This window comes from Delphinus delphis, chromosome 4, assembly GCF_949987515.2.
Source record: "Delphinus delphis chromosome 4, mDelDel1.2, whole genome shotgun sequence".
Taxonomy (NCBI): domain Eukaryota; kingdom Metazoa; phylum Chordata; class Mammalia; order Artiodactyla; family Delphinidae; genus Delphinus; species Delphinus delphis.
The window spans coordinates 124,861-256,355 of record NC_082686.1 but is presented as its reverse complement, the minus strand read 5'-3'; the positions used below and the strand labels follow the sequence as shown (position 1 = coordinate 256,355).

At 50.0% G+C, this 131,495-nt stretch overlaps 2 protein-coding genes across 3 annotated transcripts; one reads left to right on the top strand and one right to left on the bottom strand.

The window, feature by feature from the left end:
• Positions 1-11,722: 11,722 nt before the first annotated feature.
• On the top strand, positions 11,723-103,856 carry DIP2A (disco interacting protein 2 homolog A). 2 transcript variants are annotated; one of them, XM_060010182.1, is made up of 38 exons: positions 11,723-12,033; positions 27,776-27,847; positions 32,600-32,719; positions 36,777-36,896; positions 37,962-38,189; positions 42,414-42,548; positions 49,550-49,669; positions 50,792-50,989; positions 59,044-59,135; positions 62,546-62,656; positions 63,849-63,972; positions 64,318-64,427; positions 64,767-64,869; positions 66,223-66,287; positions 66,510-66,603; positions 67,580-67,699; positions 69,005-69,119; positions 70,474-70,613; positions 72,577-72,713; positions 73,179-73,259; positions 73,706-73,833; positions 76,254-76,368; positions 81,447-81,648; positions 82,504-82,613; positions 82,699-82,779; positions 85,128-85,251; positions 90,120-90,241; positions 90,348-90,459; positions 91,654-91,763; positions 92,267-92,397; positions 92,971-93,139; positions 93,433-93,603; positions 95,480-95,541; positions 96,112-96,169; positions 98,894-98,968; positions 100,242-100,416; positions 100,942-101,065; positions 101,621-103,856. In XM_060010182.1, exons 1-38 carry the CDS (start codon positions 11,943-11,945, stop codon positions 101,871-101,873), a joined length of 4,698 nt encoding a protein of 1,565 aa, XP_059866165.1. In that variant the 5' UTR covers positions 11,723-11,942; the 3' UTR covers positions 101,874-103,856. The 2 variants fall into 2 exon arrangements, 1 of the variants encoding a protein (XP_059866165.1); XR_009519203.1 differs by lacking the exons at positions 50,792-50,989; positions 81,447-81,648; positions 82,504-82,613; ... (12 more) ...; positions 100,942-101,065; positions 101,621-103,856 and having other exon boundaries at positions 73,706-74,052; positions 76,254-76,318.
• Positions 103,857-119,927: 16,071 nt separating this feature from the next.
• Positions 119,928-126,821, bottom strand: S100B (S100 calcium binding protein B). The gene is made up of 3 exons (XM_060009743.1): positions 126,711-126,821; positions 123,699-123,837; positions 119,928-121,180 (listed from the first exon to the last, which is right to left on the bottom strand). The coding sequence occupies exons 2-3, from the start codon at positions 123,834-123,836 to the stop codon at positions 121,040-121,042; spliced, it is 279 nt and encodes a 92-aa protein (XP_059865726.1). The 5' UTR covers position 123,837; positions 126,711-126,821; the 3' UTR covers positions 119,928-121,039.
• Positions 126,822-131,495: the final 4,674 nt, after the last annotated feature.

The following is a 131,495-nucleotide window of genomic DNA, read 5'->3' as shown; positions in this document are numbered from 1 at the left end:
CCTGGGAGTGTCCACTGTGACCCCGGCTCGTGGCAGGCCTGGCATGATGCCGTGTGAGATGCACAGTCTCCCCCAGTTTACAGATGGAGGGACAAGTGACACAGAACCACGAGGAAAGAGACACATGGGATGTTCTGTAAGTGACTGGCCTGGTTTCATCAAGTAGACAACATTACTCAGAAAACAAAAGTGAGGGCCCTGTTTTTTGTTAAAAGAAACTAAGGAGGGCTTCCCTGGTGGCGCAGTGGTTGAGAGTCTGTCTGCCGATGCAGGGGACACGGGTTCGTGCCCCGGACCGGGAAGATCCCACATGCCGCGGAGCGGCTGGGCCCGTGAGCCATGGCCGCTGAGCCTGCGCATCCAGAGCCTGTGCTCCGCAACGGGAGAGGCCACAACAGTGAGAGGCCCGCGTACCGCAAAAAAAAAAGAAACTAAGGAGACATAAATGCATGTGCAAAAGTTAATTAGTTCCTAAATTGGGGAAAGCAGCTATAAAGTCATTTTGGGGGTTAACGGGGTAAATTTGAGTATGTACTGGATAGCAGATTTTAAGGGAATTTGTGTTAATTTTCTTAGGTGTGGTCATGGTTATATGAGAAAAGGCTGCTTTTCTGAGGAGCTGTATGCTGAATTATTTAAGAAAAAGGAGCCGTAACAAATGCAATTTATTTTGAAATGGTTCTGTTAGAAAGAGAGTACACATATATGGATTAAGTAAACATGCAAAATCTTTTTAAAATATTGAATCTAGATTGAATCTAGTTAGTATATGGTTACTTATTTTTTGAAAATTTTCATAATGAAAGATGAAAAAAACGTCATGACCAAACTGAAGTCTGACCCAATACGTTTTAATCAACTACAGGACTGTGTCAGTCCAGGTGGGAGAACATAACCACGCTAGGCTTTCCAGCTAAGGGAATCCAGTACAAGGATTTGATCATTATGATGGTGGAGGAGCCCTTTCCCTGGGGCTGGCGGGTCAGCAGAACGGTTCCTGGGACACAGGGACAGAGCCCCCCTCCAGCAGGAGCTGACCCCTCAGCGGAGATGCATCAGCATCACTGTGGAAGGGAGAGAGACACCCATCTTTCTCCTCCTGCCCTCCTGTTTGCCAAACTAGACAAGGATCCTGGGACAGTTCCTTGCAGAAGTCGGCACCTTGTGCAGAGCAGACAAGAATTGATCTGAAAGCACACTGGCAGGTGACCCTTTGGCTACGAAGAATTTGTTCTCATCCACCCATACTTAGTTACCAAAATGCACCCACCTGATGTGGGGCAAACATTCTTCATACCGAAGAAGGCCCATGAGGTGTCGTATCTCAGTGATGCAGGCTCTGCAGGTAATGCCGGACTCCTCCCTCGGTGCTGGGTCTGCCCTTTGCTAATTGGTGTAGTTAACACACCCAGCATGTCATGTCAAGTGGGGGAGGTGAGGAGAAGTCCAGAGCAAGCATTAACCAGGCCTGCGCCCCCGTTTCAAAGAGTCTTCCTTCTACCATGTAGGCCTGGTTTTCTGGGCCTCACTGTCCTCTCTGAAAGATTTGAGACCTTAACAGTCTTGTTTTTAGAGGACTTCCTTTCCTTTTACAGTCGAACCTGGAAGTACTAAGTACGAGGAGGTGCCCAGTGAAGACGTCAGGTACAGATACAGGCTTTACTGTCCTCGAGTTGTGCTGGCCTCCAGGCTCCCCCTCAGTAATTGGGATCAATCCCACCAGCCGATGCAGGAACCCTATCCCTGCTGGTTCAGAGGGGGGACCACTGTCACTGGTGGCAGCAGCCTCCCCCCACCCCTGGGACAGCAGAGCCCAGAGTCAGAATGGAAAGCAAAAATTCCTCCAGGCTTATCTGGCGTAGCAGTAAGAGGGGCTCTTCCCATCTTCTGATGGCCCCAGGCTGATGTATTCTGGCTGTGGGAGAAATGGCCATAAGTGGGTCTGCAGTAGGGCAGCCTTCCCACTGTCAGTAGCTGAACTGCTTCTGGGTTGACGTCAGGGAATCCCATGGTCGTAAGGCTAGTGCCGCACTTTTGCTATGAGAGGAGTTTTCTGGTCAGAAGCAGCGATGGTGAGTAAGTAATTTGGGCAGTCCCCAGATGGGTTCTGGGCAGGGACAGCAAGTCCATATGCAGAACAGGAGTAGACAGAGCACAAGGACAACTCAGAGGGAGAAATTTTCTGGGAACCCTGGCCATCTGTTCACGGGGTTTACTTTTGCCTTCCTGACCCGCTTGAGTCTTATCATTCACCACCTCCTCTCCATCACCACCCGAGTGTCCTACAGTTCAATTCTGACACTACCTGGGGTCAGCACAGAAACTACGTTAAGGACTCAGTCCCAGGGGCTTCCCTGGTGGCACAGTGGTTAAGAATCCGCCTGCCAATGCAGGGGACATGGGTTCAAGCCCTGGTCCGGGAAGATCCCACATGCTGCGGAGCAACTAAGCCCATGAGCCACAACTACTGAGCCCACGAGCCACAACTACTGAAGCCCGCATGCCTAGAGCCCGTGCTCCCCAACAAGAGAAGCCACCGCAATGAGAAGCCCGCACACCGCAACGAAGGGTAGACCCCATTTGCCGCAACTAGAGAAAGCCTGCGCGCAGCAACAAAGACCCAACCCAGCCAAAAATAAATACATAAATAAATTAATTAATTAAAAAAAAAAAAAGAAGAACTCAGTCCCAGAATACAGCCACGTTAGACAGCGGCCATCAGTGGAGTCCCCAGGCTGTCCACACTTCTGCCTGGCCGGCTACAAACTTGTCCTGAGTATCAGAGCTGCGGGTCCTTATCCAGGTCTCGCGAAACCAACAGCCTACAGCTTCCTCAGTCAGAAGACGGGAGCAGCACACCCAGATGTGGTCATATCAAAGTCCACACACGCCAGGCCTGGGCCTTTCTTAGTTGTGAGCAGTGCGAGGCGTAGCTGCTTGTCATTCACTTTGGAAGGGAGACCATGATAGTCCACAGACCACTGATTTTTCATGGAATTTACCTCTCACCATCCAAGGCAACTAGGGTACTTCTTCCTGCTCATTAGGACCAATTACCATGATGTCTTTAATGCATCAAAGTGATATTAAACAAAGACCCTCAGGTAAGGTAGGGAAGTTGTCCCTGCCAGTTGAAATCGAATTGATCATCTAATTGGTATTGAGAAAAAAAATGATAAGGGAGCCTAAATATAAAACCTTTTATGATTGTACCCGGGACAGGTGCCATCACTTCTGGACCCATATCAAGAGTTTATCCCAAAGTAGCCAGAGAAGTACAACAAATAATGAAACTGGATGTAAACAGCAGCATTCCATTGAAAACCAGAAACAGTATTGTCTTAGCTTGGGCTGCTATAACGAAATGCCATAAACTGGGTGGCTTATAACCAACAGAAATGTGTGTCTCACAGTTCTGGAGGCTGGAAGTTCAAGATGCGGGGGCCAGCAGGGTGGGGTTCTCGTGAGGGCCTCTCCTGGGTTGCAGATGGCTGATTATTCCTTGTATCTTTACGTGGTGGAGAGCAGAGAGGGGGGAGCAAGCACTCGTGGCTCTTTTAAGGGCAATAATCCCATCCATAAGGGAGGGCTCCACCCTCACAGCTTCATCTGCTTCCCAGAGCTTCTACCTCCCAATGCCATCCCATTGTGGGCAGGATTTCAGCGTAGGAGTGTGTCCATCGCAGGTACACACAGAGCTGGGCGTGAGAAGATCAGAAGACGTACGTAAATGACATGGTCGGTAGTCAGACTCATGGTGCTGGATCTTCTGTTTCACTGTCTCAGCCACGTCTGTGGTCTTGTGAGACGTTACCTGTGACTAGTTGGCAGAACAGGAAGAAGCACAAGTTTGTTCTGCAGCTGGATCTGCACAGTGTGCTGGCCTCAGCCAGAAGTAGACAGTTGCCACACACACGCAGCATATGGGATTTGGAAGATTTCCAGCTGGCAAACTTCGGATGGTACATTGATGCTCCATTCCATGTGGAAGGAGAACTGACCTGGGTTCCTGATCCATAAGCATTCTCATGAGTAACTGACCGTCCAGCTGGTCAATACTTGATGGCAGAAAGATTGCAAAGTGGTGTCAAGGTCATCTGCAGGACGGGTATGTAAGAAGACCTTCCTCCCTCAGGGCACCCACTGCCGAAGTGCAGTCCAGCGGACAGGATGACTTGCTTATGGGTGTCACTCAGCCTCTTTCCTTAGGTGGCAGAAAAGAGACTTGCACTGGTTCAGCAACAAGACCTCCTCTCACCAAGGCTTCCTGGCTTCTCCCACTTCCCAGTGCCTGAACTGCCAACCGCAGAGGTCAGGGCTGAGACCTTGATGTGGCGAGCTGGTTCCTCCATCACAGAGGACGCAGTGGTCGGTCCCGCCAGGAATAGACACACTCCAGGTGCGACTTCTTTGCTTCCCTGTCTGCAGTGCATCTGCCAACAGCACTCTCTGTGCCCTTGGAGACGTCTTGTTCGTTGCTGTAGCTCTGCATGACACTGCCTCTTAGCAGCAGGCGTTACTTTAAAGCGATGAAAGTGCAGGATGAGTTCACACGTAGAATCCACTGGTCTTACCATGTTGGAGGAGGTCGTCGAGAGGACATGACCGCTGGTTGACCTGTTAGCTGGCCCTGGGCCATCAGAGGCTCCCCACCAGCTCCCCATCCTTGGGTTGTGCATTGCGCTTGCCCTCCCCACACTGGCAGCTGCCCCAAGGATGCAGCCTTGAGAGAGCAAGGTGGTGTGGAGACCATCTGGAAGGTGTGCATGACTGAACCCAGTCAAGGCCTCTGTATAAGCTCTTAAGATTCTGGCGGGTGGGTGTGGAGATCTGTTCGTCTTCTGGCCGCCAGGACAAACCTCGTAAGTTCCCTGCTTATTAAAGCTGCTGATCTGTGTCTGTGTGTCTGTGTCTGTGTCTGTGTCTCTTTGGTCTCTCCTTGCCCTCGTGTACAGGGGCAAGTTTACGAACCAATATCATGTGTCCCATCAGCTGGAAGCGGCTGTCTGGGCTGAAGAGTGGAATGGCTGGTTGAAGGCTCTCTATCAGCGCCAGCTTGGAAATCAGTCTTTCAAGTTGGACGCAGTGTTGCAAACTGGTGTATGCCTAAAACTAGGAGCACGTGTATCATGTACTTCCCTTACAGCCAGACTGCAGGGGTCTGAAAATCAAGAGGCAGACTCTTGCACTGCGTGTGCAAGTTGGATTCTCTAGTTTCTCAATCGCAGATAAGCAAAGGAGTACGGAGCCACACCCCTGTGGGTCACTCAGGTTCTACACATTCTTCCTCGTTGTGCAGTGAGTGTAGGAGCAGCCCTACCCTCTCTGTCACCAAGACAGTGACTCCTCCTTTCACCTGCTGGTTCCTAGACGCAGGAACCCAAGGTTCCCAGACATCATCCATAGTTTATAATCCAATGGAACACTTGGTGTGTTCCCCAGGGAGTGTCCCTTTTGGGGACCAGGACCTCTAACCCTGCAGAATCTAAACTTGGGAGGACAGGAAGCACAAAGCCCCCAGTGGATCACTGCAGGTGATGGTTAAGTGGGACCACTCCTGTTTCCACCCCTTGGGTTTCAGATTCAGGTATCTTTCTTGTTGGGAACACAGTGCCATATATAGGTCTTGAATGCCACCCCATCTTTGCAGAACATTACCTCCGATTTGGTACTTGAGCTGTGCCTTTAGCTGACTGTTCCAGTGCTCTGTCAGGCAGCAGATCCCGTGGTCTTTGCACTCCTTGCTGTGCACTTCCTTTGCCATAAAGTGAATCCTATGTTTGATATGATGCCACATGGGATCCTGTGCCAGAGGAACTACCACTCCATAAGCCCCTGTTGCCTGAAACTTGTGGGCAGGAAGTCAAGCCTATATATGGAATATGAATCTATTTCTGTGAAAACAAACTCCTGGCCCTTCCAGGATGGAAGAGTTCCGATACAGCAAGCTTGGCTGGTTGACCTTCTTAGTGGAAGGAGCCACATTCAGAGCTCAGCATTGGTCTCCCACTGGCAGGTTAGACCTTCAGTGTCAGCTAGTGGTTAGATCAGCTTTGGGCCCACGGGTAGCCTCCAACCTCATTACTTTTGTTCCTCTGTTCTTGTACCCATCATGCCAGTGCAGGGGTTGCCAAGTAAGAGATGCTGTCCAGGGTCAACTGGCTGAATCGTCGTTCTGTCTGCTTGGTGGTTTATTACTTTCATGGGTGCTCTCTGGTGGGCATTAATATTTTACACCAAGACCATCCTGCTTGGCGCCTATCCCAGTATGTCTTCCCACATGCTTTCCTTGTCCCAGTTTTCCAATTGTTTTCCTTCCAAACCCTTAGCCAGTCACACAGGCCATCCAACACTGCCCGTGTGTCCATATATATTCTCACCTTGGGCCACTCCTTACGCAGAAAAGGGAATAACTAGGAGCTCTGCCCACGGGGAGGGTATATCCTTAACCACTGTCTGTAGGGCCAGCCCTGAGTGAGGCTGTAATGTAGCTGCTGTACACTTTCATTCTGAACTCACATGCCAAGCCAACCCATCTGTGAACCAGGCTCAAGATTTTTCCACCTGTCAACTTGCTCTGAAGGCTTCCCCATACGGTCATAGATGCGAAGGAACAGAGAGGCTCTGATACAACAGCAGTGGATGCCATGTGGGTCTGGGCCACCTATTTTGCACTCCCTTGTGACCTCTGAACAGTCTCATGCTCAGTCTTGAATGTGCTCCTTCCTTCCACCTGGTGGTGGACTGTTTCTGGGCCAAACCGACCTGATGACTTGGTGAGTTTGGCAGAACCCACCTCACAAAGCAGTCCTGTCTGCGGGGTCACTTGGTGTCCCAAGGTCAGATGTTCCATCTCTGTCAGAGCACAGAAGCACACCAAGATGGTTTTTTTCCCTCAAAAGGCATATATAATTCTCTGCTTCAAGCGGCATCACAGAACCTAGGGCTCCTGCTTTGTCAATCTCCTGCTGAGATGTGCCAGAAACTCCACACTGCATTGTTCCCCACCACCAATACCACCTGCTAGACCGTATGGCCCAGGCAGCAGAACTGCTTGTACCACAGCCTTGACCTGAGACAGAAACTTTTCCTTTTCTGGGCTCTTCTCAAACCTGGAAGTCTTCCAAGTCAACCAGTATTTGGGCCAGAGCAGTATTTATGTGTGGAATATGCTGCTTCCAGAACTTGAAGAGGCCCAACAGTGTCTTCCTTTATTAAAAAATGGTTGAAGGTGCATGAGGCAACAATTCTTTTTCTTTTGGAAGGGATGCCTTAGGGCACCACTGACCACTGGATCCCTAAAAATATTTTAAGTGTAGCAGGTCCCTGAATCTTCATAGGGTTTATCTACTGCTCTCTGGAGCACCTGTATCTTACCAATGTCTCCAGCATCTTTATAATGTTATTGATGTAATGGAAACAATGTGATGTTCTTCAGGATGGTGAAGTCTTTGGACTATGAGAGGGCAAGAGAGGTAACATAGGCTTCAGGCAAAACTGCATCTTTGTTCCACGTGAATGTGAAATGTTTCTGATCTTCTTTTCTGATAGGGACAGAAAAGAACACACTGGATTAGCAGCCACCTACCACATCTGACACAGAGACTACTCTCGGGGCTGCTACTGAGTTGAGTTTGCAGTATACCCTCATCCTTCAGGATCCTTCTGATTTCTGCAGGGATCATGCTGGTGAACTAAAGGTTTTGGGGGCCACCATGCTGTATCCTTTAGATCCTTAAAAGAGGCACCCATCTCTGCCATCCCTCCCACCCCCAGATGTGATGTTGTTTTATGATCCTGATAGGAATAGATCAGTTTTAGAGGTTTCCACTTGGCTTTTCCTATTGTGATAGCTCTAACCCTACAGGTGAGGGACCCAAAATGAGTGTAATGTTAATTGCCAAGCACGTCAATGCCAATTATTCACTTTGGGACACGGAAATGACCACCAAGCAGGTTCACAGACCCAGTGGACCTACTGTAAGCTGGACCTTGGGCAGGACTCCATTAATGATCTGGGCACCACATGAGCCACTCTGACAGGGGAGCCGTGATGATCCAGGGGTTTAGGTGCAAAGTCAGTTCAGACCTTGTGTCCATCAATCTTCAAAATGTTTGGCTACCTAGTTTTCCCCAGGTGTAGTTACCAAAGGAAAGGCCTTTGGGATTCATTTCTACGTATACTTGTGGTATATTGCAGGGTCCTTCTTGGTATTTGGCCACCTCTTCAGTTCCATGTCTGAAATCTGGCTCAGGTCCAGAAACTGGCTGTGGGATCCTGGTTTTTTATATTGGGCAACCAGCTTGATTTTCCTAGTCATCCATCCTTGACTTTTCTCTGCTGGTAGTACCTTCAACTGCCCATCTATTTTGCCTCTAGGGATGCTGTGTTTTATGAAGCATTTCTGCAGCTCAGGCTCCCTTGGCTGCCATGCACACCTTGCTGGCCATTGTACTTTGCAATATTCAGACTTCTGTCAGTTCCGTGCTGCTTCCTGGCCTCTTCTGTTTTAGGATCCTATCGTCCCCAATGCTGTTCTGGAACAGGCTTTCCTACTGTCAGCTCTCACTTAAAAGGTGAGCCACCATTGACTAGTGACATCAGTACCCCTTTCATCAGTCTGTTTCTTTGGACTTTTGTAAAAATTTGTTATTTGTGCCTTTATGTGGAATATAATCATCTGGTGGGTCTTCAGGAAGCACAGAGTATTTAAATTTCAGCACATCCACATCCCTGACCCTTGTACTCCTTTCCATCAGTCCGCTGTGGCAGTTGTCATTTCAACTTTGCTTACTGTGGACCATAGCTTTTTCTACGTGTAGTGTTTTAAAAATATATCTGCGAATTCTGAAATTTCTCCCTTTGAAAGGAGTCTGATGCCTCTCCCCTGAATATAGGTGAGACTTACTAACAGCTAGGGAGTGGCAGAAGTGATGGTATATGACTCCTGAGGCTAGTTCACAAAAAGGCCATGGCTTTCCTTTGTCTTTGGACAACTGCCCTTGGAATCCAGCCATTACATTGTGGGGAAGTCTAGGCCACAGGGAGTGGCCATGTGTGGGTATGCTGGCTGACATCCCCAATCCAGGCTCCTGCATCAACTGTCAGACATGTGAGTAAATGAATCTTCAGATCATTCCAACCCCTGGCCTTCAGGCTGCTCCAGCTGAGGCCCCAGATGCTGTAGAACAGAGACAAGCCATCTCCACTATCTCCTGACCCACAATAACCTAAAGAGATAATAAATGGTTCTTGTTTCAAGCCACCAAGTGTGTATATAGCAATAAATACAGCATCATTCTAGGAGCATCCTTTCAGGGAGTTTGCTACCAGTCTTTGCCTGGGCGTTAAATCCCATATCTTAGAAGATTGATCATAATAGTCTTCTACCCCATTTTACGCTCCAGTTCTCTCCTGATTTCTGCAGGGGTCATGCTGATGAATTAAACAAGGATGCTGGGGACCACCACTCACCAAGCACACTTATAATCCAGCCCCACACAGACTTCCCTAGCTCCTGGCAGTTGGCTGGTTCTCACATGTAACGGGTTGAACTGTGTCCCTGCAATAGATGTTGAAGTCCTAATCCCCTGGTACCCGTGAATGTAGCCTTATTTGGAAATAGGGTCTTTACAGATAATCAAATTAAGATGAATTAATTAGGGTAGGTCCTAATCCAATGACTGGTGTCCTTAAAAACAGGGGATTTGGACACAGAAACAGACACACATATAGGGAGAAAGGCATGTGAACATGAAAGCAGAGATGGGCATGATGCACCTACAAGCCAAGCAGCACCAAAGATTGCCAGCAAACCACCAGAAGCTAGCAGGCAGGGATGGAAGATCCTTCCTTCGCAGCCCTGTAACCTCGTTCTGACTTCCAGCCCCCAGAACTGTGAGATAAATTGCTGTTAAGCCACCCAGTCTGTGGTACTTTGTTACTGCAGCCCTAGCAAACTAACATGTTCTTTTGAGGGGGAGGGGGCTATAGTCCACCTGAATTATGCTAAGAAATAACCATAATTATATGCCTAGTGTCCAACAGGTTGGGGAAAGGAGTGCCCGGTTGGTAGGGAAAGGTGAGCCACATGGGCAGGCTCCAGAGGTTCAAGGCAGTCTTGGGGGTGGGAGTGGTCAGAAGCTTTGAGGGCACCTACCCAGATATGAGATCTCTTTGACATGTGTCATGGGCCCAGATTTTCCCAACCAGGGCCCCAAACTTAGCATCACAGAACTGCCTTGGCTGGGTGTTTACCATCTTTGAGATATTAATTCTTGAGCCTAGCCCTTGTCTTTATTGTCTCAATGCAGGAGATGAGGCTTTTTTTGCAGGCAGCTGAAGAGACTCCATGGCTTTCAATGGTCTGTTGGTAGCCATCCACTGTCCATTATTTCTCTTAAGGGCATCAGTAGTGTTAAGGAATAGCTACCCAATCGCAGTACCCTTCCTTATAGCTAATATTTCCATCGTACGTAAAAGGCTTCTAGGGTATTCATTTCACTTCTCTGGTTCACTCTTCTACACGGGTGGAAGGTTAACAATTACATCACTTCGTGCCAGGGGCTGTGAGTGTTCCATCCACAAGTGGTGAGTGATTCACCCCATCTTATCACCTGCCATCTAAACCCCAGGTACCAACTGTTGCAGGATGGTTTCTCCAGAAGCAGATGGTGAGAGTGAGTTTGGGGTACAAGTTTATATGGCATCACACCTGAGAAAGGAAGGGGAAGGAGACAGGGTTGAGCCTAGGAAGGAGAGGGCCATGCAGGCCCAGCTAAGCTGGAGGCAGCCTGTCGTGCTCGCAGAGGCCTTCAGCGCTGGGCCCAATGGCCAGGCCGGCTCAGTCACCTCAAGAAGGATACGACCTAGGAAGGTGGCCCTCTGCGGACAGGGGCGGGTATTCGCGGCCACCACAGTCCACCGTCGCACCTGGCAGATACGCTTCCCGCCGACACCGGGGATCAGCTCCCTCAGGATTCCCGGTGTGCGTGTGGAGGGGGCGGGGGGTCTCAGTTCAGCTCCGCCAGCCCCCAAGGCTCCGGACGTCTGTAGTTCCCTCACGTCTGTCCTCGCACTTCCCAAGGTCACCCCAGGGTCTGAAATGGCTGCTGGAGCTCCTTCCAAGGCTGTTTTAAAAAGCACATGGGCTAACACACACGTCACAGCGCGTCTACGAAGGACGTCCAAAGGTGCCCAGGGGGTCCTGCTCACTCCCGAGAGTCGTGAAAAGGCCCACGCGTGCTGGGGAGGAAGCGTGTGGACGCCCCCCACCCGCCCCAGCGCAAGCCCAGCGCACCCCGAACCCTCAGCGTCCGCGCGGACACCAGACCAGGGCCTGCAGGGTCGCCGTGGACGGACGCCCACCTGAGGCCCGCGACCCCAACACCTGAGACGAGGGGCGTCTCGCGCCCTCAACCCCAACACTGAGGTGACCGCGCTGAGACGCCAGCCCGCGTTCCTGCCTGTCGGCGATCCAAACCCTCGGCGCAGAGCCTCTCGGGAGTGACGCTCTCCCTGCTCTCCCAATGGGAGCCCGGAGCGGCCTCGCCGCGTCCTCGCGGCCAATGGGAGCGAGCCTCTGGTGTTGCTGGGCGGGCCCGGCCTCCCAACTGGCAGGCGACTCGCCGCGTTACCCGTCTTGCCCTTACCGCCGCGCACGCGCGCTCCGTACAGGGTCGGCCGGGCGGTCGGGGGCGCGCGGGGCGGTGGCGGCGCCAGAGGAGCCGTCCGCGCTCGTGCCCGCGCCTCTGTGGAGCTGCCGGGGCCGCGCCCCTGCCCGCCGCCTGCGATCCCCGCGGGCGGATGCGGGTCGCCGGGCAGAGGGGAGCGACGTAGCCGCCGCCAGTGCCGCCGCCTCGGCTCGGCGCGGCCCGACCCCGACCCAGACCCCGACCCCGCCCGGGTCGAGCCGGCCGACCGGCCGTCCTTCGGCGGGGCCATGGCCGAGCGCGGGTGCCCGCTGGAGGCGGTGCCGTTACCCGCCGAGGTGCGGGAGAGCCTGGCCGAGCTGGAGCTGGAGCTGTCGGAAGGTGAGCGGCCCGGCGCCTGGGACCCCCGCCCGGCCCTCCTCCCAGACCCCCGACCGACCCTCCGCGGGCCCGGGACCCCCGCCCGGCCCTCACGCCCGAACCCCGACCCCCGTCAGGCTTCCGGCGCCCGGCGGGTGGCCGCGCTTTGGGTGGTTGGGCCTGAGGCGCGGGAACCTGGACGGGGATGACCGTTCTGTCCGAGCGGGCTGTCCGAGCGGGCTGTCCCAGCCGAGGGCTGCGGGTCAGCGCCCTGGCAGCCGCGCCGGCTGCAGCCCCGCGTGCCTCGGTTTCCTCCTCTGAGACGGGGTGGTCGCAGCACCTGCCTCTCGGCGCCCGTATGAGCCTAATGCCTTAGCAGGTGTAAAGCACTGAACACTTCGAAGGAGGTTGTTAGCCCCTTTTAGGGAACTTTTAAAAATTTAAAAAGCATATTCAATAAGTGGTTGGTTGTTTAAAATAGACTGAGTGATTAGGCCTCAGAGGCGTGGGTGGTGTTACCCCTTCGTCTGTTACCCCAAGGCTCGTGTCCTGAACTCCGCGTGGCTGTCGGCGCACAGAGTTAGTTCTTGTCCGGGATCAGGGAGGCCTCGTAGCCGTTGAAGAGAAGCAACTAAAGGCTTAACTGTTCTTGACACTTAAATGCGTTTTCAACTGTCAGCAGTCATTTACTCCATAGTCTGAACCCAGTTCAAGCTTTGCTCCGGTTGGGGTAGTGACTTGTTACCACTGTCTAATAAATATGCCCCGGACTGTAGTGACTGCTGACCAGCCTTCGGGAGGTAGGTGCCGTCGTTATCTTTGTTTTACAGATAATACAGCATTTACATGCAACCGCTTTGAATTCAACATCCAAATTTTTAAACGTTCTGTGACATGTGGCATTTTTTTTTTTTTAATGGAAGTGCAATTGGAAAAGGGTGGATTTGAGAATTCTTGGTGATTAGGTGCTCCTGGAAAATCTGAAAAACTCAGATTAGGAACGGTTCTGACAGTAACTACTGTCCTGAGTTTGTCATAGTTCTTCATCGAGGGAAAAATCATATAGATGCCGTTTAGATTTTACACAATTTCAAATATGTTTTTGCAGATTGTTCTTAATTTCTTCCCCAGTGTATTAGTTATTTCCTCAATTCCTTGTTGTTCTGTGGTTGGATGTTGAAGGTCTTTCTAGGAGTTGACAGATAAGATTGAGAGCTTCATGACTTGTGTGACAGAACACACATAAAGACAAGTACTTCAACGAAAGAAATGCTTCTCTATTGAATCCTTTTATGCTGCTGTCATTTTAGACACATGTAGAGGATGTACAGTTGGGTGAAGGGTACAAGATTACGCATAGGTGGATAGGAGCCTGGAAGCGTAGCTTAAGCTGAGGAAGGAGAAGACAGTGTTGAGGGGAAGGGACAGCAGAGTGCGGTGCAGCCACGGAGGCAGGAGCCCCGGCCTCTGTCCCACGCCCACACCGGTGAGGTTTATTTACGTAATTAAAGGAAGGTGTTATTAATGAAGCACACTCCTAAAGCAACCGAAGTTCATGTCATTGTCATTATCATTTTTATATTTTCATCAAGTAGAAGTAGAAAGTGGGTCTCCCTTTGCCCTGCGTGCTGTCTCTCCCCCCGCCCCCCGCCCCCCACCGTTTGAGAGCAACTTCTAAGTTAGAATAAAGTCAAGTCGGAATAGGGTGCCTTCATGGCACTCACATTTGTCTGAATGAGGAGTTGCTTAAAACTTCGAGATGACATCGTACGAGGCAGGTTGGAGGGAGGAGGGAGCTTAACCCAGACAAAACGCTGCCCACATGGAGACGGGGGTCATACCTGGAGAAGCCTTCACGATGTCCCCTCAGCCCGTACCCGGCCTTGACTAGGAGAAAATACACCCCTGCCTTTATTCATAACTCGCACGTGGCCTTGTTCTCCAGCATCCTCACTGGATTCTCACTGACTGTTGAAATTGGGGTTCACCCTCAGGGATGGTTCTTGTCTTTGGAGGCACTCATTTCTCCCCATAGAGCAGGTCTGTGGACTTTCTCATTCCAGAGGGAAACAGGCACAGCCGTGCTCTTGCGCCCTAGCTTTCCTGGCTGCTTTGCCCGTCCTGACTCAGGGGTCTTCTTCAGATGAAGTTGAGGGTGACGGGTGGAGGTACACAGAGCCTCACTCTTCTTAGAAGCCCCCCCACCCCGTGAACATACTCAGAAGAATTCACGTATGTGGCTCCTCAAAGCGGATCAGAATGTCTGTGCATGAAAATGAGGTTATTAGAGGTATAATCTTGATTTTTTTTTAAAGAATTAATTCCCAAACACTTACACTTTGCCTATTACTGTCTGAAATTACCTTCGATTTGCCTCACAACTAATTTTGGTGCCGAACAGTGTCTTGGGGCTGTTGCTGCTGAACTGCTTTAAACGAGGATGACGGGGTGAACAGGCGGAGCACAGGGGATCTCTAGGGCAGCGCGACTGTTCTGTACAATACAGTAATGGTAGATACAAGTCATTCCACGTTTGTCAAAGCCCAGAGATTGTACAACACGAAGAGTGCGCCCTAATGTTAGCTGCGGACTTCAGTTATAATAACGTATCAATTTTATTCATCAGTTAGAACGTATGTACCACAGTAATACAAGATGTAAACAGTAGGGGATGTGTGGGAAATCTCTGTTGTTTCAAATAAATTTTTTGTAAACCTGAAAAAAAAAAAACCCACAAAAAACCAAGGGTGATGGTGTGAAGTTTGTTCTTTGTTTTAGTTGCCTGCAGAGGTTTAGAGAGGAAATTCCTGCACAATAGGTTACATTTATCCCACTCCTGTTTTTTCATTCTGGTTAATAGGTCTATTCTGTAGCTTTAACTTTAGTCTGTTTCTTGTTTTCATGCAGTTTGATAGTGCAGGGGCTCCAGCCTGGATGGAGTCGACCAGAAAGGGGGAAAGTTCCATTTGTGGATGTAGAGGAAGGGACTTCTTTTCACAAAAAGCGTTTTTCCTCATTAAATGTCTTTAATTTCTAAAATTTGTGATATATTGATAATTCTCTAGTTTTCAAAATGACAGCCCGACATTGCCTTCACATCGATAAACATTTGTTGTGCTTCCTGAATATTCTGTGGTATACTAAAGTTCTCATGTCCAAATTCCATTCATCTGTCAAAGCCCAGCCCAAGTGTCTTATGTGACCCTTTCCTGATCCTCTCTGATGAGGCTCCTTTCTCAGAATTCTCATCACCCCGCCCCCTCTTTTGGAGTTCTTGCCACCTTTTGTTTTTTGCATTTGTTATTTATATATATTCATTCATTCAGTAATTATTGTGTACCTGCTGGGTGCTAGGTAATGTTTTGGCTGTAGTGGTCAGGTTTAGCGTTGTTTCTCCATTGATCATAAGGCTTTGTACAATGTTGTATTAAAATAGGAACGTAGATACACATTGCAGAGAAATGAAACAATTTAAAGGAAATGTAGGCTGGAGTGAGCATCCCTCCTACCTCTGGCATCTTCCCAGATGTGGCCCGTGGTATCCATTTCTTGTGTTTTCTTCTAGAAATAATCTGCCCGTGGTTCCCATACAGTGGTTCACACACCTCCCGGGCTCCCTAAGACCGTTGCTGGGGGCCTATGAGGGAAAACTGTCTTTTTATAATAATACTAAGACGTCATTTCTGTTTTCCATGTTTGTACTGATGGTGCAGGAGCAGTGATGGATAAAACTACCGGTGCCTTGGCAGAAACTGTGAGGCAAGGGCCCCAAATCACACTGATCAGTGCATTCTTCACCACCTCCCCACTTGCAGTAGAAACAGTGCCACTTTGACTTAGACATATCCTTTCTTGCTGAAGCAGTAACAGTTAACTTTCTTAAATCTCAACCCTGAGTACTTGTTCTAGTCTCCTCGTGAGGAATGGGAGGTGCACGTAAAGCACGTCTGCCACACTGAGAGGTCCAGAGTCTGTGAACGGCTCTGTTGTGCAGTTTGAGCTGCAGAACAAATGGGCCACGTTTGTTGTGGAGCGTGATTTTTACTTGAAAAAGTGAGTGACAGACAAGCTACAGTTAAAAATATAAAAATTTAAAGCTTCTGTCTGCTACCATGAGCTTGACAGCCTCTCAGTACTTAAAGACTTATTTTGACGGGATCAGTGGCAATATTAATGAATGTGAGTTATTGATATTATTTAGTGAAATGTGTCAACGTTAGGAAGAGCTGCGTAATTCTGTGAACCAGCATTTTCCAAATGAACAGTGTATCATGTTACAGATTTGTGCATGGGTAAGAGATCCATTCAAAGATATACCAGTAGATTGCAACGAAAAGTTGCAGTACGAAAAGTTCATTGACAAGGTTTTAGATTCTACATTGCAGCTGTCATTTAAGAAACTACCACTTGCCTAGTTTTGGTGTGGTATAAAGCAGAATGTCCACAGTGATCTGAAAAGGCTACTGAAATACTCCTCCCTTTTCTAACCCATGTGTGTGTGAGGCTTTGCTTCATAGACTTCACAGACAGGATTTGCTTCATAGACTTCAACCCACATATCCTGCAGCCAGCTGAATGCTGAAGCAGATATGAGAATCCACTTGTCTTCTAAGAAGCCAGATATTAAGGACGCATGTAAAAGTAAAACAATACCTGTACTCACTAAATGCTTTGGAAATCTATTATTTTTTTAATTTAAAATATTACTTATGTTAACATGGTAGGTTTGTTATAAAATTTTTTAAATTAAATGTTAAAAATTGCATAGTTTTAATTGCTAATATGGTAAACATTGATAACTCACAAAGAAACAACAGCTCTTTGGGGTCCTCAATCATTTTTAAGAGTGTGAAGGGTTCTTGAGGGCAACACCTTTGAGAACCACCAGACCACGTAACACTAACAGGGCTTTTAAGGAGATACCTAGATGTCAACATCTAAAACGCATCTCATTTTTCGTCCCCTGGTACTCGGGTTCGCCATTCCAGATGCTTTACTATCTCCCCACTTGGAGAGTCAGTGCCTTTAACCTCCTGTTTGGCACAGTTTGCAATTTCTGCGGAGGATGAACTGGAATAGGGAGAACCAATGAGAGGTATTTTTCTTTTACTTTGTGTAACATTTTTTTAGCTGTTGCCTGGTATAATGTGATTTCTGTTTATATTTTTAAGGGAAATCAGATGTTTCAATTTATAAAACATACGTTTGAAAATCTTTAAAAATTGTACTTACTGACTAGCTGCTTGTACATCCATCCCACTTTACGCAAAATCCATCATCATGATTCAGGTGTATTCCCTTTAGAATGTTTTTCTTTCTATAGCAAATCATCCTAGTGCAGTTGTCTTTTTAAAGAATATTGATTTATAAATTTTTAAAAGAATATAAATACTAGGATTTCCATTAATATCGTAAAACTTTGCACATGCTGTTCATTGCCAGCTCTCTGTACGTGTTGAATTCCTTCCTTCGTTTTCAGACTTAAGTTTAAACTTCACTTTCTCTTTGAAGCTCTGCCTTCCTCTGAGAACAGCCCGCTCAAAGTTAGGTGCCTGCTCTTTTTGTCCCTGTAGCACTTACTGTGTCATTCTTACAGGATTTATCCAGTTCTGTGTTTATTGTTTGTTTGGCTTTTCTTTGCCACTTCATAGGGAGCAATTCCAGAGGAAGTTTGATCTGCCCATCGTCATGTCCTCAGCGCCTAGCACATTTTAGGCGTTTTACTGAGCGCTTGCTGAATTAATAGAAGAGTGACCCACGCATGGTGCTTATTCTCAGTTTTAAATCAAGAATCCTCCGTAATTGGCTTGAATACTTAGCTTTTTGATAATAGTTTCTCAGATTCAGTGAAGCCCTGGGAGGACTGACCTGAGCCTCGGGGAGCCATTGAACCAGGATGTGGTCTTTGTTGCTCTGAACTCCTAGGAGGAAAAGCGGCTGAGATGAGTGCGCTGGGAGTCTGGCCCCGCCGCGTGGAGCTCCAAGACTCCAGTCTAATCCGGCGCTGCAGTGGCCGTGATCCCCCTGGGCCCTCCCTGCTGGGGTCCGGGTCCACACTGACCACAACTGAGGTCACGACTCCTGCCGCAGGAGTACAGCAGCTGCTGCATGCCTGAGAAGCTGTGACTCCCAATAGGGACCTTGGCTCAAGGACCCCACGTGGCCTGAAACTTTCCTAGGGCTGCCTGGAGTCTAGGACTTTTCCTGCCCCACCCGCCTGCCTTTCTTCTTCCTTCTGCAGTCACACCCGACAGCTCGCCAGCCTCCTCCGGGGCCCTCCCCATTTTCCCACCTAAATCTCTTCACGTCTGATCCTGTCATGATGTGTGCTTCTTGGAGGACCTGAAGTGCCTACCCACGGGTCATGGGTTTAGACCCGTGTTGGGAGGGCTGGTTTATTTGGTGTTCTGGTTTACGTGTGCGTCTCCCTGGTCGATGGTCTGCCCTTCGCGGTGGTACCCGGCACGTAGCTGGTGGTCATCGTGCACTGAACTGACGTATTTGCTCTTCTCAGGACTCTCTTGGCCGCGGCCAGCTCTGGCTTAGTTGGCCATCGTGACGCTTCACCAGAGCAGGGGCCGAGCCCACCTTGCTCTCCTCGGTGTCCCAGGCACCAGAGCCGCCGACGTATCGGCCATGGCCATTGACCTGTTACACTTCCAGGCTCTGTCGTAAAGAAAGGTGCCATTTGCCCTGTCCATTTGCCTTCTGTTAACACCTGGCAGACAAAGGGAGGTTGGGCCCTTGCGGAGGCAGCCTTAGACTGGGTCAGGAGGAGCCGTCCCTGTGGCCGCGGAGGGAGCAGTCGCGGCTGGCGGGCTGGCTGGGCCGGGGCCGCAGAGGAGGGAGCCTGCCGAGTCACGGCGCGAGGCGCAGGCCCTGGGAGACGGGCCAGGAAGGCAGCCCGGGCCGGCCGGGCGGGTGTGCTGGGCCCTGGGCTTCTGCGCCAAGTGCGCTGAGGAGCCGCTGGAGCTCTTGCTGCTCTGACCGCTGGTGCCCTTAAAGACTCCCTGGCTGCTGGGAGGAGGGAGAGTGAGCCCGAGGCCAGCTGCAGGGCAGGCGCTGCGGCAGCACGTGCTCGGATGCAGGGCAGCGGCTACAGGGCTGAAACGCGGCTGGATCGGAGGCGGGTCCGGAGCAGGACTGAGGGCATCGCTGTCGCTGTTGCTGGAGGGTGGCCAGGAGTCAGGACTGAGCGCCATGATTTGCTGCGTGTGCCCCGTGAGATGGGAGGGGCCGGGGAGGGCCGGGCTGAGGGAAAGCGTGGCTGCTCCTCCATTCGCAGAAGAGCTCGCGCGAACACACGGGCCGTGACTCGTGTGCGAGGTGGCCGCGTGGGGGTGTTACAGGACGGAAATTTCTACCCTCACAGACGTGCGTCCTCAGTGGGGGGCGCAGACGGCCAGAAGAATAAAAACATACGCAACATTAGATTTCGATAAGTGCGTTGAGAGAAACCGGGAGGGAAGAGGGACGGGGAGGAAACGCTTGTAGACTTGGGGCGGGGGGGGGGGGCTGCAGTTCTCCCCAGGGTGGGCAAGGGAGGCCTCCCCGAGGAGGGCCTTTGAATCCAGGGAGAAACTGCATTGCTGGGAGGTTTGTTTGCGGGGAGGGCTCTGCAGGTGGGGAGGCCCCAGGGCAGGTGAGGACTGTCCCGTGTGTGTGTGTGTGTGTGTGTGTGTGTGTGTGTGTGTGTGTGTGTGTGTGTGTAGCAGAGGGGGACGAGCAGCGGCTGGAGGAGATTCCCCAGGGCCCCTTGTGCCTCCGCAGTATCAGTGTTTATCCGGGGGGTGGGGCTCCGTGGAGGAGGGCCGTGGTCTGGCAGGTGCCTCATGCCGGGTCTCTGTCCCGGCAGTGAACTGGTTGCCTAGGATGAAGCTGAAGGCAGAGAGTGGCGTGGTGAGCGAGGTGGGGACCCCAGCCAGTCTGCTCCATCGTTCCGCTGTGTTGGGATGACATGGAGGGGCGCGCCTGCTACCCTGTGCAGTAAATGCTTCCCGCGTGACACACGGGCCAGGACGCGGGATGGAGACGTGAGGGTCCTGTCTCCCCCTCGGCAGTCGCAGCACCTGGGGGAGAGCGACCGCCGTCCTGCTCGGCACTGGCCAGTCTGGCCAGGCCCTTTCCTCGGCTGGCGGGCAGGAAGGAGCGGGTGTGTCGGGGCACAGTGCTCTTCTGGGGACAGCCGCCTGGCGCAGGCCTCAGCCCAGGCGTGTGGGTCTGAGTCGTGCACTCGTGGCAGCCTCTGTGGTCATTCAGTTCCCTGCCCTCCTTTGACCTTCAGCCTCGCAAAGTGAGATCAATATACATTCAGGACTTAGAGTCTGAAAAGAGACCAGGGCGGGGGCACTGCTCTGCTGGGGTGAAGAGTCCTCGCGGAGCGGGGCCTGGGGGTGGAGTCCCTGCCTGCCGATGCGGCCCGCACCCCCATGGGGCGTCCCCGCAGGTGTCATCGTCGGGCTCCAGGGTGAGTGCTCCGTCGTCTTAGTTGGAAAGACCCAGAGACTTGTAATTTTGAAGACACATCTCTCTTTCATCTTTTAACTGACATGATATACACCATTTAATATAAAATGAACGCCTACAAAGCATTTGGTCACTCTGCTATGACACGGCCGAGGAAAGGGGGGGAAGGAAGCAGGGTGGTGGGAGTGGGAAACGTACTGCTGGCACGTCCTTAAGACAGACTCTTCCTGGAGCATTTTGTTTGCAGTGAGCTGCTTCTGAGTGAGACCAGCATAACCCTTGTGGATCGGTCTGTATACCCGTAAGTTATCCAGCATTTCTGGTGTTGTGCTTCTGTATTAAAATGACTAGGAAGTTAGGTACTATTTGGCAAAGAAAAACCTCTGTGGTCAGGGAAGGAAACCCTAAACATTGTTACCTCTGTCATTTGTTGATGAAGAATCTTTTGGAGTGATGCCCCCCAAGGGCTCCCTTCCCACTTTTCACACAGGAGATGAATGGCCTGTGTTTTGAGAGTTCCTGCATTCTTGGGGCAGCACTTCAAGTAATCGCCGGGGTACAGTGATCACGCAGGGGTTTCCATTCAGACTTGGCTTTGTGTCATTCAGCCGTAAGGAAAGAATAGAAATCCTGTTCCTTCAGTCTACACTGACTATTCGTGATTTAAGACTACCATTTTGGAAACAGAGAAGGAACTTTTATTCCCTTTCAGACTTCACAAATTTTCTACAGGGTCTTTGGTAAAGAACCTTTAAACTGAGTATCTGAAACGTCAAAAGCTATGCTTATGCTTGTTGAGAAGAGGCAACTCAAAAGAGCATGTCCTAGTAAGTTCCTCCATAACTCATGGGTTTGTGTCCTTAGGTTACCTCTAAAGATGAAGGAGGCTAAGCTGTTTTCAGGAAACAGCTAGGAAACACTAAAACTAGGATCGTTTTGAAATGAAGGTCATAGAAATGTCATAGAAATAGAGATTCTCATCTCATCGTCAGATAGTCTTGGTGCTATGGACTGAACTGTGCCCCCCAAATTCATATGTCGAAGCCCTAACCCCCAGTGTGACTATATTCCTTTAAGGAGGTGATTAAGGTTAAATGAGGTGCTAAGGGTGGGTCCCCAATCCCCTAGGAGCCGTGTCCTCATAAGAGAGAGAGAGAGAGACACGCACACACAGAGGAAAGACTACGTGATGACCCGGGTGGGCGGTTGTCTGCACACGAAGAGAGAGGCCGCGGGAGGGACCAGCCCTGCTGCGACACGTGGATCTCAGACGTCCAGCCTCCAGAACCGTTGTTTAGACCACCCAGCCTGTGGCATTTTGGTATAGCGGCCCGAGCAGACTAAGACCCTCGGCGTGTCATCCTGTCCTTCAGCAACCTTCAGCAGACTGAGTAGAAAGGCTCATGACCTAGCGGGGCTGACAGACGCGTGAACTGGCAGTGCGGTGAAGTGTGCGGGCCCAGTCGGTGCTAAAAGGGGAGTGACCGTCAGGGCTGGGCAAGCAGGAAATAGAGTTTCCTCCAGCTTTGTTTTGAAGGCACGTGTGAGGAGGGTGGAGCAGAAGAGCACGGAAGGACGTGCTGGACAGAGGAGGGTGAGCCAGAGCTGAGTGAGCTGGGGGTCCAGACAGTGTCCCCCGGCCAGTGGTGGGAGAGCAGGCTGGAAGGACGGGGCTCCTCACGGGAGGATTTATGCATGCCAGAGAGGAATTCGGACCGGACTCTGGAGTCTAGACCAGTGTTGGAACAAACTCACATGCGGCCTGCAGCCAGGTGGGTGTTGTGGATGTGAGGTGACAGGCACAGTAGAACCTTCTGTGGTGGTGGAAATGTTTTGTGCTGTCCGGTGTGGTAGCCACTGGCTACTTGTGGCATTAAACACTTGAAATGTGGCTGGTGGGCCTGGGGGACTAAATAGTCATTTAATTTACTTTTAATTAATGAAAATTTAAATAGCCACATATGGCTAGTGGCTGTTGTATTGGACAACACAGCAAAGTGTGTGGTCTGCTAAAGGCATTGTATTAAAAAAGAAGAATGCCATCAACGTATACCTTATGCAGTCTTCTACCCCAGCTCTCAACAGTGGGAGAAGATTAAAATGAGTGTGTGCGTTCAAGAACCCACAAAATCTTGAAAAGAGAGATGGCCAATTTTCTGTTTTTGAAAAAGGGCTAAGGGAGTGGTTACCCTTGGGTGCTTTATTTTAAGCAGGTCTTCCTTAATAAATGATGGAGCTGGTGGGGTTTTAAGGTATTAAGCAGCAATTGAAATATTCCTGTGTGATCTCTGTCTGTCTCTCTTTACTCCTCTCTCTCTCTCTCAGATTTAGAATGATTTTTCTGGTGGCATGTAGAGAGTGGTTTGGATGAGTGTGACATTGGGATAAGAAACGTTAAAGAGCATGTTGCCGTGCTCCAGGGCAGGAGACCGTGCTGACCTGGCTGGAGGCTGAGCCAGTGGGCTGGGGAGAGTGCTCTGAAATAGAAGCAGCAGCCTTGGTGTGAAGAGGGGCACGTCGGAGGATGACCCCTCATTGGGGGGCTCTAGGATGACTCCCGAGTTTCTGAAATGAATGCCGGGGAGATGATGGGTCTCTTCACTGAAGATGTGGGACACGGGAAGAACACGTCTGCTTCATACCTGTTGAGCGTGAGGCACCTCTGGGAGATCTGAGGGATGGTGTCCAGGGAGCATTTGGGTGTGTAGGACAGGCACTTTTAGAAAGGGCTAGTCTGGAAGTAGAAATTTGGAAGTCATTGGTACAACAATTGCCCCGTCTGGAGAACTGAAAAATTCAAAGAAGGCCTAGGATAAACCCTCGAGGGACTCAAGCCCCAGAGGGAAAGGCAGAGCGAGGAGTCCACAGAGGAGACTGAAGAAGGAAGACACCACAGCAGGAGCAGAGCAGGGGTTGGGCCTCTGTGCACGGAGGCCGGAGAGGGTCTCTAGCCAGGGAGCATTTACTTGGGGTGGAGGATTTTCTAGGTCAATACGCATGACCAGTCATCAGGTGAAGATGACTCTCCTTCCCCAGATGTCACGGAAATGGTAGCAGTTTTAAAAATTGAAAGGAAATTGACAGCAGTCTAGATTCTGGAAAGTCAGAAAGGTCGGTCGGCACAGTGAGCAAGGTCGGGGCGGGAGCGGGGAGGCAGGGCTGAGGCGGGGAAGCCTCTGTGCTGGGGAGGAGAGGGTGCCTTTCTCAGGGGTTTCCGGAGTCCGCCACGCCACTGCATTGGGAGGAAGGGGTGCCCAGAGGGCAGGCCCGCCGCTGCCTCAGCAGCACAGTTTCTCACTCACATTCCTCAAAAGAGTTCGCTCGAGTGGAAGCTGTGCAGCTGAAAAGTTGGGAAACCCTGGAGGGGATGATATTTAAGTTCTCCTTTCAGCTGCAAGAGTGTTCTGCGTTCTGGTCATGAGCATCCAGTGTGAATCATACCATAGTGTCGTCTTATCTCACCAAGGGATGTTTAAAAGCAACCTGCACGTGGCTTTTTATAGGGGCTTTATTCATAATTGCCCAAACTTGGAAGCAACCTGCACGTGGCTTTTTATAGGGGCTTTATTCATAATTGCCCAAACTTGGAAGCAACCAAGATGGATGTCCTTCAGTAGTTGAATGGATAAATAAACTCTTACATTGAGACAATGGAATATTATTTAGCACTAAAAAGAAATGAGTTATCAAGCCAAGAAAAGGCACAGAACAATCTCAAATGCACGTTACTCAGTGAAAGAAATCAATCTGAAAAGGCTACTGATTCCAACTATTCTGGAAAACTATGGAGACAGTAAAAAAGGTCAGTGGTTGCCAGGGGTTCAGGGGTTCAGGGGGTGGGGAGAGGGATGAATAGGCAGAGCACAGAGGATTTTTAGGGCAGTGAAATACTCTGTATGGTAGCGTAATGATAGATACATGTCATTATACGGTGGTCCAAGCCCACGGAATGTATGACAGCAAGAGTGAACCATATGGGCTTTGGGTGATGATGACATGTCAGCGTAGCTCGTCGTCTGTGACAAATGCACCACTCTGGTGGCAGATGTTGATATTGGGGGAGGCTGTGCATGTGGTGGGCAGGGGATGGATGGGAACTCTCTGTGCCTTGCCCTCAATTTTGCTTGTGACCCTTAAACTGCTCTAAAAAAAATAAAATAAAGCAAAAGAGAGAAGGAAAAAAAAAAACCTGGAAAATAAATCTACAAGCCCAGATGGTTTCACTGACAAAATTTATCAAACATTTAAAAAAGAAATAACACCAATTTCACATAGTCTCTCTCACGTATATTTTAACTTTTAATTTCGGAATAATTTTAATCTCATAAGAAATTGCAAAAATAGTACATAGAATTCATTCAGTTTCCCACAATAACATCTTATATAGCCATAGTACATTATCAAACCATATTCCATATATTCTTAATTATAAAAGATTATATGATTATTGTGTTAAAAGATTTAACGAGTTCAAAAGTGCATGAAGTAAAAAGCGAAATCTAACACCCACCCCAAGCCAAATAAATAAATCACTTCCTAGGGGTAACCACTGCTAATAATTTGTTGGGTACCCCTCCAGACATTTTGTGCACATACAGAAATATATACCTACATGCATGTGAATATAGTTTTATTTTTTAATTTTTATCAGAATTACATCATTTCATATGTACATTGTTTTTCAGCTTGCTGTTTTTACTCAGTAGGCTATCATGGATCCCGTGTAATCCCGTGATACCCACCCCTTCCCCGCCCCCTCAAGTACCAGAGTATTTTTTAGGACTCACAGTATCCTGTAGTAGTGAGGTATGGCATCACATTCACTTCTTCCTGCTTGTTTTCATGGACAGTTTTCTCACATACTTTGCTGTTACATGTAATGTGCACCGCCTGTCCTCGTTCCCGTGACCTTAAGGAGCTACTGAGTGCCTTCGAGAATAGGTCTTTAGAAATTGTGTTGCTGAGGTAGAGACATGATGATAGCATTCGGGGTTTTGCCTTTATAATCCAAAGTGGATTTGGTTTGTGGCCGTGGAGGTCAACCCGAGCCACACATCGTGCCCCTGCCTGGAGCATTTGTGAGAGCAGCTGCCCACAGGCCACCAGAGAGGCACCTTCTGCAGATGGCCTGGTGTGTTTCCAAAATCGCCCTGGGGCCGGGGTGCCCACGCAGGGGAGACCTCCACTGTGTCTGGGATTCCCTCTGGCTGGTGGTCAGGGTCATCCCGGTTCTGTGCAGCAGACTGAGGAGCTTGCTCTGCTGTTGGTCTCTCTCTAGCGTTTACCGAAACTGGGGTCAGAAATCTTGGATGTGAGTCCCTTTATGTGAGTTCATTAGTTTTGCCCTGGAGTCTGTTTTGGATTCCATTTTGCTGTCTGTGGCTGGAAGCTTTGCATTCAGAGGTGTGTCAGGTTGGTGTCTACATTGGATATTTGAAAATATGCTAACTGGTTACACGCGAAAATGTGTCGCGGGTTATATTCAGTTGGTTTGGACACCTTTCAGGATATCATGAGCACCAAACTGGGAGTTAGCACGTTTCCTTTCTGAATGCTCTTGGTACCTTCACCATGTAAGCGTTCATTTGAAACGGGAACATGAGAAGAGACAGTTTCTAGAAAATGAGTACTTAATTTTAAAATATTCTGAGATTGGAATTGACATATACGCACTACCATATATGAAGTAGATAACTAATAAGAAACTACCGTATACCACAGGGAACCTTATTCAATACTCTGTAATGACCTATATGGAAATAGAATCTAAAAAAGAGTGGATATACGTATATGTGTAACTGATTCTCTTTGCTGTACAGCAGAAACTAACACAGCATTGTAAATAACTGTCCTCCAATAAAAATTAATTTTAAAAAAATTGAAAAAAAATCCTGCAAAATCCAATGCTCTGCTTTAAATGAGGATTTATCTGTTTTAGTTTAGTGTTGCAATATTGTTTTCATTTAAATTTGTCTTAATTACATATTTTCATATGTTCTGGAGGAAACAAATTTTTTAGTAGATATTGTTTAAAAAAAACACATGTGCTTTAAATTTGTTCACAAGTTGAAACTCAGTAAGCAAAATCATACAATCATATCCTGGATCCAGTCAGGGTCTGTGAGTGTCCAGTGAGTGTAAGACAAGGACAGTGCAGCCCACGGGCCACTGCAGTCAGCAGTGGATTAGGTGTGCTCATTACATCACAGATTGGGTGATGATAAAGACGAAGTGCTTAGTGAAGAATTGACAACAGAGTGAGATTTATTATATGATGTCATTCAGGTAGAGTAAAGATACACGGACACAAGGCAGGATATGTTCTGCAGAACGTATTCAAATTAAAAGGCCCACAAGGCAGTAGAATAGTTTTGTGTGGGGTTGGTGGGGGGTCAGGTGCAGACCAAGGCCGAGTCAAAGGGTGTCGGTGGCAACCGGGAGCGGCTCTGTGGGCGCCCGACTGGGTGCACAGTCCTCAAAGCGGAGGCTCTGTGCAGTGGTCTCACCACTTTGCCTGTTTGTTTGGGGTGGGTGGGCGGGGGGCAGGGGCAGCAGGGGCGCGGAGTGGGTGCCAGGAGGGCTTGCAGAGCACTGGAAGATTTCTGTTGAAGACCACTCACCCAAAGTGCAAGGTACTCGTGGACACTGTGATACATGCTTCTGGTCGAAATAAAGTCTCCCAGACATGCTGGATCTGCCCTGAGCGCTCCAAGTTATCCAGGAAACCAGCTGCTGTGCTTAGACTGAGAAGTGTTTCCCTGCAGACACATTTCCTGCCCTGTTTCTGGGTAGGTTAATTCATTTTTAGGCCGTTCTTCTTTAGGTCCTATTCCCCGAGTGCTGGCCCAGGGACACCCCGTGGCCTGCGAGGGTTGGTTTCCTGTGGGTCCCTTACACCAGTACTTCCGCAGCTTGAACCTGCACAAGTCACCTGGGGATCTTGGTAAAATGCAGATGCAGATTCTGTCGGTCTGGGGCGTGGCCTCGGAGTCTCTGCAGTTTTGACTCTTGTCCAGAATGTCCTGTGACGGGAATGATTCGGCATGTAGCCTTCTGAGTCTGGCTTCTGTCACTCAGCAATATGCGTGTAAGATCCACCCAGATTGTTGTCTGTCGATAGCTTGTTCCTTTTTACTGCTGATTAGCATTCCACTGTGGATGCATCGTGCTTTCTTTATCCAATCACCAGTTGAAGGACCTAAGTGTTTCCAGTTTTTCCATTATGAATGAATTTTTAATTAAAAAATTTTGGGAACTTCAGAAGAAATGTGATTCTATTTTTCCATTGTTGTTTTAGGGGACATCACTCAAAAAGGATATGAAAAGAAAAGGGGAAAGCTGCTTGCACGATATGTACCACTCGCTCAAGGTAAGGTCAGCACGCGTCTCGTAAAACCGATTTAAAATTTGATTTTAGAGCTTGACATTGGTAGTTTCATATTTTATTGAGAAGGTCTGGGCAAATGGCGTGTCTACTATAAGATTATAAGATCCAAAGGCATAGAGTATAATTTATATCTCTGGTTTGGTGTAGATTTCATCCCCAAATAGGATTTCTTTTATTTTTATGATCATAGACCATGATTATTTTTATGGTTTTAGTAAGGAACGTTTCCTTACTTAGGTTTGGAACAAATATTATAAAGATGTCAGTTCTTCCCACCTTAGATTGATCTGTAGCGTGCACATTCAGTGTTTCAACAGAGTTGTTGGGGGTGGAATTTAACAAGCTAATTTTAAAATTTATATACAAGTTTGGGACTTCCCTGGCAGGCCGGTGGTTAAGACTCTGCCCTTCCACTCCAGGGGGCGCGGGTTCGATCCCTGGTCAGGGAACTAAGACCCCATGTGCCGTATGCGGCACAGCCAAAAAAAAAGAAAGGTTTATAAAAAAAAATGTATATACAAGTTTAAAGGGCCAAGGGATTCAAAATATGATAAGAAAGAAGAATGAGGTGGGAGGATTTGCTGATGAGGGTACGAAGAGTTAATATCAAGCCGTCGTCATTAAGACAGCCTGGTTTGGCACAAGGGAAGACGGCTAGAATGCAGAGCAGATCATGGGCCCAGACAGACATGCACCGCTGTGGAGACCAGGCTTACGGTGGAGGTGGTGTTGCCGCTCCCGGTGCTGGCACAGTTCCTTAGGACACGGAAACCAGATATTAAGGGCCTAAATGAGAAAGGCAAAAATTATAGCACCTTTGGAAGATCACACAGGAAAACTGTCACCATCTCTAAATAGGAGGGATTTCTCAAGTCCCTAAAGGTACCAATAAGCAGCAACTGTAAAGGAAAAAATTGGTAAATCGGGGTGTGTTAAAGTTGAGAATTTTATTCTATCACAAGTCCCCATGAAGAGACTAAAGACAAGCCACAGCGTGGGAGGAGATAATCCCAGCACAAATAACAGGAAAAGGACTAGTTTTCCGAGCCTGCAAGGCAGCAGCGTCAGCAGAGCCCTTTGCGATAGTGGGAATGGTCTGTAGCTCCACTGTCTGGTACACTGACCAGTTGCCACGTGTGGCCCCTGAGCAGCTGAAGTGTGGTGGTGTGACTGAGAGACTGAATTTTTAATTTAATTTTAATTAATTTCAACTTTAAAGAGCCAGAAGGTCCCCCAACATGATTTTTTAAAAAACCCAGTAGGAAAATGGAGGAAACCCTAATAGCCAGCAAGCAAACGAAAAGAAACTTACCTAAGCTTGGTAGCAGTCAGAGAGATGCACATTAAACCTTGGGCTGCTGGAGAGGATTCAGACGGGTGTGCACAGCTCGTGGGACCTGGCAGAGCTGAAGAGGTGCAGAGGCAGCCGGCAGCTCTCCTTCAGGGACACGCATGCCCTGGAGAAACTCTGGATGCCTGCACCCTGTTCTTGTTCTGTGCACAAGAATGTTCATTGTTTTCCCTCAACTGCCAGGTGCTCAAACATCCATCAGCAGGATGCATACGTGTGTCAGCAAGGATGAATCTCATAAACGTAACGGGGAGTGATAAAACGATTACACGGGAATATAGCCTGTAAAACTAAAAAAACCACCGAACTGCCATTTCTCAAACCTTTTTGTAGCTGGTAAAGGAAGAGGAGGAGGGAAGTGGTCTTCCCTGAAGTGAGTGTGGCATTTCCGTGTGTGTGGAGTGAGACTGGAGGGGCCCACAAGGAGCTCTAAGGCACATGAGTGTTTATTTCTTAACTGCTGCAGTTGTTACATTGAGTTTTTTTCTGTATAATAATTTTTGAACTGAATACATGCTTTATTCTGCCTGTATCGGTGTGATATATTTTACAATAAATCAGTAACAAGAAGAATACTGAGGAGGTGCTTTATGTACTGACATTCATCCATCAAAATAAAGGAAAAGCAAGTAAAATTGAGTACAATTGGAGGAAACTATTAAAGAAAACATCTTGAAGCCCATTTGCCAGGCATCAACAGCAGCTGTCCAACGAGGCGTTCATGTGCCATCGTACTTCCTTTCCTCAGCGGCAGCCATGCCCGCCATGCCACTTCCAGGCCCTCCGTCGGGGTGGCCAGCGCCTGTGCAGCGCCACAGACAGACAAGGCAGGCGAGTGTTAGAGAGCGCAGCATGCCATCCTTGCCCGGGTGCTGTTATTTTATACCTTGAAAACCTAGGTGACTCCTTACTTAGCTATTAGAATTAGAAAGAGCTTTGGTTTGATAGGAGACAGATATGCAAGAATCAATAACTTTTCTCTGGCAATATTGCTCTTTATAAAACAACTCACGTTCGTAATGGCAATAAACTATCAAATGTTTTTAATACATTTAGCAAGAAAGCCACAGGACCTATGTTAGGATCATGCAGTCCGTTTGAAAGAAATAACCAAGACCCTAAAATATGAAGAAATATACCAATATCCTAAATGGAAAAATTTAATATTATAAAAGTAGTAGTTTCCAAATTAATGTGTGAACAAAATGTAGTCCATTCTGAATACCAGTGGCTGATTTTTTTTTCCTGAAACCTGGCATTGGAAGTAATAACCCACTTGAAGGAGAAAAGTTCTTCAAGTAGCCAGTACATTTTTGGGAAGGAGCCAGTGAGAAAGGCCTGGGCTTCATGGTGTTCAGCCCACTCGCCTGCACTTTCTAGTCCCAACCGGAGGGCGTTGGTGGACGGTGTGGAAGGCCCAACAGTGTAAGAGAGGGGCGTCTAGAAACGATTCAGGACAATTCAAAGGAGGGAAGATTTATTTAGTAACCGGCGCCATCCCTTTGGAGGCAACAGTGGGACCCTCTTCCTCTCCACCATTAGCGAACGTAAGCTTTAGAAGGATTAAAGCTCTAAATACTACAAAACTCCAGAGAACATTTGAACAACCTTCGAGTGGGGGTTACAAGATAGGAGACCTGGAAGAAAAACAGGTTATGATTGTCTCCCTAGAAATGAAAACTGCAGAGTGATTGCGACCAGCCGGCCATGGCCTGGGGGGCGAGCACAGCCCAGGGTGGTACCTCCAGCTAAGCCGAGGCTTCCTGCAGGTCACTTGGGGGGGCTTCTTAGCTGGATAGAATTAACAGAAATTCAGAGAAGAGGACATACGGATGGGCAGTAAACAGTAAAGTATGTTCAACCTCCCTAGCAGACACGGGAATGCAAATTAGTGAACCATTTTTCTCCTGTCAGATTGGCAAAATTCTAAACCTTATAACATCCATCGCTGACAAAGACGTGGGGAAATAGCACATTGCGGGAGTGCGAATTGCTGTGACCTTTCTGAGAAGTTCTCTCTTGATACCTGTTAAAAATATACCTACTCTTATCCAGTGATTTCCCACTGGGCTTTGTATCTTCGTTGAATAAATGAATCGATCTCAATAAAAGCACTGTATTTTGGAGTAAAACTGTAAGGATGTCCATATGCATATATGTCACTTAGCAGCATGCCTGGTTGTAGTCTGTAACACGTAAGATTCTGTGTTCTCTGTTACGGACTCTAAAGAAATTTTATCCAGTCACAAGAAGCAAAAAGCCAGAAGCAGTGCTGACCAGTATTGCTGTGTGTCGCGTATGTGTATGTGTGTCTATGTTCACACTTCGAAGAGCTGAACGTGGACTTCCAGGGGGTGTCGCTGTCCTCTCGTGCTGCATAACTAACACCCCAAACCTGGTAGGTAAAACGACAGCAAGAGCAGCGCTTTGCCCCCAAACCTGCAGGTTGGCCTGGCTCGGAGGGCAGCTCCTCCCTGCCTGCGGAGCCAGAGCTGGTGTTCTGGGGGCTCCTCAGTCACAGGAGCCGAGTCACGGGCAGCCGAGCGCCCGTGGCCCCCGTCCCCTCTGTCCTCTCTGTGTGTCGTCACAGAGAGCTGGGGGCCAGGTGGCCTTTCACGAGCAGCGTTGGAGGTCAGGACCCACCCGGGCCCAGGTGGGGATAGGCTGCTGCTTTTGGGGCAGTGGTAAGGGCTGGGGGCCCTGGAGGTGATTTTTCGGAGATGTCTTGAAACAAAGGCTAAAACATTGAACAGATTATTTTGTTGAAGCCCAGCTGAAGGCTTCACTTTGTGCTCTTCTCAGATGCCAGCAAACTAGGGCTCAGCCCACACTGGCTGCATGCTCGTGCGCCGTGGCACGTGGCGTCCGAGGGCCTGGGTGTCGGGGCTGTGGGCGTGAGAGCTCGGGGGGCTGCGACAGGGAGTGGAGAGCTGGCCGGCCGCCCGTCGGAGTTGGTTGGCACCCGTCTTCATCCCTGTGTCTGAGGGCGGCTGGTGACACCCCCAGTGATGGCTTTGTGGGCTGTTTCCCACTGGGCTTGCTGACACCAGGGACACTGAAGGGGAGGGAGAGCCGGCCCTAGAGAGCCGGCCCTGCGTGCGCACGTGCCCAGCTCGGGGCCCAGGACGGCTGGGTGCCGGTGGGCAGTGAGGCCGCGGGGCTGCGCTGGGCTGTGGGTGGTGGGACTGGAAGCGGACATTGACGTCTACGCCCTGACCTCCAAATTCAGGGTCTTCTGGCGTTGGGGCCACCACAGCGTGCGTGGTCGTGCAGCGGGTGCTGTGCAGCAGTGGACGGGAAGCGTGGGCTGTTTTACATGGGTTTTTCCATGATTGGAAAAGCAAATTGTTCACAGCAGGTGCTCCTGTAAAACTGTGTTTCAGGAGTAGATCCATCCCTACAAGCAGAGACTAGGATCCCCGGGCCCTCACAAGCCACGGCCCCCGTGCCCGAACAGCAGAAGACGAGGCCCAGCCACGCCCGGGACGAGCGCTTCAGGTCAGGTAGGGACCAGAGGCCTGCAGGCCTCTGCTCGGACACCACGTCTCCGCTGAGGAAATTGTTTTCTTTCTTTCTTCTTTTTTAACTTTTTATTTTATATTGGGGTATAGCCGATCGACAATGTTGTGATAGTTTCAGGTGCGCAGCAAAGCGACGCGGCTGTACATATACATACACGTGTCCATTCTCCCCAAACTCCCCTCCCATTCGGAAATTATTTTCACTTGCACCGTAACTTACCACATCATATTTTTCAAGAAAAAAATATAACTTCCACATAATATAGTATGTTTTAATGTAGCCTGGAGTGTAAGTGTTTTCTTCTTAGGGGATGCTTATAGGAATCTCAGGAGAAAGCTAAATCTTCCTTCCCCCATTAGAATAATTTCTGTAAATGTTTGTGTCCATTTTTCTACCTAGATCTTTGGGGTTGGTATTGGTGGATTTGTGCATCAAGGACCGCTTTGCTACTGTAGGTGTTTTAGTATTTTTTTCTTTCTCTAATTTTGGAGATTTCCTTCTAATTAGATTTCTGCCACTCTGTCAGTGCTTTTATAAATATTTAAATTTGTCTCTGATATTTTATTTGAATCATCAGGACATCCATTGAAAAAATTTGTGCTTTCAATTGTAGATTACATATGGAGAACTTTTGAACACTCTTTTGCCTGTTTAACATTTTCACCATTGTGTGATTGTATATTCCCTTTGTATTTAAACTCTCTCAGTAAACCTTTGTATAAAGAAAAACTTTCAAGAGAGATAAAGGAATGGCCGTTTTGTTTTAAGAATACCTAAAAAGAACGTTAAGATTTTAAATGTTATGTCAACATGGGAGTGTGATGAAGTGATTTGAGAAATTTTGATCAGATAATTTCTTACCAATTTAATATACATTTCTAAAAACTTCCTCACGCTGATAATAGTTTCTTTTCTGATTACATAAGTGATACATGTAACATAGGATATTAGAAACGGCCCCATCAACATTCCACTGATACCATCTTCTTTAGCCCTGGGTACAACAGCACACGCATGTACACGCACCGTAAGTAGGGTCACCAGAGGTCTCCTTCCTGTCCCTGCCTGTCCTCATCTCCCCGCTCCCTGTCCCCCCTCCATTTCCATGTAACTGACGTTGATGACCTGCTTTCTGCCCTTGTGAACTGTATCTGGTTCTCATTCTTTACTTTCTGAAAACAAGACTTTTATCATTAATGTGCTTTGCTCATATTTTCCGTAAGGCTTTGTCTTCTCTTTGAACTCTCTTACAGTGGCTTTTGTAGCAGAAGTTTTTAATTTTAATGAAGTCCAGCTTATCAGTTCCTTTTCATGAATAGTGCTTTTGTTCTCACATCTAAGAAATCTTTGCCAAACCCAAGGTCACAAAGAGTCTTACCTGGGTTTTCTTCTAGCAGTTTTATAGTTTTAGGTTTTAGCCTTAGGTCTGTGATTTAGATTTTAGTTAATTTTAGTATGGTTCAAGGTATGGCGCACAGCTTACGTTTTTGAACGTGTTAATCCCGTCGTCCCCGATGCCCTTGCTCCTTTGTCTAAAAGCGGTCGCACGCATGCGTGACTCTCTTTCTGGACTCTGTTCTATTCTGTTGATGTATTCGTCTGTTGTATGGCAGAGCCGGCTCTCTTAATGGTTGTAGCTTAACAATCATGCGTTCACATCAGTAGTGTTATTCCTCCAAGTTTATTCCTTACTGTTGTTCCCTTGTATGTACTGTGCCTTTTTTCCCTCTGGTACTTTTAAGATTTTTCTCTTTGTCACTGGTTTTGAGTGACTTGATGATGATGGGCCTTGGTGTAGTTTTCTTTGTTTCTTGTGCTTGGGGTTTGTTGAGCTTCTTGGATCTGTTGCTTTATACCCTGTAATGTTGATATTGTCTAGATTTTGAGTTGTTGGTTGTCTTATCTGTACTTAGGTTTTTGTTTGTTTCTAAGGCAGCAGTAACGTTTAAGGTGTGTGCTCAGCCCGTCACAGCCAGATCTCTTGCAGGGGCTCCTAGGTTGGTCTCTCTCCTGAGCACTGTCTTTCATGAGTGTTTTCGGTTGTATGTCTGGGAGTATTTTTATTAGACCCTCAAGTTTAAATGATACTTTGGCTGGATATAAAATTCTAGGTTCAACACTCGTTTCTTCAGCTGTGTTGCTTTCTTGCACCCGGTGTTTACTCCTGAGTAAAGTCCGTCTGTTTCCTGAGCCTTCAAGATGATTTGCTCTTTCTCTGGGAGCTTTTAGGATTGGCTGGCTGTCTTTGATATTTGTAAATTGTACTTTAATATGCCTAGGTGTGAATTTTTCATCTTTCCTGATAGTACCCTATGAGCCATTTTACTATAAGGTTTCTAAATGCTTTAAAAACATTTTGTTGGGGAAAATTTGAACACGTACAGAAGTGGACTTGGTGGTGTGATGAGGCCCAGACTCGTCCAGCCCCCACAGTTCCTGCCGTGCTCAGGCTCAGTCTTGGCTTCTTCATCAATCCCCTGCTTCCTCCCTTCCCATGTGATTTTGAAGCACATCTCAGAGATCATGTTATTTCATTTAGAGGGCATAATATTCTTGGCTTCTGTATCTGAAAAGAATGCATGTTATCTCTAAAAGATAATGCCATTGTCACAAAATAATTAACAATAATTCCTTAGTATCAAATACCCAAATGTTCCTGTGGTTTGGAAAAAAAAAACAGTTTGTTTGGACCCAGGATCCAAATGTGGTTGCACATACCTCAGGTGGCTGATGTGTGTTTCCACCTTTGATAACTCGGTCTTGGGGCCTGGGCTGTGGTCCAGCGGCTCCATGGCTCCAGCAGGTCACTTAGGGTTCTGTGTTCTCTCATCAAGAGGCACTGCAGGCCTGAGTCTCTCTCCTCCTTGGGATGCTGGCAGACCCATTTGTTCATTAGGGTGGCAAAATGGCTGGACTGCTTCTATGGAGAGAAACTTGTGCTCGCTCACCACAGGGCACAGGAGAGCCTGGAGAAACGCTCAATTCTTTCCATCTGTTTACTCCTTTTTAAAATAATGGGTTAGGTCACCGGCATCCTCCAAAGGCAGCCAATTACTTTTGCTTCCTCTCTTCCTTCCTTTCTTTTCTTTTATCTTGTTTTTTTAGCACTGTAGTTGATATTCAGACCTTCCAGCATTTATCCTTGGTGATGTTCCAACTGCCCCATCTTTATGAGCCTTTGGGAGCGTCTCCACATCGGCTCTGGCATTTGGGTCACTGGGCCGTGTACTTATGGCTGTTAGGATGCAATGCTCCAGGCTCCCCTGTGTGCTCCCTGCCCCCACCCTAGAATCCACCATGTCTCAGGGTGCTTGCAGTGAGGATGGTACTTTAAGACCACAGTCTGGGTGGTAGGGATGCTCATTGCTATCGGGCTTGTCATCATTCCTAGACATTGTTAGGGACAGAGGTTAAGACATACTATCTAAAGATAAAATGCCACATGTGTTCACGCTGATAATTTTCACTCAGATTCAGGACTGCAGGGTTTTCCCTCACTTTTGGTCTCTGTTTGTGTCTCTTGTTTCCCTCACGAGTGTCTTGGTCTCCAGGGAGGGGCGATGGAGCGAGACCGTCAGGCCCCTCTTTGTTTGCTCTCTCACACTCGACCACAAGCGTGGCAGTGTGGCGGGGCCCCCGTGACCACCGGCAGCAAGACTGCAGGAGAGCCTGCGTTCCCTGCGCGTTCTGCCGTCCTGGGGCTTGTCTGGGGTAGCGGCTTGACGGTCTGACCATAGGGCTTTAGCGCCACTTGGAGTGGTTTGTGCCACAGTCAGAGCACATTAGGTTCATGTTTCATATTATTTTCAGTTTGGAGGATTTCTTCTTTTTGATTTAAATCTGAAAATATTTCCAAAGTCAAATCTACAAGCCGAGGAATATTTATGGAACTCTAGGACCAATGTGTGGGACCCACGTGTAGGCTGAGCTTGTGTTCCTTTTACACTCAGTGAAAACAAATAAAGACGTGAACCATGGTTTTGTTACCTCATAAGGAATCTTGTAACACGTGTTTTTGTTGCTGTTCTTTCCGTGCAGATGTTCATACCGAGGCCGTGCAGGCAGCTTTGGCCAAATACAAAGAGAGGAAGATGCCCATGCCTTCCAAGAGGCGCTCCGTCCTCACGCACACGGCCGTGGAGGCCTACACACCCCCAGGTACTGGGCAGGGTCATGGTGGCCTGGGAGGGGTTTCCCGTTGGGGCGGCACAGCCTCCGACTGTAGTGAAGAGTGTGTGTGTGGGGGGGGGCGGTGCAGGCTTGCTTTCTACAGGACATCTGTGTATATTTTAATTTTTTCACTAAGATGCAGTTTGTGTCTTTTAGTAAAGAGAGGAACCTGGAGTACGTACTTCATGGAATGACAGAGTTCCCTGAATTCAGAATTCTAAAATTATTCTCATCTCACTAGCTATTACTTGTTATGTTGTTACCAGGCCTTAAATGGGAAAGAATAAGGCTATTTGGAGGGTTATTTATTTTGTTATTGTGCTTTTGTTGTCGTGACCATTAGAAATGAAAACTTTTATGTGGAGTCTCTCTTCAGGATAGTTAGTATGTCTGAAGTTTCTTTGAAAACCCTGTCCAGGTGCTTGAGAGCACGAGGCTGCTGCCTGTCTGGTTATTTGAGTCACGAAACTGGTGACGTGCATGTTTGGTTTGAAGACATGGTAAAAAACCAAACACGCCAGGTCTGCAAGATAAGCAGAGCGTTTTGGTGATGCTTCCTCACTTACAAAAAAAGTCTTAGAAATGGCTGTCAAATTCTTGTTTCTACTGAGTATAACCATAGATACTACCCAGTTTTTAAAGAACTTACTGGTAACTGTGAAACCCGTGATAAAATGCAGTCCTGCTGACTGGATGAAACCAGAGCTCACCTCACTTTTCTTGCCCGAGGCGGTGGTCTCAGGCAGGGGCTCTTTTCAGAGCTCAGTCACGTCTGCTGAAGGGAGGCAGGTGCCCTGGGGGTGGACTCCCGGGACCCCACAGCACGCACTGAGGCCGTCAGGCTTGCGGCTGGCTGTGCCTCCGGGCGTGGCGCCCCGAGACCGAGCCTCCAGGGGAGCCCGGCCGCGGGGCTCACGGCCGATCAGACGCAGGCCCTCGTGGACCCGCGGGCGCGGCTGTGCAGGGGCCCAGGGCACGGGCCGGCTGGGGCCAGTGGGGACTCCGCCCCGGAGGACGCCCCCCTCATGCCTGTCCTCGTTATTCTGACCACAGACACGTCGTCCGCCTCAGAAGACGAGGACTCTTTACTGCGGCCCGGGCGACTGGCCTCCGCGCCGCTCCAGAGCCACGCCGGTGTCGCGCCCTGGCTCGACCAGGCCGTTCAGGGCTCGCCCGCCTCCTCCGCCGCATCCTGCACCTCATCTCACCCAGGAGGGCGGCCTGCCACCGTGCCCAGTGCCGCCGCCGTGCCCGCAGGCCCCGCGGCCCTCGCCCGCGTAGGTCGGTACAGCCGCAGGGGCCCCTCCAGGCAGGGGAGCCCCCGCGCCCAGCCAGACCCACCTTCTCCTTTTCCTACGGAAAATGTCCTTTCAGTAACAAAAGTGGTTCCTGATGCTTCTGTGGTTTGGCAGCCCCAGCCAGACCCTGTGGCGTGTGGGCCTCCCCCGGGGTCCCTGATGAGTGCCTGGTGTTTCCGCTCTGGAGGCGGCGGCCTGCACAGGTGGACAGTCCCTGATGATCGGGGGCCTGCCACCTGCACGTGGTCCCCGCCCTTGCTCCTTCCTTGTGTGTGCAGCTGGAGCCCTCGGTTGTCCCTGCACTGGGCATCCCAAGGCGGGGCTGGGGCTGCAGCCGCCGTCCGGCCTTTCTTTCTCCACGTACCAGGGTTAGACAGCCCTCAACCTGAAAAGAGATGTCAGTCAGAGCTCAGTCATACGGGTGCCCAGACCTTTTCCAAGTCACCCGGCCCTTTAAACTACATTAACCTTAGGGGCTTCCCTGGTGACGCAGTGGTTAAGAATCCTCCTGCCAGTGCAGGGGACATGGGTTTGAGCCCTGGTCCGGGAAGATCTCACGTGCCACGGAGCAGCTAAGCCGGTGTGCCACAACTACTGAGCCTGCGCTCTAGAGCCCGCAAGCCACAACTACTGAGCCTGCGCTCTAGAACCCACGAGCCACAACTGAGCCCTCGTGCCACAGCTACTGAAGCCCACGTGCCACAACTACTGAGTACACGTGCCACAACTACTGAAGCCTGCGCGCCTAGAGCCCGTGCTCCGCAACAGGAGAAGCCACCGCAATGAGAAGCCCGCACGCTGCAGTGAAAGTAGCCCCTGCTCAACGCAATTAGAGAAAGCCCGCGCGCAGCAATGAAGACCCAACACAGCCAAAAATAAATAAATAACATTAATCTTAGGAAGGAAAACATTGCAAGCCTTTCACCATTTAAAGTCATTTTTTTAAAAGCAAAACTAGTAACGTAGCTGGCATGCAAAGCCCATATACATTCTTGCACGAGTACCTTAAAAAAGTGTACTTCTCAGATGGTGCATCAGTATTGCTGGGGTCATCTGAACACCCTCTTCCTTCCAGGTGTGGAGGGAAGAGCTAAGTTGCGTGATGGCAGCCTGCCTGAGACCACACAGCTGGCTGTGCTGGAGCCAGGGCTGGCCCACAGTTTTCTGATTCCTGTTCATTTTCTTTGCTGTTAGCTGCTGTTCTGCTAAAACCAAAATGGTGCATCAGAGGTGTGCCCATGACTGGCCAGTGTTTTGGGTGGGGTCCCAGTGGGTTAACACCCCCCAGGCAGGCCCAGGTCTCAGGTGCTGAACTGCTTTTATGTAAGATCTTGGTCATTTGGCTGGACTGGGCATTGTAAGTGACTGACGTCTTCCATCTCTGGCCTCTGTGGGCCCATCAGGGATGCTCTTTGTTTGTCATTGGCTGTGTCACTGCAGACGTCTGCACATTTCTGTGGAGCTCGTGCTGTGAGTCTTGGGTGAGAACTCATGACGCCTCGACCTGCTTCTGGCAGGTGGAGGAGGCTCCAAGACCGCTGGGGTCGGGCTGTCAGGACTGTCCTGGGGAGTTTGCGTTACGAGAAAAGGCTCCTTTGGAAACAGCCTGCCAGGATTGTTTTGGTAGCTTTCCTGGGGGTCCTAAAATGGCTGGTGTTTATAGCCCACCTGCCCTCACGGGGGTTTACAGTGGAGAGCTTGAAAGCAGCTTGAGATGGATATATTTTCCTGTTTGTCACGGCGATTTCACATTTTGGAAATACACAGGTACCTCCAGTGTGAGGAAAGCAGTAGTGTTTGAATGTTCTCTTCGCTTAGTTCAGCTTCCCGAAGCTCTCTTCTGCGTTCGACGGTGAGGGGAATAGGTTAGAGTTTGCTTGTATCAGCCATTGCCGAGCTGTCGTAAACACAGCTTCCTGGTGGGTTAGAAATAGAAGCATATTTAGCGTGAGAAACTGACCACAGTTCAGAATGTTTAAGCAGACAGCCCTCGACTCCTCAGGGTTGCGGGATGTTTTGAACATAAGGTGTGTTTGAGTGGGCGTCTCCATCCCCGGAAGGTCCTGGCTGTAAAGACGTACAGGCGGGTTTGTCACCTCTGTGGGTGGAGGACTCCTGGTGTGCAGCTGTGGCTGAGGCCACTCTTCTCGCGTCCTGCTCGCCTGGCCTTACGTACACATTGTGTGATTCGTTCTGGTAGATTCTAAACATCTTAACTCGGGCTCTACTTGATACCTTACTGTTGTCTGTAACCTTCATATGCTACCTGTTTGACCTGAATTTCTAAATCTGAAAAATACTCCATTTCCCTCTCCTTGTTATAAAAACCACCCTTTGTTTTAGTTTCTGACACTAGAGAATTCTTCAATTTGGGCTAAGGAAAGAAGTGTAGAAAGAAGATGACTGTAAAAAATTGGAGGCAGAAAATGTTAGGTAAAGGTAATTAAAAATATATATCATTTTCAATTTTGGGTTAGGAAAATCATATACATAAAACATTTGGACACAAAGTAAATACCTATATTTAAAAGCGGTACGTTTAATTACAGTAGTTCAGTTTTGTTTTGTTGTAAATTTATTTATTTATTTATTTATTTTTGGCTGCATTGGGTCTTCGTTGCTGTGCACAGGCTTTCTCTACTTGCGGCGATTGGGGGCTACTCTTCGTTGCGGTGCGCGGGCTTCTCATTGCGGTGGCTTCTCCTGTTGCAGAGCACGGGCTCTAGGCGCGCGGGCTTCAGTCGTTGTGGCTCGCAGGCTCAGTAGTTGTGGCTCGTGGGCTCTAGAGCACAGGCTCAGTAGTTGTGGCGCGCGGGCTTAGTTGTTCCGCGGCACGTGGGATCTTCCCGGACCAGGGCTCCAACCTGTGTCCCCTGCATTGGCAGGTGGCTTCTTAACAACTGCACCACCAGTAAGTCCTAGTAGTTCATTTTTATTTTGAGTGTAGTTTGCTTATTTTTATGCAGCTGTTTAAGAAACTACTTTGTAGTTGAGATTACCATTTGTACCTTTTTTCATTAATAACTGTTAAAATCACTTTTTTTTTTTTTTTTTGCTAGATTTGGAAGGGCAGGGAAATTCCTTTTTAAACTGAAAGAACTTTGTGATAGGCGTACTTTAAAATGCTAATTTCATTAATATCAAGCTTTTTCAAGGGTTGTGAAAACTCTTGTCAAAAAGTTACGTTTTTCCAGGTGGTGTTTTCTGCTATGTTAATAGTGAGTTTGTGTTTTTCTGCCACATAATTTCATCTTTCTACATATTTTTAAAAATTCTTAGATTGCATACTGCCTAGGTTATGAAATGATAGATAAATGATTGGCATTAAAAAATTTTAAGTATCAAGGTGCCATCTATGATGATGGGAGCATTCATTTGAAGACTAAAGAGACTACAGATCAGTATCGATTCTCAAGAGTGGACGAGCGTCACGCTAGGTCCAGACTCGGTACTTTCCTGGTGGAAGGCTTGGTTGTAGCAGAGATGCTACAGCAGCTCTCAGCCAACCAGTATCCGAACAGATAAAAATGCCATACAGTGAAAACGAAACCCAGAGTCGACATTCAGACAGTGGGAGGAGTGCCTTTAAACATGTTTTGTCCCTGACATAGTTGGTCTTTAAATGTGGCATTAATACACTCTGCCTTAAGAACCTGACTGCAGCCTCTTAGTGAGGCTTTTGAACTGGCAGGAGGGATAGTTTTTAATCTGTGTAGGCTTATTCTGTGAAGACTGCAAAGGTTCGTGTCTGCATGACAGCCAACTTGCCTTTTGGGGGCGTGGGGATAGTTTATAGAAGCCTGGCAATTTTTCTCATAATACAATGAAAAATGTTCCAACAACAATTGATTTAAAATGTGTTTCTGCTTCATTGAGGGAGATTTCTAAGTAAAACCTCATTAGGCCGTCGGGATAGGCGAGTTCCTTGCACCGTCTCTGTGCCGTAGTTGGTGGTTCTGGTCTAGTTCCCTCTGAGAACTGGATGGCCACCTGCACGCAGTGCTGTCGGGCCATGTCTGGAGCTCAGAGTTCACAGGATCCGATGTGCCTCGGTCAACCGGAAAAGCAAAATGAGTCAGAATGCCCCATGCCTTGCTTAGAGCTCAGCTAGTGAAGCTTCAGCCGAATGGGGTTTAAACAGCAACTTAAGGTTAGTGCTCTTCTGAATTAACAGCACCTTTATTCTGGGTTTGTTTTTCAAAAGCAGATCTGCACTCTGCCCCTCCCGATGTCACTACGGGCCTCGCACAGCATCAGCCCACCTACTGTGAGCGTCCACAGCTGGCTTCTATGAGAGGAGCCCCTCGGGGGGGCAGCAGGAGCGTCCTAGAGACGGCAGGTGGTGAGCATCCTCTCTTCCTTCTTTTGAGACAGCAGAGCACAGGTATTGGACCTCACCTTGGTGTCTTCAGTTTAGCAAACCTGAGCCAGCCATCAGGTATCATCCTGGTGCACTTAAACTGCCCGTGTGTATATCTTGCGGAGAAATAATCAGGAATAGCTTCGGAATTGGTCAGATGGGGAAAGAGGGGAGTAGGGAGGAGAAAGCCTTCACATTTAAATCAGACGCCCAGAGTTTGGATCTGCGGTACTGTGGGAAAATGAGAAGCTGGGGAAGTTTCCTTTCATGGACCCAGTAGGATGAGGGCAGCCCTGCTTGGGACAGCAGCCCCGCCTGGGACAGCAGCCCCTGCAGTCTCCCTCCTCAGCAGCCTGTGATCAGTGCAGCCATGGCTGGGCTGTCCCACATGCAGGCCCCGAGATGTCAGCATGAGTCTCGTCTCCTCATTTGTACTATTTCCTTTTGAAACAGTTTCCAGTATCTTTTATCAGAATCACATGGAATTTTCCTTCCAATGTGCCAAATTTGAGTTAAAGAAAAATCCAGGGTATCTCAGGAGTGTTTTATACTCCTGAGCAGTTGGTCAGATTTTGTTGAGGTCTTTCAACTCCTTGTTCAGGTGCAAGAGGAGAAACTAAGTCAACATGAAGCAGGCTTTACATTTGTTAGATAGATTTTAAAATTTCAATTTGTTACTCTCTAAATTTTCTTTTTTTAAATATTTATTTATTTTTTGGCTGCGTTGGGACTTAGTTGTGGCACGTGGGATCTTTTGTTGCAGCGCGCGGTGCGCGGGCTTCTCTGTAGTTGCATCTTACAGGCTTAGTTGCCCCGTGGCCTGTGGGATCTTAGTTCCCCGACCAGGGATCAAACCAGCATCCCCTGCATTGCAAGACGGATTCTTAACCACCGCACCACCAGGGAAGTCCCTATTTAAAATATTTTAAGAACTTGGTTGAGGTATAAATGACATATTTTCTACTGCACATATTAACGTGTGTAATTTTATCAGCTTTAAGAGACATGTACACCGTGAAACCCCCACTGCAGCCAGCACACCCAGCGCTCCTGGAGGCTTCCTTCCTTGTATGCCTTTGTAACAGCTCCTTGCTGCCCTTTTTGGCATCCCTCAGACAACCGCTGATTTACTTCCTGACACTATAGATTAGTTTGCACTTTCTAGGATTTTATATAAATAGAATCGCCCAGCATTTACTCTTTATTGTCTGACCTCTGCCACTCTGCAAAATGATTTCGAAATTCATCCATGTTCTTGCATGTATCAACAGTTCATTCCCTTTCTTGATCTATTTCATCCTACAGATGCACCCTAGTTTATCTTTTCACCTACTGATGGATATTTGGGGTGTTTCCAGTTTTTGTCTATTAGAGGTAAAGCTGCTGTGACTATTCCTTTACAAGTCTTTGTGTGGGTATATCCATTCATTTATTTGGGGTCAATACCTAGAAGAAAACCTGGATCATATAGTAGGTTTATGTTTTAGCTTTTTAAGAAATTGCCAGACTGATTTCCCAAGTGGTTGTACCATTTTACATCCCCACTGTTAGTGATAAGAGTCCCAGTTCTGGGCTTCCCTGGTGGCGCAGTGGTTGAGAGTCCGCCTGCCGATGCAGGGGACACGGGTTCGTGCCCCGGTCCGGGAAGATCCCACATGCCGCAGAGCGGCTGGGCCCGTGAGCCATGGCCGCTGAGTCTGCGCGTCCGGAGCCTGTGCTCCGCAACGGGGGAGGCCACAAAAGTGAGAAGCCCGCGTACTGCAAGAAAAAAAAAAAAAAAGAGTCCCAGTTCCTCCACATCATTGCCGAGAATTGGTATTGTCGGTTTTTAAATTTTAACCATCCTAATAGGTGTGTAGAGGTATCTCATTATAGTTTTAATTTGCATCTCCCTAATGACTGATGATGTTTAGCATCTTTTCATGTGCTTATTTGCCATCTCTATATCTTTTTAGAAGAGTCTGTTCCAATCTTTTGCTTACTTTTTAAAATGTGTTGTTTGTTTTCTTACTAAGTTTTGAGAGTTCTTTATATAATCTAGATACAAGTTCTTTATCAGGTTTACAAATTGTACTTTCTCCCAGTCTATGGCTTGTGTTTTCATTCTCTTAATAGTGCCTTTCAGAGAGCAGAAGTTTTTAGTTTTGATGAAGTCCAGTTTACCATTTTTTTCTTTCATGGATCCTATTTTTGTGTTATATCTGAGATATATTTTCCTAACCCGAGGTCATAAAGGTTTTCTCCTATAGTTTTATGTTTTATGTTTAGGTGTATGATTCATTTTGAGTTAAGTTTAATATCAGTGCAAGGTATGAGCCTAAGTTCACTTTGCTGTATATGGGTGCCCGGTTGTTCTAGGATCATGTAATACAAAGGCCCTTCTTTCCCTATCCAGTTTCTTTGGCATCTTTAGTGAAGATCGGTGGACTGCATGTGAGAGAAGCCTGTTTCTGGGCTCTGTACGCTGTTCCACTGCTTTGTCTGTCCTTGTACCGGTACCACACTGTCATGATCATATATGTATATGTGTGTGTGTGTGGGGGGGGGTTATATAATAGATCTTGAAATTGTGTACTGTAGTTTGTCTTCAACTCTTCTTTTCATTTAAAAAATTGCCTTAGCTATTCCAGTTCCTTTGTATCTTAATATATAGTTTAAAATCAGTTTGTTAACTTCTACCAGAATTCCTGCTGGGTTTTGACTGGTACTTCACTGACTCTCTAGATCAATTTGGAGAGAATTGGCATCTTAACAATACCATATGTTTCAATTGATAAATATGGTATATCTCTCCATTTACTTAGCTCTTTAAAAAAAAATTTCAGCACTGTTTTGTAGCTTTCAGTGTACAGGTATTGCACATGTTTTGTTAAAATTATCTCAGAATAGGGACTTCCCTGGTGGCGCAGCGGTTAAGACTCTGCGCTCCCAACGCGGGGAGCCTGGGTTCGATCCATGCCACAACTAAAGGAGCCTGCGAACCGCAGCAAAGGAGCCTTCCTGCCGCAGCTAAGGAGCCCACCTGCCACAACCAAGACCGGGTGCAACCAAATAAATAAATAAATATTTTAAAATGTGTACATTAAAAAAAATTATCTCAAAATACGTTATATTTTTTGATGCTATTATTGTACAAATGGTATTTAAATTTTTTTCCAGTTGTTTATTGCTCATCTAGAGAAACATAGTCGGTTCTTGTATATTGACCTTACATTAATTCTAGTAGTCTTTTTGGTAGATTCTGTAAGATTTCCATGTGTATGATCATATTGTCTATGAATACCATTTTACTTTTCTTTCCAAATTGTTTGCCTATAGGAACATTCAGTTTCCTGGCTTTATTGCAGTTTCTAGGACTTGTAGTAACGTCAGTTAGAAATGTCAAGAGTGGACACAACTTGCCTCGTTTCCCATTTTAGGGGAAAGATCCGCTTTTCACTTTTTAATTGTGGTGTTAGCCATGGGTTTTTCATAGATGCTCTTCATCAGGTTGGGGACGTTCCTTTTTTTCCCCTAGTTTTCTGAAAATTTTTATCATGATTTTTGTTAAATGATTTTTAAAATGTGTTACACTCATCACATGGTTTTTCTTTCATAGTTTGTTAATATAGTACATTTCATTGACTGATTTTTGAAGATTAAGCCAAAGGTATGTTCTCAAGATAAACCCCACTTGGTTATGGTGTATTACCCCTCTTACATATTGTGGATTTGATTTACTAGTATTTTGTTAAGGATTTGTGTCTATGTTTGAGATAAATACTGGTCTGGGATTTTTGTCTGGTTTTGGTATCAAGATAATACTCATCTCAAATGAATTGAGCAGTGTTCCTTCCTCTTTTGTTCTCACGTCAGTTTTGTGTCTTTGGAGGAGTTTGTCCATCTTGCCTCCGCTCCGCAGGTTCCCTCATTATGGGTTGGTGTGGGACCTGCGATGCTGTCCTGCCCGGTCCTGACACCAGCAGTTAGGGTCTCCTGACTCTTCATCTTAATCGTTCTAGCTAGAGCGTTCACTGGATTTTGTTTATCTTTCAAAGAACCAGTTTTAGTGTAATTGTTTTTCTCTATTGTTTATCTTTTTTTTCTATTGCATTTATTTCTACTCATATATATTACTTCTTTCCTTCTCCTTACTTTGGCTTTCCTTTGCTCTTCTTCTTCCAGTTTCTTTATTTTAAATCCAGAATGTGTTTATCGGGAGGTTTTTCTGTTTGTCTTGATTCAGTTGCTGCCATGCCTGCCCCTCCCACATCGTCTGCTGCTTTCATGATGGCAGAGATGGTGCCACGGCCCCAAATATTTACTCTCTAGCCCTTTAAGAAAAAGTTTGCCAGCTCCTAGTACAGGAAAATAAGCAGAAAATACAGACAATTCACAAAAAGAAATGTAAAAATAGTTCTTACACATGATGTTCATTCAGCCTTTTTTGCAGTTAGAGAAATACACATTGTTGGTGGGAATGCAAAGCAGCTCAGCCTCTCTGGAAGAGCAGTTGGTAAGATCTGTGTCTGTGCTTCCATTTGGACCCAGCAGTGCCAGTGTAGGAGTTTACCCTGAATGCACACCTCTGAAAATAAGGAAACACGTGCACATGAGGTCGTTCATCGCAGCACTGTCTATACCTCCAAAATATTGGGAAGTACCTGTTATCCAAGCCTCTCAAACTGGTTGAATAAACCTGGTACATTCACACTGTGGCGGACCGCGCAGCTGCCAGGAGTAGCGAGAAGACCTTTATGACCTGGAATGAGGTGCTTTTCCAGGACACATTAAGTGAAAAGGCGAAGAGTAAAGAAACGTTTATAGTACACCGCCTTTTGTGTGAGAAATAGGAAAATAAAGCAAGCATAAATCTACTATCTCTATAGAAGGAAATGCAGGAAGGATAAGCCAGAAAGCAGGGGGCTGGTTCAACCCGCAGGTGCATGGGGTGGGGTGGGCAGAAGGACTTTAGGAGGGAGTGACATTTCTTTGAGTTTATCTTTTTATATAGTTGTGATTTTTAGAAGTACGTTCTACACATTCAAAACATAAACTTAATGGATGGAAGGAAGGGAAAAACCCTAAAACTGAAAGGAATTGTAAGTAAACAAACCTGATTGTATTTCCAAGAACTACGTAGCCACCCTTAAGAGGGTGAGGGGAGAGAGCTGACAGAGGTCAGTGATGGACACAGCACCCTCGGTCCGGGACGAGGCTGTGTAGGAAGCACAGAAAACCAATTCTGAACTCTTGTTCCTAGCTTTGTTTCTGTAGTGGTTTGGGTACAACAGTTGGAACTGATTCCGTATCTGTGATAGCACTGAGCAAAGGTGTTGGTGTTGGGAGCCAGGGTTCTCGCTGCAGAAGGAAGGCGCCCAGACATGGAGCACAGCACTGGGGGCCCTGGCGTGGACTCGGGGCTCTAGGATAGAGACCTGTATCTGTTACGCGGCCCGTGTGCACATGTGTATTGTATGTGTAGGGGGTGTGCATATCCATGGGTACATACGTGTGCATGTGCACAGCATTCGTTCTCAGCTCCGTGTGCTAGAAGAAGAAAGACACGGAGCGGCAGCAGTGAGCACACCGAGGCGCCAGGTCTTGGCCTTCAGCGCCTGTCCCTCTCAGGAGAACCAGGAAGGGAGGAAGGAAGTCAGGCGTCAGCCATAAATGTCAGTGGACTGCTCAAGCTGGAAAGTAATTCAGCAACCGTTGCAGTAAACCTTGCCTCTGGCAGAACGACCAGCGGCTGTTAAATGGAGGGGGAGCTGGGTGAAGATCGGGATACTCGTGAGGTCCTGAAGTGTCTCCTCTCACACTCTTATTGGTGGCACAAGCCAAAAATAGTACCGATAGTGGAGCCCTGCACGGCACATGGCCCGGGTGACAGAAACCTGCGTCTCCCGGAGGGTAGGTGGGTGTCCCGTGGGTCTGGACGTGATGCTCAGGTACTGCTTCAACCAGGAATGCAGCATCTGACTTGAATCCTGAAAAAACCTCAGGCAAATGCAGGATGAGGTATGTGCTACTTAATGATGGAAAGAACTGGACTCTTTCAAAGTGCTGGTGTTGTAAAGGACAAGGGAGACTGCTGACCAGGCCAGTGAGTGCAGCTCTCGATCGCTGGCCCAGCCCTGGAGGAGGGAGGTGCCAGCTGCCTCGCGGTGCACGGGGGTGGCTGGGGCTCCAGGCCTTGCCCTCGCCTCCTCTGCCAGAGCGCCTGCTTGTGTTCCCACGTGCCTTTTCCTCGGAGCGCTTGTCACCGAGGCTGGTGCCCTGTTCCACCAGCACATGTACATATCTGCTGGGTTTTGTGCAGCAGACGGTGACCTGTTTGAGGGCAGACTCTTATCTGTCTTGGCTGACTTTACACCTCCCGGAACGGCGTTCCTTAATAATTATGGAGGACACCAGAGAGCTTTTAGCTTATGCGGGTTATATCTCTGTATATTTACCATATTAGAAATTAAAACTAAAGATTTTTAAAAATATTTACTAACTCATTTAAAAATAACAATAATAAGCTCATTATCTCTTAACATAAGTAGCACATATTTATGAAAACAGTTCTAATACAACGAGATGCCGTGAGAAGGGTAGGCTTGTCTGCTGCGGTTGCTGGTCTCTCATAGCTGGCGAGAGAGCAGCGTCTGGGTGGGTTCCATCTGCTGGGCGTCCCGCACTGTGTGGCCTCTGGAAACCTCCACTGTGCGCGTGTGAGAGGGGAGAGGGAAAGAGCAAATGGCGTCTATAATGTGACCCCTGAAAGGGTCTCGGGCACCCCCAGGGGTCCCTGGGCCACTCTGAAAACCGCTAGCTTAGAACAAGTTCTGGCTCCTGGAAGGCATTCAGTAAACATTTGTCAAATGAACTAATAAATTCCAAAATGGCCATTTGAGGGGGCCAGCGCTTGGTTGGATTTACAAGTTCTGACGCACTCACGCGGGTGGTCTCTGGACCTGGGTTCCGCATCCAGCCTCAGTGCTCTCTTCCCGTGGCAGGTGTCCCCGTGAGCAGCAGAGTGTCCTCCAAGATCCAGCAGCTTCTTAACACCCTGAAGAAACCAAAGCGCCCTCCACTGAAGGAGTTCTTCGTGGATGATTTGGAGGAGGTGTTGGAAGGTGAGTGTCCCAACTCCGGCATACTAGTTTGTGCAGACAGGGCGGCCGTTACATTTGAGGACACAGGCAAACGTTCTTCATATGTGGGTCAGACCCAGACTCTGTGGTCATCGTGTGTGGTGGGGACCTCAGCATCACACATGACCTCGGGCTCTGTGTCAACAGCTTGTAGTTAAGAGACAGCATCTCTCTGTGCCTCTGGTCCAGTGGTTAGTACTTTGTTAGAATACGTCTAAGATTTCATTTTACTTCCATGATTTAAATTTTTATTTAAACTTTAAATCTGAAATACTTGTCTTCCCGTGGTTTTATTTATTTATTTATTTTCCCCTTGGTTTTAAATTATTATATCTTTAGCAAAGTTTGGACTCTTTTTCAGGATTTTAGCCTCTCATTTATGAATGATATATATATTTAGAGAAAAAGAATAGACTTATTTTTTTAATTACCAAGAAACAGAAAGGAGTATAAATCTGTAGAAAAGTAAGAGAAGTGAAGCCCCGTACAAGATAGCAGCGTGTGGCGCGTGGCTGGGGCCTCGGGACACCAGGCCCCCCCCTGCCCCCGGCCTCGCACCTCTGCTGTGCGGTAGTCCCACAGACAAGCTCTGGTGTCTCCTCCTACTTGGGGATTAGACATGGCTGTTAGGGCACGTCTGTGTAATCAGATCACGCCTTTCAAATTCAGAGTTCAATGCTATGAATGCTTTTTAGGAAGTCTTCCGTACATTTGGGCAAATCTTGATGACATATCCACTTTAAACGTAAGAGATTTTACTTTATTCTTTTCATTCAACGTGGTTTGAGCACCTAAACTGAAGTGGTTATTCTACTCTCATCCTTTATAAGTGGGGACACCTGCTTCTCAGGTGCCTTCTGGGTGAAAGCCTGGGGGTCATTGTAATCCTGGGGTTACAGTAGCCAGGATTCATCTTGATCCATGACTAGCTCTCTTTCCATCCTTGCTCAGTTGGTCTGTGACTGTTACAATGATGGGGAAATCTAATAGCCTTCTTATAATTGGTATTTTTAAGGAAGCAAAGTATAAAATGTGAATGCCTAACGGTAGAGTACGTGCCTGCTTCTGTGAAATGCTGCTTTTCACACTCGGTTTTGCTTGTAGTGCAGCAACCAGATCCAGGTCAGCCGAAGCCTGAGGGCGGCCAGACGGCGGTGCTGAAGGGGGAGCTGCTGGCCGTGGGCAGCACCTGGCCGCCGTCGCTGCTGGCCACCTTGCAGCAGTGGGGCACCACGCAGCCCAAAGCCCCGTGCCTGACCGCCCTGGATACCACGGGGAAGGCCGTCTACACCCTCACCTATGGCAAGTGTCAACAGAAAGCAGCTGGGCGCTGGCTAGCTGTGAAATATTACATGTCGTACAACACAGACGTGCAGCTTGAGGACCATGAGAGAACAGATTCCTGACAAGCTGACACAGCTGGCAGGGAAACAGAACCTCGCCACCCCCCGGGGGCCCCTCCCGGGCCACTGCCCTTCCCTCACGGGGGGACCACTTCCTGCCTGGTGGTTTCGAGAGTTCACATCTGTGTGTGCATTTCTGAACAGTGGAGTTTAGTTTTGTCCCGTTTTGAACTTTGGACAAGTGGCGTCAAGCAGTATGTGTTTTTCGTGTTTGGCGTCTTTTGGTTCCATTCTACGTGTTTATGTAACACGAATCGCGTGCATTTGGCCGGACATGTTTTCACGGAGCACTCAGCCCCGAGGCACTTCTGGCCCCCAGGCCGGCGTCCCCCACAGCCGAGGCCAGCGCCCTGCTGACCGCTGGGTGTGAGCAGGTCCGAGGTGCTCTGGGCTGCGTCTTGCTCAGCGTTGTCTGAGGTTCATCCCTGTGCTGTGTGCTGCATGGTCAATTCATTCTCGTTGATGGATGGTATCTCATTGTGAGAATGCAACGTCTGAGCTCAGCGGCAGGTGGGCGTCTGGGTTGTGTCCGCTCCGGGGCTGCTGCGTGTCAGGCTGTTGTGAACGTTCTCTGTGGGTCTGAGGTGGACGTGTAGGCGTTCGTGCTGCTGTAGGCGTAGGACTCGCACGTCAGCTTCAGGACGAGCTGGCGAGCTGTTTCCACCCCCCCAGCCCTGGGGGAGGAGTCCCAGCACTGGATACTGTCTGTCCCCGTTCGCCTTCCTTGAGGGAGCATTGTGGTGTCCAGTGCCTGGTGCTGAGGGTGCTTCTAATGTGCTTGCTGGCAGCTTGAACACCTCCTTCTATGAAGTACCCAGATCTTTGGCTCATTTTTCTGTTCGCTTGCTAATGCTTTTTATGTTTCAGATACACACCTTTCGTCCAGTACATGTTTTGCAAATATCTTCTTCCATCCTTTGCACTGCCTTTTAACACTTTTAATTGTGGCTTTAGATGAATAAGAAGCCTTAACCTAGGCTTAGGTTAATGTAGTCTGATTTATCTGTTTTCTCCGTTGTTTGTGCTTTCTCTTCTGTGTAGGAAGTCTTTGCCAGACCTAGGGTCACAAAGGCATTCTCCTCCTCCGAGTCTTCTTCTGAAGACTCGTTCTACTTTTCACACTTGTTGTTATGATCCATCTACAGTTTAGTTTTGTGTATGGTGTGAACTTGGACTCATTTTCTCTCCTATGAATGGAATTGACCCACTATCATTTGTTGAGAAGCAGCCCTTCCCCCAGATATGGCTTTGTCATCCGTCAGGTGAAAACTGTACTTGTGGGTCTGTCCTCTTCACCATCCGCGCTTGCTGAGTTGCTGGAGCTTTACGAGTCTGTGTTGGATGTCAGTCCTCCAGCTCTGCGATTGCGCCTCAAGATTTCCTTGACTATTCTTTTTTTTTTTTTTTTTTTGCGGTACGCGGACCTCTCACTGTCGTGGCCTCTCCCATTGCGGAGCACAGGCTCCGGATGCGCAGGTTCAGCAGCCATGGCTCACGGGCCCAGCCACTTCGCGGCATGTGGGATCTTCCCGGACCGGGGCACAAACCCGTGTCCCCTGCATTGGTAGGCGGACTCTCAACCACTGCGTCACCAGGGAAGCCCTCCTTGACTATTCTTGGCCCTTTACATTTCCAAGTAAACTTATTTATTTATTTTTGGCTGCGTTGGGTCTTCGTTGCTGCAGGCGGGCTTTCTCTAGTTGCGGTGAGCGGGGGCTAGTCAGCTACTCTTTGTTGCAATGTGCAGGCTTCTCACTGCGGTGGCTTCTCTTGTTGCGGAGCACGGGCTCTAGGTGCGTGGGCTTCAGTAGTTGTGGCACACGGGCTCAGTAGTTGTGGCTCGCGGGCTCTAGAGCGCAGACTCAGTAATTTTGGCGCACAGGCTTTGTTGCTCTGTGGCATGTGGGGTCTTCCCGGACCAGGGCTCGAACCCGTGTTCCCTGCATTGGCAGGAGGATTCTGAACCACTGCACCAACCAGGGAAGCCCTCCAAGTAAACTTTACAATCAGCTTGTCCATTTCCAGAAAAAAATCCTTCTGGGGTATTGACTGGCAGTGCACTGAACCCATTGTCCAGCTTGAGGCGAATCGGTGTCGTTGCATTTATGGGATCTTCCAGCTCATGACCCTGGAATATCCCGCCTTTGAAAGCCTACTTTAGTTTCTCTCAGTGACGTTTTACGCTTTTGAGTCCAGGAGTCTTGAGCTTCTTTCGTTAGATTTATTCCTATTGTAATGGAATGATTAAATTTTTTTCTACTGAATTGTTGCTTGTAAATAGAAATGCAATTGGTCTTTTAAATGGTGACTTTGTATCTAGTGATCTTGTTAAAGTGACATATTAATTCTTTTTGGTCTATTAATGAGTAGTTTTGGACATCCTGTGCACAAGTTGAGCCCCTGTGAGCAATGACGGTGTTGTCTTGGCCTTTCTAGTTCTCACACCTTCGGTTTCCGTTCTTGTCTCACTGCACAGGCTGGAACTGCCAGTGTAGTGTGAATCCTTCTCTGTCTTAGGTGGAAAGCAATTGGTCTTGAAGTACGCTGTTTACTGTAGCTTTGTTGCTTGTTTTATGGTAGAAATTCTTTGTCATAATGAAGTTCTGTTTCTAGTTTGCTGAAAGTTTCGCACCATGGGTTGGCTTTTTCTGCTTCATCGAGCTGACCATACAGTTTCTCTGCCCTCCTCCACTAATTTGATGAATTACATTGATTAATTTTCAAATGTAAAGCAGCCCGTGCATTCCTGGATTAAATCCCACTTGGCCAAGATATCTTTTCAATAAACGCCTGGATTCTAGTTGCCAGTATGCTGTTTGGGGTCTTCGCACCTGTGCTCGTTAGAGAGATGGCTCTGTAATTCTTTTGTTTTATTTTGTTTTTGTTTTTGTTTTTGTTCTGCAGTACGCAGGCCTCTCACTGTTGTGGCCTTTCCCGTTGCGGAGCACAGGCTCCGGACATGCAGGCTCAGCGGCCACGGCTCACGGGCCCAGCAGCTCCACAGCATGTGGGATCCTCCCAGACCGGGGCACGAACCCGTGTCCCCTGCATCGGCAGGTGGACTCTCAACCACTGTGCCACCAGGGAAACCCTGTAATTCTTTAAGAAAGGAGCTCGCTGCACACTCATGAGTGTGCTTTGCTGACAGCCTCCACCTGAAATTCAGCTTCCGGGTGTGGTTTACACGAGGCATTGGGACCAGGCCTGTGTTCCATTCAGCAAAGACTTCCCTTGTGAGGGAGCCTGCAGGGACTGCGGCCGGACGGCGTCACCCGCATTCACTGTCCCGCACTTCCCGGGAGCCCTTCTTGTGCCTCGCTCTGCCTCAGTGCTTCCTGAAGACCCCAGCCTGTGGTCCTTCTCTCCTTGTCTTGCGTTTTAAGTCTGTATCCACTACACCCGTAAGACACCACTCACTATTCTTGCTTTTTAAGTCAGGAGTCGTGCTGTTTTTTCTTTCCTTTGCGGAATGTTCCTTCCTGCCACTCCGCGTTTCCCACTGTAACCTCTCCTGCTGGCTGTGGGACTGCCCGCATCTTCCTTTGTGAAGGCAGACAGGCATCTGTCAGCACTCTGAAGACTTTTGTGGTATCTTTTGAGGAGTGAGATGCCAGATTATTGCTCCTCTCTGGATGAGGATGTGTCTTTTTCCCTGTGATGGCTTTTTGGCTTTGGCTTGCATCTGTCTTACTGTGATGTACATATTTAGCTGTTATGTTCTTTGAAAGTTTCCTGCTTGGGGTCCACAGGGCTTCGTAGATCAATGGAATGGTATCTTTCATCAGTTTTTGGAAAATTATAGCCATAATTTCTTGATATAGTGCTTCTTCCCCATTTCTCTCTCCTATCCTCCTGGGAGTCTGATTACATTTATATTAATACCTTTTCTGAGTCCCACGTGCCTTTTTTATATTTTGCATTCTTTTTTAAAAAATTGATAATTGATTAATTTTGGCTGTGTCGGGTCTTAGCTGCAGGATGCGGGATCTTTCATTGTGGTGCGTGGGCTCTTCGTTGCAGCCCACAGGCTTCTTTCTAGTTGTGGCACGTGGGCTCTCTAGTTGTGGCATTCAGGCTCAGTAGTTGTGGCGCACGGGCTTAGTTGCCCTGCGGCATGTGGGATCTTACTTCCCCAACCAGGGATTGAACCCGCGTCCCCTGCATTGCAAGACTGATTCTTAACCACTGGACCACCAGGGAAGTCCCATGGCATCCTTTTTATATATATACTTCAGTTTGGAGATTTTCTGTTTTCCTTTATTCACATTTTATAAAACTGGTGTGATCTGTGTGACCCTTTCCTCTTGTGGGGGGGTCCCCAACCACGGGTTTTGTCTTATGTGGCAACTTGGGGGCTCTGCCTGGCCTTTCAGAGGTTTCCACCTGCTGTGCATGGCCCCGAGATTCAGCAGACTCCTCTTGAAGCCCCAGTCTCCGCACCCCAGCAGCAGCACTCCGAGGGGCGCAAGGCCGTGAGATGTTCGTCTCCTGTGGGTGCCAGCCGCTAAGCCCCGCCCCCCCGCTTTTGTAAGAACAGCTGCCGAAGGTCAGCTCACCTCCCAAGGGTTTCCCCAGGGGTCTTAACTCCTCTAGTTGTCTTTGCTGCTTCCGACAGATGGTTTTGCATTTTATCCAGTCTTAAGTCATTTTGGGTGCGAGTGCTGGTCTGCCACCACTGCTCTTTCCTGTGTGGAAGCAGAGTCTCCGACCTTTATGCTTTTAAGATTCATCCGTATCATTGTGTATAGTTGTAGCTCATTCATTTCTGTTGAGGAATGAATATTGAATATTTCGGAATATATGTCTCCATTATACTGTTGATGGACTTTTGGGTCATTTCCAGTTTTAATTGTTACAGACAGTGCTACCGGGAACATTCCGGTATGTGCTACCTGGTGTGTAAGCGTGCATTTTTGTAGGGTATGTACTTAGGAGAGGAGGTGCTAGCTAGTTCTGGGATTATGACATCTTTACATTTATCAGATAATTCCAGACTTTTCCAGTTTGCACTTACCTGATCAGTGTATGAGTCCCACCTTCTCCCTGTCATTGGCAGGCTTATTAATTTTGGCTAATCTGGTGAGAATATGGTGACAGTCGATGTGGTGCTAATTTGCCTTTTCCTGATGACTAAGTAGGTTGAGATCTTTTCCTGTTTTTGATCATTTGGGTTTTCTCTTTTGTGAAGTGTTGTTGAATCTTTTGCACATTTTTATACAGGGTTATTTGTGGGCGTTTTGTGTGTTCTGGATGCCAGTCCTTGTTGACGGCTTACTGTGTGCCCTGGCCGCTCACGGCCCTGCGGCAGGCTTCCCTCCTCCCCTCCTGGGCTCTAGCTCTGCTGTTCTCCCACCCGCGTTTAGACTTGCCGCCCACCCGGAGGGAGTTTAGTTTGTGTGTGTGGTGTGGGCCTGGCCTCCGGGTCAGTTCTTCAGGAAAGATGGCAGTTGTCCCGTTCTTGTCCCCTTGGTGCTACCTGTGTTGTCAGTGGAGTTGTCCACACGGGGGTGGGTGTGTTTGGGGTTTTTTGTTTTATCACGTTGATTTATATTCTACCCTTACGCCAATAGCACGCTCTTTTTTTTTTTTTTTTTTTTTTGCGGTACGCGGGCCTCTCACTGTTGTGGCCTCTCCCGCCGCGGCTCCGGGAGAGGCTCCGGGCTCCGGGCCGCGGCTCCGGATGCACAGGCTCAGCAGCCACGGCTCACGGGCCCAGCCACTCCGCGGCATGTGGGGTCTTCCCAGACCAGGGCACGAACCCGTGTCCCCTGCATCGGCAGGCGGACTCTCAACCACTGCGCCACCGGGGAAGCCCTTTTTTTTTTTTTTAAAGATTTTTTTGTTGTGGACAGTTTTTAAAGTCTTTATTGAATTTGTTACAGTGTTGCTTCTGTTTTATGTTTTGGTTTTTTGGCCTTGAGGCATGTGGGATCTTAGCTCCCCAACCAGGGATCGAACCCACACCCCCTGCATTGGAAGGCGAAGTCTTAACCACTGGACCGCAGGAAGTCCCAGCCACGCTCTCTGAATTGCTGTCGCTTTATAATCATCTTGACGTCCATTGAGAAAGTCTTCCTGTCTTGTCTCCTTCTTCCAGAATGTCTTGGCTTCTCTCGCCCTGGTATTTCAGTGTCAGTTTGTGTCAGGTGCCACAAACACACGTGTTGAGGGTTTGGTTATCGTTGCCTTGAGCAGTTTGAGGAGAATTAGCACGTTTGCATTACGGTGCCTTCTAGCAAATGGACATAATAGGTTCCTCCGTTCATTCAAATCTTTTTCAACCTCAGTACTGTTTTATAAGTTTCTGGGGGGAGACTTTGCGTATTTTTTGTAACACGTTTTCTTAGATATTTGGCATGTTTATTTAAATCTTATTATAAATAGTATCATTAAAATATTTGCTGTTTATTGATGGCACATAGATACTAAATGCTAATTGCGTATTGCTGTTATATCTGATAGCCTTGCTGATTTCAGTTATAGGATTCATGGTATGTGCAGTCACGTCTTCTGCAAATAATGACAGTTTTGTTTCTTATTGTTTTACCTTCTCTGCCGCTTTCACCCCAGTCGCATTGGCTGAGACTTTCAGTAAAAGGCAGCTGTCCTTGACTTACTCCTGCTCTCTGAGGGAAAGCTTTCAATATCTGACCATTAGTTATGATACCGCCTGTGGAATTTTTAAAGATGACTTTTAACAATCACATTAAGGAAGTTTCCTTTCATCCCAAATTTAAGAAGGATTTTTAAAATCCTGAATGGTAAATTATTTTAGTTTTTTTCACCTTTATTCTGTTAATGTGGCAAATTATGTTGATTTTCTGTTAAACCTCTTTGCATGGTTGCAGAGAGGTCATGATGCGTTTTTCTTTTTATAAATATCTGGATTCAGTTTGGAAATCTTTACGTGTTACAGTTACAGTTATTAACATCTTGAGTTGACCTTTCTATTTAGGCAAAGGCAGCGGTGTTTTGAGTTGACTATTTTTCTCATTTATTTCTCAGGCCCCACAGTTCACTTATCTCACAACGTTGTGCCCGAGTTTAGACTATTTACAGCAAAGGGCGTGTGGTTGCCGCGTGGTTGCCAAGGGGTGGGGAGGGTGAAGGACGGCTCTGTCTTCCTGCGTTGCTGCACCGCGCAGGGTGAGTGGGAGGGCTGCTTCCGGTTTGGGGTGGACTCAGGCGTTTCTGTCTTCCTCCCCCTCTCCCCCTGCCCTTCACTGTCCCGTGTATCATGTGCCGCGTTCCTCAGGGAAGCACCCACAGGGCTGGGCACCTTCAGGAGGGGTCCAGGCGCTCCCCTCCAGCCGCCCGTGGCTCTGCCAGGTTCCCTAACGTCTCCCTGACTGTCTCCTCTTGAGTGAAAGCAGAGATGAAGATGGACCCACCTCATGAATTGTTGTTGTAAAGGTTAAATGACTTATATGCCACTCTTATAAGGGATATAATTGAGACACATTCAAAGACATGAAAGCGCATTCACAGTGCAATGTTGGTTGCAAAAAGGGTGAAGTATGGTCCCATTTCTTGAAAATTGTGTGTGTGTGTGTGCGCGTGTGTGTGTGTGCGTGTGTGTGTGTGTGTGTGTGTGTGTGCGTGTGCGCGGCTGTGTGTGCGTGTGCGTGTGTGTGTGTGCGTGCGCGTGTGTGCGGCTGTGTGTATACGTGTATAACAGAAAGAATGCTTTTTTCAGCTGGCTTTTCTACATTCTAAATTTTCTATAATAAAATGCTGTTTTACTTTTCTGTTAAGAAAAAGAAATCTGTAAGTTGTTTTTAAGAGCAAACTTCATTGCAGCATTGTGCAAAATAATTATCAATTGGAAACTACCTGAATTTTCAGCAATAGAGTAATAATGGTATGTTAATGGGATGTTATGATTGCTACATTAAAATGTTAATTATTAGTTTCTTAAATTTTACATTGCTTAGTATTTTTATTTTATTTTAGGCAAACTTTGGAGTCGGAGTTTAAAACTAGCTTATACTCTACTTAATAAACTGACTAGTAAGAATGAACCACTACTTAAACCCGGAGACAGAGTAAGTAACCAAATGCATCTTTGTTGGAGTGAGTGAGAATGGAGACTAAAAATCTGTTTCATTGACATCAGTGTGCTCTCAGTTGTTCAGATTTACAGCATTAATACAAGGGATTTAAGTCAGCAATGAAAAAATACTAAATGTGGAAAAAGTTTGTGTTGATGTAGGTAAAATGATCGTTCCTTTTATTCTCCCTTATTGCCCCTTTCCTGATTCTTAAACCTCTTTTCTCTTTGACTTCATATGTGTTGATTTTAATAAAAATATTAATGTCAGATATTAATCAGTGCTACATTTCCAAAGCTGAAGTTTTGTGAAGAAACTTTGACCTTACTTTGAAGCTCTGTGTGTTTTATATTCATCTCCTTCCCTCTTCCATGTGGCCAGAACAGAACTCAGAGGAGGCTTGGGGCTCAGTTCCTCGTCCTGCACTGCCCAGCACGGTTGGCAATAGCCACAGGGGGCTGTTTAAATTAACCCAAATTAAAAGAAATTAGAGTTTTAGTTCCTTAGTTGCACGAGCCCCATTTCCAGGGTTCAGTCACTGCGTGTGGCTGACAACTAACTACCATATTTGATAGCTCGGAGAAAAAACGATTCCACCATTGTGGGAAGTTCTGCTACACAGCACTGCTCTAGGCAAACTGAGCCAGACTTGGGGAACCCTGGTGTAGCGGGAGGTCCAGCATGGTGAAAGCCAGCGTACTCAGCCGTGAAATCCCCAGTGAGAAAGGTTGCCTGAGGTCAGGTCACCCAGCAGGGAAGCTGCAGGTTGACAGGATGGTGTGGGGTTTCAGACTGCTCTCGAGTGCCTCAGTCTTTAATGTGGACCAGTAGCCAAGGACATTTATGGACCACGAAACTTCAATGTGAAAGAGCACAACCAAAGGGCAAAAAATGGGGAAAAAAAGAAAAGGGGAAAGTGGGGGGAGGGAGGGAGGAAGAGGAAGCAGACCTACTTGGAGGAAAGCTAGATACGGAAAACAGTTGTTTTTTTTTTTAAATTAGTCTTAATATCCCTGGAGATCTGAGGTGAAGATATTGCTCCATAAATCAACAAGAAGATGCTAGTGGGGGAGACCGAGATGGAAAGTAGGAAGGAAAAACGGTGCAGATTAGACTTGATCAAGAAGGCCGACATCTGACTAATAGGACTTCCAGAAAGAGAAGGGGGAACAGAGAGTAGAAAGTTTTTAATGCTAATGATGATGCAAGACTATACCCCGGAGCGGGGGGCGGGGGAGGGGTGAAGGACCGGCAGGCGGTGCGGGGACCCCCACCGAGGCGCTTATCCCAGTGCTGCGTAGGGCAGGGTGCAGGAACCTCGCGGCCTCCTGGGGAAAGTGGGCTGTGCACAGAGGCCGGCAACCCCAGGGGGCCTCAGTTTCTCAGTGTGGCACTAGGGGAGACAGCTGTGCTTCGGAAGCCCAGAGAGAGTGCGGTCTTCCTGGGCAGTCGACGGATGTGAGGGTGGGGCACCATTCTCAGACAGGCAGGACTCAGAAGACTGGGCTCTTTCTTGGGAAGCTCACAGAGGGAGCGCTCCCGCATACGAGTGAGTGGTCCAAACAGGAGAGCCACCAGGGTGGCCCAGGGTGACTGCGAGCTGCGGGCGAGGAGCAGCCGGACAGGACCAGAAGGGCGAGGCCCCAGGTGGGCAGGCTGGTCAGCAGCTGGTGAAACCCAGGAGCTTACCTGACTGGTTGGCTATTTAGAAATACTATTGACAGGTTTGACACACCCAGCGGGGCATTTCCGAGCAAGGTGGCCGGTGCACACAGAGGAAGGGAAGCCGGTGAAAGAGGCGGTGGCTGTCACCACCAGAGAGAAGGGGCACGCTTGGCTGTAGAAACGTAAACAGTACAGGAATGATTCCTTATGACACCTGGCGCTTTAGGACAAATCTGTCGGAACCCCTGACTTACGTTGTGCTTTAAAATGATTCTAAGAATCAGAAATTTCTTTCTCTTGAAGCAAGTTCTTGCAAGGACAAGGACTTCCAGATACTTCGTTGACTTGCAAGTGAATCCATGTAATTGGGTTAATTATAAAGGATTGATGAAATCACAGTTAGCGATTGACTTAGTTATTGGAAATGAATGGCAAGTTCATCCTCCTGTGATAATATACTTCATATAAGTGAACAAACACAACCTTTATAACAGATTCTCTAAGGACATGTATGTTCTACCAGACATCCAGTCTCTAGGCTAAAGGTCACAGTTCTTAATCGTGGGACAAATGCTATTAACACCAACTTTCAAAGGAGATCTTTGCCGTTTTCAACAAACTTATTAGAAACTTGATTTCCAGTCCTCAAGTACAGAATTTTTATACAGATACAGCTTAAATTTTGTCTTATGAAGTAGAGGGTTATTAATTATCCAAAGCCCTCGAAGGCCCTGTGTTAACGGTCCCCTCAAATACTATTCTGACTTATCATGTAGGTTTCAAGCACACTATTATTACAATATTTGGGACTTAGAAAAACCTCATCCCATAAATAGCTTTTTACTTAACCAGACATTATAAGAAATGGAAATTGGGATGATGGGAGAAGAGAAAGGTGGGGAATGAAGAGGGCTCAGTGTTTGTCTACAGTAACAGGAAATAAAACACATGTCCAGATACCTTCACACGTAAGACACAGCAGTGTGAGCATAGTATCGAAAAAGATAAGAGCGGTTGGCAAAAAGAGGATATAAAGCATGTTAAAAGTGGCTGTCTTGGGGAGTGGGGAAGGGTGATATGGGTGTTGCTTTTCGTTAGTACTTTTCGTCGTTTTGATTCTGTGTTTTAAAACTTTTTCATAAAAATAAAAATGTAAGGTAAATGTAATAGAATATGTAATTTAAACAGTGGCAGCATGATGACCAGGTGGGAGCAGGAAGTGGGCCCCCCCTGGAGACTCTGAGAGGGCAGCTGTAGGGGTCTTGCTGAGTTCTCTGCCCACCACCCTCCTCTGTTAATGTTTTGGTCTTGACTCTGTCCAAGTAAAACGTTGGTGTCAGGATTTTTTCTTTTGGAAGACCTTTTGATAGACTTTGATTCCTGGTTCCCTCCTCATGTCCAGTTGTTTTTCACCTGGGCTACTTGATGGTGGGTGATGGTCCATCGCGTCCTTCCCTGAGTCGCTGCTGCCCAGATGGTCAGAGTGGACGGAGCTGAACCTAGACCCCACGGGCAGACCCAGCTGCGCTTGCCTCTAGCCCCAGGAGTTTAACATTATTTTGTCGCATGCGAGGTAAAGACCGTAACCTAAAGACTGTGTATTAGAAGTTACATGGCTGCAGACACTTAAGGACCAAGGGGTTAGCACTCAAAGTAACGTTTTCTGTCTCAGCAGCAGGCATTCAGATGACTGAATTATTCACCAGTGGATTTCACGGTTTTCCTTTGTACTCTCGTAGGTGGCACTGGTGTTTCCTAATAGCGACCCTGTCATGTTCACTGTTGCGTTCTATGGGTGTCTCCTGGCAGAGCTGGTTCCTGTCCCCATCGAAGTGCCACTAACAAGAAAGGTAGCAAGCGCGGTGCAGGCCCCAGGTTCACGGTCTCTGAGGCTGCATCCTGAAGTCCACGCGTCCATTCGCAGGCCTTAGTCTCCTCACTCCAGGTGCCGTCTGGAGCCGGGGGACAGGCCGGCGGGTCTCAGAGAGATTAGAGCAGCTTCATCTCCAGACGCTCCTTTTATGTATCTCGCTGGTGACAAGGGCACTGGAACAGCTGTTGGTGGGGCCAGTATCACTTGCTTGAATTTCCCAACAGAAACTAACATTTTCTCCTCCAATGCATAGAAGTTGGGATTTGATGAGGTTTCGTTAAATCATTTCTCAAAATGGTGTGTTTACTGATAATAACTTTCATTTCTTGGGGATAAGTAAATCATTACAGAGATGTCTTTTAGCTCACTTGTAAGTGATAGTTTTAAACGTATGACATTCTCTTGCGTTTCTGTTCACTTCCATAACAGCGAGCAGCTTTCATCGCTGACAGATGACTTCTGGCCGGGGCAGGGGGCGGGTTGCTGGTGTTCTGGGTAGCTATTACATTTTAGGTATAAATGCCGGTAATCTGATTATTGAAGAATAGATCATTTTAGGAGTAGATTCCGCATGTATTTTAGAAAATCATAGTTTTCTATGGTATCCCAGTGTTCAGGCAGTTGTTCACATGAACATTATCAGCAAGAAATATTCAAGAATCCCAAAGGTGAAGCTTGTGAATAAAAGCAGTATATCCCGAAGGATAATATGTGATGAACAGATATTTGAATACCAGGATTCTTAGGGTAAAACTAGAGTTTGTAAAATTTATAAGAAGAAAATGATAAAACTCTACTGAAGGATATATTCTGTGTGGAAATAATTAAGATTGCTAAAGGTCAGGCCTGCCCATATTAATCAGTAAATTTCAAACACAAATCAAGTGTAAATTTCAATGCTGTTATGTTTGGAGTTTATTAAAACGGTATTAAATGTCATTTGCAAGAAAAAAGTTTGAGAAATTAGCCCATTACCCAGAACTTTATATGTCATGGCAGAAAATATATCTTTCAAATTTAAAAACAATTGTATTTTATTTGGATGAAAACATAGTATATACCTGTAGTATATACCTACACAGGGCTGAATTGTCCTAATTTTCCACGGGCTGAGAGAAGGAGTTCTGCTCTGTGTGAGCTGAGCACCTCTGCCTTCTCTGTTTCTGCAGGACGCTGGCAGCCAGCAGGTCGGGTTTCTGCTGGGCAGCTGTGGCGTCGCCCTGGCCCTGACCACGGACGCTTGTCAGAAAGGCCTGCCCAAGGCCCAGACGGGAGAGGTGGCGGCCTTCAAAGGTGGGCCTGTGGGCGGGCAGCATGCGGCCCAGTTCTCTGCCAAACCGGGCCCTCGGGCGTCCTTTCCTGTCAGTGACCGTTACAGAGACGGAAGGGCCTTCAGGAAAAGCGAGGCTGTGTTCTAGGCCTTGGGGAATCTTGCTCCTCGCCTGGGTCAGGCTCTCGACCTGTGCTGTCCAGCCTGGGGGCCACTGGCCGTCAGACATAAGTTCATAAAGGTTCAGTGAGGCGAGGCTCCTCAGCTGTCAGCAGCTCGGGCTGCATGTTGGGCGGCAGAGGCGCCGTTGCGGGGAGCAAAGACTCCTGACCCTCGCCTCTGCCGTGTCCCTGTCTGCACCCTCACAGGTTGGCCCCCCCTCACCTGGCTGGTGATAGACGGGAAGCACCTGACTAAGCCCCCCAAGGATTGGCACCCATCGGCGCAGGACGCGGGGGCCGGGACCGCCTACATCGAGGTAGCCACCTCGCCTGGCGAGGCTGAAACAGACCCCCGTGTTCAGGGCTTGTTCCCCGAGTGTAGCTGCTGCTGCTTAGATCACAGGCAACAGCTTCTGTGCTTTGCCTTCACCCCAGAAAGATGAGGTGTCTTGTGGGAACTCACTGAGATCCTCCCCTGGGGACCAGCCTGCGTGCCCTGTCGCCCTCGGTACCTGCCCAGGGTGACCCGACTTCAGCCGAGGGTGTCACCTCGAGGGCCTGGGCGTGAAGTGCGCTCCAGCTGAACCGATGGTTGGTGAAGGGGGACGGCCTCCAGAGACATCGCCTAACGAGCTTGTGCTTTTGAAATCTTTCAGTATAAAACCAGCAAAGAAGGCAGCACCGTGGGGGTCGCGGTGTCCCACGCATCCCTGCTGGCACAGTGCCACGCTCTGACCCAGGCATGCGGCTACTCAGAAGGTGAGGGTGTGGGGCGGCTCTCCAGCCGGGCGCAAGGCACCTGGACACTGTCCGCGTAGCATCTGCTGTTTAATCCAGGTCGTGCGGCTCGCGAGCTCGGGGCCTCTGCTCTCCTGGACAGGTGGAGTTTGGACATTGGCGTTACAGAGCGTGAAACCCACTCACTACCCATTGGTCTGTGCCCAGTGAGCTGAGGGGCAGCGCATTTTGCACTTTCTTATCGGGGCGCACTTTTTCGTACTGTTTTCTGTGGCTGGCTTTGGCCTAAGCTGTCACACACTCGGAGGTACCAGTGGAATATTTGTGGTCAGGGCTTGTCTCTTGGCAATGTACCGGCAGCTCCCTCTTCACTGTGAAATATCAGCTATGTAACGTAGAGAACTTTACTTCTTTCCACTAAAATACTGGAATTGAACAAAACTAGGAAGTAAATTGAGTGGTATGTGTAAAATCTGAAATATCAGTGTTTAGAAGCAAGGGCTAGCTGAGGGCACCGGGCAAGACTTCGGTGGACATTTGGAAAAGGATTTTAGGTGTGTTCGAGGGCCTGCGTAGTTTTTTTAATTCTGTCAAATCAGGTCCCCCGGTTTTCTTTTGCTTCAGATCCAGTGCTAACCATACATGTATCACCCCTAACGTGGGCTCTTTAGCCAACAAGGGAGCGTGTGTACAGTACTCTTAGCAGAACGCAGCAGCATTTCCTGGCACACAAACCAAGCTTCCTGTTCACTGTTGGGTGTTCCTCCTGTGGGTGCGCCTGGCAGCCCCAGGCTCTGCCCTCTGCCTGAGCTCTGAGCTCAGGGCTGTGCTGGAAGCGGCCCTGGGACCCCAGCTACCGCTGCGCCCTACAGCACGCGCGGCACAGCCTCTGGGAGAGAGAGTGGGCAGGAGGGAAGGAACATCTCTGAAGGGAAGTGACACGGGGCGCCTGTGACATTTCCCGGGGCTGCAGGATGACGTGAGAAGTGGGGGTGTGCGGGCGTAGGGTTGAGAGGTGAGAGACCTGCCACGGTCCTTCATCTCCACATCCAAGCCTGCAGCCTCTGGAGTGTATTCTGCTCCCTGTGTTTCCAGATTAGTGATCAGCAGATTCTCCGTTTTAATCCACAGTTGTATGACCTTCTACTTTTATGTTTTTCCAGTAATTTGAATAACCAAGTAACTTGATAACCAAGATTATTGATTGATTGGTGCATGGCATTTGGGAGCGCTGTGTATCTTTCCTAAAACTCTTATATGTTGATGATGTAATCATCTCAGGGTTTCTCTGAAAATGCACATGACTTGTGAGGAGGGTCACTCCCCACAAGTCATGGTTAAACACGTGGTTTAACCATCTTTGTCCTCTTTCAGCTGAAACATTAACAAATGTGCTGGATTTCAAAAGGGATGCCGGCCTGTGGCATGGAGTGTTAACAGTGAGTGCTGTGTCTAAACGACCTGACTGTTGGAGGGAGGGTTGCTAACGTTTCACGTCCATGGGTGACACCAAACCCTATCATAGCTGATGGAGTAACCCTTAGTCGTGTTGGTGTGAACGGTGTCTCTGGACTGAGCTGTCCTGTGAGCAGAGCTCTGATGCTCTCTGTGCCTTTCCTGGCGGGGCTCGTGCCCAGCCCCGACCGCTCGTCTCTTTGCAGAGTGTCATGAACAGGATGCATGTGGTCAGCATCCCATACGCGCTGATGAAGGCGAACCCACTCTCCTGGATTCAGAAAGTGTGTGCGTATAAAGGTAACGGAAATAGCACCATCTCTCCATTCATCCTTCATTAGAGAAGTCTCTTTGAATTCATCTTTGGCGATTAAGAAAAAATAAAGCAGCATGCAGAACCGCAAGCGTGTGTGGGCTGGGGCCAGGCTCCCCTAGAGCTGTGGTGGGTCTGAGTTGCCAGCGCTGGGGAGCTGGGGGGTCGTGGAGGACAGCTCTTCTCTGCAAGGGCCGTAGACTCCTAACTTTATTCCCTCACAGAAATGCTCCTAACTCTTAGTTCTTGAGGTGGTTTTGATTTGAAGTTAGGGCTCTTCAAGCTACCAGTAGCAAAGCTGTTTACTCAAAGCGGCTTATGACCCAGAGTGAGGGGGCTGCCCGTGGGGCCCAGCCTGCCCTGCTGTCCACCTGTGGTCAGCCGGTGCTTCCCCAGCACGGCCACACCTGCGTGGTCTGAGCGTCCCTCTGGCTCTGCTTCGGCGGAGCTCCGGGGCACCTGTAGTCACCCCTGAGGGGGACTCGGGCTTTCTTCGCACTGACTTGTCCCGGGTGGCCGTGTGCTTGCCGACTGCACCGATGATGGTGCCAGTTACCGATGTGGACATGGGCCGTGCTCTGCGGCGTGTTGGGCGCTGTCTCTGCTTACCCTGTCTAATGGAGGAGAACCAAAGTCTGGTGGGGCGTTTGGCGGGTGCCTCTGCTGGTGAGAGCAGGGCCGGGAATGAGGCCCAGCCCGTCTGTTCACATCGGGGGCCTCCCCGCAGCCCCACGTCCCCGGGCCCCCCAGCACAGGGCAGGCCCAGCCTCACGGCTGTGGGAGGGGCAGCTCGAGAGGGAGGGGCCGGTGTGGGGAGAGCAGAGAGGCTCCGAGAGAGAATCAGTTGCGAACGAGCGAGTTGATTTCTAGGTAGGCTGGGCGGGGAGGCCGGGCGGCAGGGAGCACCAGGCCTGCTCTGTGTGCACGCGCCCCTGACGCAGGCGCGTCCCCGCCCCCCCGCAGCCCGGGCCGCGCTGGTGAAGTCCCGCGACATGCACTGGTCCCTCTTGGCGCAGCGAGGTCAGAGGGACGTCAGCCTCAGCTCCCTGCGCCTGCTGGTCGTGGCCGACGGTGCGAACCCGTGTGAGTACCGCCTGCCCACCCCCGCCCCCGCGGGCCAGCTGCCGGGGCTCAGGGCTGAGCCGGAACGTGTTGGGTGCCCCGTGGACATGGGTGCGTCTCCTGCTCTGTGACTCGGGGTCTCGTGGTGACTCACAGGTGCGTCTCAGACGTGTTTGTCAGGCCTCTCCGTTTAAAGTGGTTTTGACACAGTGGACGGGAGGTCCGTGCCTGAGCGGGTCTGACCAGAGTGTAGATACAGCCAGAGCCCGGTTCAGGCTCCCAGCCTGTGGCCTGTGCCCCACTGCACTGGCGTGGCCGCTGCGCGTTCCCGGCCGCCCTGTGTCCTCCCGGGGAGTTTTTTCACTGCTTTAACACCTGTGTGTCACTGTTCGTGCACTGAATCCGCCCTGGACCAGAGGCTGCCTTTCATCTAATACCCTGTCCAGCTGTGGCCCCGACACTCGGGAGGGCACCCTACATTCTAGCACCCCAAAGCCTCTCGTTCCCTCCACCCACCCCGAACCCCGAGGGCCCCGCCGTCCTGCCTCCAAAGCACCAGGAGCTGCCGGCTTCTCCGAGCCTCCACTGCGGTGCACCCGTCGAGCCACCAGGAGCCCGTCCCGGGGATGCTGCCCCCCAGACCCCAGATCCCACCACTCCGAGTGCCCGTCACTTCCCTGTAGCTCCGAGCCCTCTGGACGGTCTTGTGTGTCCTCTGCTGGACACAAGGACCCATGACCAGGTCCCCTCCTTCCCTGGAGCCTCGCTGTGCAGAGAGAGGGTGCAGGTCATGGTGCAGCCCTGGGGCCCCAGTGGGTGCAGGGCTGTGCTGACTCAGGCCCTGAGCGGGCAGCACCCAGCCTCCTAGGAGCTGAGTTTTCGTGGCCCGGTGACACTGGCGGAGAAGCAGGGACAGAGAGCTAGGCTGTGCCCACAGGAGAGGCACGGCAGGGCCGCTTGGCAGAAGCTGCAGCTCCAAGGCACGCCCAGGAGAGGGCGCGCACGTGGCCGGGGCCTCAAGCGGTGGAAGGTTCGGCTGCGGCTCCATTAGTGCCCTGGGTCACCTCCCCCTTGGCAGAGCTGCCAGGAGGCGGGTGAGGCCGTGGGTTAGACCTCAGAGACAATGCGGGGCTGCGAGTTGGCTGCTTGTTTGCTGGTGATTTGAGAACGCGCCCTGTTTTTCATGGAAAGAGCCCCACCCCCTCCCCATGAGACTTCGACTGTGAGGTGAAGGGGTGCAGCCTCCAGGCCCAGCGCCGGGCGTCCCCCACGCCGCGTGCCCGTCGGCCTTGCACTCAGCTCTTGTGTCCACTCTGTCTCACGCAGGGTCCATATCCTCCTGTGACGCGTTCCTCAACGTCTTCCAGGCCAGAGGGCTGAGGCCGGAGGTGATCTGTCCCTGCGCCAGTTCCCCGGAGGCGCTCACGGTGGCCATCCGCAGGTAGACCATGCTGTAGACGCTTAGTTCTTCCTCGTTCAGCCGAATTACCTGTGGTAGCAGATTTGGTTGATCTGTTCCTGAGCAGGAGAAATCGAGAGCAGCGACTGGCCCTGGGCCCGTTTCCCAGGTGTGTTGGTGCTGTAATGGGGCAGCCCCAGGTGCCACATCCAGCAGCCTGTGTTGGCCGCACGTCCCACACCGGCCTGGTTTGTGGCGCAAGTTCGATAGCGGCTCCCTGGGTCGCGACCTCTGGATTCTTGCAGCACGCGGGCTGGTTTTCCCGAGCGTTCCTCCGATCAGGAAGGCCTTGTGTCCCGCAGTAAACACTGCAGCCAGGACTCGCCCCTATTCCGGGGCAGGGTGGCCGGCGGCCAGTGCGCATCAGCTGTGGACGGGGGTCTGTGCCTGTGGGACCCTTGACCTCCCAGTGGTGCCCCCAGCCCCACCGCCCCCAGGCTGCATTGTCTCTGGGCTCATCCATGTCGCTCCGCAGGTGTGCCCCTCGGCTCACCTTCCTGCCCACGTCGTCCACGCTGCCCTGAGCGCCATCCTCGGGTAGAGGGCAGCCAGCTGAGGGTGACTTAGTGTTAATTTTCCACCCTCAACTCAAATTAGCCTCAGCTGTGGTCTTGTGTTACGTCTGTGTATTTATAAATAGTGGTGTAAGTGATGGTAAAATTTTAGTAATAATTAGCATTGAAAACAACGTCTTTATTCTTTACAGACCATAAGGTGCTCTTCGTTCCCTTTGTTCTATGGTGATTTCTTGTGCTCAGCAGAGTAGTGTTTTCCCGCTGGAGAAGATATGACATTTGTTTCTCAGCATCCTGGTTCCTGCTGCTGCGAAACTAATCAGGCCCAAACTTGGCGTCGCAAACAGCAGCAGTCACTTTCCTCCCTCTCCTGCTTCCCACGGTCAGGAGTTGGGAAGGGCTGCTCAGGGCAGTTCTGCCGGTAGTTTGATGGTCTCGGGCTGGCACGGGCTGGGGAGCGGCCGGCGCTTCGTTGTTCGTGCGTGCGGTCCCAGGCTCTTTCCCCTGGCTTTGGTGCTCGCAGGCTTGCTCCCAGGAGGCGTGTCGCTCTGCTCACCTGCTGCTCGGGGCTCCGGGGGATGTCCCAGGACGGCCTGGTGGAAGCGTCCTTGCGGCCCACAGGGCCCCCCTGCAGAGGAGTGCGTGGGGTGGGGCGTCGTGCAGACCTGTGGAGATACATGCTGCCCCCCAGTGTCCTGCAGCCAACGTCCCCAGAGCCGGCGCAGACGGGCACCTGGCTGCTCATTGTCCTGTCGGCAGGGGGCCGTGGTCCTACGCCCACGGGCTCTTTTCCCTTGTCAGTTAATCAGTTTTGTTTCCAGGCCGCCTGACCTGGGGGGCCCTCCTCCAAGAAGAGCTGTGCTGTCGATGAGCTGCCTCAGTCACGGGGTGATCAGACTGGATGCGGAAGAGAAGCTCTCGGTCCTGACGGTTCAGGACGTCGGTCAGGTGATGCCTGGAGGTGAGGTCACAGCTGGGGATGGTCTTGTCCTGCGGCCGGGTGGCAGCAAAGGCTCTGGAGCACGCGAGCACCAGAGGGCTTCAGGTGATTCCCCATGTGAATTGGGATTTTAATTAGTAACATATTTTTTGCTTTTTGCCTCCCTTTGTATCAAGTTAAAGTTGTGCTGAAATACGAGGTGTGTCTATGGCCTGTGAACCGGACTCTGGTTCCCCACCGTTGGGGAAGTGGTGCCAGAGCTCGGGTTCTGGGTGCTCACTGCGCACCAGGCAGTCGTCACGCCTCTCTCGAGGCCAGGCGTCAATCTCAGACCCCTGGACGTCTGCAGGTAACCCGGTGATGAGACTGTCTCTACATCCTGACAAGGGCCTGTTAGGGGAGCAGCGTGGCCCTGAAGGTTCCCAGGGATCCCTGTGCTCCCAGAAAGGCCCCGGGCCCAGATGACGCATGCGTCGCGGGGTGTCTGTGCCGCCGTGGCAGCCGGCGAGCACAGGAAGGTGACGGCGCTGTGCCCTGAAGCTCCCCCGCAGGCGCGAGCACACGCGGGACCCTGCGCAGGGTCATGGGGGAGAGTTGAGAGCAGAGCCGGGCCCGGGAGGCCCTGCGGCACTGAGATGGGGAGCGCCCCTCACCGCAGTGACCCCGTGGCTGCTCCAGCTCCCCTCCTCCCCGTGCTGGCCCTCCTGGGCTCCGGGCAGCTGCCAACCCACCTGGGCACCTCCGGAGAGCGGCCCCATCTCTGCGCCAGTCGCCCCGTCTGCTGCTCTCCGGGGTACAGGGCCTGCGTGGGCGGGGCGTGAGCCGCCCACGCTCGGGGGACAGGCTGGGAACCAGTGGGAGGGCCACGGGCCGCGGTCTGGGCCTGTGCGTGTGCCAGAGGTCGGACACGTAGAACAAGGCGGGACGTTTGAGTTTGTTTCTAGTTCCACTTTCTTAGAAGCGTGAGTTGTGTTTTTTCCTTGCATAAGTCTACCAAAAATAAGGACTCAGCGGTTCTGTAGAGGCAGGAACTCCAGCATAAACATTTTATGAGGGGTAAAGAGCAGGGTCTTTCTGATTTTTAGTTGTTACGTGGCGAGCACAGTAATTCTTTAAAAGATGGTGAAATATTGTAATAGGTGATTCTTTTGATTGAAAGTATAAGGACTCTCGTTTTATTCTTAAACTTGGACCAGGTTCTGTGTGTGTGCACGCACTCCCTCAGGCACGTGTGTGCTCCCTCAGGGGTGTGTGTGGTGTGTGTGTGCACGTGCTCCCCTGGGGGGGGTGTGTGCGCATGCGTGCACACGCTCCCTCGGGTGTGTGTGTGTCTGTTGCCGGGATTGTTGCAGGTCTGAGTCGGTGAGGACCTGGGGGGTCTTGTTTTCGGCAGATGCGCAGCCTTCTCTGTGTCAGCCCCAGGGTTGTGTTAGCACGGCACGCCGGGGTTGTCCCTTTTGGTCTGGTTGTGGCGTGGGCAGGGTCTCTTGCATTAGAATGCAGGCGAGTGCGCGGATCTGGGGGGAAACGCACACGCAGCAGCGCCACCCTCCGCTGCCTGCCCTCCTGAGGCTCTGGGCCACAGGCGGCCGCATCGGCGGGCATGCTGCTTGGTGAAGACAGAAGGGGGTCATGGGGCCGCGGGAGGGGCCCACGCTCGGGGGGGGGGGGGTCGTCAGGCCTGGTGTGGGAGCCAGCCCGAAAGGCAAAGGTCTGAGCGGGTGGCACCGCCCATCTCCTGCGGGTTCAGGAGGGCGGTGCCGGGGGGGACGACAGAACCCACGTGACTGGGAGCATTTCTGTCACCTTCAGGCACCGCGTGTGGAACACGCAGGCTTGTGGCCAGAGGGGTGTGAGTGTCCAAGCCTGGAGCACACGAACTGTTCATGTCCACCCTGCAGAGGCCAAGCCCGCGGGTCTCTGGGGATGGCCCATCTCAGTGTCCTCTTTGTTCGTGCCCTTGAGGGTTGTTTTCTCTCTTTAGCTAACGTGTGTGTTGTGAAGGTAGAGGGGACCCCTTACCTCTGTAAAACCGATGAAGTTGGAGAAATCTGCGTCAACTCCAGCGCGACGGCGACAGCATACTATGGGCTGCTTGGGATCACAAAGAACATCTTTGAGGTCCGTGCCTGGTCCCTACTTTGTGCAGAGGTCGAGTCCGCAGCTGCGGAGGGGTGGGAGGGGACAGTGCGGCTCTCGGCAGTGCCCGCTCTGTCAGGCCAGCCCTGCGTGGGCACCTCGTGGCCCTAACGGATCCAGGTTGGCCCAGGGAAGCTGGCCTCTGGACTGGAGCCGTGGGGTCGTCAGGAGAGTCCAGCGAGTGCCCCCCAGACCCCGGGCTGGGACGGGACAGGCCGGGAGGGGGAGCACGGGCCGTGGAGGCCAGGAGCCTGAAGGGGGTCTCACCAGACGGCAGGGACTCTGGCCCTGGTGGGAGCCCCTTCCCCTCCAGGGAGACGCGGTGATGCCCGTCTGAGGAGCCACACCCGGCACGGGCAGCGCATGCCTGGCCCTCTCTCTCACCTGCCTGCCGCTCGCTTGGTCCCTGTGGACCACGCCTAACCTTGTCCTCCCCACTCTGTGCAGACTGTCCCAGTCACGGCAGGGGGCACGCCCGTCTCCGACAGACCTTTCACCAGGACGGGGCTGCTGGGCTTCATCGGGCCTGTGAGTATGTCCCGCTGGCAGCCCTGGGCCTGCAGATGGGCTCAGAGCTGGGGAGGGGTGCTGCTCTGCATCCCCTGTGCACAGGACCCCCCCAACAGAGTCCCGGCCTCCAGAACGTCACTGGGGCCAAGCTGGGGAGCCCTGTCTGTAGCGCAGGAGCATCAAGTCCTTAACAGACTTCACCCTCAGCTGCATTCCCATCTCTGACCTTTCCGGTGCTGATGCCTGCCCTGGGTGCTCCCTCGCCCCGCCCCGAAAGCCTGCCAGGCTTAGGGCCTCTTCACCCCTGGTGGCCCCTGCCTGGGTCTCCCTGTCACCGTGGGCAGGGGGCCCGCTGGCCCTGTCTGTGAGTTACTTGGTCTCCGAGCTGTCAGGTCTCTGTAGCAGGGCCTGAGCCACAGGGCCTGCCCACGTGTCCGGGGCCCGACCAGCGTCCTTGCCTTCAGGATAACCTGGTCTTCGTCGTGGGCAAGCTGGACGGGCTGATGGTGGTGGGGGTCCGCAGACACAACGCGGACGACATCGTGGCCACCGCACTGGCCGTGGAGCCCATGAAGTTTGTCTACAGAGGCAGGTGATGCGCTGCGGGTCCCCTTGCCATGCCTTTAGGTTCCTTCTCTAGCTAACCTTCGAGAGGTCTCCTGCAGTGGAAGGAAAGCCTGGTGATTTGAATACACAAAACCTAAAAATTCCTGTTCATCAGAGGAACTTCACAAAGAACAGGATGACATTTGCAGCGAGGATGCCAGAGTTGGAGTCCTCACCGCACACAGAGCTCATGGTTCCTTAGAGGGTGAGATCCAGACCTCGACCTGGGCACGGAGCACAGTGCGCGTGAGGGCGAGGGCACCTGGGCAGCTGCCGGAGAGCCTCGGGAGTGCGGGCTGGAGCGGAGGGCACCCTTTTGCCTGAAATCACCCGAGGCTGTTGTCTCCTGGAATAGAGTCAGTTCGCCTTCTCTGAATGTGTTAGGCAGTCACTTTACAGATTCTCATGTCCATAGAGCACGTAAGGGGGCCCCTGGCCCGGGCCCCGGGCGGCTGGGGCGGGGAGGGGGCACCCTGTCCAGCTTGTCCAGCTCTGAGCTCTCTTTGTCCTGGAGGAGGCAGCCCCTTCTCCTAGTTGGTCCACTCAGCCACTGCACTCCTTCACTGTATTCTTCTCAAGGTAGTGCTTTCGTTACTCAAGCTAAGGTGCCTATAAGCCTGGCTGGAGCCGTCCTTTGAATATACCTTAAAGAAACGATCAGGGAATTCTGCCAGTGGTAGGTGAGCATGGTCTGCCGGCCCTTCTCCGGGTCAGGATGACGGCCGCGAATAAGCACTCGGGAGAAACCAGCAGGGCGGGCAGGCCTGGTGGGTGCGTGCAGCCTGGAGCCGGGGCGCACAGGACTCACAGCAGAAACCGGAGACACCGTCAGTGCAAGTGTCCACCGAGCGGACTCCGGGGTAGCCCACGCCTGCTCCTGGGTGCGTTAGGGAGCCTCGCGTGGCCACCGACACCTGATGGCACCTGGAGGTGAAGCCGGCCCAGCGACTAGCGGGGGTGCAGGGTGGTCGCACTGGCGGATGGAGAGGTGGCCTACCTGCGTCCACCAGGGAGGAGCTGTGCACTGGACGCGGTCACGGCGTCCCGACAGGACAGTGTTTAGCAGATGGAGTAAATGTAGGGCAGAGGCGGCTGTAGAGTGAGCTGATAAGCTGGAAAGCCAGATAAAGAAATTTCTCCAGAAGTCAAGAAATAGAAAGTTTAAAAGAAAAATTAAGAGGGAAGCGGAGCAAGAAGGGCTGGCATCCTGAGAGCAGACTCGGTGGGGGATGCGTGTCTGGACCCTGAGGAAGGGGGCCCGTGGGGTGGGCCTCCAGCCAGCGTGCGTCAGACTCCCCGGCAGAGGGGCTGGAGCCAGAGGATGACAGTGCAGTAACGTTTTAAGTTTTTCAGAGGAACCTTTTTTTTTTTTTTTTTGCCGTACGCGGGCCTCTCACCGTTGTGGCCTCCTCTCCTGTTGTGGAGCACAGGCTCCGGACGCGCAGGTTCAGCGGCCATGGCTCACGGGCCCAGCCGCTCTGAGGCATGTGGTATCTTCCCGGACCGGGGCACGAGCCTGTGTCCCCTGCATTGGCAGGCGGACTCTCAACCACTGCGCCACCAGGGAAGCCCTAGAGGAACTTTTAACCTAGATTTTATATTCATCCCAAGATGTCACTTAATTGTGCAGTTGCAGTAAAAGTATTCTTGGGTACGTAAGGTTCAGAAGTTTTGTCACAAAAAGACCATGTTTGTGAAAACACTTTTGGGTGAGGTACTAAGAGAAACAAGATGTGTGAAAGTAAGGAAATGTTAATACTGGGTAAAGTTTGTTGCATTAAAGAGAGTGGGTGCACGTGTGCGTGTGTGTGTGCCTGTGCGTAGCGGCCAAAGGAGCAAGCCTGAGAAGGTAGGTCAGTGAGGGCCCAGAGCTAGCTTGGCAGCCGTGCCAGCAGGATGGGCGTGATGGGGAGACAGATGCTTGTCTCATAAAGAAAAAGAGAATCCACTCAAAGTCCAAAGGAAGAAAAAGGCAGCACAGAGAAAAGGAGAACATGTCGAACTTCTTCGATCAGACGTGAGACAGAAGACCACTGCCGTCAGCCACAGACAGGAGCAGAGTGATGGGTGATGCAAGATTTCGCCTGGACGAAGAAATAGATAATTAACAGAACTTCTCGACAGAGGCTTCTGCATAAAGAAGTACATCACATAGATTAACATTGCAATTAAGGAAAACGTTCTTTACAACGTGTGCCTGGTTGTTTGCTGTGCACTGACGTGCTCTCTGTTTTGTGAATCGAAACTTATTTCATCCACATTGGAGGAGGTTCGTGGCTGCTTCCTTTAAATTCTGTTGGACAACGTCTCCCTCCAGCCCTGCTGCGGCTTCCGTCTGGGCAGGACGGGGCGTCCGCGTCCCGGCCCCCCTTGCCGGGCCGTCATCTCTGTCCCTTCCTCCCCCAGGATCGCGGTGTTCTCCGTGACAGTGCTGCACGATGACCGGATCGTGCTGGTGGCAGAGCAGCGGCCCGACGCCTCAGAGGAGGACAGCTTCCAGTGGATGAGCCGTGTGCTACAGGTGGGGTGCGTGTGGGCACTGGCTGAGCGTGGGCTGACCCTCAAGGTGAGGGGTGGCCCCGCGGAGCTGCCATCCACCGGGGTGAGAGATGTAAACTTGCACGCATCGGTGTTTCCACTGCTGTGCTTTGAGAATTTCAAACGTGTAGCAAGGTGGAAGCATAGCCCAGTGAACCCTTCGCGCCTGGGCTGGGGCTCCGCGTGCTTCCCACCTCGTGACACCCGTTTGACACGCACGTGCCCTCGGCCTCACCCGCGTGCTGCGCACTGTCCTTCCCTACACGTCCACGTTTACATCCTTAAATAATGAACTAGATTCAACAAGTTCTTTTGCGGGGAAGGGAGTAAACTTTGCCTTCAGTAAAGAGCACAAACTAAGTGTCCACTCGGCTTTACTGAATGTAACTTCCATGTAGAAGGAGCCCATTTTCAAGTGTCCAGGTTGATGAGTTTTGACAAATGTACACACCCAGGTAACCACAGGTAAGAGCGCTCCCGTCTAACGGGGAACCGCTGGCTGCTTTGTGTCGCCGGGAATGAGCCCTGCCCCCTCCCTGGACGTCCGTGCAGATGAATCTCAGTGTGGGCTCCTGGTCTGGCATTCTTTCCCTTGGCATCACGTTTGTGTGGTTCCTCGTGGTGTGTGGATCAGTGGCTCATTCCTTTTTATTCCCAAGTTGTGTTCTTTTGCTTATCTGTTCACACCTTGGTGGACGTTGGGTTGTTAATTTTTGGCTATTGTGAATAAGGCTACTGTGGACAATAGTGTACAAATCTTTGGGTGAATTTCAGTCCTGGCGGCTTTTCAGGGAAGCCCTCTGGTGTACCGACAGCTCCGGTTGGTTTTGTGGCGTGTGCTCGGCCCCAGCCACCTAAGAAAGGACACTTGTACAGAGCAGACAAAGTCCAGCGTCAGGGAGGCCAGGGAGCTCTGAGCTTCAGAGGATCGGTTTTTCTACTAATATTTACAACGTTTATTTTTTGTTTGTTTGTTTTTGTGGTTTTTTTTTTGGCTGTATGCGGGCCTCTCACTGTTGTGGCCTCTCCCGTTGCGGAGCACAGGCTCCAGACGCGCAGGCTCAGCGGCCATGGCTCACGGGCCCAGCCGCTCCGCGGCATGTGGGATCCTCCCGGACCGGGGCACGAACCCGCGTCCCCTGCATCGGCAGGGGGACTCTCAACAACTGCGCCACCAGGGAAGCCCTACAACGTTTATTTTTAATGAAAATTTTTAATGTTTTGTTATGGAATATTTCTGATATACGAAACATACAAAGGAGAGTGTAACAACCCCTGTGTGTCCATCGCTGCTTCAGCAATGACCGACAGTCAAGGCCCCAGCCGTGCCCCGCCCATCCTCCCCGCTTCTCCCTCGGGAGTGCTTGGAAGCAAATCCCGGACTCACAGATTTTACCTGTAAATTTGAGTATGTCTTTCTTTAAAAAAGAAGTACCAGTATCACATCTTAAAAATTAACAATAAAATTTTTATTCAGGTATAATTGACATGTAACACTGTATTAGTTTCAGGTGTACCACATAATGATTTGATTTTGTATATATAGTGAAAGAGTCACTACCTCTAGTTAATGTCCGTCAACACACAGAGTTACAGAATTTTTTTCTCGTGGTGAGCACTTTTAAGATCTACTCTCTTAGCAACTTTGAAACACACAGCACAGCATTATTAACTACAGTCCCATGCTGTACATGGCATCCCCAGTACTTATCACCTTATAACTGGAAGTTTCTCCCTTTTGATGCCTTCACCCATTTCTCCCACCCCGCCACCCCTCACCTCTGGCAACCACCAATCTGTTCTCTATGTCTATGAGCTCATCTTTTTGTTTTTGTTTTTAGATTCTACATGTAAGAGATCATATGTTTTTGTCTTTCTTCATCTAATTTATCTCACTTAGCATAATACTATGAAGGTCCATCTATGTTGTTGCAAATGGCAAGATTTCATTCTTTTTTATGGCTGAGTAATATTCCTGTGTGTGTGTGTGTGTGTGTGTGTGTGTGTGTACCACAGTTTCTTTATCCATTCGTCCATTGATGGATGCTTAGGTATGTTGGCTATTGTAAATAATACCACAATGAACAGAGGGGTGCATGTATTTTTTTTAAGTTAGCATTTTGGTATTTTTTTATTCACTTATTTATTTGTTTTTGGCTGCATTGGGTCTTCGTTGCTGCATGCAGGCTTTCTCTAGTTGCAGTGAACAGGGGCTACTCTCTGTTGTGGTGTGTGGGCTTCTCATTGCAGTGGCTTCTCTGGTTGCAGAGCATGGGCTCTAGGCACATGGGCTTCAGTAGTTGTGGCTCTCGGGCTCTAGAGCACAGGCTCAGTAGTTGTGGCACAGGGGCTTAGTTGCTCCGTGGCCAGTGGGGTCTTCCCGGATCAGGGCTCGAACCTGTGCCCCTGCATTGGCAGGCGGATTCTTAACCACTGCGCCACCAGGGATGTCCAGCATTTTTGGTTTTTTTCCAATAAATACCCAGAAGTGGAATTGGTGGATCATATAGTAGTTCCATTTTTAGTTTTTTTTTTTTTTTTTTTTTGCAGTACGCGGGCCTCTCACTGTTGTGGCCTCTCCCGTTGCGGAGCACAGGCTCCGGACGCGCAGGCTCAGCGGCCATGGCTCACGGGCCCAGCCGCTCCACGGCATGTGGGATCTTCCCTGACCGGGGCACGAACCCGCGTCCCCTGCATTGGCAGGCGGACTCTCAACCACTGCGCCACCAGGGAAGCCCATTTTTAGTTTTTTGAGGAACCCCCATACTGTTCTCCATAGCAGCAGCACCAGTTTACTTTCCCACCAGCAGTGCACGAGGGCTGCCTTTTCCCCACATCCTCGCCAACACTTGTTGTTTCTTGTCCTTTTGATAATAGCCATTCCAACAGGTGTGAGGTGATATCTCATTGTGGTTTTGATTTGCATTTTCCTGATGATTAGTGATGTTTAGCATCTTTTTATATACCTGTTGGCCATTATATGTCTTCTTTGGAAAAATGTCTATTCAGGTCCTCTGCCCATTTTTTAATTGCATTATTTGATTTTTGTTTTTGTTTTATTTTGCTGTTGATTTGTATGGGTTTCTTATATATTTTGGATCTTAACCCTTATCAGATATATTATTTGCAAATATTTTCTCGCATTCAATAGGTTCCTTTCATTTTGTTGATGGTTTCCTTTGCTGTGCAGAAACCTTTTAGTTTGATGTAGTCCCACTTGTTTATTTTTGCTCTTGTTGCTTTCGCTTTTGGTGTCAAATCCAAAAAAATCATCACCAAGACTGATGTCAAGGAGTTTACCATAGCCTATGTTTTATTCTAGGAGTTTTACGGTTTCAGGTCTTACATTCAAGTCTTTAATCTATTTTGAATTAGTTTTGTGTGTGGTGTCCAGTTTTCCCGACACCATTCATTGAGGGGGCTCTCTTTCCCTGTTGTCTGTTCTTGTCTCCTTTGTTGTAAGTTAACTGACCACATATGTGTGGGATTATTCCTGGGCTCTCTATTCTGTTCCATTGATCTACATGTGTTTTTGTGCCAATACCATACTGTTTTGATTACTATAGCTTTATGATATTTGAAATCACTGAGCGTGATACTTCTAGCTTTGTACTTCTTTCTTAAGATTACTTTGACAATTCAGGGTCTTTTGTGGTTCCGTACAAATGTTAGTGTATTTTCTAGTTCTGTGAAAAATGTCATGGGTGTTTTGATATTGCATTAAATCTGAAGATGGCTTTGGGTAGTATGGACATTTCAACAATATTAATTCTTCCAATCCATGAACTCAGAATATCTTTCCATTTATTTGTATCTTTTTCAGTTTCTTTTATCAGTGTCTCATAGTTTTAAGTGTACATGTGTCCTTCACCTCCTTGGTTAAATTTATTCCTAGGTATTTTGTTCTTTTGGATGTAATTGTGTATATAATTTTATACATATATATATATATACACACATATATATAAAATTAAATATTTAGTCACTATTCAAATTTCCTGGGTTATCTAATGTTTAGTATGTGTGTTAAACTCAGGATCAAAATAAGGTAAAAATTGCACTTGGTGGGGCCAGGCTTTTGAGTCTTTTTTAATTTTTCATCTCACTATGAACTAGTGGATTATAGTTGTTGTATTTTTGACAGTGGTCAGTGGGAGCCTCTTCGGACTGGCTCTTGAGCCCTTTAGACACACCTCCTGGGTTCTTTGAGGCCACACCCGGGAACAGGAAGCTCGATTCCTGGGGAGGTGGTGCATTTTGTGTCCTAGACCCGACACTCCTGGGGCCCCGCTGCCTTCTAGGGGAAGTGGAATTTGGGCACTGTCTGGGAACTTGATGTTACTGGCTTTTTTCAGTGGACAGAGTAGGAGGTGATGTCTGCCTGCTTTGCAAGATTACCTGCATCATGGGTTTATGCTGCTAGTTCCAGCTCAAGACCTCAGGGTTTTTTCTTAAGTCACCGATCTTTCTCCACAATGAAAAATTGCAGTGGTGATACTTCCAGCAGAAGTACTCATATCCTGAGGCCACTCTGCACACAGCACAGTCTCCAAATAACCGTCTCCACACTACCTCTCAAATGTGAAATTTCCGAGCGCAGCTTAAGATGTTTTTTCAATTCTTTTTGCCCGTGGGACTGGATTAATGAAATTCCTGTGTTTAAAGTCACTATAAATAGATTCTCTCTGGGGCTGGGCTACCAACCTGATTCCACTTTGGTTGAGTTCGTTTTATTTTACTTTCAGTTGTTAGGGATTGCTTTTTTAAATTCTAAGTTTTTTGTGTGTAAAATATATACATGATTCCAAATTTGAAAGCAAGGTGTATTCAGAGGAGTCCAGCTTCTGCCTGCCTTGCTGTTCACTGCTTCTCCCACAGGAAGTCACTTAACTACCTTTACGGCTTTTTTTTAATGTGAGCAGTTACAGATTTATATTCGATTGTGTACATACACAGAACGTGTGTGTAAGTGATAGGAAATGCACACTCGCCTCGCCATGTTTCTCTTCTAGCAAAACGTCCCAGAGGTCACAGTTCCCCGTCTCATGCCCCCCCTTCCAGGCCATCGACAGCATCCACCAGGTGGGCGTGTACTGTCTGGCCCTGGTTCCTGCGAACACCTTGCCCAAGGCCCCTCTAGGAGGGATTCACGTTTCTGAAACCAAACAGCGCTTTCTGGAGGGGATGCTGCACCCGTGTAACGTGTTAATGTGCCCTCACACGTGTGTTACCAACCTTCCCAAGCCTCGCCAGAAGCAGCCAGGTTAGTGTACATCCCACAACACGTCTATTCTGTCTTCAGACTGCGGCAGCTACGCTTGTGTTTAACTGGTGCAGCCCTGTTGAACGCTCCATCTCTGGGGTCGGGGCTCAGAGCCAGAGCGAACGGCACACCGGGTCGGTCCCCACCTCCTGCCCCCCAGGGGAGAGCACAACCCCACGTCCCCAGCATGGGGGTTCCCCCCGCCTGTTAGCACCCACCCCAGGACTGGATTCAGGCCTGGCGTCTGAGCTGTGGAGGCTGCTCCCTGGGGGCAGAACTGATGCCCAAGAGCAGCCCTGGAGCTTGAAATCTAAAGCGCCACTGCGGCCACCATTGTGCCGTGGGGCGCCGGCCACGCCGAGGCCATGGGGCCTGTGGGTGCCGCACGTGCTGCTACTCGGCTCTGTCATCAGCCACAGTCACCGGGTTGATCTAGGAAGCCCCAACAAACGGTCAACTTCCCTTCCCTGGTTTAACTCTTATGTACAGTTTTTCATTCCTTTGGTAATGTAAATTTTTAGTAAATGCTAACCTTTGTTGATTATTACACACATAAAATACCATTAAATGAAACACAACCAGTAAAACAATGAGATAAATACATTAAGAGTTTAGCTGCGGCTGAGGTCAAATCATATCTCCCCAGGGCATCTGCCATGTGGTGAATGTCTCCATCTGGTTTGTTTGTAAGAGAGAGATTCTGTTTGTCACTTAGCATAACCCTTGTAGCTGGTTTCCCGAACACCTGTGTCATAGTGAAGAATTAAATGCCTGCCTGTTCAAATAAAAAGTTGTGTGATGATTACCTCTCAGACGGCACCCACCTCTCACTCGCAATCCCCCCTCGTTTTCTAGAGGTTGGGCCAGCCTCCATGGTTGTTGGGAACCTGGTCGCTGGGAAGAGAATCGCTCAGGCCTCGGGGAGGGAGCTGTCTCACCTGGAGGACAGTGACCAGGCGAGGAAGGTAAGGGTGGGTGGCTGGGGGGAGGAGGGGCCTCCCTGGCGGGTGGGAAGCCGCCAGCACTGAGCGCCCCCCGTGCGCCCCGCAGCTCCTGTTCCTGCCCGACGTGCTGCGCTGGCGGGCCAGCACCACGCCCGAGCACCTGCTCTTCCTGCTGCTCAGCGCCAAGGTGAGGCCGCCCACGCCTGCGGGCCACGCGCTGCCCGCCTAGGAGGGGGGCTGAGGTCTGTTTCCCAGCTGTGGCACTCAGGCTCAAGGCCTCACGTTTGGAGAACAGCAAGCCTTGGCACCCAGGCCCCGGCTGGCCTGCCTCTCTCTGTGGGAGCCTCAGCTTCCACACAAGCCACACAGTTACCTTCCTGTGGCTTTTATATTTAACAGGAAAATTCTCATTACCTTGTCTTTTGATTATGAATAGTATGCATGTAAGTACTCCTAAGTGAACTAAAAGGAAATGTTTATTTTGTAAAGATTAGGAATTTAGACCTTCTACATTTGTTGATAGCTTTAACATGACAAATACTGCTTACTGCCCTGATCCTGGGTACCTTTCAGCGGGCGTTACATGATACCAGGGGCTTCTAGGGTATAAAGGAGAAACTGTAAGTTGTGGGCCAGTAGACAAACTATGAAAACATGAAAAATAACAATGAAAACCCTGCATGACTCTCTGTCAGGCGCTCCCGGGCCAATGAGGACGCTTGTGCTCTGACGTCTTAGAAACACTGGCCTTGGGACTTCCCTGGTGGTCCAGTGGTTAAGACTCTGCACTCCCAATGCAGGGGGCCCAGGTTCAGTCCCTGGCTGGGGAACTCAGATCGTGCATGCCGCATGGTGCAGCCAAAAAACAACAGAAAGAGAAACACCAGCCTGGCTTTCAGTCCTGCTCATTACTGGCCACTGCTCCTTCATTCAAAAATATTGATTGCTGCCTGCTACATACACAGTGTTAAAGAAGACAGAAAAGGCCCCTGTTCGCCAGACAGTGAATTAAGTCTTCCTGTGGCTGATGGAACTCTAAAGCCAATAAGTAACAGTTGACCAAGATAAAGTCAGCTCATGGCGAGAAGCTGAAAATCAGTGCAGCCGGGGCTGTGAGGCGGCGAGGCCGGGGCACTGGGCTGACCCCAGGCGTGAGCCGTGAGGGGTGTGATGGGGCCCGTGATTCCGAGCGACTCCTCTGGATTGTAAGAGGGCAAGGGTGGGAGCAGCGGGCCAGGGGGCCGTGGTCCAGGCGAGAGATGGCCATTCAGAGAAGAGGACGTGGGGATGTAGACGCGTGTGAGGGGGGGTCAGAGGCAGGCCCGCGGGATCGAGGGTGGCCTGCGTGGGGGCTGAGCGCCTGTGCAGATGGAGCACTTCCCAGGGAGAAGGGGGCTGTGGGTGGGCGTGTCCAGAGACACCACCAGGAGCACAGTCAGCCGAGAAGACCCCATGATCGTCTTTAAAGCTCAGAGCTCAGGAGGAACCAACAGAAGACCACCTGGCCTTCTCCAGGTGCATTCCAAAAACTTGTAAGTTTTTGCACTTCTTTTGGCTTGTCAACCTTCTGAGGTTTGAATTGTCCTTAGGTCTCCAAGGATATGCCGGCTTTCGACCCGGGAGGAGGCCTGTGCCTAGCAGGTGGTGTCCCTGGCACGAGGTGGCCCCTAGCCTTGGGGACTGGGGGGGCTCTGGGCCTTTGGGCTCCCGGTGCGTGCCTGGCATGGCGCTCTGTACCTCGGCTTGGGTGTGAGGAGAGTCTGACCAGCTGTGCAAAGCCCCCGGACCTGCGTGGTGCGACCTCGGCCAAGGAGCAGTGAGGGATTTGGACGCTGCACCGGGCTGTCCTGGAGGCCGGTGGTGGTTAGGCCGAGTGGCGCTGTACTTCTCCTGAGAAGGACCGAGAGAGCTGTGAGCCCTGACTCGGGTCGGCAAGGGGAGGGAGGGTCAGCTCGGAGCTGGTCCCTGGCCCAGCTCTCCTCCGCAGAGGCCCAGGTGCAGGGTGCCCCACCAGCCACTCGTCCGCCCAGGCTCCCTGAAAGAGCAGCCTGTGGCGACCCAGGCCCCAGGACCTGGTGGATGGGGTGCCTGAACATGCATCAGGGTTCAGTTTAGGGGCCTGTATTTACTGTTTCTCATTTGCTTGTGTGTGTTTATATTCAAGATAAGGGTTGCTTTTAGGGAGGGAGAGGATGGAACTGGGGGTGTATGTAGAGTGGTGGTGATTTATTTTATAAAAGAGACATTGAAACAACGTGGCAAAATACTAGGTAATGAAAAACTGGATATTTATTACATTATTCTTTATACTACTGTTATATTTAAAATATTTTATCATAATGGCCAAAAGGGTTTTCTTCAGTCGCCAAGTCTTTGACCGTGGTGGACAACCAGGCTCTGAGAAGACTGCAGATGGGTCTGGAGTGGCACCTGTCCTGGTTCCTGACCACAGGGGCTCAGACACGGGCTGTGCGCGGAGTGTCCATGGGTCGTCCCCTGCCCCCCGCTCAGCAGTGCCCACGATTGCTTTCCTAGGGCACAGTCACCAGCACCACCACCTGCATCCAGCTGCACAAGAAGGCTGAGAGAGTGGCCGCTGCTCTGATGGAGAAGGCCAGGCTGACCACCGGGGCCCACGTGGCCCTGGTCTACCCCCCAGGTGAGGACCTGCCGGCCTGCCCTCTGCCCGTGCCCACCCTGCGCTCCCGTCACGCGTGCCTCCACCCCTGTGAGCACTTGTGTGTAATTGTGAGTCCACTCTTGCCTGTCTTAGTGCAGCCTTTCCTTTCTGTTTGCTTTCTTCATCTGGCTGTTCTTCCCGTATCTCTCCCCTTTGTTTTATTACTAGAAAGCAAACACCCTTGTAACCACCAACCAGGTCGAGAAATGGATCTTTGCTTTTCCCGTCCCAACCACCTCCTCCCTTCTCCAACAGTAGCCTCTGTCCTGACCTCTGTGGTCACCATTTCTTCCATTTCTCCGTAGTTTGATCACCCAGATGAGCGTCCTAGTCATCACAGTTTAGTCTGCCGATTTTCTTTAAATCTGATATATTTTTAAGTCTCCTTTAACCTGCAGGCTGCCCTCTGTCCATCTCTTCTGTGGCCCTGGAGCGTCTCCGCCGTCTGGAGTGGCTCCGTGTATGCCGCCGGCCTGGGCTCCCACAGGGAACCCGGGGTCAGACTCCCTCGCAAGACCCTAAGGCTGTTTCTTTCTTTTGCGGAATTAGCACGCTAGCAGCCATTGACATTCTCTGTCCCGCGTTCATTAACGCTTTAAGGGTCACTAAATAGTGGTGTTCTGTCCTTTCTTTTTCACTTATCAGCCGTAAACTATAAACAGACACTTGCCCTCGTTAGTATCTGGTCACCCAGTGGTAGAATTCAGCTGTGAAAGGTAGAGTAAGTGTTGCTTCTTTCGTTCTATCAATGAAATGAATTCTGTTTCTTGTCGCACCCTAGTGGGAGCTTGCTCCCACGTCCTCGGGTGTGACCTCTCGTCCTAATGCCTCCTGCTGTCTGCTGGGACCAGGTGCCCCGGCCAGTTCTCCGTGGAGCCTGGTGTTCACAGCACCAGTTTGGGCCAGGGGCTCGTCCCTCCTGGGCTGGCCGCTGGCCGTTGGCCCTTTCCTTGAACAGAGGTCTGATTTAAAATGAGTATAATAATTATATCTTGGAGACAGGCAGTGGCTCATGAGTTCATACTGCTGCACCTGATCAGATTCAGGGTTACAGGCTTTTACTGAACCCTTCTTGACGTTCCGTCTGCTTTACGCCTGTGTCTCCCTTCTTCCCTACTGAGAATCCTGATTCTCCAGGATGGGAGTCGATAGAATTCAAATATCCCAAGATCACTCACTTGCTTTATCCTGTGTCACAAGCAGCACCTCCAAAATAACGGTAGTAATACGTGACCACCTGTGTGATTTTTGAAAGCAGCTTAAATATTTTCACACGTGCTTTCTCCACCCGTTTTCCCTGTAGCTGTGCTCTCTGTGTCACCGGGGCGGGTGGGGCTGGGGGCCTGCCAAGCCGGCCTCTCCTCACCCTCAGTCCCAGTGACTGCGTTCAGTCTCTTTCTGCCACGCTGGTTCTCTAATTGGTTTCTCAGGAAGGTTCATTGGAACAGTATCCCCTGAGTTCTTGCTTGTTGGTAACAGTCTGTACACTTCGTAATGAAAGTTGTTTTTGCTAGATAAAAAAATCCCTGGCTCACATTTTCTTTTCTTGAGCCTCTCAAATATGTGTCCATTTTCTCCTGGCCTTAAGCATCAAGTCTGACGATAATCTAATTTTCTTCCTCTTATGAGTCACTGGCCTTTTTGCTCTAGGTGCCAAAAGGACATTTTTTTTCCCTTCTTAAAGTCCGGCATATGGTTGTAACATTGATTATTACAGGGCGGCATTCTCTTACCTAAGGTATCTTTGGAAGGCAGCTACGCTCACCACTATACCATCAATGCCGTACAATGTATAAAGTATCTTTAAATAAGAAGATGCAAATCTTTTTTTTTTTTTTTTTTAATTTCAAGGAAGTTTTCTAGAACCGTAGTCTTTTCTCTGTCCCTTCCCTTGCTTTGATTTTCTTCACATCTCCTGACTGCTCCCGTGGCCCACGTGTTAGGTCTTCTCTGTCGTTTTCCCCAGGAGTGTCTCCGTTGAGTTTCCAGTCTCGTCCTCTTCGTGGTTTCTGTGTCCATTGTCTTGTTTGCTCTTGGGCTCCTTCTAGTTCCATCTTCGTTTCTGAAATGATTTTTTTATAATTTCTACTTCTTTCCTCATTTCTTTTTTCTAGTTCTGATTTTGGTTATTCTTTCATATCTTGCATCATTTTCTTAATGCATTTTAGCACATGTTAAAATGGGCTGCAGTTCTTATCTGCTGACCTTGTCTGGACAGATGACCATCTGCCCCTGATTCTTTTCCTTGTACCTTGGGTGGGACTTGGCCCCCGGGCCATCCACACGGACCCCCCACCCCTCCCGTCTCCTTCTGCGCCCCACACCCTGAGCCCCGAGCCCCACTCCGTGGGCCTCTCTGTGTTGGGCTGGATTGCTGGCCCCAAACCCTCATGGCTGCTCACTGGCGCTGGTGAGTGGGTGAACGGTTTCCGTCCCTCGCCCTGCTCTCTGATCAGACCCACAGTTGTGGGAACAAGATGCCTGCGCCTCCCCAGTCGGGATGTCTGGGCCTCCTGGGGGCTCCCAGCCCTCCCAGCTCCCTCCGGTGCCACCTGGCTCCTGTGGAATCCCCTCACTCTGCCCAGTGCGGCCCCTATAGCCCGTCTTCCCCGTCGGCGCCCGCTCTGCCTCTCCTGCCTTATCTTGGGGTCCTGGCTCTGGGAGTTTGCTGCTTGGCTGTTAGGGGATGCTTTTCTCCTGCGTCTGGCGCATGGGTGGTGGCACTCGGAAGACCTTTCCCTTTCCCTTTCCTGGGCGGCCTGGGCCTTCGCTGGAACAGGAATCACAGGTTTCTCTGGCGTGGCAGGTGCTTCCCCAGGGTTGTAGGTGATTTTCTTTTTTCCCCCTTTTATAAGTCTGTTGTTGTTTTGCCTGGAAGCTTGTTAGTTCTAGTTCAGGAATTTTACTGGGAAACGCCTGGGTCTAGGTCCTCTCTCACTTTCCTGCCCACTTAATCTTCATCTCAGGAAACTGTTCTTTTTCGTTACTGCCTTTTCTCCCTCTTTTTCATGCTTCTGGAACTCCTGACTCAGGTTTTGAGTACCGTCTCTTTTCAGTGTGTCTGGCAGGACACGACTTGTGCTGGGCACTTTCTCTCTGCTTGTGGGATCTGGGGGCCTCTTCCCAGGGCGCTGCCATGGAGGGCTCCCTGCCCGGCAGCCAGGGCGAGCTGGCGGCCCGGCCTGTTTCTGGACGTGGACGCGTGACGGCTCGGACACCTCGGGCTCCCACTGGCGTTACAGTTACGCTGCTCTTTCCGGTCCCGGGAACGTGCGGTCATTTCTCTCCAGGACTGATTGCATCTCCCACTCTTCTCGTCTCCCTGGCCTCAGTGTGAGGCAGACATCTCCCCGGCCGAGATGAGGCCAGGGACACAGCCGCTCGGGAGCCCCGGCCATCACCATCCACACCCGGCGGAGAGCCTGGGAGGACCACGGCCATGCAGGGGCTCCGGGCTGCAGCTGCAGGCGTGCAACGTGAGGACATGCTGGGGGTGAGGGTTGCTGAAGTAACAGGAGAATAGGAGAAAAAACGGAAGGAGGCCCAACGCCTCTCTCTCTTTGGGGCATGTTTAACACTGTTTATAAAAAATTTTTAGTGAATAAAGGAAAATGCTTGTTGAAGTCCTGAATTTACAACCTTACCAGCAGGTGGAGAGTATAATGAATAGCTGGAGGGCAGATCCCACCCTGCTTGAAGTTTTGCAGATGCACACCGGTGTGTGTGTGCACGTGTGTGTGTGTGTGCGCGTGCGCACGTGTTGTGCATTCCCTGGTTTACCGTGAGGGGCCAGGACTTTCTCCTTACAGGGGTGTGTGGCCCTGGGGTGACTCTCTGGGAGCTGCAGGTGGGGTGCGGGCAGGGACAGGGCTGCCCCGCATGTTCGCCTGGTGATGCCAGGACAAGAGGAGATGCACACGCAGGGACGGCAGGAGCTAGATGAGCTCGTGGAAGTGAGTTGCTGATGGTGCTTTCGTGTGTTCAGTTTGGTGATACCTTTGTGGCGCGTTGGGCAGAGTGGCCCTGCTGGGTGTGAGGATGCTCACACGCGTGTCGACCTGCCTGCTGGCTCTGTCTCCTGGGTGGTCCCTGGTGGGTGGGCTCAGGCCCGTAAAGATGACCGTGCTGAGTACCCCTGGCCCTGATGGAGCATCGTGAACTTGTAATCTGGTGAAACCCGTGAGCTGGGTTAAACGTTGTGTATTTATTTTGACCCTGGAATCAAAACAGCCTGAGACTGGTGTCTGGTAGCCAGATGTTGTCAGGCAGTGCCTTGTGTGATTTGAGGACAACATCTGGAGGAGTCTCCAGGGTGTGGGACTCAGGTGTCCTCAAGTCGGACTGAGTTCAAGAGGGGAAGATGGGTTTTAAGTGTGGTACAGTTCCCCCCCAACTTGAAACACATGAAAGAGTTGAAGGAGCAGCCAGTGGTCCCACGTTGTGGCGCGGGGTTGAGAGCGGGGCAGGGACATCCTGGCCCATCCCCAGGGGTGTGGGCCTCCCTGGAGAAGCGGCCAGGCCCCCCATGTCAGGGCGCAGATGCACGCGAGAGGTGCAGGGCTTCCGGGTGGGCAGCTCGCCCACCCGCCCTCCATGGCCTCCTCTGGGCCGTGACTGCGCCCCCCGCCCCCCCGGCCTCCCCGTGTCTGGGCGGGGGGTGACCTGCAGCGGGGTGGCTCTCTGTCCCTCCGTAACAGCGCTGTTCGGTGCACACCGTTAGTGTGGGGGAGGGTGGTTTTGTTCAGGCACAGCAGGTGAGGCCCCTGGTCTTTCTCGTGGATCCATGGCCCTGGACATGGAGAGCAGCCTTTGACCCGCTGACGCCCTCTGACCATGTGTCTCCCCAGGGGTGGACCTCATTGCCGCCTTCTACGGCTGCCTGTACTGCGGCTGCGTGCCCGTCACTGTGCGGCCCCCGCACCCCCAGAACCTCGCCACCACACTTCCCACCGTCAAGATGATTGTGGAGGTAGGCAGGCACCACGGCCGGCAGGGCGGACCTGACCGTGGGCCCGTGTGCAGTTCGCTCCCAGGCGCCGAGTCTCACTTGTGCCTTCAACCCCTGTGCCCTGAAGGTCAGCAAGTCTGCGTGCGTACTCACGACGCAGGCCATCACGCGGCTGCTCAAGTCCAAAGAAGCACTGGCCGCCGTGGATGTCAGGACCTGGCCGACCATTCTAGATACAGGTGCGCGTCCTCGCTGCGTTGGTGTGCTCGCTGGCCCCGCCAGGATCAGCCCCCTTTCCTTCCTTTGTTGTAGGGATTGCGTTGTCGCCACGTAAACATAAAGGTTGGCTAAGAGCAGCTTAGCAGCTTCAGTAAATGGTGAGAGGCTACTAACAGGAGGCTCGCCGGCTGGGTGCCTGACAGCCTATGTCCACCAGCTCGAGCCTAGAGCCGGGCGCGCAGAACGGAGGGCGGCTGGTGGGGAGCAGAGGTCCTTCCAAGGCCCGGCGCCTGTGGACGAGCTCCCCTTGCTGCCTTTCATGCCCGCGCAGCGGTTGGCAGTTGCGGGGACATAGACGGTGCCCACAGCACACACACACCCGTCCTGGGTCCCCATCATGGGTGTGTGCTCCCGTGCCCCAGGAAATACTTGTGGGCCCCCTCTGCCTTGGCCTGTTGGGTCAACCATCAAGACACCCCAAACCAGCAGCACCCTCCAGGCTCCATCGGTAACTCGAGGTGCACGGCCACATGGGTGCCAGCCGGCAAGCAGAGAGGGGTCCCTCCTTCCCCATCGCACCTGGTGGGTATAGGTGCCTGTCCTTGCCCACCAGGGCACTGCCCACGAGAGGAAGTCAGGGACCGTGTTGTCAGTGGCCACCTGCCTGATACCAGCAACAGGCACGGGGAGCTGGTCCAGGGCGGCTGGCGGGGTGCCCAGGGGTGGGCCCGGGAGCAGATGGGCTCCAGGGAGTCCCCTCACCTCACCCGCTCCCTGCCCTCGCCTCGCCTGTGCCCACCTGTGCGTGGTCAGTGCTGTGCCCATCTCATGGTCCTGAAGGAATGCGATGAAGCACCCAGATCCCTGGGGGCCCATCCTTAGCACTTACTGTGCACAGAGATGTCGGTAATCCTGGCTCCATCACAGGCTCCGGGACCCTGGCCAAGTCCCTGCTCCTCTGAGCTTTCCTGTGGGGCTCTCTCGGCCCATCTCCAGCCCTCCGTGTCCACCTCGTCCCCTGTCCCCATCCCCACATGCTCGGCGTGGTCGCGAGGGTCCGTTCCACGTGACCTTCTCTGCGTGCACACGCGGCCTGCTCTCCCGCAGCCTGACTTCTGCTCTGAGCTCCCCAGCTCCCCAGGTGCGTCCTGTCTCCTCTCTCCCCACGAGAACCTGAGCTAGCATCCACGCCACCCATGTCTCCTGACCGACAGATGACATACCCAAGAAGAAGGTGGCCAGCATCTTCAGGCCCCCGTCCCCAGACGTGCTCGCATACTTGGACTTCAGCGTGTCGACCACGGGGATCCTGGCGGGTGTGAAGGTGGGTCCTCTGGCTGGAGCTCCCCTCCACTCCGGCCCCTGACACAGTGGGCGGGCAAAGGGCAGAAGGGTGTTGGCTGCAGGTCTGTGCAGGCCCTTCCTCCTCCCAGAGCTTAAAGCAGCAGTTTTGCTCCTTAAAGTTTGTGTTAAATACCAATATACCCCAGGATTAGGTTAGCCTGAGAGTGATGCGTATTTTAGTGTTTTATGGTAACGTCTAAACTTTCTGATTCATGAGTATCTGGCCTCGAGGACCAGGCGACTTGGATGAGTCTGTCACATTAGCAGGCACCAAACGCTCCACTAAAGGTCTCTATTACCCTGAACTTTCGCCTAGAAGATTCCTAGTGTGCCGTGCCTGGGTACTGATTGGTGTGTGTGGGATTGGGGCCAGCCACCCTTGCGGGAAGTGAAGGTGTCCGGCTGCTGTGGGCAGCAGGCACTGCCGTCAGCCCTCCCTCTTCCCTCACATCACTGAGCAGAGCTTTCCTTTCACCCCTTAAGATGTCGCACGCAGCCACCAGCGCCCTGTGCCGCTCCATCAAGCTGCAGTGTGAGCTGTACCCCTCCAGGCAGATCGCCATCTGCCTCGACCCCTACTGTGGCCTCGGCTTTGCCCTGTGGTGTCTGTGCAGGTGAGTGTGCAGATAGAATGTGCAGGTGAGTGGAGGGTGAGTGTGCAGGTGAGTGGAGGGTGGGTGTGCGGGGGAGTGGAGCTGAGTGTGCAGGGGAGTGGAGGGTGAGTGTGCAGGTAGAACCCCCCCACTCCTTACCCCACCCCCAGCTGAATTGCTTCTTCAGACGTCCCCTTTCTAAGGTACATTTTTGACGCCCACCAAGCAGAGGATACATGTGTGAGTGGGTTGGTTTGTGTGGGTGTTTGGTGGGTTGGAGTTCGGGTCTGAAATTGAGTAAAAGAGTAAAAATGCCTTTTTATTAAGTGCACACTCTCCGTTACTACTAATTCCATCCAGAACAGGGAAGTAGGAACCCATCTTTGTAAGCAGAACCCCGTCCCTGCCGGCTGGCCCATCCCTGACAGCGACCCTGGATCCTTGAGTGCTGGTGGCGGGACCTGCGCCCCCAAGTTTTCTACTGAAAGCCCCACTCGGCCAGAGCAGAAAGGGTGGGCTCTGCCGGGAAGGGCAGTGTCCTTGACGGGAGAGGCGCCCACACGCGTGCTGACCCCGCCCCTGTCGCTGTCGCAGTGTCTACTCGGGACACCAGTCGGTGCTGGTGCCCCCACCGGAGCTGGAGACCAACGTGTCCCTGTGGCTGTGGGCTGTCAGCCAGTACAAGGCCCGTGTCACCTTCTGCTCCTACTCGGTGATGGAGATGTGCGCCCGGGGCCTGGGCACGCAGACAGCGGTGCTCAGGGTGCGTGCCGTCCGGGCCTGGAGAGAGCCCCGGACCTCTCCCAGCAGCCGAAAACCCTCCCGGGGCGCCCCGCCCCCTGCTGTGAGCTCCCCACCCCGACACACACCCATGGTGCACTTCCTGGGAGGAGAGGGGGGCGGGCGCAGGGCAGGGTGGGCCCGACCCCGGGTCTCCGAGGCCTCAGGGGCCGGAGCCGAGAGGGCGGAGCGGGGGAGACAGAACCGAGGAGGCGGGGCTCGAGCAGCTTGGCCTTTACGCTCAGACCCGGCGGTGTGCGCCCACTCTTCCCACAGATGAAGGGCGTGAACCTGTCGTGCGTGCGCACCTGCATGGTGGTGGCCGAGGAGCGGCCCAGGATCGCACTCACACAGTCCTTCTCCAAGCTGTTCAGGGACCTGGGTCTGCCTGCACGTGCTGTGAGCACCACGTTTGGCTGCAGGGTCAACGTGGCCATCTGCCTCCAGGTAGGCGGCAGGGTTTCCCGCTGGGCGCCACGTGCACACGCTGCGCTTCTCCGTCGGCCTTGGGTACTTTCTGGTCCTCCCAGCCTTTGATGTTGCGTTTTCCAAATAGCACGTTAGCTTTGAGAGCTGAGCATTTTACTTTAAAAGATACTCTGTTCTTGATGAACAAAGACTTACTTGAAAAAATCAAAATGTTTTTGACCAGTGACTATTATCTGGAAGAATTTCTAAGTTGGATATGGTATGCAATTAATATTCTAAAGCAAGAATAACCTAATTGTTTTTAAGACATCTAGCAATTTTAAATGGAAACATTAACGAGTGTGATAGTTTATATTGCCCAGAATTCCTTTTTGGTACATTAAGATATTTTACTTATTAAAAGGAAACGAAGTTTCAGAACAGCTCACTCCAGTGCAGCGCTGTTTACTGCTGCTGAATGCAGGGGACTCTGCCTGTTCTCCAGACTCCTACTAGTACCTCAGTCCCACTTCTTTCTAAACCACGTTGCATGCCTCACGCACCCACGTTCAGGAGTTGTTGGGAGGAAAGGCCTCAGGGGAACCACAGTTCCTCATCCCCAAGCCCGTACTGGCCGGTGCCTGCCGGACACAGGGAGGGTCTCGACTGCAGAGGCGGGCATCCTGTTGTTCTGGTGTTCCTGCGACAGCCTCTCCACAATGGAGACGGCTGACCATCTCGCTTGGACCCTTGCTGAGTGGCAGGAGGAGCGGGGTGGTCCCTCGTGAGGTCCTCCCATTGTAGACAGTGCGACTGCACCTCGGCTGCTGGCGCAGGGTCGGTGGCTGTCAGCGCAGCCCTTCTGTCTGCTCAACGTCTGGCAGCCCGGCCCCTCCTTCCTGGAAACGCGATGGCATCTGTGTTGCTTATCAGCACGTGGGCAGCAGAAGTCTTGCTGGGACGTTCTTGGTTTGCACTTGGAGATGCAGTGGCGCGCTTTGCTCTCTCTCGGCTGTGCTTCTCACGTGCCTGTGCTCTCTGTGTTCCCTGTGGCTCCTCCTCCCTGTCTCCCTCTGGCCCCCTTTGTCCGCCCAGCTGGCTGGGAACGCTGGCTGAGCAGGTACGACCTTGACCTCGCCCTCGAGGTGCCTCTGTGCTTCCCATGAGTTCACGTGGCCTCTCATGAACTCCAGACAAATACGTGTTTCTTCTGCTCACAGTGGACGTTATTTGACACATTACAAAAGCTCCTTTGTAACTGAATTTAAGACAGAAAGTATTTTCAGAAGCATTTAACCTTCATTTTAATCAATTGCCTCTGGAGGAAGGGCTGTGTTTAGTCTCAATGAAAAAATTTCCATTTTCATTCCAGGGCAGACATAGGTCGCTTTGGGATCTTCAGAGAATGATGCTGGGGCAGAGTGTCCGTGTAACTTGATGTTCCTTATCTAATGAAAAGGAACGTGCTGTCCTGTAATCAGGGCCAACGTCAGCTGTCAGATGAGAGGAGAGAGAGTGAGGACGTCATTCTGGCAAATCCCTGGTGGGGCTTCGCTGTGCTCAGTCCTCAGGAGAATTAGGTCGGAGCGAGCATGGCTCAGTGGAAATGCCTCAAAACCCATAGCAGTGTTTTCTTAGAGACCAGCGGGAATAGAGCTATCAGGACTGAAATGTGAAACTGTTTGACTTGACATCTTCCTTCAGTGTTACTGGAGGTTTCCCTCGATGGTACCAAGCCTTGTAGATGTTTGCAGGAAGGCAGACTCTTGCTGGGAGCAGAGCAGCTGCCCTCCCGGCCCCACCCCACCCCCAGGGCCGGAGGAGCTGTCCCCCAGCTGCACCCGTGTGGAGGCGATGCCCCTGGAAACCACGGTGTGAGGCCCGAGTGGACGTACCTCTGCTGCTCCCCTTGCAGGGCACGGCCGGCCCGGACCCCACGACCGTCTACGTGGACATGAGGGCACTGCGCCATGACAGGTAACAGCACCCAGGCCCCCGGGCAGCCTGGGCCTCCCCTGCATCCCTGTCCTCCCTTGATCAGTCATTCCCACGACCAGGAAGGGAATGACCTTCCAAGAGTGACCGAGCATTTGACACGTGGCTTTTTATGGGGTAGAAAACAAGTAAGCCCATCGTTGGGCAGGACAGAGGCATCATGTCAGCAGACATGTCCCGGGGGCCACGGTGTGTACCTGCGGGTCGGGGTCCCTCCCATCTTTGGAGCCGGATCCCAGTTCTGGATCCTCAAATGCAGCTTGAGGTAAACCATGGTGGAGCTTCCCGGGGGGCGAGGCCAGCTGGCCAGGGGCCCCCCGAGGACATAGAGCCAGCTCCTGCCCTGAGCAGTGCTTGGTGCACCACGCACCCGAAGTCACTGCTCCAAGGTCACAGCAAGGTCCTGATCAAAAGGCTAAAGGCTTGGCTGTTGTCAATGGACTGGCTGTCGCAGTGATAATCAATTTCTGACTACCTTGTGAGTTGCCTTTTTAGAGATTCTTGTCTGTGTAGTAAATTTTATTCTGAAATTTTTCCCTTGTTAATTTTTAGGGTACGTTTGGTGGAACGGGGTTCTCCGCACAGTCTGCCATTGACAGAGTCTGGAAAGGTAGTGCAGGGGACTGGGCCTCCACGCTTGCATCGTCCCTGGGAGGTGCTCGCCATGAGCACAGACCCCTGTGGTCGGGCTGGGCTGGGCTGACATAGAGGCCTCTCCTCGCTGCAAACACACACACACCACACACACCACACACACACCACACACACCACACACACACCACACACACCACACACCACACACACACACACACCACACACCACACACACACACACACACCACACACACACACCACACACACACCACACACCACACACACACCACACACACACCACACACACACACACCACACACACCACACACACACCACACACCACACACACACACACACCCCACACACACAACACACACACCCCACACACACACACCACACACACCCCACACACACACACCACACACACCACACACACACACACACCACACACACACCACACACACACACCACACACACCACACACACACACACACCACACACACCACACACACACACCACACACACCACACACACACACACACCACACATACACACCACACACACACACCACACACACCACACACACACACACACCACACACACACACACCACACACACACACCACACACCACACACACACCACACACACCACACACACACCACACACCACACACACACACACACCCCACACACACAACACACACACCCCACACACACACACCACACACACCCCACACACACACACCACACACACCACACACACACACACCACACACACACACCACACACACACACACACCACACACACCACACACACACACCACACACACCACACACACACACACACCACACATACACACCACACACACACACCACACACACACACACACACACACACACACACACACACACACTTGCTAAGTCTTTATGTCTACATCTGAGTTCCAGTTCCCAAAAGGGAGGACCTCAGGTGCAGAGATCTAGAAGGAACTACACTGCTGGGTCTTGAGGCCACGGGGCGCCTGTTGCCTTCATGGCGGCCCTGGAGCAGCGCACTGGGGCCTGGAAGAACTCAGCCCATGGCCCAGGTGACAGCCAGGAAGTGGTCCCCACCACAGTGGCAGTTTACCATGAAAGCAGTCCAGGCCTGGTGCAATCTCAGGGGCCCAGAGTGGGCTCAGGTGGTGGGGCTGTGAGACCACCTGAGGGCACCCAGGGAAAAACTTTGAGCCACCGTGAGGGACCAGCAGACGTAGAGCCAGGAGAACAGGAGTTCTCAGAAGCAGGAGACGTTCAGAGGAAGGAAGAAGGCCCCAGGAACTGTCAGACAATGTGATGGTGGGGGGAAGGCCTGCGCCCCGGCCCCGGCCTTGGGCCTCCCTCTGCAGCTGCACAACCAGAGGAGGGCTCGGCACAGCCCCTGCTCTGCTCGCACTTGCCCGAGCGCACGCCACAGCTGTCCCCAGGGAGACGGGGAGGTGCCCGCGGGCAGCAGCGCAGGACGAGCCCGCGGTGAATGTGAGGGAGGAGCAGGCGGGGGCTGTGCACCAGCAGGGGCCGCCCCAGAGGAGGAGCAGAGACCTGGGGAGAAGGCTCAGCTGGCGCAAAGGTCCTGGGGCCACGGGGAGGCCTGCGTGCGGGAACTGCACTGGGGGGAGGGGAGGAGGAGAGAAGGGCGCTCTCGTGGGCGGGTAGGCGTGGGGCCTGGGAAGGAAGGCACAGACCCTGGAGGAGGGGAGTGTGGACACAGGCCAGGGCTCCCTTCCTGTCCTTCCCACGCACACAGAAACGCCTTGTGTGCAGCCCGCGTTGTCCTTTCTGCAAACGCAATTCTTAATGCTTTCTGGTGCCTTTTTGTTTCCTATCACACATGGCTCTGCATCCGTTTTTGATGGACTTTCCCCCCGTATTTCTCTGTTATGGTAAATTGGCGCTGACAGACCTGGGTCCTGGAAAGACCTCTGGCTTCAGGGTTTGGGTGGGTGGGTGGGCCACACGGGGAGGGGTCGGAGGGTCAGCAGCATCTGGGGAAACAGAACGGCCCCACCAGGGCTGTAGAGGCAGCACGAGGAGAGGAGGGTCTGGCGCCAGCCACGGCGACCTCCTGTGACCACTCGTCCCTTCCTCCACTGCCTGCAGGTCTCCACTGTCATCTCCCGTTTTATACCTGGGGAACTGAGGACACAGAACAGGTGTCCAGGAGCAGCCAGGTGGTCTGACTTGAGCCCAGTGAGGCCCCACAGTCCCGGCGGGGGTCCTGGACCCGGGGCACACTCCCCTGGAGTCTTCTCCACGGCCCCTGGTGGGCCCGGAGCCCGTGCTCAGCAGCTGCTCCACTCTGAGTCTGGGGGCAGGAAGGCCTCTTGGGGGCCAGGTTTCCATCCAGAGCCGAAGGCTCAGGGGGGCCGGGGTGAGGGGGGGACGCAGCCGAGGCATGTGGACCCCCGGCACTCGTGAGCTCTCACAAGGGGCCTCAGGGAAGGACCCCCTCGACCCCTCTTGCCGTCCAAAATAGGGTCCATTCTCAGGAACTGGATGATTTTGCTAGGATTCAGAATTTATTTTTCTCTATTAAAATGTCTCCTGTTAAAATTCAAAGTCAGATTTAGGTTGGCTCCTGAACCTGATCACCCCCGTGTACGTGTCCCATCCTTTGGATCAGCTTCGAAGGACGTTGTTTTGATGCACTTGAGTCAGGAGGGCCGTGCTGCCTCTGACCCGGAGCACGGTTCTCCTTGCAGATCCTCCCTGGAGTGAAGGTCATCATTGCCCACAGCGAGACCAGAGGGCCCCTTGGAGACTCGCACCTGGGCGAGGTGAGGCGGCGGGGCCCCAGCGCCCCGGACCTGCTCTTCACCCTCCTCCCCGTTCTGCCCCGGATTCGGGAGTTCTGAACCTTTGGGGTCGCACGTGTTTTGGGGAACCTGTCCCCACAGTGCTTGTGCTCCTGGACCCAGTCCCTGGGTAGGATTTCAGGGTCCTGCCCTTGGGATGAAGCCCCCCACCCTGTTACCCCACTAGCAGAGGGAAACCTTGAGTTGCAGGGCACTGGGTGGCTTAAGGAGCCTCGCAGGAGCCAGCAGCCATGGAGGAAACAGCTGTCCCTTGAAGAGAAGTTCCTGCAGCCCCCAGTGAGGGACAGCACGGGGCAGACCCCGTAGCTAAGAGGGGTGGTTTTCTCCATCCTGGGGACACGGGGCAGGGGGTTCCTCACTGCCCCAGGACACAGGCTGTGCTGGGGTCCTTGCTATGCCTGCGTACAGCACCTGGTCTAGAGTAACGGGACAGGTGGGACCCAGTACCTGGTGGCCAGGACGGCAGGTGGAGCCTGGGTGCCCAGGCTGGTCTGTTTCGGTGGGAATGGTCTCAGCTCCCAGTTCCGGGCCTGGGGGCCAGCATCCTGCACTGCTGAGGGCAGCACCCACGGGTGTCCACACACACTGCCTGGCCCCTGACCAGCTGGGACAAGGGCATGGGTGGACCTGGGGCTCATGCCGCATCGGCCAGGAAAGGTGTCCTAGTCCCAGGGCTGGGTGTGCTCTGCCTGGGGCCTCGCCCCAACCCTACCCCCTTCCTGGCCAGCTGGGCCCAGGCCTGTTAGGGCAGCAGTGGGTCCCAAGACAGTCCTGGCAGGTCTGCCCCAGGCCGGGACCCATGTGGCCACGCTGTCTCCTCTTTCGGACCCTGCTTTTGGGGGATACCTAGAGCCTGGTAGTCAGTCGGGAGCCGCCTGTGGGTCCTGGAGGGCCCTGGCTTTAGAAGGGGTCCCTGGGGGCCCGTGACGCTCTGGGCACCGTTAGCCCACGTGCAGGCGGGTCAGCGCCCCGACTCTTGCTGGCCCTGTGTGCGTGTGCACGTGCAGGTTGCTCCCAGTACATCGCTGTCCCACAGGCGTCTCTCCGGGGTCCAAGGAGGGGAACGGTTCATTTGAAGGAGGACAGTCGCTTGCTTTCCATGCCTGTTGTTGTAACTTAGTTCAAGTGCCCCGTCCCCGCCCCACCCCCGTGTGCTGTGGCGTTGCTGCCGTGAATCGGCACAGACTGTGCCGGGCACCGTGGCAACTGACCCCCTCGTCCCCTGGGCCCCCAGGTCTGGGTGAGTAGCCCGCACAGCGCCACTGGGTACTACACGGTCTATGGGGAGGAGGGGCTCCACGCCGACCACTTCAGTGCCCGGCTGAGTTTCGGAGACACGCAGACCGTTTGGGCAAGGACTGGCTTCCTGGGATTCCTCCGAAGGACAGAGCTCACCGACGCCAGTGGAGGTGAGGGGTCCCTGTGCAGCCCCATACCGGCACCTGAGCCCTATGCGGGTGGCATCTTGGGGGCCCCCGCTGACTCACCTCGCCCCTCGCTAGGAGCTCGTGTCTCTAGGTGCCCTGACACGGTTTTCTCTGAAAATTACTCTTTTTCCTTCACTAGTCTTGGACCCCAGCCTCTGTGGAGGATGTGGGGTTGCTGGCAGAGGCTGTGGGCCCCCCAGGCTTAGCCGTGGGCGCGTCTCGCTAGCCATCTGTTGGGCCCTCCCCACACGGCCCCCCAAGCCTTCAAAGTCCCTTGGCCACAGCACGCTGGCCAGATGCCATCAGAACTTTTGGGAGCCCCTGTAGCTGCTGCTTCGTTTCCAGAGATAGCAAAAGTTTTTGTTAAATACATATTCAGACATGGGCGTAACTTCTCTGAATCTCAGGGGGCCGAGCGTGGCAGGAGGGTGTTGTCAGGCAAGGTTTGAGTCGCCAGCCATCGGCACCGCGTGCCGTGCTGAGGTGGGCGAACTGTGCTGTCCACAGAGCGACACGATGCGCTGTACGTGGTGGGGTCTCTGGACGAGACGCTGGAGCTGAGGGGCATGCGCTATCACCCCGTCGACATCGAGACGTCAGTGGTCCGGGCGCACAGGAGCATCGCCGAGTGGTGAGGGCCTGGGGCGCCTTTCACCCAGCTCTCCGGGGCCAGGGCAGGCACTTCGGCCATGCAGGTGAGGCAGCCACCTGCCTCTCCAGGAGCAGACCCCAGACACGCTCTTGGGATCACGGGCCAGAGACCCCTTGTTTGGGTTTGCTTGGTTTTTCCTCTTCCTAATCAGTCTTAAGCTAAGAGTCTGTCCGCAAATGCACAGGCAAAACGTGAGAGCTCCATGGTTATCCTGAAATGCTTCAGCTTTTAACATGAATTTCCTAATTTAAATGGTTAAGACTCAGGATTTCTTCACTTTCTAGGGAGCTTGCCTTGGGAAAGGTACAGCTTTCGACATCACATATTTTTGATTCTTAGCGAGAACTTTAATTAGAATAGATATTCCTGTAAAACACACTTAACTTGGCCTTTGAATTGTAACTGACCTTGAGCAGGAGGGTGACGTCAGTGAACCTACTTTGGTTTTTTCCACTGGTCTCTTTCTGATGCCCTTTCCCAGCCCCCAGAGCCTGTGCCCGACCCCGTGTGACACCGTCCGCCTTCTCCCTGCAGTGCCGTGTTCACCTGGACCAACCTGCTGGTGGTGGTGGTGGAGCTGGATGGACTGGAACAGGATGCACTGGACCTGGTGGCCCTGGTGACGAATGTGGTGCTGGAGGAGCATCACCTGGTGGTGGGCGTGGTGGTCATCGTGGACCCAGGTGTCATCCCCATCAACTCCCGCGGGGAGAAGCAGCGCATGCACCTGCGTGACGGCTTCCTGGCCGACCAGCTGGATCCTATCTACGTCGCCTACAACATGTGAGCACAGCTCACACCCCAGCCCTGAGAGGGGCCTCGGGGCGTGTCGGAGGTGCTAGGATGTGTGAAAACACAGCAGCATCTGCAGCCCCCAGGGAGCGGACCCCAGGCCCTGGGAGCACGGTGCCCCGCCTCCTACGCTCTTACAGGTCCATCTCATTTTAAAAACCACTTCCTGAGTTATTCAAAGAAATCTTTTTATTATCAAGGACATTTACAGAAGCATGAATGTCAGTATTTTAACAGATGGGGTGACTGGGAAAGAGGCCTGGTGTGGGCGCTGCGGGAGCTGCAGGTGTGAGTCTGCACTTTTTTAGGCTGAAAATACAGTTCTCAATTTTAAAAATTCAAATGTTTTTTCCCACTTCAAATGACAAGTTCATATATAGAATTTATGCTAGGAGGAATTTGAGGCCCAAGTACAGCTGTTTCGATTCTGATTCACAGGAAAGCGTGGAGCCCAGAAAGGCTGGTGGACAGGAGTGAGCCTGGCCTGGCCGCCCTGCCCACCTTTGGGCCCCAGACCAGGCACTGGACGCACATGCTTCCTCTCTTGAAACAGGTGTGCACGGCTGTCTGCCTGTGTGGTCACTAATGCTCGACAGGGGCCATCTGGGGCCGTCAGGTGAGGTGCTCTGTTTCGGAAAGATAAACCAGCATTGAGTTTTAAACCACTTTCTAAGTTTCTGATTTCTTGCTCTTCAACTGAAGTGCTTGTTTTCATAACCACAGTAGAAGGTCTTCTCACTGCACGGAAGTGTACTGAATTATTATTTTTATTCCACGTCAACAGATGTGGAAGCCCCGGTGGGGTGAGGTTTCCGTCCTCGGTGATGTCTGCTGAGCACCGGCAGTGCAGCCGAGGGGCCCAGCCCAGGAGAGCCTTGCCCCTTGCTGTTGCGTTTTGAGTTGTGTGCCTGTAAGATCTGGCCAAATCATGTTCAGTTATTTTATTCTAACTTGACCAGACTGAGTGGTATAATATTATAGTAAGTCTAAATCAAAGAAGAAAACGTGATATCCTTTAGTTACTTCTAAGAATTGGAAGTGAAGCTCGAATCTAAGACAGAGTATTTTTGTATCACTAATGAAGAGTATGTTACCAGTTGTCAGGGACTGAGGGTGGGAAAGTTTATGAATCATGCATGCTTCCTAGAACAACCAGGCTTTTCTGGAATTCGCCTGGATCAGTACCTAACAAAGTTGTTACTAATTCTCTACCACTTTACGTTCTCCACCAAAAAGGCCCGGCTCGCTGGGCCAGCTCTCACGTGTGGCTCGTATTCGGCTCCAAGTGGCTTGCGCCCGGTAGCTGTCGGCCTGCAGCGCTGGCCCGCAGTGTGGTGGGTAACAATATGCTGGAGTTTGAATAGTCCTCTTGTAATTGTGTACATAATCTATGTAATTTATTGTTTGACATACAAAGGTCCTAGGAGTTGACTAATGGGCATTCCTTATAGCAGAATGGCCAGCAGGGGAAGAACTACCCAGCCTTGTATGTTGTAGTTTTATAACAAACAAATATTATAAAATTTTTGTATTGAAAGGTCGGTGGCAGTAAGACAAGGTGTCTTGTAAATTAAGATTTTAAGAAGCATTAAAATGTTTTAAAATTACTCTCTGGGAATTCTGTATATCACACTAAAATTTTTATATCATTATGTTAATAAAGTTATTGACTGTTTGTAATTCTGCATTTTGAAATGTGTGAAAAGGTTTTTAAAATTACCCCAAATACGATGTATTTTATTATGCATTCTTCTTTCCTGGATATAAAAGCTACAGCATAAAATCTACAAAGCACATTAAAGTATAAAGAAGAAAATTTAAATCTCCCATAATCCTACCTCTCGGTGATGACAGCTTTAGTACTTGATGTAAATCCTTTCAAGGATTTATTTTTTCCTTTAAAACACTTTTACAAAATTAGGATCGATTATTATAATTTTATAATCAGCTTTTGTAGTTAATAAATTAGACTTTTAATCTGTTACATATATTCTTCTAAATGTTTTAGTGACTGTGTCATATGGGAGGGGGGCTCGACTGCATGCAGCTTGTATTCACTCGCTCAGTGTCAGCGTCGTTTCAGCCGTGCTGCCGTGAACCTCCTCGCGGGTGTGTGTTCAGACTCAAGACCTGCCTTGGGCTCAGTTCCTACAGGTAGAGTTCGTGCCAGGTGTGAAGCTTTGGGCGCCCCTGCCCTCGGAAGCACACAAGGCAGCGTGGGAGAAGCATTTTCCTGGCAGCCTGAGAGCACCGGCAATAAATAAATAAGTCCTTGTCAATTTGATAGTCAAATAAGTATCATGTCTAGTGATGCTGAGTATGTTTTCACGTGTTTGTGGTCATTTTAATTTCTCGTTTGATGTGTTCTATTTGGCAGGGTTTTTTTTTTAATTCTTTTTAAAAATTTATTTATTTGTCTGCGTTGGGTCTTAGTTGCGGCACGCGGGCTTCTCTCTAGTTGTGGCACACAGGCTCCCGAGCACGCGGGCTCAGTAACTGTGCTGCGCATGGCTCTCTAGTTGTGGTGCGGGCTCCAGAGCACGCGTGCTCAGTAGTTGTGGTGTGCAGGCTTAATTGCTCCGCGGCATGTGGGATCTTAGTTCCCCGACCAGGTATCGAACCTGCGTCCCCTGCATTGGAAGGCGGATTCTTAACCACCAGACCAAAAGGGAAGTCCCTCAAGGGTTTTTTTTAAATCTTTATTGGAGTATAATTGCTTCACAATATCGTGTTAGTTTCTGTTGCACAACGAAGCGAATCAGCCATATGCATACACGTGTCCCCATATCCCCTCCCTCTTGAGCCTCCCTCCCATCCTCCCTATCCCACCCGATAGGTCATCGCAAAGCACCGAGCCGATCTCCCTGTGCTGTGCTGCCGCTTCACACCAGCCAACTATTTACATTCGGTAGTGTGTATATATCAGTGCTGTTCTCATTTCGCCCCAGCTTCGCCCTCCCACCCCATGTCCTCAAGTCCATTCTCTACGTCTGCCTCTTTATTCCTGCCGTGCAACTAGGTTCATCAGTACCATTTTTTTTTATTCCATATATACGCATTAGCATACAGTATTTGTTTTTCTGACTTACTTCACTCTGTATGACAGACTCTAGGTCCGTCCACCTCACTACAAATAACTCAGTTTCGTTTCTTTTTATGGCTGAGTAATATTCCATTGTATATATGTGCCACATCTTTTTTCCCGCCCCCCGTCTGGAATGGCTGCTCCAGCTCTATTTTATTTTTTTAACATCTTTATTGGAGTATAATTGCTTTACAATGGTGTGTTAGTTTCTGCTTTATAACAAAGTGAATCAGTTATACATATACATATGTTCCCATATCTCTTCCCTCTTGCGTCTCCCTCCCTCCCACCCTCCCTATCCCACCCCTCTAGGTGGTCACAAACCACCGAGCTGATCTCCCTGTGCTAAGCGGCTGCTTCCCACTAGCTAGCTATTTTACGTTTGGTAGTTTATATATGTCCATGCCACTCTCTCACTTTGTCACAGCTTACCCTTCCCCCTCCCCATATCCTCAAGTCCATTCTCTCGTAGGTCTGCGTCTTTATTCCCGTCTTACCCCTAGATTCTTCATGACCTTTTTTTCTCTTAGATTGCACATATATGTGTTAGCATACGATATTTGCTTTTCTCTTTCTGACTTACTTCACTCTGTATGACAGACTCTAGGTCCATCCACCTCACTACAAATATCTCAATTTCGTCCCATTTTATGGCTGAGTAATATTCCATTGTATGTATGTGCCACATCTTCTTTATCCATTCGTCTGTTGATGCACACTTAGGTTGCTTCCATGTCCTGGCTATTGTAAATAGTGTTGCAATGAGAATTGTAGTACATGTCTCTTTTTGAATTATGGTTTTCTCAGGGTATATGCCCAGTAGTGGGATTGCTGGGTCGTATGGTAGTTCTATTTTTAATTTCTTAAGGAACCTCCATACTGTTCTCCATAGTGGTTGTATCAATTTACAATCCCACCAACAGTGCAGGAAGGTTCCCTTTTCACCACACCCTTTCCCGCATTTATTGTTTCTAGATTCTTTGATAATGGCCATTCTGACCGGTGTGAGGTGATACCTCATTGTAGTTTTAATTTGCGTTTCTCTAATAATTAGTGATGTTGAGCATCTTTTCATGTGCCTCTTGGCCATCTGTACGTCTTCCTTGGTGAAATGTATATTTAGGTCTTCCGCCCATTTTTTAACTGGATTGTTTGTTTTTTTGATATCGAGCTCCATGAGCTGTTTGTGTAATTTGGAGATTAATCCTTTGTCTGTTGTTTTATTTGCAAATATTTTCTCCCTTTCTGAGGGTTGTATTTTTGTCCTGTTTATGGTTTCCTTTGCTGCGCAAAAGCTTTTATGTCTAATTAAGTCCCGTTTGCTTATTTTTGTTTTTATTTCTGTTACTCTAGGAGGTGGGTCAAAAAAGGTCTTGCTGTTTATGTCAAAGAGTGTTTTTCGTATGTTTTCCTCTAAAAGTTTTATAGTGTCTGGTCTTACATTTAGTCTTACGTTTTGAGTTTATTTTTGTGTGTGGTGTTGGGGAGTGTTCTAATTTCATTCTTTTACATGTAGCTGTCCAGTTTTCCCAGCACCACTTATTGAAGAGGCTGTCTTTTCTCCATTGTACATTCTTGCCTCCTTCGTCGTAAATTAGGTGCCCATATGTGCGTGGGTTTATCTCTGGGCATTCTATCCTGTACCATTGATCTATATTTCTGTTTTTGTGCTAGTACCATACTGTCTTGATCACTCTTGCTTTGTGGTATGGTTTGAAGTCAGGGAGCCTGATTCCTCCAACTCCGTTTTTCTTTCTCAAGATTGCTTTGGCTATTTGGGGTCTTTTGTATTTCCATAAGAATTGTAAAAATTTTTGTTCTAATTCTGTGAAGAATGCCATTGGTAGTTTGATAGGGATTGCATTGAATCTATAGATTGCTTTATATAGTCATTATAGTCATTTTCAAAATATTGATTTTTCCAATCCAAGAACATGGTATATTTCTCTATCTGTTTATGTCATCTTTGATTTCTTTCATCAGTGTTTTATAGTCTTCCGAGTACAAGTCTTTTGCCTCCTTAGGCAGGTTTATTCCTAGGTATTTTATTTTTGTTGCAACGGTAAATGGGAGTGTTTCCTTAATTTCTTTTTCTGATTTTTCGTTGTTGGTGTATAGGAATGCTAGAGATTTCTATGCATTAATTTTGTATCCTGCAACCTTACCAAATTCATTGATTAGTTGTAGTAGTTTTCTGGTGACATCTTTAGGATTATCTGTGTATAGTATGTCATCGGCAAATGTTGACAGTTTTCCTTCTTCTTTGTCCAATTTGTATTCCTTTTATTTCTTTTTCTTTTCTGATTGCCGTGGCTAGGACTTCCAAAACTATTTTGAATAAGAGTGGTGAGAGTGGACATCCTTGTCTTGTTCCTGATCTCAGAGGAAATGCTTTCAGTTTTTCACCATTGAGTATGATGCTTGCTGTGGGTTTGTCATATATGGCCTTTATTATGTTGAGGTGGGTTCCCTCTATGCCCTTTTTCTGGAGAGTTTTTTTTAATCATAAATGGGTGTTGAATTTTGTCAAAAGCTTTTTCTGCATTTATTGAGATGATCATGTGGTTTTTATTCCTTAATTTGTTAATATGCTGTATCACATTGATTGATTTGAGTATATTGAAGAATCCTTGCATCCCTGGGATAAATCCCACTTGATCATGGTGTATGATCCTCCTAATGTGCTCTTGGATTCTGTTTGCTAGTGTTTTGTTCAAGATTTTTGCATCTATGTTCATCAGGGATATTGGTCTATAATTTTCTTTTTTTGTGATATCTTTTTCCGGTTTTGGTATCAGGGTGATGGTGGCTTCGTAGAACGAATTTGGGAGTATTCCTCCCTCTGCAATTTTTTGGAAGAGTTTGAGAAGGATCGGTGTTCGCTCTTCTCTAAGTGTTTGATAGCATTCGCCTGTGAAGCCATCTGGTCCTGGACTTCTGTTTGTTGGAAGATTTTTAATTGTGGTTTCAATTTTATTACTTGTGATAGGTCTGTTTATATTTTCTAATTCTTCCTGTTTCAGTCTTGGAAAATTGTACCTTTCCAAGAATTTGTCCATTTCCTTGTGGTTGTCCATCTTATTGGCATATAGTTGTTTGTAGTAGTCTCTTATAATCCTTTGTATTTCTGCAGTGTCAGTTGTGATTTCTCCTTTTTCATTTCTAACTTTATTGATTTGCATCCTCTCCCTTTTTTTCCTGATGAGTTTGGCTAAGGGTTTATCAATTTTGTTTATCTTCTCAAAGAACCAGCTTTGAGTTTTATTGATCTTTGCTATTGTTTTCTTCGTTTCTATTTCATTTATTTCTGCTCTGATCTTTATGATTTCTTTCCTTCTGCTGACTTTGGTTCTTTGTTCTTCTTTCTCTAGTTGTTTTAAGTGTAGGGTTAGATTGTTTATTTGAGAATTTTCTTGTTTCTTGAAGTGAGATTGAATTGCTATAAGCTTCCCTCTTAGAACTGCTTTTGCTGCGTCCCATAGGTTTGGGTCATCATGTTTTCGTTGTTGTTTGTTTCTATGTATTTTTTAATTTCTTCTTTGATTTCTTCAGGGATCTCTTGGTTATTTAGTAGCGCACTGTTTAGCCTCCATGTATTTGTGTTTTTTTCATTTTTTTTCCTGCAGTTGATTTCCAGTCTCATAGCATTGTGGTCAGAAAAGATGCTTGATACGGTTTCAATTTTCTTAAATTTGCCGAGGCTTGATTTGTGAACCAAGATGTGACCTATCCTGGAGAATGCTCTGTGTGCACTTGAGAAGAAAGTGTATTCGGCCATTTTTGGATGGAATGTTCTATAAATATCCATTAGATCTATCTGGTTTATTATGTCATTTAAAGCTTGTGTTTCTTTATTTATTTTCTGTTTGGATGATCTGTCCATGGGTGTAAGTGGGGTGTTAAAGTCCTCTACTATTATTGTTTTACTGTCAGTTTCTCCTTTCATGGTTGTTAGCATTTGCCTTATGTATTGAGGTACTCCTATGTTTGGTGCATAAACATTTGTAATTGTTATATCTTCTTCTTGGATTGATCCTTTGATCATTATGTAGTGTCCCTTATCTCTTGTAACATTCTTTATTTTAAAGTCTATTTTATCTGATACGAGTATTGCTACTCCAACTTTCTTTTGATTTCCATTTGCATGGAATATCTTTTTCCATCCCTTCACTTTCAGTCTGTATGTGTCCCTATGTCTGAAGTGGGTCTCTTGTAGACAGCATATATATGGGTCTTGTTTTTGTATTCATTCAGCTGGTCTGTGTCTTTTGGTTGGGCCATTTAATCCATTTATACATTCAGGGTTATTATCGATATGTGTGTTCCTATTACCATTTTCTTAATTGTTTCGTGTTTGTTTTTGTGGGTCTTTTTCTTCTCTTGTGTTTCCCGCTTAGAGAAGTTTCTTTAGCGTTTGTTGTAAAGCTGGTTTGGTGTTGCCGAATTCTCTTAGCTTTTGCTTGCCTGAAAAGCTTTTGACTTCTCCATCGAATCTGAATGAGATCCTTGCTGGGTAGAGTAATCTTGGTTGTAGGTTTTTCTCTTTCATCACTTTAAGTATATCCTGCCACTCCCTTCTGGCCTGCAGAGTTTCCACTGAAAAATCAGCTGATAACCTTATGGGGATTCCTTTGTGTGTTATTTTTTGTTTTTCCCTTGCTGCTTTTAATATTTTTTCTTTGAATTTAATTTTTGTTAGTTTGATTAATATGTGTCCTGGTGTGCTTTTCCTAGGGTTTATCCTGTATGGGACTCTCTGTGCTTCCTGGATTTTGGTGACTATTTCCTCTCCCATGTTGGGGAAGTTTTCGACTATAATCTCTTCAGATATTTTCTCAGACCATTTCTTTTTCTCTTCTTCTTTTGGGACCCCTGTAATTCGAATGTTGGTGCATTTAGTGTTGTATGATACTCAGTTTCAGTAATGAAGAATTCTTTTTTGGTTTTTTTTGTTTTGTTCTGGTTTTTTGGCTGCTCCATGGCATATGGGATCTTAGTTCCCCAGCCAGGGATCGAACCCACAGCCCCTGCATTGGAAGCACAGAGTCTTAACCACTGGACCGCCAGGGAAGTCCTGAAGAATTCTTTTAATAGGTAACTACATGCAAAATTTCAAAACTTCTTGTGCTCAAGAGGAATAGTCTTTAAATTGTCCATGCAGGCGGCTGGGTCGCCCTCCCTGCTGTGGGTGGCCTGAGAGCCTGAAGCCTCACCCCAGGTAAGCTCACTCCCTTCCTCACTCTCATCCTCCCCCTGGTCTGCCTTTCGGGGTTCAATGGGGGAACCTTTTTACATGAGGCCGTGAGATGGTTTGGAAGTAAAATTTGCCAGGGGCAGTGCGAAGTGAGAAACTGAGATGTTATTCTTAATTTTAAGTGCCAACTGAGTATGGTGCACCTTACTCCCCAGGCTCTGAAATTGACTGAAAAGGCCAGATATCATGAATGTTCATTACAGATGCCACAAGCCCAAAGTTGAAGAAGGGCCAAAAGGGGCCAGATGAAGCTTTGAGGGGAAAAGGGGGCACAGAGGTATTGTCACCTGTCACCACCCCCAGCAGCAGCGAGCTGGTTTTTCAGGTATGTGCACCCAGGTGCTGCAGGGCTCCAGGTGGAAGCAGCAGGATGGAGGCTGTCTGGAGGCTGTTGTGCTCTGATGGGGTGGAGCACAAGTTCAAAGACAAGCAGTGCTTAGCATATACTTTACATGAGAAGATAAAGAAAGAAGGTCAGCTTCTGGCATGATGGCCTGAGAAGCTCCATAGACATGCTTGCCAGCAAAATGGGTGAAAATTATTTTTTTTAAACTTTTAAGCCTTTGGAAATGGTCCTAAGTGTATACAACAAATGAAGAAATGTCTATACATGAAAGTTCATTAATAAAAGCAAGAGTCTGTTATTTGAACCAAGACTGCTCCTCCCCTCCCACCTCCCAGCTGAGCCAAGCAGAAATTCCACTCCAAACAGGCACAGCCAAGAACACAGGCTCCTGCCCCCAGTTACCTGTTGATGCAGCTAAGTTCTGGGTGAGTGCAAGTGAGAGATGAGAGATCTCTTCTTCCATCCAGCCTCTGCTCATGGAATGGAGCCTCTACCTTGGGTAAAGTGCCTCTGAGTGTACAGGGCCCTGGGTGCCCTTCCCAGCTCTTAAGTGGTTCCATACCTGGAGAGGCAAGCTGGGAGGACCTTAGGCTACTGCCCCCAACTCCACTGAGTGCTTAGCTCCTAAAGCAGCGGTGTCACTCAGAAAGACGTGCGCCATTGTTCTCACTCCCAGGCCCAGAACCCTGGCTTGGAGATTTTGCCTTGGGGGAGAAGCAAGCTATAAAACAGGTATCTCCCCATCTCTTCCTAAAGGAACTGACTTCATTTGCACCAGAGCGTGGAGAAGTTCAATCATAAGGACACTCTCAAAAGCAGTACAAGTGTGGTGAAAGGCAATTGGGAGGAAGTTCATCGATTCAATGAAGATACAAGCTAACTTGTAGGCCAAGTAGTTTGCAGGAGAACCAGGGAAAGAGACAGGTAGGAAGAGCCCTCCTGGGGTTAGAACAAATCTCAAACACTGACTTTGGGAACTATTTCTTCAATAAATCCTGAATTGGATCACATTCAGCTATAGAGCAATTTATGCCCCCTGAGCATGCTGAAATGATAGAGCAGTCAGCTGGCAGTCGGTGGAACTTCACAGCTGGGTGTGGTCAGGGAAAGGGACTGGAGAGACCTGCCAAAAGCACCATGAGCCCAGGGCGACTAAGCCTGCCCAAGGCTGCACCTCCTTGAGGGACAATAGCAGAAGCTTCTGCAGGGGCCGAGGGGAAGAGATTTCACTGAAGTAATCCAGCCAGTCATTAAACAAAGGCCTGGAGGGAGGAGGGAGTGGCAAGAACCAGGCCTTGCTACAATGTATTATCTAAAATGCCCAGTTTCCCCCCCACCATGTTACAAAACACGTAAAGAAACAGAAAAGTATGACTTATACACTAGGAAAAAAAGGACGACGACAGATAATGCCTGTGAGATTAACCAGATGTCAGATTTGAAAGTAGCCAAATATGTCACAGAACTAAAGGAAACCATGATTAAAGAAATAAAGGTACGATGGCAGTGTCACATCGAATAAAGAATACCCACAAAGAGATTAAAATAAAATGTTAAATATAATGTATAATGTTTTATATAATGTAAATAATATAGGTATCATATAAACATAAATGTATAACTACAGATATCATTTATATAAATGTAAACCAAAGAGAAATTTCTGGAGTTGGGAAAGTACAATCACTGAAATGAAAAATTCACTAGAGGGGCTCAACAGTAGTTTTGAACTGGAAGAAGAAAGAATTAGCAAACTTGAAAGTAGATTGATAAATATCATGCAATCCAAAGAACAGAGAGGGACAAAAGAAAGAAGAAAAATGAACATAGTCTCAGAGACACGTGGGACACCAAGCTCACCAACAATATGTGTAATGGGAGTACCAGAAGGGGAAGAGAGAGAGAGAAAAGAGCAGAAAAAAATTCAAAGAAATAATGGCTGAGAACTCCCCAGATATATTGAAAACCTACACATCAGGGAGCTCAAGAAACTCCAAGTAGGATAAACACAAAAAGATGCACAGACATATGGTAAAAATACCGAAACACAAAAGAGGAAACCTTGAAATCAGCAAGAGAGAAACTATTTTCACTTACTAGGGAACCCCAATAAGATTGATAGCTGAATTCTCAGCAGCAATAATGGAGGCCAGAAGACAGTGGGGTAACGTATTCAAAGAGCTGAAAGAAAAAAACTATCAACCAAGAATTGTACCTTTCAAAAGTGGAGGCCAAATAAAGACATTCCCAGATATACAAAAAACGATTGAATTTGTTGCTAGCCAACTTACATTACCAGTAATACTAAAGAAAGTCCTTTGGGCTAAAAGCAAGTGACCCCAAATGGTAACTTGAATTCACATGAAAAAACAAAGAACACTGTAAAGATAAAGGTAATTATACGATGATATAAATGCATAATTTTTTCTCCTTAACTGATTTAAAAATCAATTGTATAAAATAATATGATTATAATGTAATCTTGGTCTTATAAAATGTATGTGTAATATTTTTGCCAATAACAGTACAAAAGAAGTTGGTGGGAGCAAAGCTGTATTGGGCTAATTTTAAGATGGTAAAATAATAATTATAACAATGTACTGTTGGGTTTGTAACATTAATAGATGTAATATATATTTAAAAATCATAAAAAGGAGGAAAATGGAATAGAGATATATAGGAACAATGTTTCTGTATCTCACTGGAAGTAAGCTAGTATAAATCTGAAGCTGATTCTGATAAGTTAGGATGCGTACCACTAAAAAAATAGTGAAAATATCAGTCAAGAAATTAAAATGCTTCATTAGAAAATATTTACTTAATACCAAAGAAAGTGGTAGAGGAGGATTAGAGGCAAAAAAAAGAAAGAAAAAAAAAAGACATGAGACATGCAGAAAACGAAAAGTACAGTGGCAGAGGTAAATCCAACTATATCAATAATAACAGTAAATGTGGGTTAAACAATTCATTCAAAGGGCAGATTTTTCAGACTCTGTGTGTATTACCCTACTATATGCTACTAACAAGAGACATGTTTTAGATTCAAAGATACAGATAGATTGAAAGTAAAACAATGGAAAAAGATATTTCATGCAGGTAGCAACCACGAGAAAGCTGTAATGGCTTTACTAGTATTAGATAAAATACACTTTAAAACAAAAATATTTACTAGAAGAGATAAAAAGGGACATTTTATAATGATAAAAGGACCAACCCATTAGAAAGACCTAATAATTATAAATATGTATGCACCTAACAATAGAGCACTGAAATATATGGAGCAAAAACTGATAGAAAACAAAGGATGATATTGGAGACATCAATACACATTTTCTATAATGGATAGAATAACTAGGCAGAACATCAAAAGGTAATGGAGGACTTGAACAACACTATAAACCAACTAGACTTAAAAGACATCTATAAAACACTCTACCCAAGAACAGCAGAAGGGACTTCCCTGGTGGTGCAGTGGTTAAGAATCCACCTGCCCATGCAGGGGACACAGGTTTGAGCCCTGGTCCGGGAAGATCCCACATGCCACGGAACAACTAAGCCTGTGTGCCACAACTACTGAGCCTGTGCTCTAGAGCCCACAAGCCACAACTTCTGAGCCCACATGCCACAACTACCGAAGCCTGTGCACCTAGAGCCCCTGCTACGCAACAAGAGAAGCCACCACAATGAGAAGCCCGCGCACCGCAATGAAGAGTAGCCCCCGCTCACCGCAACTAGAAAAAGCCTGCGTGCAGCAACGAAAACCCAATGCAGCCAAAGATAATTAATTAATTTAGAAAGAAGATGTAATAGGTTCTGTTTCAAAAGATAAAATGCATATACAAAGCTTTAAAAAAAAAAAAAAGAACAGAATATACATTCTTCCTAAGTACACATGGAATATTCTCTAGGCTAGGTTGTATGCTAGGCCATAAAACAAACCTCAATAAATTCTGAAAAGATAAAAGTAATACATAGTACATTCTTCAACCACAATGGAATTAAATTAAGAATCAACAAAAACTTTTGAGAAGCTGAGAAATATGTAGAAATTGAACAACACATTCCTAAATAAACAATGAATCAAAGAAGAAATCAAAACAGAAATCAGAAAATACTTTGAAATGAATGAAAATGAAGAATGGCATGTAGCTAAAGCAGTGCTTAGAGGTAAATTTATAGCTGTAAATGCCTATATTAAGAAAGAAGAGGGCTTCCCTGGTGGCACAGTGGTTGAGAATCCGCCTGCTGATGCAGGGGACATGGGTTCGTGCCCCGGTCTGGGAGGATCCCACATGCTGCGGAGCGGCTGGGCCCGTGAGCCATGGCTGCTGAGCCTGTGCATCCGGAGCCTGTGCTCCGCGACAGGAGAGGCCACAACGGTCAGAGGCCTGCGTACTGCAAAAAAAAAAAAAAAGAAGAAGAAAGATCTCAATAACATAAGTTTCCATCAAAAGACACTGGAAAAAGAGCAAATAAACCTAAAGCAAGCAGAAGAAAGAAAGTAATAAAAGAGAGTGGAAATTAATGAACTAGATAAGAGAAAAATAATAGAGAAAATCAATGAAACAAAAACAAGTTCTTTGGAAATATCAACAAAATTGACAAACCTTTAGCTAGGTTGACCAAGAAAAAAGAGAAGACTCAACTTACTAGAATCAGAATGAAAGAAAGGACATTACTACTGACCTTAGAGAAATTTTTAAAAAAATTATGAAGGAATACTATAAATAATTGTATGCCAACAAATTAGATAACTTAGATGAAATGGACAAATTCCTAGAAAGACATAAACTATAGAACTTGACTCAAGAAGAAACTAACAATCTGAATAGACCTATAGCAAGTGAAGATATTGAATAGGTAATTTAAAAAAAAAAAAAAAAAAACCCCAAATACTCCCCACCCAGGTGGCTTCACCACTGAATTCTACCAAACATTTAAGGACGAATTAATACCAGTTTGTCACAAGCCCTTCCTAAAAATAGAAGAGAGAACATTCATTTAATAAGGCCAATATTACCTGACACCAAAACCAGACAATGACATTAACAAGAATAGAAAACCACAGAGCAATATCTCTTATGAATATGAACACAAAAGTCCTCAGCAGAATACTAGCAAACCAAATCCATCAACAGACAGAAAGAATCATACACCATGACCAAGTTGGATTTACCCCAGGAATGCAAGATTGATTTAAACTGAGAGGCAGTTAAGGTAATATACCATATCAATAGAATAAAAACCAAAACCACATGATCAGCCTCAATAAATACAGAAGAAAAAGCATTTGACAAAATTCAGCACCCTAGGAATAGAAGGGAATTTACTTAACCTGATAAAGGACATTACAGGAATCCCACAGCTAACATCGTACTTAATGACGGAAGACCGAATGCTTTCCCCTACGATCAGGAACACTTCGGGGAGGATCACACAAGGTGTAAGAACCAGGAGAAGGGGAAGGGGGTACCCTAGGGCACATCCACGCACCAGCCAACACCTGCTCCCGGACGAGAACGCTGCAGTCCAGAGGGGCCAGGTGCAGTGAGACTGGCCAGGGACTGGGCTGTCCCTGCCCCTTCCTACCCTCTGCCTCGCGTGAGGCCTGCTATACAGGGCGGGCAGCCACAATTCCTCCAGAAGGATCAGCCAGGCTAACCTGGTGTTTCCTAACTTCCCTGAGGATGAGAATCGCCTGAGTTCCTATTAAAACAGTCTCACAGACAAGGTCACATCCCAGATCTGGGAGGCCTGGTGCCTCGGATATTTAACAAGCTCCCAGGGGAGTTTTGTGTTCAGGGCTCTGTGGGGCCCACGTGACCTGGGGTCCGTACCCAACCCAGCACAGAGGGGAACATTTCGGGAGTGGCCTCCTCTGTGTGCGAGCTACTGCAGGGACCTGCATGATAAGTGAACGGTGCTGGGGTCAGGCTCTGTCCCTGAGGAGGTTGCCAGTCTCAGCCTCGGCTCTGCTCCAGCTCCAGCCGAGAGGCCGAACCTCCCTGCTTGGCCTCCTGCCAATGTGCTTGAATAGCGTGTCTTTTTCGCACGCCCTCCTTTGCAAGAGGCCAGTCCTTTCCTCCACAAATGCAGTGAAAGGATGTTGTGAAAGGGTCTTACTCTGCCGACGGCTAGCAGACATGCCATGAGTGTCATAATTAAAGGGGTGCAGGACCCTCTCTTTGCTTCAGGATGAGGGACCGGGCACCCCCTGTCCACGCCTGCCTGGCCCAAAGGCCACCCAGCTGCCAGCATGGGGGCTGCCCAGGTCATGTCCAAGCTCCAGCTGGTTGAGGTGAAGGGTGAGAGCCACTGTCCTCCGATCTGTCTCCTGATGCCCAGAGGTCTCCACCGTCTGTAGTTACCAGAACCCAAGTTTCCTGGGCCAGAGAGGGATGGATCCCTCAGTTTCAACGTCCTGCTCAAGAAAATCTCGATACTGTGAACCATGTGAGCTGGCTGCTGAGGCTCAGACGAGACAGTTGTCGTCTGAGCCCTGATGTAATTTTGATTATAATCTTTGGTGTTCGTCAAAACAGCCTTGTTTTTCATTGAATTTGAATAAATGTGATAAATTTGAACTGGTAAATTCAAACAAATAACAAAGTAAATAAAAACCCTGAAACAACAGCAAACAAACCTCATGGGGCAGAGATGTGGGCCTTCCCAGAACTTTCCGGGAAGAGTTGTCAAACTGGGGCCTCAGCTGGGGGCTGGCAGGCCAGGGCTGAAGGGCCCCCCTTGCCTTGGAGACAAGGGTGGGGTCCTGCACGTAGCAGCTCACAGGCTTCTGGAGCTCAAGGGGCTGTCATCGTGCGGAGACCAGCTGTCCCCAGGAAGAAACCCAGAGTGGGGCCGCCCACTGGTCCAGGGGAAAGCTCGCTTCCCTTTGTAGCTGAAGGGAAGCAGGGCCGGTGCTGGGCAGGATCAGGTCTAAAACAGTGGGTGGGAGTGAGAGCCGGCTGGCAGAGGCCCCTGGGACTGACCCCAGGGCCAGAGAAGGCCGGGAGGGCCGGGGGCCTACCCAACCTCCACCTCCGCGTCACTGCTCCTGGTGGTCTGGGCAGGGCCAGGACTAAGGAGGGAGCGTGGCCAGGGGTCAGGAATCGCGGTCCCTGCAGGCCTCGAGGATGGGGTATGGCTGGACTCTGTGCGGGGGTGGGGGGCCCTGAACGTCGAGCGCCCCCCCTCTGTGATCGTGAGGTGAGGAGTCCTCCCTCTGGTGGCAGGAAAGTCTGGGGATAGTGTCGCCTGGACTGCGGGCAGGAACAGCCGTGCCTGCCAGGGTGGTCCACGCTGTCCAGAGGGCGAAGGGTGGGTCCTCAGCAGGCCCCAGACTCTCTGACGGCACTTGACACTGCAGGGCCAACAGATGGGATCCTGGCCATGGCCTCAGGGTCTCGCCCCGAGACACTCAATGCTTCTCTCAGGGACAGTTCTCTGGGTGACTGTGGACCAAACTGATAAACCAATAGAGCACGGGAATTCCTGTGAGGCTGAACTGGACCATGGGGAAGGCAACCTGGGGCAGAGTTCCCCTTGTCCTGTCTCTGAGGCCCTGAGTGAATTGTCTTTGCTCCTGGCTAAAGCTGCGAACTGATTTTCCCTGGTGATGCCTGAGACAGGTCATCCCCGCAACCACATGCCCCAGGCACCCTCCTACCCACCTGGGGATGCCACCTGCCAGGGGCCGTGTGGGACCATCACCACCCATTCATGGAACTAGACGGTGCTTCTAGTTGAGGACAGGTCAGAGGAGGATGAGGGACATTTTACAAACTGGAGCTCGTGGTAGTAGGTGAGAGGAAGCCCCCAGGAGCCCCAAAGATGGCTATGCAGATACGCTGGGAAGCAGCTTCCCTCCTTGTGGTAAACGAGCATGCCCTGGATGTGGGGTCGGGGGCACACTCAGCGGCTGCCCTAGGCAGGCTCCCTGGGGGCTGGGGCACTGGGGTTCTTTCCTGTGCACTTTGAAAGCACAGTGGACATCTGGGAACTGTCGCTTTGGGATTCTTGGGTCAACGGGGGCAAGGGAAGTACCAGCAGAGACTTATTCAACTTGTGGCTAAAGCAGCGATGAGCAGAGGCATAGAGACATGTTTTGAAAGCAAGCTGGAGAGGTGTGTCCACCGCAGCACCACAGCCCAGAGCCAGCTCACCTCCCGTCCCTGGCTGACCTTTCGTGCACAGGCTATGCTGGCCCCTGGGCTGAGCTAGACAGGTGTGGTCCACCCTCCAGGCTCCCCACCCTGGCACGTCCCTGTGTCAACAAAACTTCAACTAGCAATCAAGAAGAAAAATGGGGCTTCCCTGGTGGCGCAGTGGTTGACAACCTGCCTGCTGATGCAGGGGACACGGGTTCGAGCCCTGGTCTGGGAAGATCCCACATGCCGCGGAGCAACTAGGCCCGTGAGCCACGACTACTGAGCCTGCGCATCTGGAGCCTGTGCTCCGCAACAAGAGAGGCCGCAACAGTAAGAGGCCCGCGTACCGCGATGAAGGGCAGCCCCCCGCTCGCCACAACTAGAGAAAGCCCTCACACAGAAACGAAGACCCAACATAGCAAAAATAAATACATAAATAAATAAATTAAATTTTAAAAAAAAAGAAGAAAAATGGAATTTTATTCAAGCCAAACTGAGGATTATAACCTGGTAGACAAATAGAAACTGTGAGAATTGTTCCACCTGTTAAAAGTTGAAGGCACAGTCATACATTTTCAAGACAAAGGATTGTACATCAAAATGACATACTGATAATTTGCATAAAGTTCACCAAGGATACATGGTCCAGGTAAGCACATATAAAGTGAGAAGCAAGTCACCATGACCCCCTGCAGAGCTGGTGCCCATTTGGGGCCACTTCTGGTCTCTGACGTTCCTGCCAGGACCAGTGTATTTCCCCTCCCTGGCGACTGGTCCAGAGAGGGCCATGTGATGCCCACCAGGCTGGAAGTTCCTAGCAGGAGGTGGTGAGCAACTGAGGAGACAGAAGCTCATCCCTCCGGACAGGCACTGCCCCTCCAGCTCCATCCCTCTACACCCTGGCCCTTTCTGTCCCTCCCATGGCCCGCCCCTCCCCTTTATGTCCCTCCAATGGCCCCGCCCCTTTACCTCCCTCCCATGGCCCCACCCCTCCACACCCTGCTCCTTTATGTCCTTCCCCAAGGCCCCGCCCCTCCACAGACCCACTCCTTTATGTCCCTCCCCCTGGACCTGCCCCACCCCACCCAAGCTTCCTGACCCTGGCCTGGGTGGTGCAGCATCTGCAGCCCTGATGACGTCAGGGTGCGTGGACTTTACTCCTTTTCCCAGTTTTGCAGGAATTTAGCTTTTATTTCATGTTTTACAGCTACAGAGACTTGTTACAATGCTTTTTATTTAATGCAAATACAAGCGAACAATTAGTTTATGATTTCCAAGTCTGTGTCCTTAAAAAAAAGCAAAACAGAAAAACGGTGGATAAGCTTAATTTGAATTTTCCTGGAAGTAATTCTTAATATTTGTAACTTGATTTATTTGAATTGGTGGATACAAAAGCATAAAGATCATAAAGTTCCCTGGCTTCACCAACAGCCACAAGCAGACCCTGTCTGCTGCGCACAGACAGGTCGGGAATGACCTTCACCAACAGACCAAACACATCCGTCATAACCCTCATTCTATAGGCAGGACAGAAGGCGTGGGTGCTTGGGTACAGCTGTCTCCAGAGGCAGAGCTGAGATCCGCCCCGAGCCCCCTGCCCCTGCTGCCCCATGCCCCATAGATCCAGCAAAGTGTGATCCTGTCGGGAGAACCCCACTGAATGTAGAAGCTTGATTCTCAGTTCTGATTACAGTTACCATGTCAGTACTTGTCGGCTTATGAAACAGATTTTCCATTTAGAACTGTTAGCATTAACTACTCACTCAATAATCACAGCCCACCTGTAGGAAAGGGCTCTAAATGTGACCATGCTCTTTGGTAGGTGGGACAGACTGTCAGGCCACCCAACCACATTAGGTTTCATTTGCCCCAGTGATGAGCAGATTTAATGAAGGGCAGCCTTTTCAAAGGATGGTGGACAAAGCTTTGTGTTTTTAAATATAGTGGAAGCTTACGGAAACCACAATGCTCCAGTTATTTCTGGTAATCAGTTTGTTTTTTCTGGGTTAGGGGGTCTACACAGCCAGGATAGCCAGGATAGCACATGCTTTGTGACTGAGGATTGACTTTCCTAAGTGATGATCACCAAGAGTCCCTGGGGCCAGTCAGCTAACACGGATGCCTAATAGCGCTGAAATAATGCTGGGGGCCACTAAAAACAGCCCTTTGCAAAGAGGTTTCAATTTTTCATTCGCGAAGCAAATCAAGCTCCCTAATTAGCTACGACACAGCTGGAAAGCTCAGCCCCTACTACCCTGCAAGCCCTGCCTTGGCTTCCCTGCCCGACCTCCGTCTCTGCTACAGGAACAGCCCGGCTGCTTTCTCTAGTTCATTCGTGTTCAAAGAACTCGTGGCAGGCAGTGGTAACCATGGCAACAAAAGCCATAAATTCCTGGAAGTCGCATTCACCATCTCCATCGCTGTCCAGTGTTTCCATGACTTTGTCCACAACCTCCTGCTCTTTGATTTCCTAAGAGAAATAAGAGCAGTTGTCCAGCTTGTTGCTCAATGAAATTTAAGGATATCAAAACATGATCAGGAGTTGGCTGGCTTTAATAATTTGTATCAGAAACAACCTCAGACATGAAATGAAAAATGCCAGAAAGGACTTGTCCTGTGACCAGGAGGCTGTTGGCTGGCAGAAGTCTCTGGGGGTCTGAGCCTTCTTTTCCACCTTCCTTTAGGTCCAGTGGGGCCTGGCCTACTTAAAGACTGAATGGAACAGCCAAGATCTGAAAAGCTGCGGGTTGTTTGTGTTAAAATACCCAGAAAAGAATAGTACGGTCTAGATCAGCCTGAGCATGTTACATGCAAATGTCTGAACTTTTGGCCCCTGTAAGTTTTTCATTGCTTCTGTGTGTAGAAGGCCCTATAGTGAGGGCTTCCAGTGGATTTTCATGTTTTGAAAGCGGTTTTTGGCTGAAATAACTCTGGGGAACATGCCCTAAATTTATTAACTTCTGTGTCTTTTTGCCACTTGAGTTGCCTTCCAGGTGTCCTGGGACTTTTCCTGACATTCTGCCCAACATGCAGCCAAGTGAGTGGTGAAAGAGTCTCAGAGGAACGGACACAGTGAATGAAAGATGTACGCTGAGCGGAATGTTCTGAATAACCAGTCCCCAGGGCAGGAGAGCTGGGCCTGAAGAAGTTGAGTGTAATGTACAGTGGCTGCCTTGGATATAAAACATGTAAAAGGTTGAGATTCCTGTGGGCATTGGGGTAGGACCTATACACAACTGCTAAAAGATTAATTTCAATTACATGATAGATTTGCCTCCAGACAGAAACTACCTCATAAAACCAGGCCAGCAATGTTCATGATACCTTGTAACACTTACTGTGAATTACTTATCTTTTACAAATTGTGGTTCCCACATGCTAAGCTTTTTCTATGTTTTAAATCAATAATTAATGACAGTAGCTGCACTCGTTGAGCCACACTTGACAAGCACTGTCTCATTTCATCCTTTCAACAATTCGTTTTATGGAAGAATCGGGGACCTTCTTCTGATTGTGAGGTTACGAGGCAGAATCGGGGGGACCAGGTAAGTGAAAGCGTGCATGGGGCAGCTGCCACTAGGTGAACTTGGACGCCTGAGAACACCAGCCCTGGAATCAGACTAGAGGGTCCCACCCCAAGCCTGCAGGCCACTTCCTCTGCCAATGGGGTGTTTGGGCAGGGCGGGGACAGTGGGGCGGGAGGAGCCCTGCAGACATGGGACATGGAGCCTGGGGCTTGTCTTACACGGTGGCCCAGCCTGCCCAGGACGACAGCTGTCCACCACTGTGTGGCAGGGCCCTGGCCTGGGGCTCTAGTATCTTCCCCGGAATTAGCTCTTGGTCAGACACTAGTGCCCTGGTTCATGGTCTGGCCATTTCCTCTGTGTGTGACTGGTCACTTCAGTGATCTTGGTTCTGGGCACCAAGGGAAGGTCAGGCACCAGGTGGACTGCAGTTTATTGCCTCGAGGACACGGGGCTCATGCCACAGAGATAATGCGTGTGGCTGATTCCAGGGCAGCGGAGGCAGCGGCTGGGGAAGTCTGGACACACGTCCACCAGAGCGGGAGCTGCCAGGGCAGGACGGGGCTCATTGGGCGCCCTCACGCAGCTTCTCAAGTTCCCCTCCAAGGCCCCTGGCCCCACAGAGCCCCCTGCGAGGCCCCGGGGCCTCTCTTGTGAGCTGCTCGTGGCCACTCAGTGATGCACCAGGTTGTGGGGCCTGTGTCTCTCCCAGCATCGACCGAGCTGAGAGCTCAGTAACGTCTGCTGTGTGAACGGCATCTTATCACCATGTAACCATGTAGGAAAAGCCGAAACAGTCCTTTTCCCAAGAACAAAAGCTTATTTTTAACAGCCTTCTTATATGTTCACTGTGACCCATGATAAGTCATGAGTATATTTTCCATCCCATTTTGTCATCTTTATTTATTTATTTTTTATTTATTTTTTTTGCGGTACACGGGCCTCTCACTGATGTGGCCTCTCCTGTTGCGGAGCACGGGCTCTGGACGCGCAGGCCCAGCGGCCATGGCTCAGGGGCCCAGCCACTCCGTGGCATGTGGGATCTTCCCGGACCGGGGCACGAACCCGTGTGCCCTGCATCGGCAGGCGGACTCTCAACCACTGCGCCACCAGGGAAGCCCTTGTTTCTTTTTTTTTGTCTTTTTTTTTGTCATCGTTATTGCTGTACATCCTTGGATTTCTCAGAGAAAAGGCAGTGTTATTTGGAACCTGTACTTTTGCATTTGAGACAGCAGTCTTTCCTTGATGCTCCTACTGCACACAAAATGAATACGGTGGGGCCTACCTAAGCCAGCCTCTGTACTGAGGGCTCACCAGTGCAAACACGTTTTCAGAAACAACCTAGGAGTCCTGACACTGACCTGGAACCACCTTCAGGGCAGCTCAGAAGAGAAAGTGGACAGGTGGTTTTACAAGCAGACAGGAGAGCAGATTAACTTGTCAGTTTTAAAAAGCAAGACTCACCTCTAAAAAGTGGGAAAGCTCATTGTTGATGAGCTCCTTGAGTTCGGACTTCTTCAGCTTGTGCTTGTCACCTTCCCTTCCGGAATATTGATGGAAGACGTCAATTAGGGCCACCATGGCCTTCTCCAGCTCAGACATCCTGGGGGCCACAAAGAAAGATGCCTTCTAGCACAGAACAGTTAAGGTGTTACCTACTCAGACCTCAGCCCCCAGGGGGCACGACGGCCTCGGCTCACCTCCCCTTTTGGGCTCAGAGTGGTGCATCTCTCCAGTCACCCCTTGAGGCCACTCTTCCCCACCCCTGCTCTGTTTACTCTGTTCCCACGCCCTCTGGCTTCTGGTTGGTTTGGCCAGTGGGAAACTTCAGCCAAAATACACAGGCAGAGCAGTGAAGGGGCTTCGGACTGACTCCTTCCACCACCCCCACCCGAGGCCCCGTCTGCCCTGGCTCCGAGATGAGAGGACAGAGCAGGGGAGCAAGCTGTTAGAATGAACTGCGGTGACTAGGAACCAGATGAGGATACGAAAGTCAATAGGATCCCTATGTTCTGTCAAGAACAATGAGAAAACATAGTGGAAAAGTCTTCTTATTTTACAGCAGCACACATGTATTACTAAGAATAAGTTTAGCAAGAAAAGTGCAGGTCCTTCCAAAAGACACTAAGGGCATAAAATGTAGGAACTTACTTCCCTTCGAATGGATATATAAATTTAGCTCATTTTTTAAAACTCATTTTTAACAAAAATGTCTCTGGCATTTTTTTGTTTTTTGGATGGGTGAGGAACAGCTGTAAAATTCAACTGGAAAAATAAATATGATAGAATTGCCACAAATTATTTTGAAAATGAAGATGAAGAAAAGGTACCTTGACTACCAGAAACAAACATGTATCATACGGTCGTCTGATGAAGCTGTTGTAGGGAGAAAAGTTGCCACCCCAAATGTCTCTTTGGCATGCAGATTATTTTGGGCTGAAAACGATCCAGGCCCTGAAGTTTCAGGAAGAAACACTGACCTTCCCTTTAGCTGCCTGAATCAGAGCTCAGATGGAGGGCCTGTTACAGGAATGGAGTACTCACTAGAGATGTCAGCAAAGAATACGGGCCAAGGGTGGATCGGGGAACTCTTAGAGATCTGAGTCCGCTCTGTGTCCCATCGCCTCTTCATGGCGCAGCAAACACTGCTTTACCAAACATGTGCTTTTCCATCTCCATCTGAATTGCTTTCCTCCCCTTTGAACTGCCAGACGCCACCCCAACAGCCTCCTTTGTCTTTAGCTGATCATGGTATTTAAGGTGACGGACGGTCTGGGGCGTTTTTGTGAGTGACTCAGTCTTCCTGGGTCTCTCCCATGTATGCATGTTATTAAACTATGGTTTGAGTTTCTTCTGTTAACCTGTCTCACATCTATTTAATTCTTAGACTGGCCAGAAGAACCTAGAAGGGTGGAGGAAAATGTCTTCCTCCCCGACACCAGCCCTGAAGCCAGAACAAATGGGCCGGAGGCTGGGCCACCGCCAGGCACTTGGTATTCATGGAGGCGTCGCCATCCCCTTCTCAGCACTTATCGAAGCAGGAGGCTTCCATCTCCCGTCCCAGCGCATACCTTATACCGTGGCCTGCAACCTAAGGAAACAGCTGTTCAACCCTGGGAATCAGGCAGTTTACAAAGGACTGCTTGTCAATTGTTTCACAAAACTGAGACACTCAGCGAGAGAAATTGCCAACTTTTGGCCTTGAGTTCTAATCATTAAAGAATCTTTGCAATGTCATAGTTAAAAATAAATAAAAGAATTATGTCTAATTTTTGCAAAACCATTCCTGGGTTGAATATCATTTGCATCTTAAAAATAAATTGGAATATAACATTTAAATTCTTATTTTTATTTCTGATTTTCAAATGAAAAAGGATTGAGGATTTTGGCCTTGGCCTCTGATCTTTGCTAAATTCACCCTATTAATAATCAGTAGACTTTGTTTTGCTCTAAGTCCCTAAAAATCAGATATACCACACATAGATAGAATAATGCAGATGGATTAAAATCTTTAGCATTTCATACTTTCTTATCCTTTGCATTCGTTTTCAATTATTAATTTTTTTTAAAACAAAAAACCCAAGAAACTTTTGCGTGATCCTTTCGCTTCTCGAGCTTCATGATGACTTGGGGGAGGGGAGGCTAAATTACTCTGTGTGAAGTATGACTAGCGGGGTTTCTTTTAAAGGAAAGGCATAAAATATATATCCCACGTGTGAAAACTCCATAAAATGTGATTTTCTTCATAACCACACTGCAAATTAACTTTTTAAAGTTTTTCCTGTTAAATTCTTCCCAATTGATGGTTAAAGGCTGTCTTTTAAGAGAAATGGAAATCAAATATCCATGTTTCCCTTTCACTTCATTCCATGAATGTTCTACATTAACCTTTTATTTCGAAAGCAAGAGAACTTTTGGGGGTTACTCCTCAGAAGGACACATCACACAAGATCTGAGTGTGAGAGTCCCTCTGGGCAAGTGGCCCGATCTCCCCAAGAAACTGCAAGACTGAGGAAGGTTAAACCCGCCATAAACCGCAATTTCTTGGGCTCGATGTGTAATTTACTTGCAAAGACCTCCTCACTTGCCATGTATTGTGGTTTCTGCACGGCGTCCAGGGGGCCCTGACATTTGCGCGGAGCAAGGGGAAGACCGGAGCATCAGGCCGCCTGTCCTTCTCCGCGGAGGGACGCAAACCCCTGGTCCTCAAAGAGTTAAGGAAGAGGCCTGTTTGCAGCAATCACCTGAGCCACCAGACGTGACGTTTCCCCGACTTGTGGCGACAAAAACAAGCAGAATGGACCACTAGCTTCCCCCAGTTGAGGGAGCCGTGTCCACAAAGCAGTAGTAAGATTCACACTTTTGAAACGCTGCCAATTATCCTAAAGGGGTTTTTTAACTACCACCCAGTTCCCAAGCCCACCCTCCGGGCCCTGCCCCCAAAAGACCAGAGCAGGTTCCCCTGAGTGTCCTCACGTCAGTGGTCCTTGGTTGTCGCTCCTGGAACCTCCCGGCTGCCGCGTCCTGAGTCGCAGGCGTGGGGCGGAGGCAGCCTCTTATTCGTTCCCGGGCGGGGGCAGGGCCGGCACGGTCCCTGGGCGGGCCAGGCAGCCAATGGGGGCCGACGGCGGGGCGGGGGCGGGGCCGGCGCCCGTCCCCCTGCGGGCCAGGCAGCCAATGGGGGCCGAGGGCGGGGGCGGGGGCGGTGCGTCAGCTGGCTCCGCAGCCGGTGGGGGCGGGGGGCGGGGCCGGGGGTGCTGGGGCTGCCGGGCTGCACACAGGGCCGCATTGACGGCGCCACCGGGCACTCGTTGGGGAGCCAAGCCTGCACTCGGGCCAAGGAAGAAAAAGGCCCGTGGGGCAGAAAGCGGGGAGTCAGCTTTTTGTGCTGTTTTTAAATTTATGCATGAATATTGATGTTCCTCTAAAGGCAAGGATGGGGGTGGGGAGAGGAGACGAACTATTGATTGAAACCGACAAAGCAAATGTGCAGCCAAGCGCAGGCTGAATGCGAGGGATTCAGGGCCCGCGAGCCGGTTTCCAGTGGGGAGACCCCTGAGCTTCGCCCCTGCTCTGGCCCCACTAACCCTCAGGCGGGGCACCTGTGGATATCAGTATCCCGAGCTAAGCCACTGGCCCAGCGTCTGCAGGGACTGAAATGTGGGGCGAATAGTTTAATATGATCGCGGGCACATGCCAGGCCCACCCGAAGGCCTCCCCATCCCGCCGGGGTGAGTGGCCGCAGACTGTCAGAGCTGGACAGTGCCCAGGCACGTCCTGTCCAAATGTTCCGGTTTAGGGGAGGTGCAGGCAGGGGTCCCTCGCCGAGGCCTCACAACCAGCTAAGGTAAGTCAAGTCCAGACTCCCCACTGCCGTCTTGAGAGGCTCCCTACAGGCCTTCCTTTAGACAAATTATACAAAGCGCACTGGCCCCAGACTCATCAAAGGACGTCTGAACCCGAATCAGGCCCTCTGCTGACTTGGGTTCACAGTGGCCGCGGAAGGATCAGCACACAATGTCTGTGGACACAGCTGTCTTGTTCTTGGGACTTTCACTAGCTTTCCCTATCACAATGGCTACCTGTAGGGGAGCCAGCGAGGGGATTCTGCAGTGGCCAAGCATGTCTGTCTTGACTGTACATTCAGGAGCTAAGAAGTAACTAGAGGGGTGCTCTGTGCACCAGCTGGGCCCCCCGTGAGTGTGTTGAGACTCCCCCTGACCACCAGAGAGTCCTTTGACTGGTGAGTCCAGGGCCAGTTTGCGGCCCCAGGACTTAGCATCAACTCAGAGCCCGTATCTGAGGATGCCATCCTGGGGGCCTCACAGCACCTGAAAGCCCGTCTCATCCCGATGGGTGGCCCCTCTCCTCCCTGTGGGCCCTGGAGCCGGGCGGGACACAGCCTGCCCTTGGCTGTCCCAGGAGGCCGATGTTTGCACCCAGAGGGCAGGGCCTGCCCTCAGCAGTCCAGTAGTTGGATGAGAGAATTCCAAACTATTTTTTTTACTCCTGAGGGAGCAGGCTAAAGTTTTTCTTGTGCACACTGAAGGGCAGACCCAGAGATCAGGACGTGGCTAAGGCCCACAGGGGTGGTGCCTGGCACCCATGTGAAGCCCCCAGAGCACAGCTGCTCCTTCCTCGGAGGCGGGCAAGTTCTGTGCTTCCCCGAACAAACCTGCTCTGCCTGTGGGGCAGCTGAGGAAGTAGGGCCAAAGCACGTGGCTCAGGTCCCAGCTACGGGGTGTGGGGACAGGCTGGGGACCAGGCCGGTCAACTCAAACCCAAGGCTCACAGCCCAAGCTATTTCCAGGCCATACTTCTGGGACAACTTTCCCTTATCATGAGCATGAACCAGAAGCTGTGTGTCACCCCTGGGAAACTAATGCCCCGATCAAAGGGTTGGCACAGCAGGGGGCGATGCTGATCACAAACCCATTTAACCTGCCACTTTGGTCTGTGCAGAAGCCGCTGGGTCTGGGAGGCTGGCTGTGGACTCTTAAGAAAAGCAACCACCCTCAGCTTCGACTGCAGCTGCTGTGTGCCAGGTGAGGTGTCTCCCACAGAGAAAGTCGACACGGCCCCGGCGCTTGGTGTGCAGCTGTGGACTCACTAATGCCTTTTTCTTCAAACCAGCTTCCAAGGACCACCAGCAGCAGTTTGCTCTCACCTGTCAGGGCCAGAGGTGCACCCTCAGTGTCACCCCAGGGACATGTCAGTTCTGCTCTAGGCCAGACACTGTCTGCAGAGACCTGGACCACCCGTGGGCCGCTCTCCTGATGACAGTGTGCTGACTGGGTCTGAAGGAAGCGGCAAGTACTGTAGATGCCTCAGCAAGACGTATAGAAACTAGAGAGTGGAGATAAGCCCCGCAGAAATGTCGGGCCCACCACCTCAGAGGAGCCCCTGGGGCTCCAGTGGTGCAGGACACATTGAAATATCCCCTTCAAGTGAAAGACAAATTGCTGCATCTTGCACCACCTGCCAGGAAAAGAAGCACAGCATTTAGTTGGGGTTTGGGGAAATGACATATGCCATGTACTACATTTGCACGTGCTATTTCACCCAAGAGGCTGGCAGTGCCAAGTGGGGGCCAGAGCAGATTTAGGCTGTGGTACAAGCTGCTTCACCATTAGTTCTCAGGACCCGGCAGGTCCGATGGCATTCAAAGCGTCTACGGTGCACTGGGATCGGCACGGACCCTCTGACGAGCACCAGCGGGAGATCCCAGCACAGGACTCTGGAAGGTCAGTGCCCTCTTTGGCAGCTAATGAGTCTCATTTCAAGAACAGCTTCTGCCTTGCTGTTGGGCCTTAGTGGAGGCTCCCAAGCACCTAACCCAGGGACCTCGCCCTAGGGCTGGGTGTGTCACAGCAGCGCCCCATCAAATGCAAAGCGCAGGAAACGTGCGTAGACGCTCAGACTCCTGTGGCGTCGCCTCCCCTCTCAATCCATGCCCGGGGTCTCCAGGCTGTTTCTTATAACCAACTGGCTGTGGAAGAAAGAGCTTGAGCCTGCTTTATGGGGGGTTTGCATGACATGCTGGGACCACCCCGAAGTGGACAGAAGCAGCCCTGCAGCCCCACCCAAGGCTTACCCGGAAGGACACAGTGAAGGGAAGTCCTCTCAGGGCAGAACTTGGAGTGGGTTGTTTGGCTGTCCATTGTCAGGAGTGAGACGTGGCTGGAGCAGGGATCTGTATTAATTCATGGGTAGTTGCTGATGATTTGGTTGGTCAGCAACCTGGAAGGAACAGGATTGGAAAATTGGTCCAAGGAAGGCTCTGGAAGAGGTGTGGGGATGGACCTCTCTGAAGGAGCAGAGTCTGTGGACACATTCGTGTTCCAGGCGGATGCCCACCGATGGGTGTGCCCTGCAGAAGAGCCTCTTAATAATCAGGTGGAGAATGACCGCCCCATGGGTGTCAGCTAGCGCCTACTGCAGCCACTCCAGGGCTCACTCGATGTGTCCACAAACAAAGTGGCCACGTGGCAGGGGTGGAGGCGCGCAGGGCTCAGCAACACGCACTCCCCTCACGGAAGCTGGCCCGGCCACTGCTGCCGCTGAGTGCCCGGTCTGCCGGCAGCCAAGACGAACGCTGAGTCCCATGGTGACCGCCAGATGCCTGGGGGCAGGTGGATTACATTGGACCTCTTCCATCATAGAAGGGGCGGAGATCTGACCTCACTGGAATAAACATACACTCTGGGTATGGAAGACGTTCCTGCCTGCACTGCTGCTGCCGGCACCAGCATCCGTGACCTCCCAGGGCCTCCACTGCGTCTGAGTCGGGGACTCAGTTCCCAGCAAAGGAAGAGCAGTCTTACCACACATCCCGTCACCCAGCAGTGGCTGACCCGGTTGAAAGCTGGAACAGCTTCTTGAAGAGTTGGTTATAATGCCGGAAGGGAGGGAGGCAACACCCTGAAAGGGTGTAGGATATGACCCATACTTTGAGTTAGGGACCATCATATGGTGCTGTGTCCCCCAGAGCCAGAATGCATGGGTGTGGGAGTCGAGAATTAGAAGTATGAGTGGTCCTCTCACTGGTACACTTCATAACCTCCTTGCAGAACTTTTGTTTCTTGTCCTGGCAGCTTTGAGATGGTTTGGAAATTTTACTCTCCAGAGGGGAAGGCTTCCACCAGGGCTCAGAGCAATGGTCCCACTGACCTGGAAGCTGAGATTTTGCCACTGGCCACTTTGGGTTCCTTATGCCTCTGAACCAACAAGCAAAAACAGGGTTAATCCATTGGCTTGAGTGATTGAGCCCAATTACCAAGGTGGGGAGTTGTGTTACTGCTACATGACGGTGGCAGGGAGGACTCTGGAACCTGGGGATTCTCGGGGGCTCCTTTTAATCCTTCCACCACCAGTAGTAACGGTTAATGAAAAAACAGAGCGACCAAAACATGAATTATCAGTAATTAACTAAAGCAGGAGTATTGAGGACCCAGCCTGCTCAGGAATGAAGGTTTGGTCACTCCGTCCAATAAGGAACCCAGAGCAGGTTCTTGCTGAGGGCCGGGAGAGATGGGATGGGTAGTTGGAGAAGGAAGCCACGCATGTCGACCAGGACCTCAGGACCGGTTACACGGACGGAGGCTGCAGCAGATGAGCATGTGTTTTGCTTGTTATATGTTGTGTTTATCTACTAACCATTTTCTTTTCTCTGCATCTCCGTTTTTATTTTACAAACAAGTTGTTGGAGGTTAGCATTTCAGTTTAATCTTTAGGTAACAATTTTCTGTGGAACGGTGGGTT

What these genes read in the sequence shown, in the direction of transcription:
- DIP2A (XM_060010182.1), top strand. Translation starts at nt 11,943, where the DNA reads ATGGCCGAGCGCGGGTGCCCGCTGGAGGCGGTGCCGTTACCCGCCGAG. An exon ending in TTTGGAGGAGGTGTTGGAAG is followed by an intron (nt 49,670 to 50,791) that starts GTGAGTGTCCCA and finishes TTTTGCTTGTAG; the next exon opens with TGCAGCAACCAGATCCAGGT. An exon ending in GAAAGTGTGTGCGTATAAAG is followed by an intron (nt 66,604 to 67,579) that starts GTAACGGAAATA and finishes GCCCCCCCGCAG; the next exon opens with CCCGGGCCGCGCTGGTGAAG.
- S100B (XM_060009743.1), bottom strand. Translation starts at nt 123,836, where the DNA reads ATGTCTGAGCTGGAGAAGGCCATGGTGGCCCTAATTGACGTCTTCCAT. An exon ending in AGCTTTCCCACTTTTTAGAG is followed by an intron (nt 121,181 to 123,698) that starts GTGAGTCTTGCT and finishes TATTTCTCTTAG; the next exon opens with GAAATCAAAGAGCAGGAGGT.